At 44.8% G+C, this 144,179-nt stretch overlaps 5 long non-coding RNA genes across 14 annotated transcripts; 2 read left to right on the plus strand and 3 right to left on the minus strand.

The window, feature by feature from the left end:
* Positions 1-9,078: 9,078 nt before the first annotated feature.
* On the minus strand, positions 9,079-15,375 carry LOC310714474. The gene is made up of 3 exons (XR_014529816.1): positions 15,305-15,375; positions 11,356-11,895; positions 9,079-9,520 (listed from the first exon to the last, which is right to left on the minus strand). It is a non-coding gene; the product is annotated as an uncharacterized lncRNA (long non-coding RNA).
* A 24,107-nt stretch (positions 15,376-39,482) lies between these two features.
* LOC310714409 lies at positions 39,483-63,652 on the minus strand. 4 transcript variants are annotated; one of them, XR_014529716.1, is made up of 3 exons: positions 63,547-63,640; positions 62,228-62,739; positions 39,483-39,625 (listed from the first exon to the last, which is right to left on the minus strand). It is a non-coding gene; the product is annotated as an uncharacterized lncRNA (long non-coding RNA). The 4 variants fall into 4 exon arrangements; XR_014529717.1 differs by lacking the exon at positions 39,483-39,625 and adding an exon at positions 53,758-54,275 and having other exon boundaries at positions 63,547-63,641; XR_014529718.1 differs by lacking the exon at positions 39,483-39,625 and adding an exon at positions 53,761-54,245 and having other exon boundaries at positions 62,200-62,739.
* A 6,954-nt stretch (positions 63,653-70,606) lies between these two features.
* Positions 70,607-74,776, plus strand: LOC310714468. The gene is made up of 2 exons (XR_014529810.1): positions 70,607-71,091; positions 74,666-74,776. It is a non-coding gene; the product is annotated as an uncharacterized lncRNA (long non-coding RNA).
* Positions 74,777-74,873: 97 nt separating this feature from the next.
* Positions 74,874-87,397, minus strand: LOC310714477. 2 transcript variants are annotated; one of them, XR_014529819.1, is made up of 4 exons: positions 87,091-87,397; positions 85,639-85,725; positions 76,715-76,876; positions 74,874-75,441 (listed from the first exon to the last, which is right to left on the minus strand). It is a non-coding gene; the product is annotated as an uncharacterized lncRNA (long non-coding RNA). The 2 variants fall into 2 exon arrangements; XR_014529820.1 differs by lacking the exon at positions 74,874-75,441 and having other exon boundaries at positions 76,053-76,876.
* A 781-nt stretch (positions 87,398-88,178) lies between these two features.
* LOC310714458 lies at positions 88,179-119,856 on the plus strand. 6 transcript variants are annotated; one of them, XR_014529791.1, is made up of 3 exons: positions 88,179-88,411; positions 89,661-89,725; positions 108,594-109,136. It is a non-coding gene; the product is annotated as an uncharacterized lncRNA (long non-coding RNA). The 6 variants fall into 6 exon arrangements; XR_014529792.1 differs by lacking the exons at positions 88,179-88,411; positions 89,661-89,725 and adding exons at positions 108,144-108,403; positions 119,830-119,856 and having other exon boundaries at positions 108,594-108,754; XR_014529793.1 differs by lacking the exons at positions 88,179-88,411; positions 89,661-89,725 and adding exons at positions 108,144-108,403; positions 117,607-117,705 and having other exon boundaries at positions 108,594-108,754.
* The last annotated feature ends 24,323 nt before the right edge of the window (positions 119,857-144,179 follow it).

Genomic DNA, 144,179 nt, shown 5'->3' on the forward strand with positions numbered 1-144,179 from the left:
CTTTTTCCTTGCCACATACTCCAAACACCAGGAAAACGTCTTCTGTGCCAATTAGAGGTGTTAATGTGGCAGTCAGAGATCACCAACTCTTCCATGAATAAGCTGGTTCAGTGGTTTAATCCCAGCAGTAGGAAGAGCTATGATGAAAATCTGATCCTCCAAAAGCCTGTCTCAAAAACACTAATAGGGTGACGTAAATTGTTACCAATTGGCCTAAGATTTAATGGGATTTATTTTTTTATGACAGAGCTGCTTCTGTGAAATCATTTACTTGTGAGTAGCATTACTGCCAGCTAATTAAAGAGCTGTAGCTAATTTATCATCTCCTTAAACATTAATCCATGCTTGAATTTTTAATAAATTTTAATATTACCAAAACCCCAGTATAAGGGCATATCTGAAGGAAGTGAAAGATAATCAATAAACCTTTTATTTGGTTAATCTACTGATTATATTAGATTCACTAGAGCGGGCATTACAGAGCAGTACCAACTGAGGTAATGATCCTGCGATGCAATGATTCAAGCATGTATTAGGTTTAAGTTATTGAACAATGTGATTCCAGATGAATTTGGTGCACAGAATTAGAGAATTGTATTACACTTAGTGTAGTTCAGTTTATTTGTACAGAATGTCTCTATACCAGACATATACAGATATAGAGAAGTTTTAAAATATGTTGTTGTTTTTTGAGGAGGGGCTATTGGGTTGTTTTTATTTTGATTATATATTTTCTTGTTTTATATTTTGATTTTGCTCTGTGAACCACCCTGAGACCCCAGGTATAGGGTGGTATATAAATTCAATAAATATAACAAGAAGAAGAAGAAGAAGAAGAAGAAGAAGAAGAAGAAGAAGAAGAAGAAGAAGAAGACGACGACGACAAGGCATTATGTACCAGATTCCAATCTATGGACTGGGGTGAGAGACTGACATTTGTCACACACACACACACACACACACACACACACACACACACACCACCTTTATTATACACCTTTAGGCACCAGGCAAAAACATTCCTTTTAACCAGGCCTTTGGTTGATCTTACTGCCATCCAACACCCTTTTAGAATGTGGGACGTGGGTGGCGCTGTGGGTTAAACCAAAGAGCCTAGGACTTGCTGATCACAAGGTCGGTGGTTCGAAACCCCGCAACGGGGTGAGCTCCCGTTGCTCAGTCCCTGCTCCTGCCCACCTAGCAGTTCGAAAGCACATCAAAGTGCAAGTAGATAAATAGGTACCGCTCTGGCGGGAAGGTAAACGGCATTTCCGTGCGCTGCTCTGGTTCGCCAGAAGCGGCTTAGTCATGCTGGCCACATGACCCGGAAGCTGTACGCCAGCTCCCTCGGCCAATAAAGCGAGATGAGCGCTGCAACCCAAGAGTCGGTCACGACTGGACCTAATGGTCAGGGGTCCCTTTACCTTTACCTTAATGTGCTACTGGAAGGATTTTTTTTGTCTTGTTGAGCAGCATGAAGAGTCCTTTTTGGCTGATGAGGTCAAAGGGCTTCATCAGGTCTATGAAGATGATGTACAAGCAGCATCTCTGCTCTCAGCGTTTCTCTTGCAGCTGGTGCAGTGAGAAAACAATGTCAACTTATGACCTCTAGATCTCTGTGACTTGAGATAGACCCTGTCAATGAGTGACTGTAATCTGCTGAGAACTAAATGCGCAAAGGCTTTCCCCACAGTACTCAACAGGGAGATTCCATAGTGGTTGTTACAAACGTGTTGGTCACCTTTGTTCTTATAGTGGGTCACAATGCTGGGGTTGCACATATATTATGGCATGGATCCTTTTCCCCAACAGTGCAAAAGAAGGCCATGGAGGTGCATTATGAGGGAGGAATGAGACAGGCTTTCAGCACTTCTGTTGGGATGTTGTCCTGTCCTGGGGCTTTACCACATGTCTGAGAGTTGTTGACGTTCTTCAGATCATCAAGGGAGAGAGAGACATCTAGCTCTTCCAAGTCAGGCAAAGTCTATATGCTGTCAATTGCTGTGTCGGAGACCATGTTTCCCCACAAGTACAGTGGTACCTCGGGTTACAAATGCTTCAGGTTATAGACACTTCAGGTTACAAACTCCGCTAACCCAGAAATAGTACCTCGGGTTAAGAACTTTGCTTCAGGATGAGAACAGAAATCGAGCGGCAGCAGCGCAGCGGCAGCGGGAGGCCCCATTAGCTAAAGTGGTGCCTCAGGTTAAGAACAGTTTCAGGTTAAGAACAGACCTCCAGAATGAATTAAGTTATTAACCAGAGGTACCACTGTACAGTTCTTGATAGTGCTCTGCCCATTGCTTCATCTACTTGCTGCGATCTGTAATGAGCTCTTCAGACAAGAATTTCAGTGGTGCAGTTTTCCTGACTGTTGACCCAAAGGCTGTATTCACACCTGTGTACATTACACAAGGGTTGCCACTGTCAGCAATGAGTTGAATGCTCTGACATAGCTTTAGCCAGTAGTCACTGGCACATCATTTGGCAATCTGCTGGGCACCACTCCTTACCTTTCTCTGTGCAGCAAGCATATTCTCATAGAGTGAACACTTGTAGTTCATAGGAGCCTTGTGCATCGCAGTGATAACAGGCTCCATGTCCTTAATGCCAGCCTCAAACCAGTCAGGGACCTGCTGGTCTCTTTTATGAAAAGAGGGCACACCTGTGTTGTATTTGACTTTTTGATGCCTTTTTGATGTCGTTCCACCGTGCTTTGATGTTGCCTCTGGGGCAGTGTTTGTTTGAAGGAATCAGAGAAGCATGGCTTTTCGAGGGAATCAGAGAAGTTTTACTGATGTGGTTCAGCCTGAGCCATGAGTGAGTCAGTGTGAGCCATGTGTGAGATTCTACACACACACACAACCACAACAACCAAACAGCACTGAGCACGGTATTCTTAATGTAAGCCATGGCACCAACACCTTATTGTTATTTATCAAATGTATTAGTCACTTTCCACATATAGTCCCAGAGCGACTGACCCAGATGAGAAATGTATTGCATTGTGACAGGTGAAGGGACCATTCTCAAAACTTATAGCTGAATGGTTGCTGAATGCCTTGACAGCTGGTGGTTTCTAGCTGCTGACCATACTTCACCTGCTTGGGTGCTGAAGAAAACAGTGGCTCCTAGAATGTTGCTATAAAAGTCTTGAGTTTATGAGGTTAAAAAAAAGAGAGAGAGGCAAAGGACCCCTGGACAGTTAAGTCCAGTCAAAGGAGACTATGAGGTTGTGGCGCTCATCTCGCTTTCAGGCCAAGGGAGCTGGTGTTTGTCCACAGACAAGTTTCCGGGTCATGTGGCTAGCATGACTAAACCGTTTCTGACACAATGGAACACCTCCCCACTACAGTGGTACCTATTTATCTACTCGCACTGGTGTGCTTTCAAACTGCTAGGTAGGCAGGAGCTGGGACAGAGTAATGGGAGCTCACCCCATTGTGGGGATTCCAACCGCCGACCTTCTCATCGGCAAGCCCAAGAGGCTCAGTGCTTTAGACCACAGTGCCACCCGCATCCTTTGAGTTCATGAACTAGCTGCCAACAGGGAGGCTTGAGTGACAGGCCAAATGTATACCTTTTAATAACTGTGTTCATAGGTGCCAATTCTATGGGGCTGAGGATAGCTGACCCCCCCCCCAAGTATGTGGTGATGGGGCTGAATCCCCCCAGTCTTGAGGCCCACGGTGGCAGAAGACCTTGTTGGGCCTACCTGTGGTGGTGGCAAGACTCCCCTGGCCTCCCAGCCTCCTACCAATGTGTGTGATGCCACACAAACACAGTGAGCCCTCCCCCCAACGTCACACGGAAATCAGCCCCTCTGTGTTCATTGCCATCCACCTACCAGATTCACATCTTACTCAGTCATAAAGCCCACTGAGGTAAGGTTACCAGACTTTTTACAAAGAATCTGGGGACACTTTTTAAAAAAAAAAAAAAAAAAAAAAAAAGAGGGGAAAAATATTTTTTAAAAAATTATTTTAAAAAATAAAGAAAGAAATAATATCTTCTCTTCTGTGGTCTCCTCTGTCGCACAGCCTTCTTCTGCACCTCAGCCTGCTCTCTTGGAGCGCTAGCCGCCACGGAGTAGGCGCGGGTTGGGCCTGGGCTCGGCCACATGTCCTTGCCCTCCTCCCCAACCTCTTCTCAGCATCAGCAGCAGCAGGGGCAGCACAAGGTCAGGGTTCCCCTCTTTTTTCTCCTTCCTCTTCCTCTCTCTTCCTTCTCCTTCTCCTCTCCTCCTTCTCACTGCGTCAGCTCCGGGGTTTTTAATAGCCCCGGAGCGCCGTTGGGCAGTTGGCAGGGTGGCCAGGCGCTCTCACTCCCAGCTCAATTTGGGTCATGTGGGGGGGTCAGCGGTTCCTCCTTGGCAGTGGCAGCAGCAGCAACAGTCTCATAAGCCCAGAGCCAGCCTGGTAGTGCAGTTGGCTCTGGCTGGCTTCAGGAGCTGCTCACTGCTGTGACGCCCGCCATTTTGCCTCGCCGGAACTCCCCATATGATGTGTCTTGTGCCGTTGAAGCAATCACACAACATTCATTCCCTACTAATAAATCTACAACACTTGAAATATAAATCCGGGGACATTAAATGAAATCTGGGGACATTCCAGGGATGGACTTTGTCCAGGGACAGATTTGTAAATCCAGGGACTGTCCCCGGGAAACAGGGACGTCTGGTAACCACACACTGAGGTGCTTTAGTCTAGTCATATTCTTTCAGCCTAAACATACTTCACAGGGTTGCTATAAGGCAACTGTGAGGTCACCAGCTATATGCTGCCTTGAGCTCCTTTGGCAGAAATGCAAAATGTGTGTAGTTGTATTGTACAGTTTCATTTTTGCCCTTGATGGAGTCTTGAATTGGCCATTTTGACAGATTAGACTTCTGCGTTGAGTAAATATGATTCAGGACTACATATGCAAATGCTGTACAATCTAGAAGAAGATACATAATAGTCAGAGTATCATTATTTCAATATAAAGAGGCAGGAACATTTGGAAGGGCAGGAATTTGTTTTGCAGTGTTAATGGGAATTTTCATGTGACCTTTTTGTTCATAGCCTTAGACAGTTCTGTTACTGGTCTACAAGCTGAAGAATGAGATCTCAGGAAATTGTTTTCATTAAAATCCATTTGCAAGAATCAGGTATTTAATACTGCAACTCCACAGGCTTTGGGAAATTTGGAAAATGGTTCACACATTAAAATAAATCAGAGGTTTAAGAGCCTGTAAAGTTTGCTATAAATTCTTATAGCAATAATGGTAAAAGGCAATTGTGTGCAGTAATAAACTACTTGAAATAGATGATGATTAAGCAACTTTAGATTGAATAACTACACTTCGTACTTAACTTTACTTTATCCACACACATTTTTACTTTGTCATGTATTTATCTGAATTTTTATGGCAATGCATAATGCAGAAGAAATTGGAGTAGTACTATATATAGTGCACATATATTTTACTCCAAGTTAAAAAATACAAATTGCATGGACACAAGCTTTATAGAAAACCCCATAAATTGTAATTATACTTGATTTTCTGACTCGGAAAACTTAACCCAGTATAAACTGTCAATACATTTATTGTAGTTATAGCATTGCAGGCTATTTGAATATGTACACTGTGTGTGTGTGTGTGTGTGTGTGTGTGTGTGTGTGTGTGTGTGTGCATGTTAGGATGTGTGCATTGAATTTTGAGTAACCCCAGGCTGATTTTGAAATTTTCAGGACTTGACAAAACCAAAGTGGGCTCCCTCTGAATCAGCCCAAACCAAAGGAAGAACCTCCATAACAATTCAGCCAAAAATTAAGTCTTTAAAAATAAATAAATCAAATTTTAAAAGTGCCCAGCACAAAACACCAGGACCTATTTTTAATTTGACAGGTTTTATCCACAAACATTACCCATTTCTGTCAAAAGGAATAAAGGTTATGGCCCTTTCTTTAAATTTCCCCATAATAACGAATGAGAAGGTACAAGTCTGCTGGTTTCCTGAACTGGGGGTCTGATTTGGACCCATGTTCTATGCTATATTAGTAGTCCAGAGCCCCATCAGCAAGGAAGAAGATGATGAGAGACTTCCTCTCCTGACTTTCTTACTGTTTTCATTAGACAATATCACCTCCAGAAGATGGTGGCTTCTACAGCAGTCCCAGCCCATTGGACTGTGCCTAATTTAGGAACAGACAATTCCTGCTTGAGAAATTATGCTTTGGAGGGGATGCCAGGAAACCGAGAATTATGTTCACATGTGGTGGGGGTGTGAATATGTACGATTTTTCTGGCAAAGAGTGTTTAAGGAGGTAACAGAAATCACCGGGTTAAAGCTGACTAGAAGCCCAGAGGTTATCAATTTACAGCTGCATGAATTATGATAGCTAGGAAGTGGAAGGGGCAAGTAGAATATAAAATGGAAGAATGGTATAAAGAGGTGTGGGATATAGCTATTAATGATAAATTAACATGTGCTGCTAAGGTAAGATGGGGAATATGCGGGAGCAATGATTATGGGGAGATATGGAGGGTGTTTATAGAATTTGTACTGTTAAAACAGAAAGGGGTCAAACCATCGCAAGAGGTGTTGAAAATTTGGGAGGTTGGATAGTTATAATGGAATGGTCTTGGTGGTAGGGTGGACATTTTTATTCTTATTTATGTATGATTATTACTTTGTCAAATAAATGAATAAATAAATAAATGAGAGAAAGGAAAGGGGGGGGAATCATTGCTGTAGCAAGCACTCCTTGGCCATTTCACTTGGGCCCAATAAATCACACAATAAAAAAGAAAAAGTAAAAAAAGAATTTATGCTAGTCTTGTTCATACTTTTTGTGCGTCTTCTGAGGAGGAAGCGCCCAATTCACTTGAACTTTGCTTCCAATGGAAGAGTATCTTTTTCTTCTATGAACATCACACCTTCACTTCCATGCAGCCATTTTCCATTCCTTGGCCTTTCAGATATGGATGGGTTGTTTTGTGCTATGCTGAGCAAAAGTGTCTGTGCTACCAACAAGGATGAATTCTAGATAGGCACGTATGGGCAAAGACCCCTCCCCACCACAAATTAACAGTTTACATTTTCAGAACAGACAGAAATAAATGTATGGTTTTGATATGTTGAGTCACCAACCCTTGCAAAAGATCTCAGATTAATTACCTCAGGAGCTGTTGATTTGATGGGAGGATGACGGAGAAAGGGCAAATTCTATAATTAAAAAACTCCTACTTCAAAATTCCTGATGGAAAAATCGCTAGTTCCCCACTGCTATGTCAATTATGACCCAAATTCTGGCAGTTTAGGTATGTGAGAGCCGGAATGAATCAGTACATTGAAAATGCACTTGGGGTATTCTTGACCTTTGGTACTGACCTGCCTTATCTTCCACCTAGGGCAAGTGGAATTCACCAATGCTTTGATTTCCTTATCCAGAAGGATTTGTTTATAAGCTTACAGATGTGGTGTATATCTTCAATAGTAGCTTATACAACAAGAAAACTCCAGTTTTCATATCATTTTTTGGGTACCATTTTCTGCTTGAGAAATTCCTGCTTGAGAAATTATGCTTTGGAGGGGATGCCAGGAAACCGAGAATTATGTTCACATGTGGTGGGGGTGTGAATATGCAACCAGTGAAGAAGAAGAAGAAGAAGAAGAAGAAGAAGAAGAAGAAGAAGAAGAAGAAGAAGAAGAGGAGGAGGAGGAGGAGGAGGAGTTTGGATTTGATATCCCGCCTTTCACTCCCTTTAAGGAGTCTCAAAGCGGCTAACATTCTCCTTTCCCTTCCTCCCCCACAACAAACACTCTGTGAGGTGAGTGGGGCTGAGAGACTTCAGAGAAGTGTGACTGGCCCAAGGTCACCCAGCAGCTGCATGTGGAGGAGCGGAGACGCGAACCCGGTTCCCCAGATTACGAGTCCACCGCTCTTAACCACTATGCCATGCTTGGCCTGGTAGTTTGGTCCTGCTCGCTCTTAACCACTACACTACACTGCCTTTTTTTTCAGCTGGAACTCAGTTTTGGCACCTCCCGGTGAGTACCATTGCCATTATAAGAAAATAAGCGAGCTCCACCAACTCTTTTTCTAGAAAAATAGGACTGCATGCTCATATTACTGGACAACACTTCTGCAAGGGTGTTAGATGATCTTTATAGCATTAAAAGAATTCTATAAGTGTGAGGGGATTGTGGGATATAGGTAAAAAGGTAAAGGACCCCTGGACAGTTATATCCAGTCAAAGGCGACTGTGGGGTTGCAGCACTCATCTCGCTTTCAGGCTGAGGGAGCTGGTGTTTGTCCACAGACAAGTTTCCAGGTCATGTGGCCAGCATGACTAAACTGCTTCTGGCACAACAGAACACCATGATGGAAGCCAAAGTGCACAGAAATGCCGTTTACCTTCCCTCCACAGTGATACCTCTTTATCTACTTGCACTGGCGTGCTTTCAAACTGCTAGGTTGGCAGGAGCTGGGACAGGGCAATGGGAGCTCACCCCGTTACGGGGATTTGAACTGCCAACCTTCTGATCGGTAAGCCCAAGAGGCTCAGTGGTTTAGACCACAGCGCCACCTGCATCCCTATTCTGGGATATGGACTAGGATATGCAGTAAATTCACACAGACTGCTGGACATCTGTTGATTCAGCCTTATTGTTTCCATGTTCACAAGTGAGAGAACCCTCTAGGAGTATCCTTCCCTGACCTTGGATCTCCATATGTTATTGGAATACAGCCTTCATCATGCACAATCTGCTTGGCCAAAGGTTGCAGCCCAACAACATCTGAGGCTCCAGAGTTGAGGAAGTCTGCTCTAGAACATGACCTGCCCACTTCCATGGCAGCATATTGTAGGATCTGCAATCATGGCAAGCTTGCCCACCATCATGACTTTCTCATTGAGGAATCCCAATAAGCTTTTGCAGAGCACAGTTTCAAAACCATGGCTCTTTAGGATAAGTAGCAATCTAACTACACCTGGTCTATGTTGCACCACAGAGTGGAAGGCCATAAACATGAGAGAGAGAAAATGGAATCCATTACAGAAGAAGCTATGAAAACTCATTCCATTTTCCAACACACTACAGTTTATTTTCATGGTATCATAAGAGGAAGCTGATAAAGGCAGCTTTAAAACAATAGCAGCGCCTCTATGTTTCCAAAGTGCTTTCATTTAATTGCTACTCTTAAAAATCAGAGTTTAAAATCAGAGCAATTATACACATTTTATCTAGGTTGTACTTTCTTTTTACATTGATATAGGATATATTCCTTGTTCCGTTTTCTTTAAACATAAAAATGGCTCTCTCCTTTAATGTAATGGAAGTCAAATTAATATTTCATTAGGCCAGTTGGATAACTTTTACAAACCTCACTGATAAACAATGAAATGAAAAATTCAGCATCTCCCAATGAATTCAAAAACTTATTTAAATTCTTCACAAGAGCCGATTTTCTTTTTCTCTTGGGATTTACATAACCATTTGGTATAATTATCTCCTCTCTTTTTTATGAGCTCCTATAAAGGAAATAAAACATCTTTTATCTTTGCAGCTAAAGAACAAGTAGACAAAGCATTTTTCTTATTCCTTTCAAATTCCAGAGGTGATGATAAGGAGCCATTAGATAACATTGTAATCAATTGTCACGTCTTATAATTGAAAAATAAAGATGTAGAGCAGGGGAAGCTGGAGTCTGTCCCCATAACATTTATCATTTGGGATATGTTTTCCTGTTTTGTCTTATCAGGTTTTCAGTCATGAATACACATTTCTATTTTATGAGCTACCCTGGCAGTTTGCAATTACTCCGTCCCATTTAATGCAACTAGAAAATGAATTAATGGCTCCTTCTTGCTCCACCGTGGCTCTAAATGTCCACCGCAGTGTATAGCAGTAGTTCAGGCAAAGAAGCAGCAGCAGGAAAGCAAAGTAGTAAAGAAAATTTCTATTTATGCACTGTTACATGCATTGGCGAGTGGTGGCAGCGGGGGGGCATGTGTGCATCTATGGATATGTGCCTTGAATAATGGAGTAAGTTCTCCAATGGTTTGTGCATATCAGAGGCAAAAGAAGAATGACATCTTCTCATGTAAGGCGCGATCAAAGAAAGCCAATTGAACAGAAGAGGGAAGGGAAGGGAAGCAATAGCTAGTGGAGCAGCTGTTTGCATTGGGAATTGGAAGACAAATGGCAAGCCCGACGACAATTTGCATGAGCTGTAACTCGATAGTGAGACCTGGGAGTTTGATGGGTGTGGGTGTGGGTGTGGTTGGAAGGTGGTTTGTTTGGTTGTTGCTGTTGTTTTGCTTTTGTTGTTTTTAAGGGATGGCATCCAATTTCGTTGCACTGGTGCAATGTTGCACTAGTGTAATGACAATAAAGAATCTATCTATCTATCTATCTATGAAGAATAGTATGCTCATCACCACTTTGTATGGGGAAATTTGATAAGCAAGAGCAAAGCTGAAGCAAATTTTAAAAATAACAACAGCTCACCTCCCAGGCTGAATGATGCACAATTAGCCACTCTGAACCCTTCTTTAAATGAGGACAATGTGTGCTAACACTAGGGGCTGAACTGGTATATTACACCTGTCAAGTTAGCGAAAATGTATAAAGTCAGTAATAAATGTTGGAAATGTAAAGAAAAAGAGGGAACATTTTATCACATGTGGTGGGAATGTAAAAAGGTGAAATGCTTCTGGGGGATGATATATAATGAGTTGAAAAAAATGTTGAAATATACATTTATAAAGAAACCAGAAGCATTTTTATTGGACATTGTGGGGAGTGACATAAATAGAAAGGAATGTAAGCTCTTTTTATATGCAATAATAGCAGCAAGAATATTATTGGCCCAAAAATGGAAGCAAGAAGAGTTACAGACGACTGAAAAATGTGGGATGAAGTTAATGGACTATGCAGAATTAGATAAACTAACAGGAAGGATTCGAAACCGGCGAGACCAGAAATTCACAGAAGACTGGAGTAAATTTACAGACTATTTGAAAAGTACGGTAATTGTGAAGAACAGACGACGTTTGTAGGGTTGCAAGAAGTTTTGTGAGGAGTATTATTAGAAGTATTGTAAAAATGGACAAGGGGGAGGATGATTTGTTAAGAGATGTAAAGGCAATATAAAATTAAGAAATGCATAAGAAGTGGTTAAAACGGTGGATCATCAGAGGTGCTGATGGAAGTCTAAAAAGATTGTATAAGTGATAAGTTTTGTGGAACATTTTATAATTTATATGTTAAAATTAATAAAAAATATTATATAAAAAACACTAGGGGCTGAACTAACATGCTAAATCACAATTTAGTATTTCATACCTCATGAGCCAAAAATTACATTGGCTAAAATATACAACCACATTGCTTCCAGATTCTCTCCTATATTAATAGCTCCTGTGGTCACAGTTATCCATCCTCTGGGCATATCCCATGTGCACAGCTGCCTAAATCCAGATTACAAGCAAGGCAGAGAAGGAACCAGGTGTGTTTATATAGTAAAAAGCATCCTTCAAATAGCCATTTAGCCCTATGACCTGCAGTCTGAATTATTCCTGAAAGAGGATTGGCAGTGTAGTTGTTTAAGCACTGGGAAAATATGTTTGCCATTGCCAGTCTCCATTAGTAGCCTGGCAGGTGCATTTTGTGCTAATGGAAGCCTCCAAGAAGTCTTCAAGGGTAGTCCCATGTGCAAGGCATGGCAGCAGTCACCTTAGGAATTACCAGAATGTGAATAAGAAGGCACAGCTGGTCCAATAGTCTTAGCTGCTGAAAGGTGTTACATACCATAGACGCCACTTGGATATCCAGTGAAAATGTTGGCTGTGTCATTACCCCAGACAATGAACCTGGTCCTTTGGAGGGAGTGATCTGCAACAGACTGAACACCATCTCATTGGTCAGACAAATCACCTACCAACAGAAACTGCCAATTTATTTAGACAGAGTTTTGTTTCATTGGCCCTCATCCAGGTCATTACCGACCTCAGACATCGATTTAGTAGCTCCCCTGCCACACATGCTAATAATTAAACCATTTAGGCTTCATCACACTTTGATTGGGTAGAATATTGCCTGCCTGTTTTCCTTCTTGGTTACCCTACTGGCAAGCGTCTCCTTGTGTTTATACATTTAAAAATCAGCACATTGGAGAATCTGGAGACCCTTTAAAAAACAAAACGAAAAAAACCCCCTCTCTGTCACTATTGAAGGTGTTCTAATCCATCAAATGATGCAGCGAAGACCCTGTGTAACTCCTGTCACAATTCCTGTTACCTTCCATGGGTGAAAGGGATAGCTTCTGAAGTTGAGAGCCTTTTTCACTCATGTAAACTCCCAGTGTGATTTAGACCCTGGAGAATGAAAACATGTGAGAAGTCAACAGAAATACAGTAATGCTGCGGATGTTCAGCTGTCAACGCATGAAGGGTGGCAGGAGTGGTGGTGGTGAGGCAACATAAATATTATATATATATATGCAATATAAATTCAATAAATAAATAAACAAGAGGGGGTGGAGCCAGAGAACCCTCTCTGCCCCCTCACAGGATGAGGAGAATGATGGAAAGGGCTTGTTGTCGAACTGGAATATGCAGTGTGAAACTTCACCCATGCTGTGATGTGTTATATATAGCTGAAGGTCAGAGCTTAAGTCACCTTTGATTATACAAACACATTGTTATGAGTGGACGCAACTGTGAACAGATTTACAAAGTTGGGAATCTCAAGAGAGAAAATAAAGCAGTCCTGAAAAGGAAATGTTATCTGCACTTGACATGTTGCTTGTTATCGCTGCAGTCTGCAGAAGCTCTCCTGAGAGATAAAGTCTCCTGTTAATGTTATCCCTTATGCTATGAAGATGGTTCTGATAAATTTGACAGTGGCAACACACATATATATATAGAAGCTGCTTGAGACATGAAAGGATGTCCACTCTTACCAGAGCAATAAATTAACTTGATTGGCAGTGTCCCAAACAATCCAACGCTAACAGTTCTTTTTAAATCGTAATTTGAAATAGATCTGTTCTCAGCCTCACCTAAGCTTAGTTGGAAAGGTTATCCCAGTTTTTAATCAAGAAACATTAACCATGTTCCTTCATAATGAGTTTCCTTAAAACAAATTGGGAACCATATCTACCGTGCAGCTGCTCTCATTTTTTTTATCTTGGATTCCCCATCCCCCCATGGCTGTTATTAACTGTATTTGTGGTTTTCAGGCTCAGACCTTACTTTCCCATTCATTCATGATGACTTTCCCTTCTCTTTTCCAGTGATGAGTATTTTTTCAGAACACGACCCACCACATAGCAATCTGATATTTGGCATATCCTGGAGAGCCGATTCATGCATTTCTAAGATCACGCTTCTTCCATCAAATTGTAGCACTAGTGTCCCACTCTTCACACCTGTACCCACTTCCTCTTCATTCTAACATCTGCTCCCACTTTCTCCTGCCCCAATACACTCTGAACATTCATGATTCCCCACTTACAGCAGCATAGTTTTCAATCAAAAATGCACCAGAGAGCTGGACCATCAAGAAGGCTGATTGCCGAAGAATTGATGCTTTTGAATTATGGTGCTGGAGGAGACTCTTGGGAGTCCCATGGACTGCAAGAAGATCAAACGTATCCATTCTGAAGGAAATCAGCCCTGAGTGCTCACTGGAAGGACAGATTGTGAAGCTGAGGCTCTAATACTTTGGCCACCTCATGAGAAGAGAAGACTCCCTGGAAAAGACCCTGATGTTGGGAAAGATGGAGGGCACAAGGAGAAGGGGACGACAGAGGACAAGATGGTTGGACAGTGTTCTCGAAGCTACAAACATGAGTCTGACAAAATTGCGGGAGGCAGTGGTAGACAGGAGTGCCTGGCATGCTCTGGTCCATGGGGTCACGAAGAGTCGGACACGACTAAACGACTAAAGAACAACAAAGCGTAGACTTGAGTGCATAACTGTCACCATAGCAAGATGTGTGACAGAGCTGCCTCCTCCTCTGCAAAATCATAGTGACAGGGAATGGGATGGTGGAGACTGCCTCCCCATCCTAACCCTTCCAGGGAGGAGGAAGAGGAAGACAGTATAGATTTACAACAGGGGTTTGAGGGAGGTCACAGCTCAGAGGCAGATGAGGGGGAAAGTTGGGAAATCATGGGAGAGCATTCCAGACGCACCATCTCCCAGAACCCGGCAAGCCTTAAAAGGAGGAGAGCAAAGAGCTTGAAGTCAGAGGGCACTTAGTGGCACCTGTCATAGCTGTCAACGTTTCCCTTTTTTTAAGGGAAATTCCCTTATTCTGAATAGGATTCCTTGCAAGAAAAGGGAAATGTTGACAGCTATGGCCCCTGTAGATGAGGGGATGAGGTTGATGAATGAAGAAGTGGGAGAGACAGGTGGTGGAGCTTCACTCAGGACAACACCATTATCCAAGAGGCTGGGTTCTATAGCCTCTCTCTGTAAAGTTTGAAATAAAAAAAGACTGTATGAAACTTTCCCTTGCCTTTATACTATTCTGGGCAACCAGCCAGGAGCCATGGACAGCATCCGGACAGCAGGGAGCAGAGAGCAATAGCCATTCAAATTACCTACCTTCCAACCTTTCATGAGAAAGGAAATGTGATTGTATGAATCCATCCCAAAGTCACACATAAAGTTGATTATTTGATGGATACAGGGCTGCGAATGTATACCTATCGGCCTCAATTTGATGGGTTTTTGTTGTTGTTTAGTTGTTTAGTCGTGTCCGACTCTTCATGACCCCCTGGACCAGAGCACGCCACGCACTTCTGTCTTCCACTGCCTCCCACAGTTTGGTCAAACTCATGCTGGTAGCTTCGAGAACACTGTCTAGCCATCTCGTCCTCTGCCGTCCCCTTCTCCTTGTGCCCTCAATCTTTCCCAACATCAGGGTCTTTTCCAGGGAGTCTTCTCTTCTCATGAGGTGGCCGAAGTATTGGAGTCTCAGCTTCAGGATCTGTCCTTCCAGTGAGCACTCAGGGCTAATTTCCTTAAGAATGGAGAGGTTTGATCTTCTTGCAGTCCATGGAACTCTCAAGAGTCTCCTCCAGCACCATAATTCAAAAGCATCCATTCTTCGGCGATCAGCCTTCTTTATGGTCCAGCTCTCACTTCCATACATCACTACTGGGAAAACCATAGCTTTTACTATACGGACCTTTGTTGGCAAGGTTATGTCTCTACTTGATGGGTAACAAACTGGCAAACCAATCTAAAAATTTTCTCAATGGTATAAGTTAATATGTCCCCCAAATAAAACTATTCATCACCTATTATGGAGATCCATCTTGACAGGGCTGAGATGCAGTCTGACTGTTAACTGTTTCTGGCTTTACCAAGACTTAAAGCAGATCCTCTTTGTGACATCACACATGGCATCAGAATGCCATGTTTGCATTCAACCTCCTAGACTATCTCCATGCCAACAGCAATGGCCAGTAAACTTCTGCAACCAAGTAACCATCAGCTTGCCTACTCAGTTGTTTCTGTCTAGACTATTGGATGTTTATTTTTTGCTCTCATAGTCAAAGCCTGAATAAGAGCTGTGTATAATCTGAAAACCTGCTTCCACTGTTAAAGAAAACTAATTGTCACAGACTAGGCAGAGGAGGAATGGTGGAGACCCCCTCCCCATCCTGACCCTTCCAGGGAGGAGGAAAAGGAAGAAAGTTTAGATTTGCAACAGGAGGTTGAGGAAGGTAGTAGTTCAGAGGCAGGTGGGGGGGGGAATTGGGGAATCATGGGAGAGGAAGATTAGGCAGAGCCGGAGCAGCAGCTGGTGACACATTGTCACTAGAAAGCATTCCAGACCCTCCATCTCCCAGAATCCAGAGAGCCTTAGAAGTAGGAGAGCAAAGAGTTCAAAGACTACTTTGTGGAACAGGAATTCAATAATATGAAGCTCCCATCATTCCTATGCTGGGCCACAAAGCCATCTTCCTAGCACCCTCACTTGTAAAGCTTAGATCCTCACCATACTCATCCAAATCTTATTCCTGGTTCCTTATCTTCTCCTTCATTATTTTTTCAAATACAGAGAAAAAGCTGCTATAGAGTGGAGAAAGGAAATGTGGATGTATGAATCAGTCCTAAAGTCACACATATAGTTGATTATTTCATGGGTACAGGGCTGTGGATGTATATCTATTGGCCTCAACTTGATGGGGCACAAGCTCGCAGGCCAATCTAAAACTTTTCCCCAATAGTAAAAGTTAATATATCCCCCAAATAAAACTATTCATCACCTATTATGGAGTTCCATCTTGACAGGGCTGAGATGCAGTCTGACTGTTACCGTATTTTTTGCTCTATAAGACTCACTTTTTCCCTCCTAAAAAGTAAGGGGAAATGTGTGTGCGTCTTATGGAGCGTCTTATGGAGCGAATGCAGGCTGCGCAGCTCTCCCAGAAGCCAGAACAGCAAGGGGGATTGCTGCTTTCACTGCACAGCTATCCCTCTTGTTCTGGCTTCTGAGATTCAGAAAATTTTTTTGCTTGTTTTCCTCCTCCAAAAACTAGGTGCGTCTTGTGGTCTGGTGCGTCTTATAGAGCGAAAAATACGGTAACTGTTTCTGGCTTTACGAAGACTTAAAGCATATCCCCTTTATGACATCACACATGACATCAGAATGGCATGTTTGCATTCAACCTCCTAGACTATCTCCAGGCCAACCTTAAAAGTAGGAGAGCAAAGAGCTCAAAGACAGAGGGCACATAGCAGCACCAGTAGAGGAGGTGATGAGAAAGATGAATGAGGTGGAAATTCCCAGGTGTCAAAAAACGGTTATTTATGTATGCCACTTCTGCGGCCTGTGTTTTGTTGGCCCCAAAATGGAAAACGAGCGAGGTCCGAACTAAAGAAGAATGGCAACTTAAACTGATGGAATATGCACAGCTTGCGGACCTAACACGCAGAAGAAGAGGACGAGAAGAGCATATGTTTAAAGAAGATTGGAAAATGTTTGTTAAATATAGGGGGGGAATTGTGTACACTTGAAAACGTTGGCAGCATTAAGATAAATTCAACAGCGTAAATAAGTTTTGGTGGATGTAATAATGGGATAATGAATGGTTTAGTTTATATAAAATATACACAGTGTTATGCAAAATGAACCATGGAAAGAGAAGAAAGGAAGTTTTTGATATTTTAAGGTTGTTTAAATGAATATTCTAAATTGTAAAACAGAAACACACACACACACACACACACACACACACACACACACACATATATATATATATATGTATAGTGGTACCTTGGGTTAAGCACTTAATTCATTCCAGAGGTCCGTTCTTAACCTGAAACGTTTCTTAACCTGAAGCACCACTTTAGCTAATGAGGTCTCCTGTTGCCGCCGCACCGCCAGAGTGCGATTTCTGTTCTCATCCTGAAGCAAAGTTCTTAACCCGAGGTATTATTTCTGGGTTAGCGGAGTCTGTTACCTGAAGCATATGTAACATGAGGTACCACAGTGTGTGTGTGTGTGTGTGTGTGTGTGTGTGTGTGTGTGTGTGTGTGTTTATCCAAGAGGCTGAGTTCTATATCCTCTCCCTGTAAAGACTGAAATAGAAAAGGACTGTAAGTAACTTTTCCTTGTCTTTATACTTTCCTGGGCAACCAGCTGGGAGCCGCTGAAAGCATCCTGACATATAGACAACTGTGTCCATGATACTGTGTTATGTATGTTCATTATGTGTCCTCTGCTCTGAGCTTGAGCCTGGACTAGGAATCCGAGCCCTGATTCGATACATGATCTCCAAAAACGTAGCATTGTCAGGGTTTGGGCTACTGGCATGGGCTCTTAAGCTCCGGGTTACGATTCACAGCTTGTGGATTTAGACAACCAATTATGTTGAGAGTGGGAGTGGCCCAGGTCTTCAGAAATACATATCAGCAGTTGTTGTTCTGTTCCTGATGCTTCAATATAGCCTGTAAACTGATTCCCTGCCTTGGGTATTGCTTGAACTCATATATACTTCATCCTACACAGAGAGCTTATGCACATTTATAGATGGCATCTGCATAGGGTCTTTCTGACATTTTACTGAAGGTACATGAAGGTGCAGCTAGGGGATATGATGTTGCTTCCTTGTCTACAATCAGGATACATTCAGCGGTGGGGAATATTGTGCTAGTTTTCCAGATTAGCCTTGTTCTGTGTCTAAGAAACCCTTATGTTTCCCATATGTTTCCCTCCCCTTATGGTTTTGATGAGGCTGCATTTTAAATGGCATTTTAACCTGTATTTTAAATTGGTCCCCCCCCCCCATTATGTTTTTACTGTAATTTTACTGTTGTTAGCCAGCCTGAGCCCAGCTCTGGCTGGGGAGGGTGGGGTATAAATAATTTATTATTAATAGTAATAATAATAATAAGCACAATAAGCCTTTGCACAACGGTGCTGGGGCTCATAGATTGCAGCAGAATACTGGCCATTTTGTCCGTGCGCTGGGCTTGTGGGAAAAATCTGTCTTGGCTAATTGTCAAAACAGGGGGAACAAAAATAAATGTTTGATGTTTCAGCTGTTTGCCTGCATATATTTAATAGCTAAGATTGTTGTAACATGTAAGTAAAAAATGTGTAATGCTCCCTCTATAGTAGATTAGTTGTTAAAGTGGATTAGTTATTAAAATCACTCTGGCTTTTACATACCAACAGAGAAACTGCCCTGAAATCTTTTATAGGCCCTTTTAAAACAGAAGCCTTTATGAAAGAGGTGGAGAGAAATCTATGCATGTAGTTATCCCTTCATTTAAAAATTAAAGCATTTCCCCCCCATAGCGGAATGGTTCTCTGCCAAAGACGTCAGAAATTTGGAAATCGAAGTAGACACCTTACAAATAAAATAAAAAAACCAGAAGGGATGGTGAAAATATTCATGCCACCACACTTTCGGCAAGTACTGTTTATGGACTCCTAGTAATAGATGAGAGGTTCCGGTAATTTGATATTTTTTTGTCTAAAGAATTCCAAGGGCAGTGCTGGGAAATAATGAAATAGTGATTCATGAATTGCCAGCCTCTTTTATCAAATCTGTTTAGACACTTGTTCTGTTAATAAAACCTAAATGTAAAACAGTCCTGCGATTCATATTTCATATTTATTATTGACGATTCCATTACGGCAAGTGATTTATCCCAGTATTCTTCGGTTATTAGTTGCTTTAAGTCTTTTTGCCATTTACTTATTAAATTCTCTTTTTTGGAGAGGTTTCATTTCATTCATAACATTATAAATCCATACACACACACACACACACACACATCACAGCGGGTAGTTAGTTTCTCCTTGCCTCTCATTATTATCTACTAGAGGTTCCCTTTATCACATACATCATTTACAACTTACTGCAGTGAATCCCTGAAGGCACTGAGACTTGAGTTTAAGAGAAGAATAAATACTCTTCTAGCTGTTGGACACACAAGCCCTCCAGTCAATTGGGGATCCTGTTTGATCAAGGTTCCTGACTGCATGGAGGTGGGGGAAGGTAGGAACAGAAAACCAGGTGGGAAGATGACTAGAATGGAATCATCTATGCCCTTTTAATTATTATTTTTTTGTGTGTGTGTGAGGAGGGGCTATTGGGTTGTTGTTTTTATTTTGATTGTATATTTTGTGGTTTTATATTCTGATTTTATTCTGTAAACAAAATGGTGTCCAGCATTCAAAAAACCCCTCAGCTTGCATTAACTAGCCACACACAAGGCATGCAAGCTCCACCCCCCCAGTCGTTCTTAGACTTCTTATTGGGTGAGCAACACAGCCAAGCAACACAGTTGGAGCCTCCCTCCTCTCTGGCTGGCAGGGAGGGAGGGAGAGGAGCTGCTTCCTTTGAAATTTAAGGGACATCATTTAAGAGACATTTAAGGGATATCTATCAATAAGGGACAGCAGCGGGACATGGCGCTGGAATAAGGGACTGTTCCTTCAAATAAGGGACACTTAACAGCTATGACATTGCCATTCAAATGGTGTGCATGGACTGTGTCATGTGATCAAGTATGCAGGATGGGGCTTACTTGCCCACCCCACCCCCAAATTTCATTATTCAAAATGGCGCCCCTGGCTGACTCCAATTCTCATTGGCCACAGCCAGCATGGCCAATTGTCATGGATAATGGGAGTTGTAGTCCAATAGCAAATAATTAAATAACCCAAAAGCAGTGTTTTTTAAATTTATTTTTTATTTTGACAATAAATAAAAAAAATGAGAATAAAAATGTGCACCCCACCACCGAGACCAACCCATTGTAACTATCCAACTTTCCAAAATTTCAACACCTGTTGTGATGGTTTGACCTCTTTCCGTTTTAACAGTACAAATTCTATAAACACCCTCCATTTTTCCTCAAAATCATTTATCCTGCATATTCCCTGTCTTACCTTAATGGCATGTGTTAATTTATCATTAATAGCTATATCCCACACCTCTTTATATTATTCTTCCATTTTATATTCTGGTTTCCACTTCCTAGCTCTAATCATTTGTGCATCTGTGAATAAATTTGTGAGCAAGTCCTTCATAGCCTGTGAACCTTCCATCCCATTGTAAATTGATAATTAAGAAACTTATATGCTTATCCATTTAGATGAGTCTTTGAGATATTCCTTTGGTTCATGATTATTTTACATGACATTGTATGCATGGGAAAAGGTCCTGCTTACTGTAGCTCACTTGCAAAAATGAATACACAATAAAGAGCAGAATTATTGCACCTCCCTTTTTCTAGCATTGTGCCAAGACCACCACCCCCCAGTAAAATCAATTGCTTTTTAATATCTACATGAAGCCGCTGGGAGAGATCATCAGGGGGTATGGGTTGGGTGTTCATCAGTATACAGATGATACCCAGCTCTACCTCTCTTTTAAATCGGAACCAGTGAAGGCGGTGAAGGTCCTGTGTGAGTGCCTGGAGGTGGTTGGAGGATGGATGGCAGCTAACAGATTGAGGGTGAATCCTGACAAGACAGAAGTACTGTTTTGGGGGGACAGGGGGCGGGTGGGTGTGGGGGACTCTCTGGTCCTGAATGGGGTACCTATGCCCTTGAAGGACCAGGTGTGCAGCCTGAGAGTCATTTTGGACTCACAGCTGTCCATGGAGGCGCAGGTTAATTCTGTGTCCAGGGCGGCTGTCTACCCGCTTCATCTGGTATGCAGGCTGAGACCCTACCTGCCTGCTGACTGTCTTGCCAGAGTGGTGCATGCTCTAGTTATCTCCCACTTGGACTCCTGCAATGCGCTCTATGTGGGGCTACCTTTGAAGGTGACCCGGAAACTGCAATTAATCCAGAATGCGGCGGCTAGACTGGTGACTGGGAGTGGCCGCCGGGACCACATAACACCGGTCCTGAGAGATCAGTGTTGGCTCCCAGTACGTTTCCGAGCATGATTCAAAGTGTTGGTGCTGACCTTTAAAGTCCTAAATGGCCTCAGTCCTGTATACCTGAAGGAGCATCTCCACCCCCATCGCTCAGCCCGGACACTGAGATCCAGCGCCAAGGGCCTTCTGGCAGTTCCCTCATTGCGAGAGGTGAGGTTACAGGGAACCAGACAGAGGGCCTTCTCAGTTGTGGCGCCCACCCTGTGGAATGCCCTCCCTCCAGATGTGAAGGAAATAAGCAGCTATCTTATCTTTAAAAGACATCTGAAGGCAGCCCTGTTTAGGGAAGTTTTTAATATTTAATGCTGCACTGTTTTTAACACTTGATTGGAAGCCGCCCAGAGTGGCTGGCAAAACTCAGCCAGATGGGCGGGCTATAAATAATAAATTATTATTATTATTATTATTATTATTATTATTATTATTATTATTATTATTATTATTTTGAACCCTTTGTTGTTCACCCCAATTATTTACTCATCCTGTCTCCCAACTCTTCCTCCCAAAGTTCCCCAGAGCCAAAGAGCCCTTGCTATCCAATTATACAGCTGACTACTCCTGAATCTTGACATGTCCTGCTAAATCTAAAAGCAAAATTGGGCACTCAAAAGCATTTTACAAGGATTATTATTATTATTATTATTTTAAACTATAAGGGAGGTGACATGTGGCCAATCTCTCTTTAAAATCAGTGATATTTAGAAGTGTTTCACTTTGGCAGAATCGGCTGAGGTGCAAGGTAAAAATAGAAGGAACAGATGGCCAAATCTAAGCCATATAGACCAGCAAAGGTTAATATTAAAAACATGAGCAGCCATGGAGTCACCAAAAGCTGCCTTAATTAATCCAACTTTCAAATCGCCTTCTCTCCATGATGTCTAAATCCAATCCATAATAATCAACTGCACAGTAAACACCTCATATTTCACGTCGTTAACACAGAGTACGATGATGTGCATCTTATGTATTGAGCAAATAGAGCTGTTAGAGTCATCAATACACATCTCGGAGAAGAAAAATCTGCAGCAGAAGTAATGGTGATGGAAAATGAGCAGAGGGTGCCTTTATTGTTAGTGGAACTGATGCAGTAAAATTCTCCCTTCAGACCTTTACGCTCAATATGGGAAGGACGGAGCCAATGGCATTGTGGAGCCAATGGCATGTGAGGATGCTGAAAGAATGACTTGTGAGCTTGACCCTGACTCCCCACTTTAATCCATCTCAGTGTGGGGCTTTATAACTCACAAGGGGGAACTCAATGCAAGATATCTATGGAGAAGGGGCACTTCGCACAAAGAAGCAGTTTCAAGAATACCCGACACTCAATCATTATCTTGATCATCCTATTAGTACCAAACACCTTTCCCATTGCAGAAGAGATGTTCAGCAGAGAGAACATCTCTGTCACACCTCCCATAGGTCTGTGAGGTGTGATACAATTTGTTGTTGTTTAGTCATTTAGTTGTGTCCGACTCTTCGTGACTCCATGGACCAGAGCACGCCAGGCACTCCTGTCTTCCACTGCCTCCCACAGTTTGGTCAAATTCATGTTCATAGCTTCAAGAACACTGTCCAACCATCTCGTCCTCTGTCGTCCCCTTCTCCTTGTGAGCTCCATCTTTCCCAACATCAGGGTCTTTTCCAGGGAGTCTTCTCTTCTCATGAGGTGGCCAAAGTACTGGAGCCTCAGCTTCAGGATCTGTCCTTCCAGTGAGCACTCAGGGCTGATTTCCTTAAGAATGGAGAGGTTTGATCTTCTTGCAGTCCATGGGACTCTCAAGAGTCTCCTCCAGCACCATAATTCAAAAGCATCAATTTTTCAGCGATCAGTCTTCTTTATGGTCCAGCTCTCACTTCCATACATCACTACTGGGAACACCATAGCTTTAACTATACGGATCTTTGTTGGCAAGGTGATGTCTCTGCTATTGTGATACAATAGGGTTCCCATATTTCAAAAACTGAAAATCCGGATGCAAAGGTTGTTGAACTTTCTTGAACAAAGTTCTTGAGCTTTTGGGGCAATTTTGAAATTTTAGAGCTATTTTTAAAGAAAAATGCCAAAAACAGCACTGTCAACATGGAGTGACATACATTTGGATTTTCCCAGACATTTCACCTATTTCTGACCAGACACTGTTTCTGATGGCTATGTCTGGGAAATTCTGGACATATGGCAATCTGTGATAGAGTCCAGTCTTGTCCTAGGCATTTGCTAAACAACCAATCTGTACTCTAAATCCATATCAGTGTTATATATTAGTTTAATTGCCATGAGATTCAAAGAATCTCAGAACTGTCGTTTGGTGCAGGTGCTAATAATTAATTGTTAGCTATGTCACGTAGGACTGCATTTCCCAGAGTTCCTTGGAGTGAGGTCATTATTATTAAACCAGTTTGTGGTATGGTCTTCAAATGCTGTCTAAACAAGAGGTCTCAATTCTTGTCTTGTCAGTGGTGCTGCTGCAAATCTGTATTAGTAGAAACTTTTCAAACACAGACAGTGCTTGAGAAATTATTTTAACTGGCATGGTTTCTTCAAACTTTGTGTGTTTTTACTGTTTATAGCAAGCTTTAGCCTCTTAGCATTAAATTCCCAAGTTGTGGTAAATCAAATAATCTTATGTTTTACTTTCAGCTTGAAGCCTTTACAAGCTCATCTCTTTTTCAGAAGAACATTGTCAAAACTTATTATTGTACAGATTCTTTGGAACCACCTCAGGTGCCCCCCTTTAGCTACAATATAACCTAAGTATCTATGAGTACCACAAGGAAATATTTAATTACATTACCGCCATGGTTTGGCCTCAGCTTCTCATTCACTTTACATCTTTCTTAAGGGTCAGTTGAGCTGTTAGCATTTTAAATCCTTATTGCCATTTCAGAGCTAGTCTTTCTGTTGACGTCAGAGAACTGGAGCAGGTCATAAGGGTGTCATTTTTACATAATTAAAAGTATTACAAACAAACAGTAAGCAACACATTTGGTCGTGAATTATAACAAGGTTCCAATTCAGATTAATCAGATGCCAACGTGTGCAAACTTTTCCATCTACTTTCTTTCCTCATGGAATTTTTCCAAAGTATTGTGCTGGCATTTTGCCTTAACGAAATGTAAACTAAGCATGACACAGAATTTGGCAAAGTTTAAGTAAGAAATGGGGGTGGGGAAGCCGTTGGGAATGTTGTGGAGTGAAAAGGCAAACCTGCTGGTTAAGTAATACATAAATTAATAGTGAAAGCACCAATTAAAATAGCAGTTCAGTGGCAACTGCTTCATTTATATAGAATTAGCATTCTAGCTGAGATATGGAAGGTATAGTTGATCCTAATGTGTCCAGTCAGTTTCTCAGGGAATCATGAAGGGACCTCAATTTAAAAAATAATAATAATGAAAAATTAACTGCTGTATTCTGATATAATTCAACCATGCTGCCTAGAGCATATGGAATTTCACAACCTAGCTACGAACCTTGGATAGACAGCTACGCAGTGTTTTATTTCCGAATATACATCCTCGAGCTAATTCTGTTTTCACAGAAGGTAACGCTTAGAACCAGCCAGCTTTTTTGTAATGTCAGTTTAGAAGCCTTAGAGAGATGCAATGAGCATCTAAAGAACTTTTTCATTTGCCAAATCGATGCCTGATGTCATCACGACAGGAAGTCAGTCAAGAAAATATGGTAAGAATTTGTTCCCATTCTTGTTGTTGTTTAACTATACAAAACATATGTAATTAATTACCTTTTTAAACATTATTTTGATGTTTCCTTTACATTTAAATGAGCATATTTTATGTATATAGTTAAATAACTTAGATACGTTACGTTAAATAGTGACTAGCGGTACAAATAGTCGAAACAAAATAAAAAAATTCCTTCCAGTAGCACCTTAGAGGCCAACTAAGTTTGTTCTTGGTATGAGCTTTCGTGTGCATGCACACTTCTTCAGATACCCTGAAACAGAATCACCAGACCAATTGCAGTCATTAACAGTCATCAACAGGGTGGTGGGAATGGGTGATAGAATATATCAGATATAAATCTGATATCAGGAATCACAAGACAGAGAAACCAGTAGGAGAACAGTTCAATCTCCCAGGACATTCTCTACAAGATCTCAAAGTAGCTGTCTTATTACAAAAGAATTTCAGAAATAGACTGGAAAGAGAAGTTGCTGAATTGCAACTTATTACCAAACTTAAAACCATGGAGAGACCTGGTCTCAACAGAGGCATTGGATTCTTATCTTATTATACATGATAAAACTATTTTTAGCCATCTCACCCCTTGCTTTTTCCTGTAAGACCAATGGCAGTCTTAACAGTCCTCAACAGGCTCATCTCAGCTATCAGCCAATCACCCACTCCCACCAACTTTCTGAGTAATACCCCTTCCCACCCTCTCACTATATATAAGGGTCTGGTGACTTCTGTTTCAGTGTATATGAAGAAGTTTGCATGCACATGAAAGCTCATACCAAGAACAAACTTAGTTGGTCTCTAAGGTGCTACTGGAAGGAATTTTTTTATTTTGTTTTGACTACAGCAGACCAACACGGCTACCTACCTGTAACTGGTACAAATAGTGTTTGAAGTCAAGCAAACTGCAGTAGAATAGAGCCACCGCTGAATCAATTACAGATTGGAACAGAAATCATGGTATTGTTACATCCCTAAATTCACCACAGCCTTCATTATGCATCCACATTTCATATATCCATAATAACTTGGACAGAACCATAAGCACACATCGTTGTACCTGTGTGATCTTTTGTCCCATGGTTGGTTGTTGTTGTTGTTGTTGTTGTTGTTGTTGTTGTTGTTGTTGTTGTTGTTTGCAGTGGTGGTACAACACTGCCAGTACTGGTTATGATACTGTGGGACTACTATGAATGACCCTGTGCACATTTTCTGTGTATGTGCCTGGATTTGTGCATGTAAATGTAATAATATCATTCTCAAATATAAATACTACAGTCATACTGAAAATTTGTATGGGCAGGATATTGATAAAGTTACCCGCCTCCTGTCCAGACATGCAGAGCAGGTTGACACAGGAAATCGAATGCACGACTCTATTATGGCAAATTGGAATAGAAATCAATTGAATGGTGAGCATGAAAAGGAAATTCAATATTATAATTAAAAACCAATTTAAAGAGCGAAATGTCAATAGAAAGATTGGCTACTATGAAAACATTTACATGAAATTACTGAGGAAATCCCCCACTGAGGGAAAGCCATGATTACAACTAATGAATTCATTCCGAGATCAATTTTATATTAAAAGCAGCTTTTAATTCCTATCTGCTTTGCTGACAGTTCCTAATACTGTTCAATGTGAGGAAGCAAAACTCCAAGAGTGGGATGGAGGAGGGAAGGAGAGAATATTAAAGGGGAAAGTGGTGATGAATAGAGGACAGCCCCTGTTGTGCTCTCCCCTCCAGAGGAACCTGCTCTGCATAGTAAAGTTAAGTAGAGAGCTCTTTCCTGACACTGGTTTTCCCCTCTGCCACCATTGCTACTGGAGGCAGCAGCTGGATTGGAGTAGCCAAAAGTTGTAGCTGCCCAGAATGACAGTGGCCTCTCTGTGTCTTTTCTCGCTCTACATGGGGCTGCCCTTGAGACTGACCCAGAAACTCCAGCGGGTGCAGAATGCCGTGGCGAGACTCCTTACGGGGTCCTCGCTGCGAGATCACATTCACCCGGTGCTATACCAGCTGCACTGGCTCCCGGTGGAGTACAGGATCAGGTTTAAGGCGCTGGTTTAAACCTTTAAAGCCCTATACGGCCTAGGACCCTTGTACCTATGGGGCCGCCTCTTCTGGTATGTCCCACAGAGGAACTTACGGTCTTCAAACAAAAACATCTTGGAGGTCCCAGGCCACAGAGAGGTTAGGCTGGCCTCAACCAGAGCCAGGGCTTTTTTGGGTGTAGCTCCGATCTGGTGGAATGCTTTGTCACAAGAGACTAGGGCCCTGTGGGACTTGACATCTTTCCGCAGGGCCTGCAAGACAGAGCTGTTCCACCAGGCCTTTGGCCAGGGCACAGCCTGACTCCCTCCTTTGGCAATCCTCACAGAACTTCTAGCCCAAATGGTTGCCATTAATTTGATTGGAATTAATTTTATAATGAAATGATTTTAGAATGTTTTATCATTTTACTGTTGTTAGCCGCTCTGAGCCCAGCTTCGGCTGGGGAGGGCGGGATATAAATAAAATTTATTATTATGATTATGATTATGATTATGATTATGATTATTCCCTAAGATTCATCTGAGGGAATAGTCTTGCAGCAACAAAGTATTCCAAATCAGAAGAATCTTTATTTGCACCAGCCACTAGCCATAGCAATAAAATAAAATGTACTGAAGATAGAGGTAAAACCTAAACTATACAAAATACATTTGGGGGGTTTATGTCAATAATCAAATAGTAGATCTAATTTTAATTGCCCCTGCTAAAAACCTTGCAGTTTTTGCTGTCAGCTGATCATCTTGATCTGCTAGAAGATAGGACACAGTAGCAATGGTTGAGCAACCTGGGGGGGACAATAATAGAGGAGCAAGGACCTCACTCCTCAAATCTTTATAAGAGTGTAAGTCAGAAGCACACGAGCCACTGACTCAATACTGCCATCTCCACATGGACATAACCGTTTTCCCAGTGGAATTTTTTGAAATCAAGCACAGCCGAGGGAAGTTTTTTATGTTTGATGTTTTATTGTGTTTTTCATGTTCTATTGGGAGCCCCCCAGAGTGGCTGGGGAAACCCAGTCAGATGGGTGTATTATTATTATTATTATTATTATTATTATTATTATTATTATTATTTCTGTTTCCAACCAGGGAAACGGACATCTACCTATTGCACTCCGTGATGGGAAAGCAATGCATCTGAAGTTCTCTGGTCAGATCTTGCTTCTAAGAAGGGCAAGCAAAATAGAGCTTTAAAAGGAGGAGGAAGATGCAAACTAATACTACTTTTAAAGAAGGAGGTTAAGGAAAGGAAGGAATGTGTATATTTGTGGGCATGAATATGAATGATCTTGTGGATGCCCATGCCTGCCACTGACTCAAGTAACTTCCACTGGCAGACATGACCATCACCCACTCTTGCCATGCCACCACCAACCCACTGTTGCTTGCAGTCGTTGGGGGCAGAAATGTTGCCCACCCCGATGTGGAAAATTGCTGGCTACTCCTCTCCATCTCTTTTGCACCAGTCCTGAGCAGTTAGTCACAGTTAGGTCCCACTGTAGCCATTTGTTGTGTTTTAAAGATGTCATTCAGTATATCTCTCAACTAGGCTGTTTAGGGCAGTGTTTCCCAACCTTTGGTCTCCAGCTGTTTATGGACTACAATTCCTATCATCCCTGACCACTGGGTCTTGCTAGCTAGGGATGATGGGAGTTGTAGTCAAAAAACAGCTGGAGGCCCAAGGTTGGGAAACACTGGTTTAGGCTATGGTTACCAGACGTCCCCATTTTCCGGGGACAGTCCCCAGATTTACAAATCTGTCCCCGGACAAAATCCATCCCTGGAATTTTCCCAGATTTATATTTTAAGTGTTGTAGATTTATTAGTAGGGAATGAATGTTGTGTGATTGGTTCAACGGCACAAGACACATCATATTGGCCACCTCATGAGAAGAGAAGACTCCCTGGAAAAGACCCTGATGTTGGGAAAGATGGAGGGCACAAGGAGAAGGGGACGACAGAGAATGAGATGGTTGGATGGTGTTCTTGAAGCTACTAGCATGAGCTTGATCAAACTGCGGGAGGCAGTGGAGGACAGAAGTGCCTGGCGTGCTCTGGTCCAGGGGGTCACGAAGAGTCGGACACGACTAAACGACTAAACAACAACAACAACAAACCGGGCTGCCTTCAGAGCGCTAGCTCAATTGTCTAGGGCACCAGGATTGTATTTAGCACAAGGCAGCACTGGCTGCTAGTCATGACGGTGTTTACAGTGGTACCTCATGTTACGGACGGATCCATTCCGGAGGCCCATCTGTAACGTGAAATGCCCGCAAATAGAAGCGCTGTGTCTACGCAGGTGCGCGGCACGATTTGGCGCTTCTGCGCAGGCGCGAAGCGCAATTTAGCACTTCCGTGCATGCACAAGTGGCAAAACCCGGAAGTAACCTATTCCGGCACTTTCGGGTTGCCGCGGGACGTAATGTGAAAAGACGCAACATGAAGCAGACGCAACACGAGGTGTGACTGTATGTACTACAGCCAGTATCACAGGCAGAATGTCTCCAAATAACTCACACAGCTTTATTGCAGTCCGCATCTCAGCCTTTGAGCTAAGATCAAGTGTGTATCTGAATAACAATATCTGGGGATTACGGAATATATCGTCCCATTTTGCTTGTGGGCATCCCAAATGCATCTGGTTGCCCACTGTGGGAAAAGGATGTTGGACTATGTTTGGTCTTATCCTGCAGGCCTGCTCTTACGAACATCTGGAAGGCTCCCCAAAACTCCTTTAGCATGCTCCCCAGATGCCCACTTGCGTCCTCCACACCACTCCAATGAGGATTATGGGAATGCTTTGTGTCATAGTGCTTCAAAGTGTTGTCCTCCGAGGCAAACCAAATCTGGAAAGGCTGCACTGAGTTGCTCCCTGCTCCGAGGAAGACGGAACGAAACAACGCCCCCTTCCCCCACAGCTGCCTTTATATTAGAAAACATGCTTCAGTGTTTCTAAAATAATCCCTGTGTAATCTCTTTATAGCGTTCTAATGTTCGTATTCCCTTTTGTTCTCTTGGATACATACATTTTCATGAAGTTTAGTGATCTATTCAGGCCTCAACACAATATGCATTTGAAACTCCCTCTCAATGACAAGGAGAGCTGCTAAGGGATTTGTCTGGTGATGCCATTCCACCGCCGACTTTGTCTACAGTAATTTATTAGCATTAGCAGAATTCAATTACAGATGACACATAACAATAAGCAGACATTAATTAACGCTAAATACCCAAATTACTATGCGATGTTACTTCTATACTAATTTGTCCATTTATTAGTTCTGTGTTGCCTCTTAAGAAATTAAATGGCAGATATATGCGTTACTACATTTCCATATTAATTTGTAGATTGCATTCTAAGATTCATTGTTATGTCCTGTCTTTTATGGTCTTTCTGCTCTATAGTTTTAACGGAAGCCACGTTGCTAGCCCGGCACCAAGATTAGTGGGGGGAAAGCTGGTTTTGACACTAAATGTCAGCAGTAAACCTCCAACATTGAAATGAACTTGATGCATAGTACATTTACTTATATGCAGATCCTGCAAATGTTGAGTAGAAGTGAAGCATAGTGATTTAGTGAGGGCTGTAATTTCATATCAGGGATTCACTGTCATTCAACATGCTTTAAGCAAGTCCTTCAAAGAACCTTTCAGCACCTGAATGAACTGCATAGACAACAGAACCAGCCCACAGGCATCTTGTGAAAATATGGAAACTATCTTATACATTCTTCAAACACTACTTTGTGTGTAAATAACACAGACCTTAGTTTAATGGAATTGAGACTATTGTTGATTTAGGATATTCAAGCAGTACCAAAAATGCAAATACTGTATGTATTTCCCCCCAGTTATATACAAACTCTCTTCCATGGTGCATTGAGCTCCTGGTTCTACAAAACGAATTTTCTAATCCCGGTGTTAGTCTGCTAATTCTAAAAAGCACTTCTAACTCATTGCTTAATATTGGTGCCTAAACTAAGGTTACCAGATTTTTTTCAAAGAATCCAGGGACACTTTTTTTTTTTAAAAAAAGAGAAGTCAGTTGACTGGGTGGCCGGGTGCTCTCGCACCAGCTCGATTTGAGTCACGGTGTGTGTGTGTGTGTCAGCGGTTCCCCCTCAGCAGTGGCGGCGGCAGTGACTCCTCCTTCTCACTGCGTCAGCTCTGGGGTTTTAACTGGCCCTGGAGCGCTGTTGGGCAGTTGGCCGGGTGGTCAGGCACTCTGGAAACGATGCCTTATGAGGAACGGCTAAGGGAGCTGGGCATGTTTAGCCTGGAGAAGAGGAGGTTAAGGGGTGATATGATAGCCATGTTCAAATATATAAAAGGATGTCACATAGAGGAGGGAGAAAGGTTGTTTTCTGCTGCTCCAGAGAAGCGGACACGGAGCAATGGATCCAAACTACAAGAAAGAAGACTCCACCTAAACATTAGGAAGAACTTCCTGACAGTAAGAGCTGTTCGACAGTGGAATTTGCTGCCAAGGAGTGTGGTGGAGTCTCCTACTTTGGAGGTTTTTAAGCAGAGGCTTGACAACCATATGTCAGGAGTACTCTGATGGTGTTTCCTGCTTGGCAGGGGGTTGGACTCGATGGCCTTTGTGGTCTCTTCCAACTCTATGATTCTATGATTCTATGATTCTATGATTCTATGATTCTTGCTCCTAGCTCGATTTGGGTCACGCGGGCAGGGGGAGTCAGTGGTTCCCCCAGTTGATGCACCGGGTGTCCCCGGTTCCCCTTTGGCAGTGGTGGCAGTCTCAGCAGCCCAGAGCCAGCCTGGTAGCACAGTTGGCTGTGGCTGGCTCCAGGAGCTGTTCGCTGCTGTGGTGTCTGCCATTTTGCCTCACCGGAAGTCCCCATATGATGTGTCTTGTGCCGTTAAACCAATCACACAACATTCATTCCCTACTAATAAATCTAAAACACTTAAAATATAAATCTGGGAAAATTCCAGGGATGGATTTTGTCCGGGGACAGATTTGTAAATCTGGGGACTGTCCCCGGAAAATGGGGACACCTGGTAACCATAGCCTAAACAGCCTAGTTGAGAGATATACTGAATGACGTCTTTAAAACACAACGAATGGCTACAGTGGGACCTAACTATGACTAACTTCTCAGGACTGGTGCAAAAGAGCTGGAGAGGAGTAGCCAGCAATTTTCCACATCGGGGTGGGCAACATTTCTGCCCCCAACGACTGCAAGCAACAGTGGGTTGGTGGTGGCATGGCAAGAGTGGGTGATGGTCATGTCTGCCAGTGGAAGTTACTTGAGTCAGTGGCAGGCATGGGCATCCACAAGATCATTCATATTCATGCCCACAAATATACACATTCCTTCCTTTCCTTAACCTCCTTCTTTAAAAGTAGTATTAGTTTGCATCTTCCTCCTCCTTTTAAAGCTCTATTTTCCTCCCCCTTCTTAGAAGCAAGATCTGCAAGTACCGGGCTGCCTTCAGAGCGCTAGCTCAATTGTCTAGGGCACCAGGATTGTATTTAGCACAAGGCAGCACAATTGGGAAAGGTACAATCTCTGTAGCTAAGTACAGTGGTACCTCGGGTTACATACGCTTCAGGTTACAGACTCCACTAACCCAGAAATAGTACCTCGGGTTAAGAACTTTGCTTCAGGATGAGAACAGAAATCGTGCTCCAGCGGCGCAGCAGCAGCAGGTGGCCCCATTAGCTAAAGTGGTGCTTCAGGTTAAGAACAGTTTCAGGTTAAGAACAGACCTCCGGAATGAATTAAGTACTTAACCCGAGGTACCAGTATATATAGACAAGGTAACACAAGGTGGGCTCTCTGTGGGTTCACCAAAGCTTTCATTTTCACTCCTAAACAATTCTCTTCGCTTGTAAATGAGCATTAGAATTGCAGCCTTGGTGTTGTCATTGCTGACTTTCCGCACAATAACTTTGACGTCAGGTGTGGGGCCAGTGGGTGTGGCTCCCCCCAAATGGCCTGGCAGGCAAAATGGGGAGGCCACATTTGGTCTGTGAGCCAAAGGTTCACCCCCGCCCCCATTTAAACCCACAAACAAGAGCACCAATCTGAGGAGAGGGGGCTGCGCTGCAACATAATGCTGCAACTTGTAGACCTCACTGTGGCATTCCTAAAGAAAGGCACAGGGTTTAATATTGTGTGGCAGAAAAGCTGAGGAGTTCAGCTTTGCTCTGCCTACCTTCCTGTCTTCACAGTGTCAACCACACTTTTTGTTCATCAATCTACTTGTTTTTCTCTAATAATGCTAAATGTATTTACAGCTATGTGGGAGGTTTTGACCAAGTATAAATTAGAAATTATGTCAAATGGTGAGGAGGGGAACCCCCTAAGCTGCAGTGAGCGTCAGCAAAGGCTTTCTAATTAAACAAAAAAGATTAAAATTAAACTGTTACACAAACATAAATGAGATCTTCCAGGAGGCTGCAGAACAGAATTTTTTTCCCCAGCCAGACAAAAATAAACCATTTTTTATTCATTAGTTTCTATGCAGAACCAACAAGCATTTGCATTGTTCTGAGTTGTACGGATTGTTTGTTAACCAGAACCCCAATTCTCATATTATCAGTAGTGTAATGCTGCCATTGTAGAAGAAATAATTGCCAAAACCCAGATTGGAATCTTCTTAGCAGGGGTATCTGTGGTATCCCCAAGGCTAGAAACTATGGGGTTGATACATTAGTGGTTATTGGGAGATAACCACTAAGCAACTAATGGGGTGAATCCATTTTTCATGTTTTTCCCAAGTAGTGCAACTTTCTGGGTTTTGGTTTCAGGGTTTGCCTGATTGTATACTGACTTCCATTGATCCCAAGCCATGCTGGGGTCTGTTTTTGGTCTTCTTTCTTGTCCTATTCTGGTTCCAGGCATGAGTTGATCATGACACCCAGTATGTGGAGTAGAGGTAAGCATTTTCCCCATCAGAATACTTTGGTTTTCCCCATAGGACATTGAGACAATCAAGCTAACTTCTGTTGCAGAACTAACACCAATATCCTGAGTGCTGTGGAATGCAAGAATTTAGTTCAAGAAAAGGAGAGTTGTGAATGTAAAAGATAAGGAAAAAATATGCAATCGGTGTTTGAAAGGTATGTGAGATCAACTTATTCCATTATAAAAATGATGATTCCCAGTGCTTTTTTCGGGGGGGGGGCAGGAGTACACATACCCCTAAACATTTTGCGAATCTTTGTACTTTGGTCCATTTGCTGTATTTATTTTCCCCAATTTGAACTGTAAAATGCTGGTTTTCTTGAGTCAATGAGAGTATCCCTAACCATTTTTTAAAGAAAAAAGCACTGATGATCCCCCCCCCTTATTATTGTTTATATTTTCCTTATTAAGTTTGGTTTTTTGGTTTTTTAAAAAGGAATGTGATAGAACACCAAGAGCTTCTTTAACGACACTATTAGAAGAAATATGCACTGACCACAAGATTTACTTTGGATCCCAATTTGGTACTTTGGAAAGCAGGCCAACACATTCCAAGATGCTTTGCAGACTGCCCAATTCAGATCAAGGTTTGTGTTTGATTAAGTTCTGAGCGGCAGTGCAAATGTTATCAGGATTTTACTGCCCCATAACGCCTAAGGCAGCAACTATTGGCAAACCACTGTGCATGCGCATTTTAAATTTTGAAGTGATAATTTACCAGGACTTCAGTGTTTGCTGAGGCAGCCATCTAGTGGAAGCTATGTACAGTGATTTTTCCATTAGTTATGACAGTATGGTGTGAAGTAGCTCGATGATTATTCGCCAACCTTTTTGTGGCCCATAAGCTCATATGGAAATCTGAGGAACTGTCCTGGAAGACCACACCCCACAGCCATTTGAGCATCTTCCAGGCAACCCCACCAAACATGCTGCCCTAGCCTACATTGCAAACCCCTCATCAGCTCCTAACACAACGCCACCCCAATACATGCACACCACAAACACATACACCCTGACACACACACAATCCCCCATGCAAGACAACTGCCAGTCCTGTCTGCTTCTGTATTCTGAAATAAAGAGTGGTGCTGTGATCTAAACCACTGAGCCTCTTGAGCTTGCCAATCAGGAGGTCAGCGGTTTGAATCCCCGTGATGGGGTGAGCTCCCGTTGCTCGGTCCTAGCTCCTGCCAACTTAGCAGTTTGAAAGCACACCTGTGCAAGTAGATAAATAGGTACCGCTGCGTTGGGAAGGTAAACGGCATTTCCGTGAGCTGCTCTGGTTTCGCCAGAAGCGGCTTAGTCATGCTGGCCACATGACCTGGAAAAACTCTGCAGACAAACGTTGGCTCCCTTGCCCAGTAAAGCGAGATGAGCGCCGCAACCCCAGAGTCATTCGTGACTGGACTTAACTGTCCCTTTTTCTTCTCTGCCTCAGGCAGCAAAATAACCATGGGGAGCATGGAGGATAAATTGTGAGCAAGCAAACTTTGTAACATCACGCAACATCATTACTGACTCCACTGAGGCATCTACCATAGCTTACATCCCAGCATTGTGGAGTTTGAGCCAACATGAGATAACCTTAACTCTCGCCTTAGACTGGCAAGGTTTCTTTGATCATTGAATTGTACTTGGGTATTGCATGGTTTGCTGAACCCGTGCATGCAAATTAACTCTTGATAAAGAACTGGATTAAGGGACCACCAATCTGTAATGTCCCTTTGATTTTTTTTCTGTTATATATTGGATTCCTCTGGTCTTTCATCCATCAATCTACAGAATCGGAGCCTTCATCTACAGATTTGGAATTGATTGCTGTGTTTTTGGTAATTTGGACAGTCCTCTTCTGGTCTGGCAACAGAGCCCAAAGGAAAGTGGGGCATGGTGGGCAGGGCAAATGTTGTTGCCCCAGCATGTAGTGAGAACTTGCTCTAGCAATGTACAGTGGTGCCCCGCAAGACGAATGCCTCGCAAGACGAAAAACTCGCTAGACGAAAGGGTTTTTCTGTTTTGCGTTGCTTTGCTAGACGAATTTCCCTATGGGCTTGCTTCGCAAGACGAAAACGTCTTGCGCTTTTTTCTTAAAGCCGCTTGAAGAGGCACAGTTGTGACGGACCGTGCTTCGCAAGACGAAAAACATCGCAAGATGAAAAGACTCACAGAACGAATTATTTTCGTCTTGCGAGGCACCACTGTATTTAGAGCCTATGCTTCCAGCCTATGGATCATAGGCTCCATCCACTTTTTAAGAACCTCAGTCCTTAAAGGGGAAACACTTGGGACTACAGGCCATTAGGCAAACTTGTCAAGGATTTTCAATACATTCACCAGGAATATACATACACATTTTGCATGCATCTTTTATGTAAAATATGTGTTTTGGTGTGCATTTTTGTGCACGAAAATGCATTGCATCCATCCAAAGAAGTACCGGATTTTTGCTCCATAAGACGCACCTAGTTTTTAGAGGGGGAAAGCAAGAAAAAAATATTCTGCACAGAGCATGTAAGCGGGTCTCGCTTTTCTTGCTTTAAACCCTTCCGTTCCTCCTCCCGCTTTGCTGAGAAGCCAGCAGAGCAAGAGCGATAGCTGCGCAGCGGCTCTTGTTCTGCTGGCTTCTCAGCAAAGTGGGAGGAGGGACGAAAGGGAGCCCTTACAAGGGAGCGCTGAGCAGAGCCTGGCACTGGCTCTTGCTGGCTTTTCTGGGAGGTGTGGGAAGGGACAGAGAGCAGCCCATCAGTCCCTTCTCCCTCCTTGGAGAAAAGCCCCCAAGAGCCGCGCTCCCTTTAAAGAGCCTCATGGAGCATGTGTGCGGCTCTTGGGGGCTTTTCCGCGAGGTGGGAGAAGGGACTGATGGGCTGCCCTTCTCCCTCCTCAGGGTAAAGCCCCCAAGAGCCGTACACGTGCTCCATGCGGCTCTTTAAAGGGAGCAGAGCCTCCCGCCTGCATTCGCTCCATAAGACACTCAGACATTTCCCCTTACTTTTTAGGAGGGAAAAGGTACGTCTTATGGAGCAAAAAATACAGTACATTATCAGAATGAGAACTGCATTCCAATCTGTAAGCAACTTCAGAAGCAAGATCGGGTTGGTCCATGGCAAAAAGTGGTCCATGGCAAACAAATTCCTTCCCCGCCTTCCCCTGGCACCCTGAGCATCATGATGGCAGTGTTACAGGCACCAGGGATCCTGGAAGAGATAATTTCCCCAGGACACATGTCATTACTATGGATTCCTGGCACCAGGGCAGCATTCATTCTACACACCGAGGGAGGGGAGAGTGAAAAGGGAAATAACTCACTTCCAACCCAACACTCAGAGAGTTTGGGTATCAAATTGCCTGTTCCAAGCCAAACTAAGCCTACGGGAGCTCACCCATCACTAATCAAAACACAGTGTCCTTTTGAAAAATGATAATAAAACTGGAGAACAGATATTTAATAAGCTACAAAAGAAGCTCATGTGAATTCTACTGTGGCTCCAGGGTACGGCGATAGGGCAGTGCTTGATGAAAACAAAGAAAAGTCACCTCTGCTAGGGATTTTTCCACCATCTTGCCTTCTGCTCGTAACAGGCTAGTCACAAGTGAGGTGGTGATAAGCAATGCTATTTCAACGGATCACCAGGATCCTAGTGGGCTCTTACAACTGCATCCAAAGACTTCTTCATAGCACTTTCTTTGTTTTTAGCTATGCATGTATAAGATATATTTTCATCCAGATCTGTATAATCTCTGTTTTGTTATTTCAACCATTGAATAAAGAAATTATTGATTTCCTACCGCCAAGGGCAGAGGATTTCATTACATGGCATCTTGAATGCAGCAATTGCTTCCAGCAGATATTCACTGGGTTGATTCTCAATGCTTTATACAAGGAAATGAAATGTCTTTTCAAAATGGCATTTTAGATGGATTGTCCAGTCTCACTGGCAGCTTTGCTACGTGATTGGCCTGCAAAGTTCTGTTGGAGACACTTAAAATGGCATTAACAGAATACAAAGCTTATTTACATAATAGTGACCATAAAGGTTACTTTTTTGAAACACCGCGCAACGTGCTTTTGTTCTGAAGGGTTCCTCAGCAAATTGCTATTACTTTTCCTAACACTTTTCAAGAATAGTAATTTTAAATACAAACATCACTGTTCTATTCAAGATTTTCCCATTTATAAAAAATATATTCACAAAGTGATCACGAGGAGAGACTTTTCTGTTTAAGGACTTCGGATTACAAATAGCAAACAGACTCATCTGGTATACAAATTTGTGTTAAGCATGACAAAAGTTCCATCCCTACCAATATTCCTCCATCTCACTCTTACGCTTCTGTGTAGAGTGTGACTCATCTAGCAATATCTTTGGCAGGGATGGGGAACCAATTCTCTCCAGATTTTGTTGGAATCTAACTGCCATCAGTGGGACGCGGGTGGCGCTGTGGGTAAAACCTCAGCGCCTAGGACTTGCTGATCGCATGGTCGGCGGTTCGAATCCCCGCGGCGGGGTGCTCTCCCATTGCTCGGTCCCAGCGCCTGCCAACCTAGCAGTTCGAAAGCACCCCAGGGTGCAAGTAGATAAATAGGGACCGCTTTATAGCGGGAAGGTAAACGGCGTTCCGTGTGCTGCTCTGGTGCCGGTTCACCGGAGCAGCTTCGTCACGCTGGCCACGTGACCCGGAAGTGTCTGCGGACAGCGCTGGATCCCGGCCTCTAGAGTAAGATGAGTGCACAACCCTAGAGTCTGTCAAGACTGGCCCGTACAGGCAGGGGTACCTTTACCTTTACCTTTAACTGCCATCAACCCCAGCTAGCATGATGATGGGATAATGGGAGCTGTAGGGATGCGGGTGGCACTGTGGGTTAAACCACAGAGCCTAGGACTTGCCGATCAGAAGGTCGGTGGTTTGAATCCCCGCGATGGGGTGAGCTCCCGTTGCTGGGTCCCTGAAGAAGAAGAAGAAGAAGAGTTTGGATTTGATATCCTGCCTTTCACTCCCTTTAAGGAGTCTCAAAGCAGCTAACATTCTCCTTTCCTTTCCTCCCCCACAACAAACACTCTGTGAGGTGAGTGGGGCTGAGAGACTTCAAAGAAGTGTGACTGGCCCAAGGTCACCCAGCAGCTGCATGTGGAGGAGCGGGGAAGCGAACCCGGTTCCCCAGATTACGAGACTACCGCTCTTAAGCACTACATCACACTGGCTCTCCCGGCTCCCGCCAACCTAGCAGTTCGAAAGCACGTCAAAGTGCAAGTAGATAAATAGGTACCACTCTGGCGGGAAGGTAAACTGCCCATAAGTTTAATTAAAGCTTTACTTTCTCCAAAACAGAACTGTAAACAGTAAATACAAAATATCCAGAAGATCATGTGCAAGTCCAGTAATGACTCAGCTGAATATGAAATATGAAATACTCCAAATAGATCTAAAATCAAAGGTCTGTCTCTCCTTACTGTATCCATTTTGCCTGTAGTGCCTTACTGGAGATGGTCATTTACATGTCTTTACTTCCACAGAGCCTGGGAACAAAGAATAAAGGCAACTCTCTTTCAAAATGGAGATTTGCAACCAAATACCCTTGTTACCTGATTTAAGGTTAAACACTCACGTTAGCTAGCAGAAAAAAACATTAGTTAATAATCAACCCACCAAGGAGTTCAGAGACTACTTAGTATACTCCAGTGGCATTTTCTGATGTTAAACTTTCTCAGCAATATACACAGCCATTCACTATTTCAGTGTCAATTAAGCAATGATACTAAACACTTTCATGGTCTTAATTCAATACTTGCCACAGAATAACCCCAATACACTACCCATGCTAATCTACTCCAAATGAGGAATCGTGCACAGACCAACCAACCCACAGTCCCAACAATTCACTAGGTTTTAAATGTACAAAATAGCCGGCCTTGCTTTAACATTTATTATATTCTGGTTGCACCTATAAATAATTCCAGCACTTTTTTGTCTGGTGATAAAAACGATCTCAAAATACTTCTTGTAGTTGACAGGCATGTACAATAATTACTGTTCAGCAAGACCTCTATTAGAGTACTGGGAGCTACAGCCCGAGACAGTAATCCTGACTAAATTAGCTGTAGCTGCAGCTCTTGCAGTCAATTATTTCAGCTAATAACAATGCACAGTCTGTTCTACTGGATATATGCTGGTGAATACAGCCAGGAGTGTGTCTCTGGTATCAGAAAGCGTTAAGTAAACTTCAGCCAGCCTCCCCTCCAACTTCTCCTGCACTCCTGTTCCAATAAGACCTCCAAGGCCTAACAATACTGACTCTTGGGTGTGATTGTTCAGCTTAGCGGTTTATCCATCACCTGTCCATCTGCTGACCTTTAAGGCAGCCAACTCCTGTTCAGAAGGAAGTGTGCATCTGGTGGGGCAAGTTTTACAGCAATACCTTTTGTTCTGCACAAGCAAAACACAGAGACAGAAGCATATGGTATTGAAACCTTGGCCAGGAGTGGCAATCCCCTATTTTATGCTTTTCCTCCTTGCTTCCTTTTTTTTCGCGCTGTGCCGTCTCCTGCTAAGGGTGTTTCTCGAGGTCATCCTTTGCCAGTTCATGCAGCATCTTTGGATAGCCTGTGAAATGGTGTGTCCTTATCCTTCCTGCCACAACCTACCTTTTAAGATAACAGGGATGAGCCAAGTGCACAGCAATTATTGTTAACAGGGGCTGGAAATCTCTCAGACAATTGTGGCAAAGGCAGCCCTTGTGATTTTTTCACCCCGGTTTTCTCCTTTCTATATAAGCAGGAAAAAATGACTCTACCAGGACTTTTGTCAGTCTTCCAGTGTTTTTTCCCCCCTTCCTCCTTACTCATCAAACCTCTTTATTCTTCAGTGCAGTGCTAATGCATTCCACTCGGTCATCAGAATCGCTATACTAAACTGTCCTCTGTCTTCAGTTTCCAGGTTGAGTTGCAGCTCTATTTAACACTCCATTTTGGATTGCTTTGCTGCTGAGTCAACATTTGAGCAGGGGTGGATTGGGTAATATGGTACCTTCAGCAAGGACAGCATTTGGCACCCCCACTAACTTTGATTAGGTACCCACATAAATATACCATATTTTTCACTCTATAAGACGCACCCTTTCTCTCCTAAAAAGTAAGGGGAAATGGGTGTGCGTCTTATGGAGCGAATGCAGGCTGCACGGCTATCCCAGAAGCCAGAAGGGATCACTGTCCAGCGGTCACTCTTGCTGTTCTAGCTTCTGGCTTAGCCCCTCTGTCCCTTCCCCCACCTCCCAGAAAAGCCCGCAAGAGCTGCGTGAAGCGTGGGGGGGGGGCTTTTACCCGAGGAGGGAGAAGCGCAACCCATCAGTGACGGGCTGCCCTTCTCCCTCCTCAGGGAAAAGCTCGCAAGTGCCACACACACACTCCTCACGGCTCGTGAAAGGGAGCACTGAGCACAGCCTGGGATGCTCCCTTTAAATAATTTTTTTTTCTTGCATTCCTCCTCTAAAAACTAGGTGCATCTTATGGTCAGGTGTGCCTTATGGAGCAAAAAATACGGTAGATGATGAAGATGCACCCCTTCAGCTTTGTGCTCTGTGCCCACACCATTCTAAATCTGAATCATTTGAGCTTTATTCCTATGAGCTTCCAGCTTTGGCTATCCAATGAATTCTATGCATCCTGAACTTCTTCCAAGCCATGCCATAACTCCCGCTTTGCCTTACTTTGTCCTGCTTGGGTAACAAATACCAAAACTAGAGAGAGACCTGATGGAATGTATAAGTGCTGTCTAAAGTGTATAAAATATTACTGGAATGGGAGACAAAGGATGCGCAAGTAAAATCCTCAATGATACACTGGGCAATAGATATTGGTCATAATAGAGATATGGAAGCATGGGAACAATTGTGGAACATTGATATAAAATTTACAGCATTTTATGGTCTAAGAGAAAATTATATGAAAATGATATATCGATGGTATCAAACACTGAGTAAATTGGCAAAAATGTATAAATCTAAATCAAATAAGTGTTGGAAATGTCAAGAAAAAGAAGGTTCCTTTTATCATATGTGGTGGTCTTGTAGTAAGGTTAAAGCTTACTGGGAAATGATATATAATAAATTGAAAAAGATGTTTAAAGTAACGTTTGTAAAAAAAAAACCAGAAACTTTCCTTTGGGAAATCATAGGGACAGAACTACCCAAATTGTACAGAAACTTCTTCATCTATGCTACTATAGTAACAAGAATGTTACTTGCCAAAAAATTGGAAGTCCCAGCAAAGGAAGAATGGGTACAAAAACTTACGGAATATGCAGAAATGGAGAAACTTACCGGAAAAATAATAAATCAAGATAAACGTTTTATAAAAGAATGGAAATAGGTTAATATTTACTGACAAATTGTAAACAGATAAGAACATTGGCAGGATTATTGTAATAACCTGCAGTTTCATAAGAGTATAGATTTAAAGTAGATGAATAAATGAACAAATTAAGTTAGTTTGGATATGCAGAAGATATTAAAATTAAATTCAAAGAACTGCAGAAAGAGGGGGAAGGAAGTCAAGTTTTGAAATGTTAAAATGACTGTAAAATTGTTGAAATGTATAAACCTGAAAAACATTTTTTTAAAAAAATTGCCCTGCTTTGCCTTGCTAAAACCTGGAATCTGTCCTACTTGGCCTCACTTGAATCTGCTTTGCTAGACCTCGAATGATTGCAGAGAACACTTGCTGGAATCTTCACACTGCTCGGGCCATTGCTTTCAACAGAAAAGAAAATAAGACAAGGGATGAAATTACACCTTCAAATATGAAGCTTTCACATCCTATCACTTTAATCACATCCATTGTTATTTCACATTATTTAGTGGAAGGCTTTTTTCAGCTGGAACTCACTGGAACTCAGTTCCGGCACCACTCAGGTGGATGCCATTGCCCTTATAAGAGAACAAGGGAGGCATTCATGGTGAGTTCCGGCACATCTTTTTCTAGAAACATTTGTTGTTGTTTAGTCGTTTAGTCATGACCAGCTCTTCGTGACCCCATGGACCAGAGCACGCCAGGCACTCCTGTCTTCCACTGCCTCCCGCAGTTTGGTCAAACTTGTGCTGGTAGCTTTGAGAACACTGTCCAATCATCTCATCCTCTGTCGTCCCCTTCTCCTTGTGCCCTCCATCTTTCCCAACATCAGGGTCTTTTCCAGGAAGTCTTCTCTTCTCATGAGGTGACCAATGTATTGGAGTCTCAGCTTCAGGATCTGTCCTTCCAGTGAGCACTCAGGGCTGATTTCCTTCAGAATGGATAGGTTTGATCTTCTTGCAGTCCATGGGACTCTCAAGAGTCTCCTCCAGCACTATAATTCAAAAGCATCAATTCTTCGGCGATCAGCTGCCTTTATGGTCCAGCTCTCACTTCCATACATCACTACTGGGAAAACCATAGCTTTAACTATACGGACCTTTGTTGGCAAGGTGATGTCTCTGCTTTTTAAGATGTTGTCTATGTTTGTCATTGCTTTTCTCCCAAGAAGCAGGCGTCTTTTAATTTCGTGGCTGCTGTCACCATCTGCAGTGATCATGTAGCCCAAGAAAGTAAAATCTCTCACTCCCTCCATTTCTTCCCCTTCTATTTGCCAGGAGGTAATGGGACCAGTGGCCATGATCTTCGTTTTTTTTATGTTGAGCTTCAGACCATATTTTGCTCTCTCCTCTTTCACCTCTTTAATTCCTCCTCACTTTCTGCCATCAGTGTTGTGTCATCTGCATATCTGAGGTTGTTGATATTTCTTCCGGCAATCTTAATTCCGGGTTAATTCCCCCTTCATGGATCACTGCCTGGTCGTGGCGAAGGGGCTTGAATAACTCAGAGAAGCTATGAGCTATGCCATGCAAGGCCACCCAAGATGGACAGATCATAGTGGAGAGTTTTGACCAAATGTGATTCACCTGGAGCAGGAACCGGCAAGCCACTCCAGTATCCCTGCCAAGAAAACTCTAGAAACATAGCCCTGGGTAAATCTCACTAGTTTCAGCAACCTTGGAAGTCCATTCCCTACCATTAGCTTTCACCGCTCTGAAAAGCTCAGATTTTATAACCAGGTTATCATATAAGTCTTGTCTTGTTAAAAACTCTTCAGTGCAACTGATCTTAATCACTTAGAACTTAACCTTCATTTGGATGCTATAGAGCACTTAAACATTTAATTGAATAAGAAAATCAGGATTACAGTCTCCATTCAGACACATAAATCATCTTTTATAAAAGTCTGGGTGCATGGTTGTTCAATTGCCACTGACTTTAATTAGATATGTGCCATTGTGAGGATAGTTGTACCGTGGGTTTGATGGGGAGGAAATCACAGTAGGAAGAATTCAAAGCAGTTGTATGACCTTGCGTAACCTTGGCTTTCTTGGCACCGCTACCATTTCCCTTTTGTGGTATTTCAAAAATGCCTACCACCAAAGGCTGAAAAACACATTTAGTTGCCTGAATCCAGCTGAAGTCAATAGAAGTGGGCTGGTCCCGAGGGTTAACCATGCGGTGAGGTCTGAGTCCAGTCCGAGGTCGAGGATGCAGTATGGTGGCTGTCCGTCAAGGCTGAAGCTGGGTCCAAGGCAGGGAGTCAGGTGAGGTCAGGAACTCTGGCAGAAGAACAGGACAGGGTGCAGGCAGGAACAGGCTACCAGCAATGTTGCTCCCGCAACCTGGGACTGGGGTTGGCCGGCTTTTATCTGCCCCGAGGCATAGGGCAGCCCCGGTCCACAGGTGACTCACCTCTCCTGGCCTGGAGGCGAGCACTCCTTCTGTGGGAACTTAGTTCCCTCCGCCTTTCTGCCCCGAGCCTCTGCAGCTCAGGAGAGGCTGGAGGGTTACCAGACCCAGAGACAACCTCAGCTTCCCCTGACGGGGCTGGGAGTGGAGCACCTGGAGGCAATGGGTCCTCCATCACCTCAGGAGCCAGAGCAGACTCAGCTGGTGCCTGCACCTGAGGATCCAGCACAGGTGAGGACCCTTCAGGCTCAAGCCCCTGCCCCAGCTCAGCTGGTTCTGGAGGCGGGGACTCCTGTGCAGGCTGGGATTTCTCAGGCAGCAGCAGGAGGCCCCATTAGCTAAAGTGGTGCTTCAGGTTAAGAACAGTTTCAGGTTAAGAACGGACCTCCGGAACGAATTAAGTACTTAACCCGAGGTATCTCTGTAGTGCAAAAAAGGGGTGTCAAAAGCAAGTTAGATGGTTCCTTGACTGGTATCTCACTTCCTTTTTGACAGCAACAGCTTCAGAACACCAGCTGTGGGAGATCTTCTCAGCTGGTGCTAGGTGCAATACTGAAAAATGGGTGCTAGGTTCAGCCCCTCCCATTTTTTTTTACCATGAGAGCTTCAGGGTGGCAGCTACGTGCTCATAAAGTACAGGCCGACTACTTGGCTGGAGTTCTGTCCAGCAAACAAATAAGAATGAATACTGAATAAATAGCTGGCATCATTTAACCTCCCAAACTTTATGCAAACAAACCAGGATGAATGCTCAATAAACAGGTCATCTGGAAATGGCCATGGGGGTCTCACATTCTTGCAATGGTTTCACTACAATGGAAGGATTGGTTACATGTGTACAAAGGGCTGCTTGGGTGGAGTTGATTCAGGGATGTGTACAAGACACATTTAACACAGGCATTGCAACTTGCCAGTACAGCTTATATAAACATTAAAAAGGTAAAGGACCCCTGACAATTAAGTCCAGTTGTGAACGACTCCGGGGTTGTGGTGTTCATCTCGTTTTACTGGCCGAGGGAGCCGATGTTTGTCCACAGACAGTTTTTCTGGGTCGTGTGTCCAGCATGACTAAGCCACTTCTGGCGAAACCAGAGCAGTGCATGGAAATGCCGTTTGCATTCCCACCGGAGTGGTACCTATTTATCTACTTGCACTGGCATGCTTTCTAACTGCTAGGTTGGCAGGAGCTGGGACAGAGCAATGGGAGCTCACCCTGTTGCGGGGATTCGAACCGCTGACCTTCCGATCAGCAAGCCCTAGGCTCAGTGGTTTAGACCGCAGTGCCACATAAACATTATCCAGCTCCTAACAGTTTTTACTGAAGGCTTTGGAGTTGTAATGAAACCTTTGGAGTTACATGGTCAATTTTGTTAAGTTGTTTATTATAGTAAGCAATTAAAAAAAAAATTGGAAAGATTGTCACGTTATAGAGTAGTTGGCATTTACAGCCACAGCCCTATAATTACTATTTTGGAAACTTCATTATAATATATATTATAGATGCACCATCTCATTCATAAGAGAAGTCTTGCTATTATGCTCCTCTTTGCTCAAAGACTCTTGCTCAGCTAAGTAGATCACACTTGCTTCATTTATTCCCGTACTCATCTCTAAATGCCTTCTCTTGGGGCCTTTGTTGTCTATCAAATGATCTTCTGTAATCCCAATTTATGCTTTTTATTTTGTGCATTTGTTCATAGGTGGATGCACTTGAGTTCCAGGACAACTAAATCTCCCATGCAGGCACACACATACTTCTTTTCCTTTGCAGAATATTACCATGCAATTGACAGTCAAGAAGGCTATCAGTCAAGAAAGGTGGGAAAACATAAATGATGCATTACACCACTTTGCAAACTTATGCGCAAAGTCAGACAGGGCGTTGGAAAATGAAAGCATCACTGAATGAATAACAGGTTGTAGCGCAAGATGCAGAGTGATTCAGCCTCATGAATTCATAAGAGAGGGAAATTGTTCTCTAAACAAAACAAAAATAGGAAGGCAAACTTACAGTTCTGTAATTAGCACTCTGTGTAATGAACAGCCCCTTCATTTAGGCAATGCTCTCCTCATCAAGTGCATTCCAAAATTGTGTGAGATGGTTGCGACCATTTTGGCCACTGCCCTCTCACAAGAAAACACAGGGTGTCCCATTTTTCCCAGGGCAGTTGACAGGTTATTTGTCCTGATTTTAACATAGTTTGTATAAAGCTTGTACTTGAAACTCTTCACTTGACTTAAAGTGGTCTCAGCTATTGTCAGCCCCAGTCTCTGTCTACAACGAGCCCTAGGCAGAAAGACTTTAAAATTAAAAAGTAGCAAATAATTTTCTTGTTTGTTTGTTTGTTTGTTTGTTTGTTTTTAATGACCATTTTGCTTGCTACAGGAGTTCTGTTTACAAGTTGTGACCATAACTGCATCTTTGAAGTCGCTCTCATAAATGGAAGTGTCACTGTTTTCGAGTTTGATCTACACCCAGGAGAACAGGAGTCTGTTTGCAATGTGTTCTTATTCACTAGATTGCATCTCTTCAGAGGTTACTGAAGGACTGCCTGTTCAAAGGCCTGTTAGCTCCAATAAAGTGTGGGGTTTGTGGGACTGGTTTAAAAATTTGATTTCACCCAAACTTCATTCCTTAAAAAAAAAAAGAAGAGAGTTATTGTGGCAGTTTAGAGACTTAATAGATTTACTGTAGAACTCAGCTCCAACAAAGTTTATGCTATAATAAATCTATTTGTCTTCAGGGCATCACAAGGCACTGCTATTTTTGTTGCAGCAGATTGGTGTACCTACTAACTCTTTGCAAAGCTTGGCCATTGTTACATTTAAAGTTTAAGCTGCATTTTAATATATTTAAAATTACCATCCTCCTGTTATTGACAAAGCTGGTTTTCAAATTGATTTCTTTTTTTATATTGAGTACAAATATCAAACATATATAGTGTGCAAAGGCAGTCCCGTGTAGGAAACCTAGGCTGTTTCTTGGCAGAAGGTTGGAAGAGCAGAACAGAATATAGGGAGTTGTTTTCTACCAAATCTACACATTTTGCTGCTGTTTTATTCTGTGAATAATACATGCACGCCAAAAGATCTTTTAATCTGCCAATCCAATTGGAGAAAATCCATAGTATTCTTACTAACCATTGCTAGTATTCTGGCTATCTTGTTTATTCAAAAACAGCACTACCTTTTCCCATGTTCTATTTATTAGTGCTTAATGAATAAGCAAGGCAGCATAACAATGCTTTATATTCATACAAGATGGGCTTATGGGGGGCGGGGAAGACATGCCTTGCGCAACGCAATGACCAACAGTATAAAATCTGTTGGCTCTTCACGGTATCCATAAAGAGGGTATTGAAAAAACTTAAGATAATTAAGGCCATTGGAGATCGAAATCCCCAAATATACATTTTTAATGACCAGCTTGGATTGTCCAGAATGCTATTTGCCATGTAGCACATAGGAGAGCAGCTTGTTGCTGATTATGGTGACAAAGTAATGCACAACCTTACATTAGGCATGCAAAGACCAATTCATGCATTTTTAAAAAAGCAATGCTAGCAACTGTATACAGTCTAAGGCGATATTTCCGATGGATCATTTAAAGCAGGACTCATATGCCTTTTAATAGTGAAATGTATCCATTTTCCAGGCCATTCTGACTGAAGCTAGGTGTTTGGTGGCAAACATGGGTCTAGAGATTCAGGCTGTTATTGCATAAGCGCCAACTCTTGGGGTTTATTTTCTCTGTCTCAGCAGAGTTAAGCAGAAACTCTTTCTGTATATTCACAGCCATGGCAGTCCAGCCTTCTCTTGGCAAATTGCTAAGGAATAACCACCTCACCAATCCAGTTCTTCTCTAAAGTCTCTATTATTTACATTACAAGTTGCATAGCACTACTGGTCTACATATAAAACTAGAAACAAAACTATTTACAGATCTCTGCTTCATCCAGACTTCCACATATTCTGGCAGCCACACGGACCAACACTGAGTGCCTCAAATTCAGCTCCATCTCTCCAGACATGCCTTGATGAAGACACCTGTCGCTCAGGAGAATCCTTGTTGCCAAGCAGATGTTTCAGGCGAGCCTCAAGGATGCGCTTCAAGCTGGTGCTTCCAGGCTCGTTTCAAGTTGACTTTGGCAACACACCAACGCAGGTTGATAGACCTAACTGCAAAGCTGTGTGGCTCTTCCATTTGCACCCGAGAATTGGAGAGAGAAAATGTTGGAATGGCCTCTTCTTAGGCACAAGTCGCCACCCCTCCCCCAGGATGCTTCTCCCCTGCAGATCACACTTCTCTTTGCAGCAGAAAAGAATCAGTCCAAGTTCCTAGCTTCATGGAGGCTGCCAAGCTCCTAGTTTTACATTTAAGTTTGTTCTCCTTCATGGAGAGCATGTGTTGCGGTGGGGGCCGACAGGACACTCCAAAGTTGTGGGGCAGGCTAATTGATCATTGGCCACTGATGTGATTGGGCTTCCCTTGTTGCTGGGATGAAGTTAATGTTGCCTTTTGTTGATTGACAGCCAGAAACTCCCTGCACGAGGCGTAGAGCTTCCTCTTTTCGCCCTGTGCATCGGATTGCCCGTCCCCCCCCTAAAATATAGGGTTGTTCGCTTTGACCTTGCTATGCCTGTCATGGGGTCATCTGCTCTTGGGGCAGGGGCCCGGTAGGAATTTTGTCCATCTGGCTGATTGGCTGGGGCCATTTGGTTTTTGCCTACTGCATAGCAAATCGTCAGGAAAAAGCACCAAGGCAAAAGCCAGCTCCAGATGGCTGGAATGCAAAACAGGATGTTGTGGTTTCTCACTGTACTGTTGGAGAAAAGGTGGAGCCTATTCTCTGTACTGAGCACCGGATGTTAGCTCAGTGTGTCATCTGACCTGTGCTGGAAGTACAGGGGAGGAGTTGTGACTCTTCTAATGGAGTCTGAAGGGAACAGTCACATTTCTATGTACTGTTGAGTGACAGGAATAAAACATGTAGAAAGGACTCCTGTCTGTCTCATTTCTCCTCCCTGGGAGAATGCAGGGAGGGAGAGAGAAGCAGATAAGCAGAGGGTGTGTTCTTCTCACGACTAATGAGAAGAATCGCCGGATTTGTTTACCTAGCCTGCCGAGGTCGCAGACGGATGGTAAGCACAGTATCTCGCTCAATTGCCTCGGGGGAGGCCAGGTACCTCTGCCTGTGGGCTGAGATACTAACATATGGTAGCAGAGGATGGTTTCGATCCATCGACCTCTGCATGAGAGGCTGGTGGAATGTCCTCCTCTGCTCCAAGGAGGAAGAGAGGCGTCTGAAACAAGCCAGAGGCTCAACAGACAGCTGGTGGAAAGAAGAGGTGTTTTCCAGAGCAACAAAAGTTCAAGGTATGCTGCACATTTTGGGCTAAAAGTGTGAACGCAGGATGATTAATTCCCTGTTTCATAGGAGGTGTGTTTTGGAAAAACAAAAGCTCCGGAAGGAAAGGCCTGCAGCTCAAAGCTGAAGCCTGCATTCCACAAATTCCTGTGGTTAAAGATAAGACTGTCCTATTGAAATGCACTGTTGCTTAGTAACGGAAAGTTGGAAAGTTACTGGCAAAAGGGCTGGACTGTGACTGTGAGCCTGGGAAAGCGAAACAAAGCCATAGATTATTTTGACTACATGCTTTACGAGCTCTTGGAAGGGACTTTCCATAGCAGCTAGCGTCAAGCTGCCAGGTGCTAAAAGCATAAACAGCTTGCAGTTTGCCTGCATGAGAAAGGAAAAAAACAACTGTTGGATTTTACAGCTTGTTTGACAGTGTGAGCTGGAGGCTTGGCTTCAAGATGGATGCCAAGAAGGCAGGAGGTTTGCCTTACCCACCTCCCTTAAACAATGACAATTATTCATCTTGGTCTGTTAAAATGAAGGCCCTGCTGCAGAATCAGAGGCTTTTTGATGTAATTGAAAACCCCATCCCTGCAGCACCAACCGGAGGTTGGGAGTCACGGAATGTGAGGGCCAGGACTGCTATAATACTGTGTGTCTCAGATGCGCAATTGGTGCATATCCAGCATTTAGAAAATGTGAAAGAGGTTTGGGACACGTTGCGTACAACGCATCAGAGAGATGCTGGTTCTTCAGCGTTGCTGTATTTTGAGAAATTGACCAATCTGAGACTTGCGCCTGATGGAGATGTTCAAGCGCACCTGACAGAAATGAAGTTTCTGCGTCAACAGATGGTGGAACGCAATTTCCGTCTTCAGGAGGAAGTGTTTTGCTTCATGATGATAAACAGCCTGAATCGCACCTACAAGGTTGTTGCCAGTCAGCTTGGTTCCCTACCGGCCGCGCAGCTAACCGCGGAAAGAGTGTGTGCTGTGGTCCTGAATGAACACGACAGACTTGCTGCACTGGAAGTGAAGGACAGGGGGAGGGAAGAACAGAGTTCTAATTCCCCCACTGCTGAATCTACTGGAGAGCATGGAGTAGCATTGAGTGCTGTCCGATGCTACAATTGTGGACAGATTGGGCATCTACAGCGAAACTGTAGAAAGCCACGCCAGTCAAGAGGAGCAAAGAGCAGCTCTACGAAGCCTGAGGCGTCAGGCAAAAGCCGTACCAAGTGCCAGGTGAAACCTGCAAAGGCTATGATGGCGAATGGAACCACGCCAGATGTTGGGAACGCATTCATAATCGACACTGGATGTACAAAACATTTATGCCCACACAGAGGATTATTTTCGACGTTGAAGAAGCAAAGCTTCGCTGTGAAACAGGCCAACGGTCAGGAGTTAGAAGCGACTGGAATTGGGACTGTGTATCTTGAGAGTCTGAACTTGACTATAAGTAATGTTTACCTGGTTCCAGAACTGAAATTTAATCTGCTGAGCGTGTCGCAGATTGCAAAGAAAGGACTGAGACTGACCTATGATGCTAAAAGCTGCAAGATCTTCAAAGATGGAGAACTGTTTCTTACTGCCAAAGAGAAAGATGGACTGTATTTGTTGACTTTTGATCAAAGTGATTACATGAAATGTAATTCTTCTGATTCTAACGAAATCTCTCTTGCAGGTGTGACCAAAACGAGCGCCCGGAAGGTGCCGAAGGTCGACAGAGCATTTCAGCGGGTGTATGCTGATGTGATTGGTCCTCTAGAACAATCTAGAGGCGGTGCAAAATATTACCTTTTGTGTGTGGATTGTTTCACTAATTATTCTTGGGTTTATATGATGGAGAAACCGCAAGAAACTTTAGAAAAGTTTCAGGAGTTTTGTGACAAGGTTAAAAATATGCATGATGCTAACATTGATTGTCTTTTCACAGATGACAAACAAGTTTTTCTGTTACAGAAGTTTCAGAAGTTCCTGGATGGAAAAGGGATAGACCACAAAGCTGCTGTCTCGCCAGAAGCGTGGAACAGGGGGGTCTGTGTTAGAGTGCACAAAGAATTGCAAAAGGGGATGCATGCACAATTGCTAAGTTCACATTAATATTGGGCCGAATCGCTAGCGTCCTATCTTCATGTGTGGTTGAGAAAAGTCTCAACAGAGTTGGGATGTTCTCCTTTTGAGAAGCTGTTCAATAGAAAACCTTCTGTTGCCTATTTCAAGGTTTTCGGGTCTCATGTGAGAACAGAAGCTCCAGGTGGAGTAAAGAATGCCAGAGGCATTTTTGTGGGATATGAAAAGGGTCTCTACAGAGTAATTTTGTCTGAATCTGGTCAGGTGATTCTCACAAAGTTCCTAGAGAGTGCTCCAGAGCAAGAGCGAGTTGTACAAACATTTCCCACAGGTGACAATTCAGATGATGATGATGATGATTTTTCTGATGTCACAGATTACAGTGGTGATGATGACAGTGATAGCTCAGAGAGTTCAGTTGTAACAGTCATTGAGAGGAAATCTCACACAATGGATAGACCTTCACAGGTGAAGGAAGAACCACTGATTGCTACTGGTTCTCAACAGAGTCCAAAGGTTGAACCAGTGAGCACAGAGGATCAGAACCTCATACGCAGGTCTGAGAGAGTTACAAAGGGTGTACCACCAAAGAGGTACTCAAAAGAATTTGCTAACGTAGCTGTTGCATGTGTTGCTATTGTTAACAACTCAAAGAAGGTTAAAGCAGTGTCTAAGTCAGAGACAAAGACACAACAGAGAATAGCTAACCAAGGTAATGCAGAAGCACTCATTCCTTGGAAGCCAGACAACCAGAGAGGTACACTGGTGAAACCAGTGGTGGGGAGTTCCAAGGGTGGAACTGAAACAACAGGGGAATGTTATATGTATAACAACTGTTTGTTCTCTTCTCTGGATCATGTTTTGCCAATTGATGCTTTTGGGGGAGGTTGTCAGGAAAAAGCACCAAGGCAAAAGCCAGCTCCAGATGGCTGGAATGCAAAACAGGATGTTGTGGTTTCTCACTGTACTGTTGGAGAAAAGGTGGAGCCTATTCTCTGTACTGAGCACCGGATGTTAGCTCAGTGTGTCATCTGACCTGTGCTGGAAGTACAGGGGAGGAGTTGTGACTCTTCTAATGGAGTCTGAAGGGAACAGTCACATTTCTATGTACTGTTGAGTGACAGGAATAAAACATGTAGAAAGGACTCCTGTCTGTCTCATTTCTCCTCCCTGGGAGAATGCAGGGAGGGAGAGAGAAGCAGATAAGCAGAGGGTGTGTTCTTCTCACGACTAATGAGAAGAATCGCCGGATTTGTTTACCTAGCCTGCCGAGGTCGCAGACGGATGGTAAGCACAGTATCTCGCTCAATTGCCTTGGGGGAGGCCAGGTACCTCTGCCTGTGGGCTGAGATACTAACAGTAAGGTTGCGGTTAGGCATTGGTTTATGGTTTGGTTGGTTGAGGGGCATGGATTGGCTGTGCCTGCCCCTCTAATGCTGCTGCTGCAAGAGATTCCGTTAAAGGAATACAGGGGCTCACTATTGCTTTTGTCCACCCTGTCAAGGTGCTCGGGCCATGCAAGAGCCCCTGGTTTCATTTGGGGAGGGCTGAGGGCAGGTTCCCTGCTCCGTCGCTACCCCCAAGTGCATTCCCCTTTTCTGACTTTCGCAGGCGTGCGGAATGTCACTCGCAACCAATGCCTAAGCAACCACTCATATTTTTGTGTTTTAATAAAGTTGTGGCCAAAATTATGCCAAAAACCTTAAACAAAAAATTCTGTGTGATGTGTGAGTTATTGGGGTGGTCCTGGGGACCTTGACACGCAACTGCTTTGGGTGCTTCAGATATGAGGCTAAGATCAGTTTTGTTTGGGACTGGTTCCTAGTACAAAAGCAAAGCCTATATTACTCCTAGCATACATTCAGTTTCCCTTCTGAAAGCATTTTTCGGGAATCTGAAGTGCCATTCTCTTTTATCATGACTTCTTTAATAATGTGCGGCATCTTTCTCCACACTAAGACTGTGGCATTATTATTCCTAAGATTATTTTTGAAAAAAACATAAACATTATCGTCCCTAAGATGGAAGAAGGGCGTTTCAAAGTGGTCTACAGCAAAAGACCAGAGAACAGTACGTTTTATGTCAATTGCTGTGGCAGGTTTAATTAATTAAATAAATTCCTTTCTACAGACTGAAGGCATTTTCTTTTCCTGGATTCCTGATTTTTTGGGAGACGATTTACAAATGTAGATTTGTTCCGTTACCTGCAAGCACAGCGTATCAGCCACATTTTGTTGTTGTTTTTAAATACCCCATGCATTTTTCATGCCTCTAATGATCCAGCTGTCAAGCTGGCTTACCAAATCATTTTTTAAATAAAATAAAATAAAAACACACCTAGGCATTTCATCTCAATTGTTGGGGGGGGGGGGGAATAGTTCTTCATAGCATGATCTCGGTGGTAGCAGTCAGCCCATCACCAGGTACTGAGTCAGGTACTAATGATGAAAAATAAAAGGAAGGAGAGCTACATGCAGCAAATCAATGCCCTACTGCGCAACACACACTGACCCTCAACATGAGAAATCATGGCTGGGGAGAAGATGAATTAGACAGCCTTGGTTTGGCTCTCTGCCTAGCTAAGGAAGAAAGTGTCCATGAGGGGGGAGGAATAGAACCCCTTTCTGTCCACATTATGAAAGAGAGAAGGAGCGTGTGTTTAATGCATTTAGGGAGAATGAAAAAAATTGCATGCTCAATCCAGGAAAAGCAGAGTTTTCAGTAAAAAAAAAAGTATATGAAACAACAAGAAAAAGCCAAGTTTTTGAGGCTGCTTTAACTGGAAGAGCTGTGTAGCCCCTGGGAGGAAGAAATCTAATTCGGTTTGCAATTAAAGGAGAACCTACCTAGATGTCAGGGACGCGGGTGGCGCTGTGGGTTAAACCACAGAGCCTAGGACTTGTCGATCAGAAGGTAGGTGGTTCGAATCCCCACAATGGGGTGAGCTCCCATCACTCCATCCCAACTCCTGCCAACCTAGCATTTTGAAAGCACACCAGTGCAAGTAGATAAATAGGTACCACTGCGGCAGGAAGGTAAACAGCGTTTCCGTGCACTCTGGTTTCTGTCACAGTGTTCCAGTGCACCAAAAGCGGTTTAGTCATGCTGGCCACATGACCCAGAAAGCTGTCTGTGGACAAACACCAGCTCCATCGGCCTGAAAGCAAGATGAGCACCGCAACCTCATAATTGCCTTTGACTGGACTTAACCATCCGGGGTTCTTTATCTTTACCTTTTTTTAATAATCATAATAGTAAAATATTTTGGAAACAAATTGTCACGGGTTCAGGAGCAGAGGCAAGGGCAAGGGAGGAAACAGAGAGCGAAGGGGAGGAGGCAGAAGAAAAGATGAGTGATGACGACGACCCGAGATCTCCGAGTCTTTCCAGTGAATCAGAAGATTCACAGAAAGGAGCACCAGTGGCCAGGGCAAGGGGGGAGTCTAGGGGGGCACCCCAGGAAGATAGAGCCAGAGGGGACTCAGAGGAGAGCAGTTGGAAATCGGGACCAGCGTCACCGCCAGAGAGCAGGGAAGAGGAAGGGAGCCAGGGGGCAAGCGCTGGCAGCTCACAACAGGAGGGAGGGCATGAGTCAGGAGTGGCCACACCTCCATCGGGGAGCGAGGAAACGGTCAGACGGAAAGTGGAAAGTTGGGCGCGCGCGCCAAGTTCAAATGCACAGGAAAGTGACGCAGTAGGCAGCCCTGAAAGAGAGCCAGGTCCTAAAGCTCGGCGCAAGGAGACAGGAGGGTCCGGGGGGTCGGCGTCAGAAGAATCCAGGAAGGAAGAGACCCCGGGGGGTAGAGGGACCCAGAGGAGAACAGTCAGGCGGAAAAGGTGGAGCAGGGCTAGGATATTAAGTTGGTGCACAAGGGGCGGAGACTCAGACGGAGCTTCGCCGATCTAGCCACTAGACGTAGAGTTGCACGCAGCAGCTTGAGAATGGAAACTGTAACTCAATAAAGACTTTTACTTAATGATCGCTGGCTAGCGTGATCCTCTGTGAGCTAGGATCTGGAAGCAGCTCTGACAGTAAGCTCCGTCTCCAAATTGTGGGCATCTACAGCCTCGAGGAGAGGAGAGAAGCAGGTGCCTACTAGCGAGCTCACGAATGGCAGCCGACATGACGGCTGAGCAGCAGATAGCGGAACTCAGAGAAGCAGTGTCACAACTGAATGCCGAGGCTCTCGCATCCAGGAAGAGAGAGGAGGAGGCAGCTGCCGCCTGCAGGGATCTCCAGGTCAGGTTGGACATGCTTACAAAGCAAGGGCAACTGACACCCAGACAGGAGGGAATTGGGTTGGCGAGACGAACAGGCGGTCTGGTCTCTCACTTCGATGGGAACCTGCAACAGTATCCCAACTTTAGAGCAGACGTAATGTGCGCACTGCAACTGCTGAATAAAGACTTTAGAGATGAGCAAGAGAAAGTGGGATTCATCATGTCCCATTTGCATGGGGATGCTAAAGCATGGCTGCGCAATTTGTGGAGGGATAATGATCCGGCGCTCCAAAATGCGAATGCCTTTATTAAAGCGATGGATGGGTGTTTTTTATCAAGCATTGACGTGGATCTTGCTCGGCAGCAGATACATGGACTGAAGCAAGGGAGGGCCAGCGTAAGGCAGTACCATGCCCGCTTTTTCGCTTTGGTCAGTGCCCTGGAATGGGACAGAGATTCGGCTCCTGTAAGAGACCTGTTTTGGGAGGGATTGCACGGCTCTGTTAAAGATGAAATTGCGAGGGGGGAGAGACCCCGGACCACGCAGGAGGTCGTTCAGAGGGCACTGGCGGTGGGGGTGCGGCTGGAAGAACGTCCGTGGAGCAGGGACGAAGGGCGTGGAGGGCGCGAACCAGCCAGGGGCTCCTCCTTCCTTCCCAGAGAAGCAGCGCGTGCACAATCCACGCCTCCGCCAGGAGGAGGGGTGGAACCTATGGAGGTTGGAAGCGCAAGGGCTCAGTCAGCAGCCAGAGCCCTAGCACCGACAACAGTGACAGCGAAGCCTCCTAGAGGGAACAGGAAGTGTTACATCTGCGAGGAGCCAGGGCATATGGCGAAAGAGTGTCCCCGGAGGCTCCGCAAGCACACTGCAGCCTCAGCAATGGTGACTGCAGCAACGCAGCAAGGAGAACCACAGCAGGGAAACGACGCAGTCTGGCTGGAGGAAGAGGCACTGGGGCCCAGCCAGACGTGTTAGTGACGCAGTCCCCAGAGATTTTACAGCCCGTGAACCCCCTCCCGCCCAAACCAGTAGTGAGGCTCACCGCATCGCTCCAGCTGCCCAATGGAATCACCATGGACGTGCCAATCACCATTGACTCAGGCAGCAATGCGGACTTTATAGGGCAGGACTTTGTCGACCGGCACGCTATACAGTTGCTGCCGGCCACGCTGCCCCTGCAGGTTGTCACGGTGGATGGCAGGGAGCTGCTCGGGGGGCAAGTGGTGAAGCAGACGCCACCAATGGTGATGCGACTTGGGAATCACAGGGAAATCATCAGCTTCAACGTCACTCAACTATCGGACACGCCCATTGTATTGGGCATGAGTTGGCTGGACAAGCACAGCCCAACGCTGGCTTGGTACCAGAGGCAGCTGACCTTCGGCTCTTCCTTTTGTGCTGAACACTGCATCGTGCCCTGGCAGGAAGGAGAGGAAGAGGAGTCACAGCTGCTGCTAGGCACGCTGCAAGCGATTCCCCACAAGTACGCAGAATTTTTGGAAGTTTTCTGCGAGAAGGAGGCAGACAGGCTACCCCCTCACAGACCATATGACTGCAAAATTGACCTGCTGCCGGGGGCGGCGCTGCCTAAAGGGAAGCTGTATTCCATGTCAGAGGACGAACTGCAAGAACTCAAAGAGTTCATAGATCATAATTTGGAGCGTGGTTTCATCCGGGAGTCCAAGGCAGCGGGGGGCAGTCCTGTATTCTTTGTTAAGAAGCAGGACACGCCCCAAAAAAGACTTGTAGTGGACTATCGCATCTTAAACAGTGTGACCAAGCCATCGGACTTCCCCATGCCCCGAATCGACGACCTCCTAGCAAAGGTGCGGAAGGGCAGCGTGTTCACCAAGTTAGACCTGCGAGGGGCGTACAACCTCATTCGCATGCGGGAAGGAGATGAGTGGAAGACAGCCATGTTCACGCCACTGGGCACCTACGAATATAGAGTTATGCCTTTTGGATTGCAAAATGGCTCCCACGTTTTTCAAGCATTCATGCATCACGTGTTGGCGGGACTTCTCTACAAGACGTGCGTCTGTTTCTTAGATGACATCCTGATCTTTTCGGAATCGCAGCAGGAGCATGACAGACACGTCAAGGAAGTGCTGAGCAGGCTAAAGCAGCATAGGCTCTACGCCAAGCTGGAGAAGTGCCAATTCGACGTGACTGAGGTGGATTTTCTGGGCTACAAGTTGTCTGACAAGGGGCTCGCCATGGACAGCGCCAAGGTTCGAGCGGTGTTGGATTGGAAAAGCCCACGCAACCGGAAGGAGGTCCAACGGTTTGTCGGCTTTGCGAACTTCTATCGCAAGTTTATCAAGGGCTTCGCTATGCAGACAGCGGCCATCACGGACACGCTTAGCTCCAAGAAAAAGAAGTTCATCTGGACAGAGCAGGCGGAGCAGTCCTTTCAGGCACTCAAGCGTCTCTTCGCGTCGGAAGAGCAGCTGCTGCATGTCGACCCCAGCAGGCCGATGAGGGTGGAGACGGACACCTCGGACAGAGCCGTGGGGGCAGTCCTGCTGCAGAAAGACCCGCAGGGGGTTTGGCGGCCGGGAGCGTTTTACTCCAGGAAGCTCAGCAAGTCCGAGCAGAACTACACCATCTGGGACAGGGAGTTGCTGGCCATTCATGCAGCGTTCAAAGCGTGGAGGCACTTCCTGATCGGCGCCAAGCACACGGTGCAGGTTTGCACGGACCACAAGAATCTGGAGCACTGGCGCACGGCACAGTTCCTGAACCAGAGGCAGATACGTTGGGCTGAGTTCTTTGCGAACTTCGACTTCCGAATAGAGTATGTCCCGGGGGACACCAACATCATGGCGGACGCTCTCTCCCGTAAGCCACAGTATCTGGAGGACGCAACGCCAGCGGCCGCCATGCACATCTTCGCACCAACAGTGTGGGCGTGCGCCGCGGCAACCGTGGACCTGGAGGCGGTGCGATGAGCGTTCAAGGATGACTCCTTCGCGCAAGCAAAGATGGCAGAGGTGCAAAGGGGCAAGGCAGCGACCGACGGTTTCCAGCTAAGAGATGGATTGCTCATCCGTAAAGGGGCCATCTACGTGCCGGGAGACGAACTTCGCGCCAAGGTGCTGCAGCAGCTGCACGACGCGCCCACTGCCGGGCACTTTGGCAAGGAGAAGACGGTGGAATTAGTCGCCAGGGATTTCTGGTGGCCCGGAATGAGAGGGGAGGTCGCGGACTACGTGGCGAGGTGTGACACCTGCCAGAGGGCCAAGCCAGTGCACAGACCGCCGGCCGGACTGTTGGAACCGCTGCAAACTCCGGTCGAACCATGGGAGAGGGTGGCCCTGGACTTTGTCACGGATCTGCCCAGCTCGAGGGGCAAGACGGCAGTGCTGGTGGTGGTGGACTTGTTTTCCAAGATGGCACATTTCATTCCATGTGCTAAGGTGGCCACGGCGGAGCAAACCGCCAAACTGTTCATAGACCACGTGTTCAAGGTTCACGGTCTGCCACGGTCTATTCTGTCCGACCGGGGGCGGCAGTTCATCTCGAATTTCTGGCAGAAGCTGATGGGCTTCCTGAACGTCAAGATCAACCTGGCGTCGGCGAGACACCCGCAGACCAACGGGCAAGCGGAGCGGGTCAATGCCATCATGCAGCAGTACCTGAGATGTTATGCGAATCAACAGCCTGCGACGTGGGTGGATTACCTGCCGCTCGCCGAGTTCGCCTACAACAACATGAAGCACGTGTCCACGGGGGTCACGCCGTTCTTCGCCAACAACGGGAGGCACCCCAGAACCTTCCCGGGACTGGAAAGACTGGGGGAGGGGGAGCCGCAGACAGCAGATGCGTTCGCGTCGGAGTTGCAGGAAGTCCACGATCAGCTGCGGCGCCACCTGGAGCTGGCCAAGCACGCATACAAGGTACAAGCGGACAATCACAGAAGGGTTGGCGAAGAGATCCACGTGGGAGACTGGGTCTGGTTAGCAGCCCACGCAGTGCCGGCCAGGTCGTTGGCCAAGAAGAAACTAGGGCATAAGCAACTGGGGCCCTACCAAGTCGAAGAGCAGGTAAACCCGGTAGCTTTCAGGCTGGCGCTGCCGGAGGGGTCCAGAATGCATCCGGTGTTCCACAGATCGGTGCTCACTCCCTACAAGGCACCGCACAGGTTTCAGGAACCCGGAACGGCACCGAGTCCGTTCAGAGAAAGAACCGGGCACGCGGGAGTGGCACAGGAGGAGCGCATCAACGAAGTCACGGAGATTTTGGACTCCAGATGGGGGGAAGAGGGGGTAGAATACTTTCTCGCCAAGGAGGGCACCCCGGCCAGTGCGAACAGCTGGGTGCCGGGCTACGCCTTGGACGAACCTCTGCTCAAAGACGAGTTTCATGCCCTCTTCCCACATAGACCAATGCCAACAGACTTTTTCGACGACTGGCTTTTCACGCCCACGCTTTCGGCCAGCACGTTCCGGGGGTTAGACTCGGACGAGGACCCGATACGAGACGTCCGTTCCCCGGAGGGGTCACCCTCGGGATCTGCCTCAGAACCCTCGTATTGGTGGGACGATAGACCAGAGGAGCAGTGGCGCAGGAAGTGGCTGGAAGGGCCAGGACGAGCAACGCCGCCAGGAGGAAGTGAGGGAGAGACGGACATGGACGTTTTCGGGGACGACCCTGGTTTCGAGCACGGCGGCACAGAGATGGAAGCGGAGGTGACCGTCGTTGACGAGAGCAGGGAGGAAGACCCGGGAGACTTCAGATGGAGGCCCGCCACGGGAAGCGAACGATATCCGACGTTCGTCCCTTTGACACAGCAGCACCCAGCTCCCGCACCGGAAGGAGGGGAGGGGGGAATGGGGGGCTTCGAGGGGGGGATGGATGTCAGGGGTTCAGGAGCAGAGGCAAGGGCAAGGGAGGAAACAGAGAGCGAAGGGGAGGAGGCAGAAGAAAAGATGAGTGATGACGACGACCCAAGATCTCCGAGTCTTTCCAGTGAATCAGAAGATTCACAGAAAGGAGCACCAGTGGCCAGGGCAAGGGGGGAGTCTAGGGGGGCACCCCAGGAAGATAGAGCCAGAGGGGACTCAGAGGAGAGCAGTTGGAAATCGGGACCAGCGTCACCGCCAGAGAGCAGGGAAGAGGAAGGGAGCCAGGGGGCAAGCGCTGGCAGCTCACAACAGGAGGGAGGGCATGAGTCAGGAGTGGCCACACCTCCATCGGGGAGCGAGGAAACGGTCAGACGGAAAGTGGAAAGTTGGGCGCGCGCGCCAAGTTCAAATGCACAGGAAAGTGACGCAGTAGGCAGCCCTGAAAGAGAGCCAGGTCCTAAAGCCCGGCGCAAGGAGACAGGAGGGTCCGGGGGGTCGGCGTCAGAAGAATCCAGGAAGGAAGAGACCCCGGGGGGTAGAGGGACCCAGAGGAGAACAGTCAGGCGGAAAAGGTGGAGCAGGGCTAGGATATTAAGTTGGTGCACAAGGGGCGGAGACTCAGACGGAGCTTCGCTGATCTAGCCACTAGACGTAGAGTTGCACGCAGCAGCTTGAGAATGGAAACTGTAACTCAATAAAGACTTTTACTTAATGATCGCTGGCTAGCGTGATCCTCTGTGAGCTAGGATCTGGAAGCAGCTCTGACACAAATAAAATACTGTTTATTTATAAAACACCTTATTTAGAAAGGCACGGTACAACATGATATCACCGAGCTCTCATCTGTTCCATTATCTTACCCTGATGTATTTTTTCCATTTTTGGTGGTGCTTGTTACTCAATTGCTCTGTCTCCCGCCAGTGAGAATCTTGTGCTCCACTTCACATTCTCTCTGGTCTTGCATCTCTGCACCTTTCCAAGTCTGATCTCCCACAGTAACTTCACCTTCGGCTCCCCGCATTCCGGCTGCCACACTCCACTGCTTGGCAAGGAACAACTAACAAGAAAGGTGACTCAAAGTGACAGGTTTGTAATAAGTACAGCACCCGATCATGGCTGCTCTCCTCATTTTAACCCTGTTCTCAACTTTCTCTGCGCTTGCTTCTGCGCCTCCTGATCCTATAACTAAACGCTCATGAGTCACAACAACAGTGGAAATAAAATGATTTATAATGATAAGCGTTGGCTTAGCTGACCTGTAATACTGGAGGAATGCAAGTAATCACAGATGCTCTTGTTTTTCAGCGTTTTGTCTTTAGAAATGATAGAGGTCTGCTGAAGTGGAGCCTTTCAAAACTGCCAGAGCATCACACTGTATAATACAGATGAAAATTCCAACTTACTCTGACCCGGCCTTCGTATCCATTAATACAGATAAGCCCTCAGTTGTGATACAAGAGTGAGTCATACAAATCCCCCATTCCAAATATACCTGCCGAGTGGCACTGTCACAGCCATCTAATGGTCCACCACCAAGATGGCATTTTAAGCTTCTGCTCCTTCTGACATTGTCCCTCAAATGAACAACCAACAATCTCTACATATGACAGAAGGAGACCGGATGCCACTCATTGTTCTTGACAGAGCCGTGGACTGCAGGCATGCTGTTTTTGATATCTCAACCAAGGGATAGGTCTTTTATAACGTTTAAACAGAACAGAGCTGATCAAGCGATGATATGTAGTCCAGGTCAAAAAATTGGCCTCTCAGCTTTTGCCAGTGTTGCCAGGGAAGATTAAAGGAGGGATAGAATCCAGCTTCCCACTATAGCAGATTGGTGTATTATTTTGACTGTGCACCTAGCAGCTAGTTTACGGAAGCAACCAGCGAGGAACTCATAGGTGGAAAGCTTACATCTGCCTACAAATGGCCATTAGCTGAGTGTTTAAAGATTCTGTAAGTGCATATAAGTCTGTTCTATCAAAATCAGCGAGGACTAACTAAAGCAGTTGAATCTGTATTGGTCTGCCACTTTTCTTGGAGATGTTTCCCTTTTAAAACAGTGATTTCTGTGCCCCTTGGGCAGCCCGCTGACTTGGCCACAGCTGAGTCAGGTAAAATATCACAGGTGAAGCTTTCCTGTCAGTTTGGGAAATAATGTATAGCAATACTGACCCACCTTTGAAAGCTCAGAGAAAAGTGTTGATACAAGTGCCAAATGGCATCAACGTTGCTGCATGTTGTTAAAAACTGTAGCTGTTGATTTTCCTTCTCTCTGCTAGGAAACCATGAACAGCATCATAATAAGTAACCCAGTGCTGTTATTACATCACAGGATTGCACTGTGAATGGTCTTAGATGCTTGATGAAGCCTCCAGGTAGGGTGGGAATGGAAACAGTGCCCTGAACTGGAAGCTAACAACTGGCCAACATTAACTCTTGAGGTCCATATACACCTTGACAAGATGTGACAAATGGTCCAGCTATTATTGCCAGGTACGTGGGCTACCCAGGCAGGGCCTACTGCACTCCAAAATTGTTTAAAATATGGCAGTCCCAAAAACACCTTGGGGAAGTCTCTGGTTTATGAATTCACTGGGAATGTGCAACTGCAGCTTGCATAGCCTGGCCCCCTCCACGTGTACTACATGGGAGCCAGTGTGGTGTAGTGGTTAAGAGAGGTAGTCTCGTAATCTGGTGAACTGGGTTCATGTCCCCGCTCCTCCACATGCAGCTGCTGGGTGACCTTGGGCTAGTCACACTTCTCTGACGTCTCTCAGCCCCACTCACCTCACAGTGTTTGTTGTGGGGGAGGAAAGGAAAGGAGAATGTTAGCCGCTTTGAGACTCCTTCGGGTAGTGATCAAGCGGGATATCAAATCCAAACTCTTCATCTTCTCTTCTTCTCTTCTCCCCTCATCCCTGACCATTGGCCATGTTGGTGGGATTTGTAAGAGAGCACCAGGCTGGGGAAAGCTGAGCTACTGCATGGGATGTCATTTTTTAAAATGGGGGGGGGGATCTGGCCCATTTAGCAAGAATTCACCTTGCCTTCTCCAAAGACATGGGGTGCTGTTCAGCTAAGTTCTCCTCAGAGCAGACCATGGCTTGCCCCACACCACACAGAGAACCACACAGCATAGGGACCTAGGGCAGCTCTGGGGCAGATCTACACTCATGGTTTTTAACGTTAAGGAAAGGTTTAGGAATGGTTTTCATAACCTAGATGGACAGATGGTGTCCTACTTTTTACATTCATAATGCGTTATTACCTTGTCTTATTTATTGCTTGATTTTTAACCGTTTTATGCTGCTATATCGGTGAAGCACTGTTCATATGTCCCTATGTAGCATTTTACCTTTCTTCACTGCTTTCAAACGCTGACCCCCACCCCCTCCGATGGTATTTGAGGGGTCGGTGTTCAATTTCATTTAAATTTGAAAGGCTGACATGTGGAGATAACAAAGGACAAGGAAGGAAGGAAGGAAGGAAGGAAGGAAGGAAGGAAGGAAGGAAGGAAGGAAGGAAGGATCACATTTGGTGGGGGGAAACAAGGTAAAATATGTTTTCATTAACAAGTATGCCCTGTGATGTTTTAGAACGGCATATTTAATATCGTTTTAATAGGGGAAAATAATGTTAAACAGGTCAGTGTAGATCCAGCCCTTGTGGTCCTCAAGCTACTACAATGTTCAGGGATGATGGAAACTGTAGCCCAGCAACACTGAGAGCCACAGGTTCCCCACCAGACAGTACAGGGTCACGTTGCTTCTATGTATAGCAAATGTTTTAACAGCATATTAAGTCAGGATGGGGTTTCGTAGCTAGAACAAACCATGTTCTGAGTCTGGAATCCAATGTTCACATCTTTTATTCATCGATTTCCTTCAACGTACCCAACAACCCTCCCTTTTGGAATCCTGATTATGGAAACATGCTTTGTGTGCTGCAAAACAGACATGAAAACTAAGTTCAAGACACAGCCTTCACGACAAGGTAGCTTTCAGGCACAGCTTCTGCGCCTTTGTAATAAATTCTGTTTGCTGATGTGGTGACGGAGGGGGGAACATAATGCATTGTAATTGGATATTCTGGAACTCCTGTGCACAAACACAAAATTGGCATAATTAGGCTTTCTGTCAGAAATAGCTCATTCATGTGTGGTTGCCTAAGAAAAGCCCTACCTTGGGAAAAACAAAATCCCTTCTTCGCCTCCTATCAAAGAATTCCTATGCTGATAGATGACAGCAAACACTGTTGGGACGTAACCCAGTAAGTTGCTGTAAGAGTGTGGTTTTATTAAAAGGACTACAGTAGAAATAAGTATTTAGAGTCAGGCCTACCAGATTCTTTCATGGCTGCCTGAGGCAATCTGCCTTGTGGAGGGAGGAGAGAGAGAGAATTCATCAGTGAAACCTGGGATTGGAAGTACCCCAGTTTCTGAATTAATTTCTTAGAATCCCCAGAATGAACATGGAGCTGATTTCTAAATATTGTAGTAACCTAGGCTGCATGTGCTCAGACCTAAGAGTCAGAGAACTGCTTAAGCACCAAAGCAAATAGGGTGGTGTAGTAGTGGCCCCTGCAGTTGGCAGAAAATGTGAAGCCTCTGGCTTGAAAGGCTTTGTATAAAATACTAAGAGTCCTGGCTTTTTGCCTGTACCTGGTCAACAGAGCAGTACTGATATCTGATGCTGTATTGATTTTAGGCTTCAGCTTCACAAGCCCTCATGCCTTCAAGGCATGGACTTCAAGGACCTTGAGTTACAAAGTAGGTCTAGATTTGAGGACTGCCACCTGTAGCCCTGGATCTGCCAAACCCTTATTCTTCTTCTTTGCTCTTGTGTCAAGAGATGCTCTGTTTTTCTGGCGAGAGTGAAGAAATTGAGATTATATCCCAACAAGACAGAAGTATTGTTTCTGGAGGACAGGGGGTGGGCAGGTGTGGGGAACTCTCTGGTCCTGAATGGAGTAACTGTGTGCCTGAAGGACCAGATGTGCAGCCTGGAAGTCATTTTGGACTCACACCTGTCCATGGAGGCACAGGTCAATTCTGTGTCCAAGGCAGCTCCATCTGGTAGATGGAAGTGACCATGAGGTCAGGGGCTCTCTGCAACAATTTCATCCTCAGTAGCATCAGAGACAGACAGAGGCAAATATTAATCAGGGCAATGAAGGTTTGGATTATAATAAATCACATCTGGACCTTCAACGAGAAGGCCAAGCTGTGGGGAGCCTCACTGTGACAAGCCACTCATGACTTATCTAGTGCATGCCCAGTTTATACCTAAACACACGACATTGACTACATAATCACAATTGCTTTTTAGTTTCATTTCAACCCACCCAGCTCTCTGTTCCTCCCCCCACATAGCCGATACATGACAACAACCTGTCTGAAACCAGGTAATGAAACTATAATTTCAAATTCAAACACTGTAAGGTCATTCAGACAGACACAAACCTTTAAAGAGGAAGATAAAAACAAGGCATTTCACTCAGTTTTAACCTTTAAATAAAAGATATGCTCCTCCCTGCATCTAGTGCCCCCCCCCCAACTCTACATCTATTTGCTCCTTTCGGAGGGCCTAGATACTGAATGGCAAACAGAAAGAAATGAGCCAGTTTTATATACACAAATCAAACTCTAATTCAGCTGTTTGGTGCAACAAGGAAACCATCTATACTGTGTATTCCATGGAATATTTGGAACATAATGGGGCGGGACGTTGTATGCTTTTAGGTTTCTAGACCAACTATAATCAAGCAAAGCATTTAAATGTATATCGTCCTAAGGTTCAAGCCTGCAGGATTTGTGACTCTCAAGTCATTGCTGGACTGCCTATTCCCATCAGTCCCAAGCTGGATGGCCAATGGTCAGGGCTGATCAGAGTCATAGAATCATAGAACTACAGTGGTACCTCGGGTTACAGATGCTTAAGGTTACAAATGCTTCAGGTTACAGACTCCGCTAACCCAGAAATAGTACCTCGGGTTAAGAACTTTGCTTCAGGATGAGATCAGAAATTGCACAGCAGTGGCGCGGCGGCAACGGGAGGCCCCATTAGCTAAAGTGGTGCTTCAGGTTAAGAACAGCTTCAGGTTAAGAACAGACCTCCGGAATGAATTAAGTTCTTAACCCGAGGTACCACTGTATAGAGTTGGAAGGGATCCTGACCCTCTGCAATGTAGGGCTCAACCACCAACCTTCTGGTTAAAAGCCACACACACTGACCCATTGCGCTACCTGATACATAGTCCAGCAACATCTTGAGGGCCATAGACTCATTGCCTCTGAATCAGATATTACAGCTGACACAGCATTGCTGGGGGGGGGGGGGCACCCAGCACCCCATGTCAAGTTCTCCAGCCTCCCATAATGCCTACATTGTAGTGCATTCACTTATCTGCATTCCATTTCATTTGCAGCTGCTGGGATTGGGGAAACCCAAAGTATCGCAAAACAGGTAATCTGCCTACATCTTAAGGGGAATGAGAGATGAACATGACAGGGGGCTGCTATATTTGCCTATCAAATGCCCTTTTCTTCCCAGCCTGAGCCCATGCATACAATATTTGCCTATGGCAAATTCCTCTGACATCTTCAGGATGCAATCCAGTTCTGCTTCTTCTGTCCATATGTGATGAGCCATCTGCCTTTTCTCGAATGCTGGAACCTGTCCACTCACTCTCTTGCCTTCAGCCAAGGCAATCCATCTCTGGAAGACTCTGTCCACAGCAACGAGAAATTAAGGGGAGCGCTTGGGAAAGAAGTAGGCAGCAGGGAACCAAAACATGTTCCAGTGGACATGGTGGGAAAGTTGACTCCGGTTAACTGGAGTCCAACTGTTGTTCTGCAATTAAGTAATTAGCCATACCAGCTAACTGATGGATGTGGTGAGCCCTTAAAAGAAATTTTACTCCCTTGCAGAATGCACATCATAATGGATGGTGTATGCAAGAAACCAGAGGAGAGAGAGAGAGAGTCTGGTGCATTTCCCTGTGCTCTGTGCAGATACAGTGGTATCTCAGGTTACATACGCTTCAGGTTACATACTCTTCAGGTTACAGACTCCGCTAACCCAGAAATATTACCTCGGGTTAAGAACTTTGCTTCAGTATGAGAACAGAAATTGTGCTCTGGTGGCGCGGCGGCAGCAGGAGGCCCCATTAGCTAAAGTGGCGCTTCAGGTTAAGAACATTTTCAGGTTAAGTACAGACCTCTGGAACGAATTAAGTATTTAACCTGAGGTACCACTGTATATATAACAACAATAGAGAACACTCAGTGTTGGATGGGGGACAGATTTTTCACTGCCAACATGTGTAGCAATTTGCTGTCACCTCTGTGAATGAACAGCAACCATTTAATTGAATGTTTACACACTTATTAAAATAATTATCAAGGAAAATATGAGGTCTTCCCCAGTGCCCCCAAAAGCCTCTCAGCTCTCTCCCCCCCCCCCCAACTCATCTCCCCTCAGTCATGAAATAGTGAGGGTGGTTACAATTTTCTATCTTGAAGAGTACAGAGAGCTGAAGGACAAAGCTGGAAGAGTAACCCTCTTTCCCACTTCCTCTTTCAGCTCTATGTGCTTCTCAAGGCTCAGTTCAATTCTTGTTTTTAGCCACACCCCTTGAAAAAGTTAAGTGTGTGTCTCTCTTTCTGTCTTTTGGGTGGGGGCTGATCTTGGGAAGAGTTCAGCAGAATCCCTTGTGTAGAAATAAGTGAGCTTTCCACTCTGATAATGAGTTTCAAAGCTTTACTGTTTGAAATATACTCAGAATCGCAAAGTGATTTCATGCTCTTTATTCAGCTCATAGTGGTGAGGAGGAATGAATGAATGTCCCCTCACAGTATCTGCTTTATATACATTATTTACACAATGGGCTGCACATGATTGGCTAATTCCGGAATTCTACTGTAAGCCAATCAGGTTGTGGATTCACTTCTATCTGGAGCAGGATTGGGTGGTTCCTGCCAACCAATCATACTGCTGCATTGTTCTAGGACCAATCAGACTGCTGCAGTTTGGATCCTATTCAACTCAGTACATAACACTGTTGAAAGGTCTTAAATCTAGTTACAATAAGTTACAAGAACAAAATAACAAAGTAACATGGTGCAATCAAACAATGCAGTTCAGTCCTCTAATTCCTTTACTCAGTTCAGTAAACTTTCCTCTCTCTGGTCCCAGAAAGAGATCCTCAGCTTCTTCATCACTGCAAAGCTTCTCTGCTACTGCTACTACTAGCCATCTCTGATTTCTCAGATGTCTTCTGCTGTGAGAGTTGCAGCTCAGTTTTCCGGGTAACGAGTCATTGGTCGGTTTAACTCACCGAGGTGGAAAAACACCAGCCTTCTGCTTTCAGCCAGAGTGGAACCTCTTTTTTAAGGTAAACTTCTCTTTACAGCATTCCAAATACAATGCATCCAAACACAGCATTTTATGTACATTAAATGTATAACTTTAACAAGCAGGTGGCGACTACGACATTCACTCAAAAATAAAAATGTATAAAGGGCCTAAAAAGATTGTCAAGCCCTGATCTATCGTATTTTTCACTCTATAGGACGCACCAGACCATAAGACACACCTAGTTTTTGGAGGAGGAAAACAAGAAAAAAAACATTCTGAATCCCAGATGCCAGAACAGCAAGAGGGAACACTGCGCAGCGATCCCTCTTGCTGTTCTAGCTTCAGCGATAGCTGCGCAGCCTGCATTCACTCCATAAGACGCACACACATTTCCCCTTACTTTTTAGGAGGGAAAAAGTACGTCTTATAGAGCAAAAAACTACGGTATACGGTGCTCAAAGAAGAAGAAAAGGGGGGGGAGGGAATGAGGGCTGTTTTGAAGGAAGTGGGATGGTTTCAATGGCTGGGGTTGGCGGAATTAGGAAGGATGGCCCAGATTAAAAAAATGTTCCCCTGAAAAGAATTAGGCGGTTATAGGCCTGCCTGATAAAAGTGATCAACAGAACAATGCAAATCCTTCCACAATAATATTGACCCAAACAATGTTGATGAAATTGTTAAAGGAAAGTCGTGTTGTCACCAACACAATCAGCATTGAGAGTTCACAGAACAGCCTCTCCTTTCCCTTTTAAGCTCAATTCTCATTTGTTTTGCAACTTCCATGACACATTTGTGTCCAAAATGAATAATCTTGGAATGTAATAAATATTGTGGTGCACTGGGCGGGGGGGCATTCCTGTTGCTCCAGCTACCGCTGGAGGAGAGAACTCTGGGTTTCAATCATCTGAGATCTAATAAATATTTTATCGGGTTTGCCAATTCCAAGAATATACCTAAAATAATATTACACTTCCACAACTGAAGAATGAATGGCATTCTAAATCTAACAGCTTTGCACACAGGAGAAAATAGAAAATCCATCAGCGGAATAAACAAATGAGTTATTTCTTTTCCAAAAATCTTCAGCTTCGATCTATTTTTCTTCACTTCTTATTAGTTTGTAGCAATGGATGGAAACCCTTGCACCCCCTCAGATAGATATATAGATATATCATTCTAGATTGTTTTCAGGCTAGATTTCTGCATGTACAGCTGAACATATCAGTTGGAAGTTATTACTTCCTTTTCATTCTGTGTATTTTCTTTTTTGGGCAGGATATAAAAGCAGCAGGATGCTTAGAGTGCAGTCCCCACAGAAAGGAGAGAGTGGGAGGTTCCTAATGCTCTGAAAGCACCATATACAGGTACAAGCTCACAGAAAATCATCCCAGGGGCCTTGGTGCTACCCATTAGGACATCCAGCAATGCAGACTCCGTGTATGTAGTTATCTATCCCCAAACAATTGGAGGAGATGGGGAAGAATGAGAAACAGGTCAGTCACTTCCTTCTCTCCCATTACTTGCCACATGGTGAGATGCCACCCATCGCCCTTTGCAGAGAAAGAGATTGAACCATTTTAAAGTCATCCATGCCATTATAAATTGACATCTGTTCTAGTTTGGATCTAAACTAGGGTTTAAGGATCTAAACTAGGGTTACCAGATGTCCCCGTTTCCAGGGGACAGTCCCCAGATTTGCAAATAAGTCCCTGGACAAATTCCATCCCCGGAATGTCCCCGGATTTCATCTAATGTCCCCGGTGAATGCAGCAGTAGCAGCCTGGAGCAGTTGGCTTTGGCTGGCTTCAGGAGCTGCTCGGAAGTCCCCATATGCTGGTGGTGCAGGGGCTTGAAGATGCAGCTTCCGGGCTGTCTCCACCTTCCCTGACCCTAGCAACTAAGCTGGAAAGGGAGGCTTCATGCTGCCTATCAGAGCAGCCTCCCAACTCCTACTTGCGTGCAAGCATGATCGGGGCGGGGATCTCTCAGCTGTGAAGGGAGGCTTCGCGCTGCCTATCAGAGGTTGCGTGCAAGCAGTAGGGGGCAGGGATCTCTCAGTTAGGTGACAGGAAGCCTCCCTTCCCAGCTAAAGGATCCCTGCCCCCTCCTGCTTGCACGCAAGTAGGAGTGGGGTTGGGGCTGCTCCAATAGGAAGGGAGGCATTGCACTGCCCGAGCCTCACTGCTGCCACCGCTCTTGGCCCTCCTTCCCCGCCTTCCATGCCTGACCCACCGCACACCACTTCCCCACCATCACCAAAGAACCAACAACTCAGGGACTGCCCAGGCTCATGGAGAAAGGAGATAGAAGCCCAGTGGCGTAGCGTGGGTTGTCAGCACCCGGGGCAAGGCAAGTAATTTGTGACCCCTAACCCCTAACCTGCCGCCGCTGCCAGCTTCTTCTTGCTGCTGCCTGGTCTGGTCTGGTGTGGTTCTGTCCCGCGCTCAGCGCTGCGCTGGGCGGCCGCTGCACTGTCCCTCCCCCAGATAGTCCCTCACTCTCTCTCCGCACGCCTGGCACCCACCCCCTCCACAGTGGGTGGCGACCCAGCGGCTCGGATCGGATTTGCACAGCCAGCACTGCAGTGAGAGAGAGTGAGTGAGCCAGGTAGGGGCAGAGAGCTGCGAGTGCAAGCGCGGGCCCCCCCAGATGTTGCGCCCGGTGCGGCCGGCCCCCCCTGCGCCCCCCACGCTACACCACTGTAGAAGCCTCAGAGGAAGGGGGAACGTGGCAGCTGAGGTCAAGGCGGTGGCCCACCCCTCTGCCGCCGCCATCGCTGCAGCATCAACGCCCAGAACATATAGTATGTATGTATGTATGTATGTATGTATGTATGTATGTATTTCAAGTGTCCCCAGATTCATTGGGAAAAATCTGGTAACCTTAATCTAAACCCAGCAACATTATCTTGTATTAGAATAATAGAATTTCAGAGTTGGAAGGGACCACAAAGGTCATCTAGGCCAGTCCCCTGGAATGCAGGAATCTTTTCCCCAATGTGAGGCTCAAACCCACAACCCTGAGATTAAGAGGCTCAGGCTCTACTGATCGAGCTTCTCTATAGTCAGGGATTTTCAGGTGGGCATTTTTCCACCTTGTTGAAAAATGACGACTGTTTCAGGCACTTACATGTGAAAGCAGAAGCATTTTCTGCATGTTGACTTGGATCATCATTGTGCATTAGTCCCAATTTAAAGGAAGTTACTGTGCTTGGCTCAGTCAAAACCGCTGCTCTTTGTGAGTCCCAGTTCAAATCTGAGAGTGGCTAGCTGTTGTGCATCCATCTGATCTTGCCAGTTCTCATTATGTTCACTAACCATACTGAAGACTGTCTAGTTCAGTGTTTCTCAACCTTTGGGTCCCCAGATGTTGTTGGACTACAACTCCCATCATTCCTAGCCAGCATAACCAGTGGTCAGGGATGATGGGAGTTGTAGACCAACAACATCTGGGGACCCACAGGTTGAGAACCGCTGAGAGCCTAGTTATTGTATATCCACCCCCATTCTGTACAATTGGCTTAATAGCACTGGTGGAGGAAGAGGAGTGCGGGGGGAGCGCACCGCCCCTGGCAGCATGATCCCAGTGGGGTGTGATCACAGCTGCCCCCCCCCCCGTGCTGGGCACCACACCCCCGCAGGCAGTGCGCCACACCCCCAGGACGTGCACCATGCCCTGCAGGTGGTACACCACACCCCCAGGACATGCACCAGCCTCGCCCCCGCCTGCTCTCCGCCCCCCGGTGCCGGAGCATGAAGCTCCACCACTGCTTAATAGTGCATCGTATTGCGCACCACTGAAAATTCCCCCCAAGCACTGAAAAGCAGACTACAGTTCCCAACATGGAAAGGACAACAAAAAGGGTAGTGTTATCATGGGGCTTATTATTCCAGGACATTGTAGACAACAGGTTTATTGGCTTGCATTCTTAACTCCTTGAAAAAGTAAGCTCATTCAAGTCACATCTAGATTGACCAAGGCCCTATCTGCAAGATATATTTAAAGCACTGCGATACTACTTTAAACAGAAATGGCTTCCCCCAAAGAACTCTGGGAGCTGCCGTTTGTTAAGGATACTGAGAGCTGTTAGGAGGCCCCTGTTCCCTTCACTGAACGAAAATTTTCCAAGTGGTTTAACAATCAATCACTCTTCGCAGGAGGTTCTGGGAATTGTAGCTCTGAGGGAGGAGTCAGGACCTCCAACAACAATTTATTATTTATAACCCCCCCCCCCAATCTGGGCGGCTTCCAACAAAATATTAAAATGCAATAGTCGATTAGATATTTAACATTAGACATTAAACATTCCCTAAACACAGCAAATCCACAATACCTGCCTGAAAACCTATGATACAAATTATTTTCTACCTAGAGAAGACTAACTAGAATTAATAAAGGTAAAGGTACCCCTGACGGTTAGGTCCAGCAGCGCTCATCTTGCTGCACAGGCCGAGGGAGCTGGCGTTTGTCCGCAGACAGCTTCCGGGTCATGTGGCCAGCATGACTAAGCCGCTTCTTGTGAACCAGAGCAGCGCATGGAAACGCCATTTACCTTTCCGCTGGAGCAGTACCTACTGGTATTTATCTACTTGCACTTTGATGTGCTTTCAAACTGCTATGTTGGCAGGAGCAGGGACCGAGCAACAGGAGCTCACCCCATCGCGGGGATTCAAACCACCAACCTTCTGATTGGCAAGCCCTAGGCTCTGTGGTTTAGCGCCTGAAAAACATGATTCTATCCAACTAATTTCTACTTAGAGTAGACCCACTAGAATTAATGCATATGACTAATTAAGGTTCCTCAAAATAAATAAAAAATCCTTCCAGTAGCACCTTAAAGACCAACTAAGTTGGTATGAGCTTTCGTGTGCATGCACACTTCTTCAGATACCTCAGTCATAGGTTCCTCAGTCGGTCTATTCTGACTCTTATCCACAGTATCCCACCATTCCTTATGAAATCCTCAACCAACTTTGATTCAAACTAAGAAAAAGAACCACCTAGCTGGGGTTTTGCTTCATTCAATAAAAATCACAAATGATTGCTGCATTTTGGAGTTATTTTTACTGAATGACCTCTCCAACAGCTGCTCATATTCTAAAATCAGCCTTCCTTGGTCTTCACCATCTGCACTGCAGATAGAGGGGAAAGCTGGTCAGGCTAATAAAAAAAATATATTGTTATCATCTAAACCCATTTGTTTTCCTTTGGCATTCCTCTGAAGTTTTTCCTGAAGGGGAACCCCCAATTCACTTCTAATTTTACATTGGGCAAATGTTTAGTGGCGACTCATTGGCCCAGTCCTTCAGGCATGAACGCTGAACAATCTTCACTCACTTTCAGAATGTTCTAGCAAGTATACCATTAAAACTGAAGGCTGTTGCAACAGTGTCTCGTGGATTTTACTGGCTGGGTTATTTAGAAAGGCATTAATGCTACTCAAAGAGAGAGACAGAGAAATTCAGATTCCATTTTAATCTTTGTGCTAAACCCTTAATTTTTGCATTTTCCTCAGCACCCTGTTTTGGAAAGGAGATAGCTGTGCTTACAAATCAATTAATTCTATATGCATGTTACGACATGAAAAGGGAGATTTATTTTTCTGTTATTTGTATGCAAAGAGAATTTAATCCGCACACACAAGCAGCTTAACATCCACATTCATGAACCGCGCAGACATCAAACCAATTCCCATGTCTTGCGAGATAAACTATCTACGAGAAAATGGAAAAAGGAACTTTGGCTTGATGGGATAAAAAAACTTTTTAATTGGCCAAGAAGGCTACTTAAAATTCTGCATTGCAGAAACATGGGAGCTAGACATTTATGTGCATATAAAGATCATGAACTTTCTAGAAATAAAGCCTGAAATTATCTCTTTCCTGTACACCAGGCATCATCTTATATACCAATAGCAAGCTGAATTCTCTGGGTATCAGTCCTTATGCAGCCACAATGGCACCCTCTGATCCAGGGGAGACCATTACTGTTCCCTAAGAACTCTCATTAGGTGAGGATGGTCTATCAAGATTCTTCTCACTCAGTGGGTGCGTCAGCTGACTGAAGGCAAGTAAGCCCATAATTTCCCTTCAGTCAACAAAAGACTCAGACCCAGTTCCCATGCTCTGCCTCTCTTACTGGGAGACATTCCCCCCCTGGTGGAATAAAAGAAATAAGCTTGCAGAACCCGAGTTGAGGGGGGGGATTTTAGAAGGTTTGGGGAACTTGTATCCCTAGGATCCCCATAGGCATCTGTTGACCACTGTGGAAAACAAAATGATAGCCTCCAATCAAGAAGAGGTGTTCTAAACAACAACACCACACATTGCTGAAGACTGCCATATGTGATGTTCATTGACTGCAGCTTAGCTTGTAATTGAAAGCACTCATTGAAGGCTTAGTCAGAATACATGCTAGCCAGAAATCTAGGCAGGAATTTTATTGTTCTTCTTAAAGGTAAAGGTAAAGGGACCCCTGACCATTAGGTCCAGTCACAGACTCTGGAGTTGCAGCACTCATCTCACTTTACTGGCTGAGGGAGCCAGTGTTTGTCTGCAGACAGCTTCCGGGTCATGTGGCCAGCATGACTAAGCCGCTTCTGGCGAACCAGAGCAGTGCTTGGAAACGCTGTTTACCTTCCCGCCAGAGGGGTACCTATTTATCTACTTGCACTTTGACGTGCTTTCGAACAGCTAGGTTGGCAGGAGCTGGGACCGAATGGGAGCTCACCCTGTTGCATGGATTCGTACCGCCCACCTTCTGATCGGCAAGCCCTAGGCTCTGTGGTTTAACCCACAGCGCCACCCGCATCCCATTGTCTTTCTTAGACCAGAGCAAAACAGACCCAGGAAACTCCTGACTTCATCCATATACAATTAATTCCCATGCCACCTGTTTTATATATAAATTTGGATGCTATGCAATATCAAGACTCTTTATATTCAAAAGAACTTTGCTTTCATAAACATATAACCGAGAAGAACATACCTACAATCTCAAGGGTATTCACTTTGTTCCTTATAGAGAGCACAGGTTTCTCCTTACTGACATTAAGGGATCTTACTCTGTCTTCTTCATCCCAGACAGGTCACACTAACTCACAGTGTTCTCATCAACATCCAGAGAAACCTCTCTCAGCAGCCATTCCACCTCATCACACACAGAGAGAACAGAAAGCAGTTAAAAATGACAGTTACTTGAATAACAGTCACAACAAAATGGATTGCCTCTCTCATGTGACTCACAGTCATCCAATCACATGAGAGAGCTTCTGCCAAAGGGGGGTAAAAACCATGCTAAAAACACACAGCAATTCAACATAAGCAACATTCCCATTTCAGGAAATTACCGTATTTTTCGCCCTATAGGACGCATTTTCCCCCCTCCAAAAAGGAAGGTGAAATGTGTGTGCGTCCTATGGGGCGAATGAATGCAGGCTTCAGGAGAGCCCCACTGCCAGCCCCACAAGCTTGGGAGACAGCGGGGAGGCGGAACGCCACCATCCCGCTGTCCCCTGACCTGGTTTGAAGGCTGGCGGCAGGGAGGAGCCTGCTTCTCCCCACCGCCAGCCCCACAAGCTCAGGGGACAGCTTCCCGCCCCAGCCCCGTGCCTGGGGGGGGGGGATAATTTTTTCCCCTTTATTTCTCCCCCCCAAAAAAAAACTAGGTGTGTCCTGTGGGCCGGTGCGCCTTATGGGGCGAAAAATACGGTAAACCATTATCCTTAACAGCCTTTCTTTTAATTTACCTAAAATGAACAAAATATTTAGTTTACATAAGACAGGAGTCTCCCGACTTCGTCCATATACAATTAAGTCCCATGTCACCCGGTGCCTAAATGGTATAATGACAATATCCACACAATGACCATAGTGTGTTTTCTTTTTCTTTTCTTTTGTATGGTCTTTCAAATATTTCTGAACATATTAAACCTGACAAATGAGTTCAGTAGAATAGCTACAAACATATCCAACATTTATTCTCTTTTTTCCTACAAAAATTATTTTATTTATGATTTTCAATTTTATATATTTCAATAATTTTATAATCATTTTAATGTTTCAAAACTTGGTCTCCTGCCCCTCTTTCTGCGGTTCCTTAAATTTATTTTTAATATTTTCTGCATATCCAAATTAACTTAATTTCCTCATTTATTCATCTACTATAAATATATATTCTTATAAAACTGCAGGTTATTACAACAATCCTGCCAACCTTCTTATCTGTTTACAATTTATTTGTAAATATTCAATAAACCATTTCCATTCTTTTATAAAAAGTTTGTTATCTTGATTTCTTATTTTTTTTCCCCAGAAAGTTTTGCCATTTCTGCATATTCCAGAAGTTTTTGTATCAATTCTTATTTTGCTAGGACTTATGCTTCTGTCCATTTTTTTGGGCAAGTAGCATTCTTTCCTCTGTAGTCACATACATGAATAAATTTCTGTACATTTATTCTCTTGACAGGCAGTTATGTGGGATGACGTAGCATATTAAGTATATTTGGTATGTTCTTGTTTTTAAAACAAAAATCCAAAATCTCCCCTCAAACCCGAATGGGACAATGAATATCTGAACATGCGAAAAAAATATTCAGGGTAAAAAGGGGGAACTAAAATGTCATGTATATTCACCTTGAGTACCTCACAAATGGACATTAATGCCTCCTTTTCCTAGTACCCAAATGTAAAATGAGCATGGCAAAATATACTAATTTCTGGCTCTGTTTCCTGTTCTGAACAGCAATGTTTTCTGGCACCGAGAAAACAAAGTAAGACCTACAAAGCTCCATCTCTGTCACATAACTCCCAAATTTAGCAGAGTAACTCCAGAGATGTGTTTGTCTAAAACTCTAAATTTGAGTTATACCTTTCCAGATCTTGAGAGGTAACGGGGTGGGGATGGTGAGAACTAAATGAGTACTTAGGCTCTGCACCATATTCCACTTCACAGTTGATTTACCTTGTATGCAATGTTGATTCCAAGCTACTGCTATAATGAATTCAGCCTGGGAGAAACTACTAATAAATGTTACATTTGGTCAGGCCTTATTTATTACCAAATATAAATGATTAAATAAGAGAATCCATTGGATAAGCAGTCTGAGGCCTTAGGCCATCAAAAGACCTGGAGCACAAGGAGTTCCTGGAACTCATTCAGGCATGTAATTAAATAAGAAGAGTGTTAGCAAACCTGAAGCTTTTTACCTGCACCCAGTGATGTTTGCTTCCACCTGGGGGATAGGAATCACAATTCCTAACTTTTCTTCTCGCTTCTTTGGGATCTTGGATTAGGCTCCAAAGCCCCATGTAGGGAAGCAGCAAGTCAAAGCTGTGTGTTTATAATTTGACCGATATGCTTTTTGTTTCACTGCAGACTCTCAAAGTGTCCTTTTTCCCCCAGGGACACTCCCAGATTTACTGAAGCTGTCCCGGTTTCTGATTTGATCCTGGAATGTCCCCCTTTTGCTTAGGATGTCCTTATTTTCATCGGATCTTAAAAAGCAGAGACATCACCTTGCCAGTAAAGGTCCATATAGTTAAAGCTATGGTTTTCCCAGTAGTGATGTATGGAAGTGAGAGCTGGACCATAAAGAAGGCTGATCACCGAAGAATGGATGCTTTTGAATTATGGTGCTGGAGGAGACTCTTGAGAGTCCCATGGACTGCAAGATCAAACTTTTCCATTCTGAAGGAAATCAGCCCTGAGTGCTCACTGGAAGGACAGATCCTGAAGCTGAGGCTCCAATACTGTGGCCACCTCATGAGAAGAGAAGACTCTCTGGAAAAGACCCTGATGTTGGGGAAGATTGAGGGCACAAGGAGAAGGGGACGAAAGAGGACGAGATGGTTGGACAGTGTTCTCGAAGCTACCACCATGAGCTTGACCAAACTGCGGGAGGCAGTGGAAGACAGGAGTGCCTGGCATGCTCTGGTCCATGGGGTCATGAAGAGTCGGACATGACTAAATGACTAAACAACAACAACATTTTCATCGGAGAAATGTTGGAGGATATGGAGTTATGCAACCCCCAAGCCAAGGAGACAAGCAGCTCTGCAACATTTGCAAGAAATCTGAATGCAACCCTGTATAGGGAAGTTTTTTAATTAGTTTTAATGTTTTTCAATATGTTGGAAGCTGCCCAGAGTGGCAGGGAAGCCCAGTCAGATGAGTGGGGTATTAATAATAAATTTACTATTGTTGTTATTATGGAATAGGACGTCCCTATTTCCATTGGAGGAATGTTGGAGGGTATGTCACTGATGTCACTTCTGGATGACCTTTTTATTAAGCATTTGTTCTGACTGGTTTGCAAGGAGATTCGACGACACCAACTATTTATTGAGTGTTCATCCTGATTTGTCTGTTGGAAGGTTAGATGGCATTGCGTCAAGCAAATGTTATTCCCACACTTCCTAGTACATCTCCTCATCACTTCTCTTATTGCAAAATGTCTGATTTGGGGTGTTCATGTGTGCAAGAGCTCAAAATCAATGTTAATTGTGCAAACTACATTTGCTGAAATTTGCCCTTGGATGTTGCAATTGAACAGACTTCCAAGGATATGTCAACATGGTCCCAGATCCAGTAGATTGTAAATTGAGACTAAGGACCACTGAAACATCAAATCTGGTTAGCTGCAATCCTGCCCACATTTACCTGGGAGAGACATCACCTTGCCAACAAAGGTCCGTTTAGTTAAAGCTATGGTTTTCCCAGTAGTCATGTATGGAAGTGAAAGCTGGACCATAAAGGAGGCTGATCGCTGAAGAATTGATGCTTTTGAATTATGGTGCTGGAGGAGACTCTTGAGAGTCCCATGGACTGCAAGAAGATCAAACTTATCCATTCTGAAGGAAATCAGCCCTGAGTGCTCACTGGAAGGACAGACCCTGAAGCTGAGACTCCAATACTTTGGCCACCTCATGAGAAAAGAAGATTCACTGGAAAAGACCCTGATGTTGGGAAGGATGGAGGGCACAAGGAGATGGGGACGACAGAGGACGAGATGGTTGGACAGTGTTCTCGAAGCTACCACCATGAGCTTGACCAAACTGCAGGAGGCAGTGGAAGACAGCAGTGCCTGGCGTGCTCTGGTCCATGGGGTCACGAAGAGTCGGACACGACTAAATGACTAAACAATAACAAAGCTTCATTTAAGTAATTAAATAAATGTTTACATCTTACATTGCTAGGAATGTGCTACAAGATTCAAACCATATGTTTCATATAAATGTGTGGAACGGTAAACCAAAAAACCAATTAGGTGCCATAAGGACTTGCCGTTCAGTTGCATGCTATAGTTTTTGTCCTACAGCTTAAGGGAGGAGTTTTGAAGAACAAACCATGAAAAGCAGCCCAAAATCCAGCTGCTGGTTAACTTATTCTGTGTGGCAAGATGACTGGGCTCTCTTCCCATTCTATGCTGCAGTTTATGTTTTCGAAAGAAAAAGTATGTGTTTCAGCTGTATTTTTCTTTTATATTAAGCAGCATGGTTTTAATGAGGATGCAAAGGAATATATTAGAAGAAGAGCTTATTTGGAGCAGAACAGTCACTTTTTTGCTGATTTTAATAGTTCTGTAGGGAATATACAAAGCCAGTTTGCTTTATTGTTTATAGAAATTAATGAATCTACTCAACTGGTCTAAGATATGGAGGACAATCAAGGGGAAGATGAACAATAAGAAGGGAGAGAAATTACTATTACTGACTGTAGGTCTCCTTGATGTCTGGGTTCAAACCTAATAGACTTCATCATATGTCATCTGTTCCTGATTTAATGCTGGAATGTTGTTGTTGTTGTTGTTGTTTAGTTGTTTAGTCGTGTCTGACTCTTCATGACCCCATGGATCAGAGCACGCCAGGCACTCCTGTCTTCCACTGCCTCCTGCAGTTTGGTCAAACTCATGCTGGTAGCTTCAAGAACACTGTCCAACCATCTCTTCCTCTGTCGTCCCCTTCTCCTTGTGCCCTCCATCTTTCCCAACATCAGGGTCTTTTCCAGGGAGTCTTCTCTTCTCATGAGGTGGCCAAAGAATGCTGGAATAGAGACAAATATTACTACTTTTGCATACCCCCAAGCGTCCTGATTTAATTGGGACACCCCAGATTGATGGAACAGCTTCTGATTCCAATCCCAGATGTATCATTTGGGCTCCCGTGCTCTGGCCATGCCAAAAATTTCCTCCCCAAATAGGGTGTGTGTGTGTTATGATGTTGTCTTTAATTTTGCCTGTGTCACTGCCAAAGTGGGGAATCACAGCAGCTGTGCCACAGGAATAGGGTACCCTCCTTTCAAATCAAAATCCGGGCATATTTCAGAAGCATAATAATAATAATAATAATAATAATAATAATAATAATAATAATAATAATAATAATAAAGCTTTGGCTTGCATCCCAAGTGATGCTGAGGAATGGGTCCAATCAGTACAAGCATCACTTCCAAAATGAGACCTCTCCCACCCACCACCCACCCCTGCACTCCTCTCCCCACATAATCTCCGACTCTTTTCTAGGGGTCCTAGGGGATGTGCTACCTTTCTGTGTGTGTTGGATTTTGAGGAACATGGGAGCTGGTTTATCCATATTCATGTGCAACATGGGAAATCCTGTCACCTGATTACAGTCAAATGTCTGAGATTTCCCCATTGAAAGGCACTGTGATTGAACTGGCATGGAGCAATAGGAAAGTACTGTTATGGGTAAAGGGAAAGGACCCCTGGATGGTTAAGTCCAGTCAAAGGCCACTATGGGGTTGCGGCGCTCATCTCACTTTCAGGCCAAGGGAGCCGGCGTTTGTCCACAGACAGCTATCCAGGTCATGTGGCCAGCATGACTAAACCACTTTTGGTGCAATGGAACACCGTGACAGAAACCAGAGCTCATGGAAATGCCGTTTACCTTCCCGCTGCAGCGGTACTTATTTATCTACTTGCACTGGTGTGCTTTCAAACTGCTAGGTTGGCAGGAGCAGGGACCGAGCAATGGGAGCTCACCCCGTTGCGGGATTCATACCTCCAACCTTCTGATCAAACAAGCCCAAGAGGCTCAGTAGTTTAGACCACAGCGCCACCTGCGTCCCACACTGTTATGGGACATTTATTCCCAGACACTAGTCAGTTAGAAAGTTATTAACATGTAAGTGTGAGTAAGTCAGCCCAAGGTTAAGTTAGTAGAAGGTTTACAGTGCAATTCTATGCATGTCTACACAGAAGTGTGCCCTGTTGAGTTTAATGGGGCTTCCTCCAAAATAAATGGGAATAAGATTACAGACTTTGTGGCCTTGACTAGTATCATTCCAATTATTTCACAACATTGTTTATTGAGGGAGATTCAGTCTTTGCTGTTTAATCTGCTACTACCTGCTCAGAAGCACTGAGATGCACCAGACTGACAAAATACTGTAGTAGGATCACATTTCTTGGAGACTTAACAGTTTGCTATCTTCTGATGAGCAACATTTAGAAAAAGAATGCTAAATGATTAGTTTTTTAAAAAAAATCTACAAGATTTTATAATGTGACAATATCCATGTCAATTCTAGGATGGCTGCACTTGCAGATAATCCCATTTCATTGCAGTTATATCCAGCTGGCCTGCTTTATAAAGTCCTTTGAAAGAATTATGTGGACCCTCTGAAAATAAGTCAGTGTTCAGCTGCTTTTTTAATATATATATATATATCAGTAACTATTCTTTTCTAGCCTAAATTAGACGAAAGCACCTTATACCGCAAAGACTCAATCCTGTTTGCCTTGCTCAAGCGAATAATCCATTTTCCTTCAATAGGGTGATTTGCATCCATCTTTTAAATATCATCTCTTATTTTGAAGCCCTGATGTCTTGCTTCTATAATACACACTTGATTTCATTCATTAGTTTTTAAATTTGCTGCATTTGTCAGGCAGAATGTGGCTGCAGTCCCCAGGCTGCTTACAATTAACTCCAGTGAGACGTTGAGAATGCAGCTGAACTGTAGACATCAAGCCTGAGAAACCACCAATTTCCATCTATAAAGGAGAGTAAGATACTTATAGCCTAACCTATGACATACAAGCATGTAATTCCTGAGGATGAGGCACAAGTATATACAGTATATGCCACTTACGGGACCAAGTTAAGCTATTAGTATTATGGTATGATTGTGGGGCAGTAGACCTATATAAGTGTTTAGGACTGGGGCATAAATAGGACTTTTTGTGGGAAATTGCAGTCATATATAATTAGCAAGCATAGGGCTGGTTAATGCCACAGAATTGTCAGCATTGCCCTTGAGCCAGCGCCACAAACTGGACTCATACACTTCAGCCCCGACTGGGCTAGGCGAGCTGGGTAGCACTTCCAGAGACCACCTTCTGCACAGGAACAGGTCAAAGTGCTGTGGACTCACAGCTTAGAGTTGTGAGCACTGGATTCACTCCAACAAGAAGACAGTTGTCGTACAGCAGAGTACAGCAGAGTATAGTAGAGCATAAACGACTCGGAGGGCAGCTCTGTAGAATATCTTCTTTTATTCTATCTACAACTATAATACACAACTATGTACAGAGCTAAATGAGGTCTAAGTGAAAATGCTGAACTGCACTGAGTGTCTGCAGCTGCTCTTAGCAGCAACCTTATCTATACACACGATCTCTCGCTAACACTCAGTCTCTCTCTCTCTCTTTGATGAGGCTGGAGCGAAATAAGTAGAGAGCAGAAACCGCCCCTCCTCTCTGGAGAATCAGCAGAGAACATCAGCAGATTCTTGGATATGGGAGGGGTGAAATCTCCTCAGAAATTGTATTCCTAGACTCAGCTAGGTCACAAATAATAAATTATTATTATTATTATCAGAGATCTTTGTAAGACAGAGTAGGTCTGCCAATGGACCTGGTACCTGAAGCCAGCTCCTCATAGAGCACGTATTCCAAAGAGAGAGCTGGGGCTGAGAACACAGCCCTGTTTCACACCACTCTTTATAGGGAAGGCGTCCAAGGATCAGCAATCGTACTGGATACTAGCGAGATATCCCTAAGTGGAGATAGCAGCAGCTTTACTAGAATTTTGGGAAAGACTAAAATGAGAGCAAGGAATCTGCTGAGGTCAGCTGATATGTGCAGTGAAGAAGCCTCACGTATGTCTTTTCCATATCATCAGATCATAAGTAATAGAGGCTGATAGTGTAAAACCTTTTTGAAAAATAATCTTTTAGAGAGAGACTAGAGTTGAAGTTGCAGTTTGGTTTTTACCTTAAGTAAAGATCGCTGTATGTAGCTGGGCTCTAGAGGATTTCTAACTATTGGTGGGACACACGGTAAGGGTCTCATTCTGTGTGTTCTTTACATGAAACTGACCCAATATACAGCTACTTTGCCCAAGGTCACTTTAGCTGCACTATAAAAAGCTGTTCCTCTCCACTAAGGGACCCTGGCCAGCAGAGACGCAGCAAAGTACGTAATGAGGAGTTCAGCTTCATTGAATCATAGTAACTTGTGGTGAAGTTTGTTCCTACTGTTCCCTGGGAAGTAGAAGTACTGTGCAAAGAAAAAGGAAAATGTTAAAAATGAGAGCAAACCTTTCTGACCTTCGGTTTCCATGATGCCGCATCTGGATCCCAAATGGGGATTATGCACAGCATCTAACTCACTAATTGACTAGATGCCTATATATAAATTATTGGTAGGTAGCTGTCCTTAGTTCTGAACACCTGAGGACAATTAAATTTCCTATGAAACTGTTCTGGCTTATATTGACTAGATGCCTATATATAAATTATTGGTAGGTAGCTGCCCTTAGTTCTGAACACCTGAGGACAATTAAATTTCCTATGAAACTGTTCTGGCTTATATTTCTTATCTTCTGCATTATACATGTGTCCCAATGAAGGGAGCGCTCTCCTGAAGATCTACCTATTTGTAGAACAACCGTTATTCAAGATAACGGGGACAAAACTCTGCAACTCCAGCCATTGTCATTCCCACTGCATGTTCAGACTCTGGCATAACAGCATCTCTGAAAACAAAAATTACAGCATAGCTTGTGAGAAATGATTTGTGGTGATAGCTCCCTTGTTTTTACATTTCATTGAGGGCATATACACAACGGCTCCCCATGCTCCTCCTACAAGACTTCAGTGCACAATTGGAAATGTGAAAAAGAAAGAAAGAAATGCCCCCATCTCCCACAAGTGTATCATATCACACAGAGTTTCATACCTCCTCCCTCTGAAGAGAGACAGTCCTCTCACACTGTTTGCTGTAATTTCCCCAATCCGCCATACAAGCAAAATACTCTCTCTCTCCTATTACTAGGACTCAAGTCCATCCAGCTGAATGGAAGGTTCAGGATGGATAAAAGGACGCAGCTGAACAGCACATGGTTGAACCAGGGCTTTCTTTTTCAGCTGGAACTGGCCGGAACACATTTCCGGCACCTCTCAGGCACGTGCCATTGCCATTCTAAGAGAACAAGGAAGGTTTTCTAGGAGTGGGTGGGAAACTGACTATGTAATTTGCTCCCACAAGATGTAGTAACGACCACCAAACTGGATATATTTACAAGAGGATAATACATCTTTAAGGTCCGTATAGTTAAAGCTATGGTTTTCCCAGTAGTGATATATGGAAGTGAGAGCTGGACCATAAAGAAGGCTGATCGACGAAGAATTGATGCTTTTGAATTATGGTGCTGGAGGAGACTCATGAGAGTCCCCATGGACTGCAAGAAGATCAAACCTCTCCATTCTTAAGGGAATGAGTGCTCACTGGAAGGACAGATCCTGAAGCTGAGACTCCAATACTTTGGCCACCTCATGAGAAGAGAAGACTCCCTGGAAAATACCTTGATGTTGGGAAAGATGGAGGGCACAAGGAGAAGGGTACGACAGAGGACGAGATGGTTGGACAGTGTTCTCAAAGCTTCCAGCATGAATTTGACCAAACTGGGAGGCAGTGGAAGACAGGAGTGCCTGGTGTGCTCTGGTCCATGGGGTCACGAAGAGTCAGACACGTCTAAACAACTAAACAACAACAACAAATACATCTTTAATGGCTAGTAGCCTTCATGGCTTTGTTCTATGTCCATGTCAGGATGCTATCAGTGGCTCCTGGCTAGTTGCCCATGAAATGTCAGGGAACGGTTGGAACAGGAAGACTGGGAAGTGTGTGCTCAGTCTGATCAGCTTCCCTTCGAAGAGGAGAGCTTTGCCTCCCCCTTGTCTACATCATTTTCAAGAGGAGAGAGAGAGAGAGAGAGAGAGAGAGAGAGGGAGATATGCTATACCATTCATGGAAGACTTGCCTAGAGGAGAGAGAGAGAGAGAGAGAGAGAGAGAGAGAGAGAGAGAGAGAGATGCTATACCACTCATGGAAGACTTGCCTAGTTATGAGATAATGGAGGAGGAAGGGGGGGTGAGAGCACAGCTGGCAGAGACCTCCCTGGAGAGTATGGGGGGGTCCTCCATCTTCTCAGGCCCGTTGGTCCCTCCACATTCTAGAACAGAGAAGGCAGAGGGGTGGGACTCCTAGGACTTCCCACTGGTGCTCAGGAAGTTGTTGAGGATGGAAGAGGTGGGGTCAGAGTAGCCAACAACTCTCTTTGTGTGGAGATATGGATTCTATCTTGCAACCAGATGACTGAATAAAAGGGTCTATAAAATATGAAATGCTTGTTATTCTTGCCTTTGATGCTACAAGAGGGGGGAGGACTCTCCACACCTGACAGGATAGTATAAAGACAAGGAAACGTTTCTTACTGTCCTTTTTATTTCAGTCTTTAAATAGAGAGGCTATAGAACCCAGCCTCTTGGATAACGGCATTGTTCCGAGTGAATCTCCACCCACACGCCCCCCCATCTCTCCCACTTATTCATTCGTCATTCTCATCATCTCCTCTACGGGTGCTGCTACATGTCGTCTGTCTTTGAGCTCTTTGCTCTCCTACTTTTAAGGCTCGCCGGGTTCTGGGAGATGGAGGGTCTGGAATGCTTTCTAATGACACCGTGTCAGCCGGGTGTTGTTCTGACTCTCCCATGATTCCCCAATTCCCCCCCCCATCTGCCTCTGAACTACTACCTCCCTCAAACCCCTGTTGCAAATCTAAACTTTCTTCCTTTTCCTCCTCCCTGGAAGGGTCAGGATGGGGAGGGGGTCTCCACCATTCCTCCTCTGCCCAGTCTCTGACAATTAGTTTTCTTTAACAGAGGAAGCAGGTTTTCAGATTATACACAGCTCTTCTTCAGGCTTTGATTATGAGAGCAAAAAATAAACATCCAATAGTCTAGATAGAAACAACTGGGTAGTCAGGCTGATGGTTACTTAGTTGCAGAAATTTACTGGCCATTGCTGTTGGCATGGAGATAGTCTAGGCTGAATGCAAACATGGCATTCTGATGTCAAGTGTGATGTCACAAAGAGGATCTGCTTTAAGTCTTGGTAAAGCCAGAAACAGTTAACAGGCAGACTGCATCTCAGCCCTGTTAAGATGGATCTCCATAATAGGTGATGGATAGTTTTATTTGAGGGACATATTAACTTATACCATTGGGAAAATTTTTAGATTGGTTTGCCAGTTTGTAACCCATCAAGTTGAGGCCAATAGATATACATTCACAGCCCTGTATCCATCAAATAATCAACTTTATGTGTGACTTTGGGATGGATTCATACAATCACATTTCCTTTCTCAAGAAAGTTGGAAGGTAGGTAATTTGAATGGCTATTGCTCTTTGCTCCCTGCTGTCAGGATCCTGGCTCCTTGCCCAGAATAGTATAAAGACAAAGAAAAGTTTCATACAATCTTTTTTTATTTCAAACTTTACAGAGAAAGGCTATAGAACCCAGCCTCTTGGATAATGGTGTTGTCCTGAGTGAATCTCCACCATCTGTCTCTCCCACTTCCTCATTCGTCAACTTCATCACCTCATCTACAGGTGCCACTAAGTGCCCTCTGTCTTTGAGCTCTTTGCTCTCCTACTTTTCTTTTAAAGCTTGCTAGGTTCTGGGAGATGGTGGGTCTAGAATGCTCTCCCATGATTTCCCAGCTTTCCCCCTAATCTGCCTCTGAGCTGCAGCCTTCTCTCAAACCCCTTTTGTAAATCTATACTGTCTTCCTCTTCCTCCTCCTTGGAAGGGTCAGGATGGGGAGTCGGTCTCCACCATCCCTCCTCTGCCCAGTCCCTGACAGTCCATTGTCAGAGGCCTTATGCCTTTCTATATGAGTAGCTGGGAATTGCAGGTGTGGGGAATACTGTTGTTGACCAAGCTCAGTGGGGTAGTTAAATCCATTGAAAAGGGATTCCTCCTCCATCCATAGTAACAGAGTTATTAACTAGAATGGGTATACATATTTTTATGCTGCAGCATCCCCATGGAAGCTTTTTTTATAACTTTAAGTACAGTATAATGAGCAATACAAGGTTAGGTACCAGCCTCCATCCATTTGCAGTGCTTGTTCTCTTCAACCACCATGTAATTTTGTTAACATTATGTTAGAGGGGGAATAGATTGCTCACCTCTTCTTCCCTTTGGCAAATGACTGTACTGTTCAAATGGTGACAAGATCGCACTGGCCTATTTATTCTGAATGTTTGTATGTGATGCCAATAAAGGTTTGATGATGATGATGATGATGATGTTAGGGAGGGAGAAGAAAGCCACAACGGAAACCCCCCACCCTGTTATTTAGACTTTCAATTACCGTTTGCAGCCTGCCTGGACACACAACTCCTGCAGTGAGCTTTCCTGTGCCACTCATCCCATTTCAGTCCCTCACTCCTGTGCTCTGGATGATGATTTATTGCTGAACAATAAACAGTTTTCATCACAATCTGCCTGGTAGTAGCTCTCTTTTAATGTTTATATATTTTTGTGTTCTGTTAATAACTGCCCCCTTACCAATCCCCTCTGGGTGTTCTGGCCCAGTTTATAAGTTGCCTTTTCTTTTGACAGACTTCAATTTCCTGACCATAAATTGTAGAGCATATAATAATCCTTGCCCCACAAATCCCTGGAACGTAAGTAGCTTCTGTAATATAGCCTTTAGTGGTGGCAGCAGAAACAGAGGAATTCAGCCTCAATACATTGATTGATTGATTGATTGATTGATTGATTGATTGATTGATTGATTGGATTTATATCCTGTCCTTCGTCCCACACAATACACTTTTGATTTTGGGTGTAACAAGCACATCTGTGACACCCAGGATAATATTTTCTGGGGAAAGTTTATTGGAGAAAAGTGGAATGGCTCAGATCATTTTTGCAACATGGATTATGGACTGAACTCACATGCTGTTGCCTCTGCTGTCAGAGTATTCATCTATTTCTGAAATAATAAGTGCCCTGAATGACCAAATTCATGGATTTGGGGAAGTACATAGAAAAATCCTGGTTAACATTTCTAAGATAGGGCCATGGTGATTTTCTTGTTTTGCCAGTTCATACAGTATGGCTCATTGGGGCTATCAATCAGTGTTCAGCACCAAGTTGTATTGGAAAGCTGTCTGAGCTTGCCACATGTAATCAGACTTCGTCATAACAGAAAGAGTCCTCCTTTGTCAATCTCCTTGATTATTATGTTGGAATCATTTTAGGAGCTACAGAAGGCATGACACTTCACAAGACTAAGATTACACAAGGCAAGTGATCTCATTTGCTCGGGAGCAGACCAAGCACCGGGGGAACATCCGTGCACAAGTGTGGCGTTGCAATTACGAGAAGGAATTTCTGATACATTATTTGATAAATGATCAGAAATGTCCTCCGAGTCATTTTTTGTTTCATTGCTTACTTCTTGTAGGAGTGAGAAGTAACAGGTGCCGGATGGGAGATAGTTCGGAAAAGTCACTTCTGAGCAGCTTTGGACATGAAAGGATAAACACTATTTCCTCTCTGTCTCGATGAATGTGCATCTCCTCTGAAATAGGGTTCTTTTTATATCCTGATGAGCAAAACAAAGAGAGAGAGAGACTAATTAGGAAAGCAGGAGCGATTTAGTTCCATGCCCAAGGTTGGGAAACTGCTATAAATGGGGGTTTTGTTTTTAAAAAATATTATTAAAATAATTCAACATTAATACATACATATTACGAATATACAAACAAACATGCATTTCATACAATCCTTTAAAATATTCATACATAGCCACACTCAATCCCACAGATACTTCCTTTTCCCACCACCATCCCTCACCCCACCCTTGTGTTAGACTTCCAATCTACTCAATTGCAATTTCTTTCCACTTCTATTACTTTCTTTCACACACTTTTAAACCAACTTTTCTACTTCTTTTTCTGTTACACATTGTTATCCATCTTATTTAGTATTTCAGTATTTATAACGGAACTTGTTTATTCTAATAGGAGTTCTGATTTTTCAATATGATTTTGCAAGTATCCTTTAAACACCTTCCAGTCCCTGTCTATCTTCTCTTTTGAGATCCTTCCAATTTCTTCCATTGTTTTGGATATATTGTAGTACTCCAATAATTTGGCAAGCCGCTCTGTTTTTGTCGGTATTATACCACTTTTCCAATTTTTCGCATCAATAGCCTTGCAGCTACTGTTGTGTATAAATATAATGTCTTGTCTTCTTCCTTTAGACTTCCTGGTACTATTCCCAATAGAAAACCTTCTGATGTTTTCCTAAATGAATATCTGAACATTTTTTTCATTTCATTATATATTGGGGAAACTGCTATAAATGGTTAGTGTACTCAATCATTAGGAAGGAGGTGCTTTCCTGTGCATAGTGGGACGGAATAAATGGCAGACCCAGTCCACCAGAAAGAAAGGAGGGAGGAAGATTCCTTCTATCTGGTCAGTCCTTCTCGTATTGTCTAGTGCAGGAGTAGGGAACCTCTGACCTAAGGGGCCAAATCTGGCCCAGGAAGGGTCTCTGTTTGGCCCACAAGGCTGTTTTCCCCTAAACTGCACTCACCTGCCTTGCACCAGACATATGTCATCAGGCACAGGGCTGGATCGGCTATGTGACTGTTCTGCCCAGGGAACTCTGTTTGCCCACCCAATCCCTGTAGAAAGCAAGCTTAAAATTGTTGCCTGTCAGATGATAGGCAGTGACTGCAATCCTTCAAATCCAAGAATGGGCCATAGGATCAGGGGATAGCTTCTATAAATCCTTCTCCTCTTTCCTTCATCTCAGGATGTCAGATGTGGGGAGGGCAGGGGTCCTAGCACTACAGGGATTCTATGCAAAACCTTCCCCAAGCACATCTGATAGGCTCAGATGCAGACAGGGTTGGTCTGTGTCTTATGTTGTTTCCTCAGACCAGTTCATTACTCTAAGAGAAGCATTCTGATCAAACACACCCTGCCTCAACCTTCTCTTTCAGATGCCCATATCTCCGGTTCATTTCCTTAATGCATGCTAAGAGTTGTCTAACACCTTGCATATACAGTGGTACCTTAATTCATTCTGGAGGTCCGTTCTTAACCTGAAACTGTTCTTAACCTGAAGCACCACTTTAGCTAATGGGGCCTCCCGCTGCCTCCGCACCACCGGAGCACAATTTCTGTTCCCATCCTGAAGCAAAGTTCTTAACCTGAGGTACTATTTCTGGGTTAGCAGAGTCTGTAACCTGAAGTGGCTGTAACCTGAAGCGTATGTAACCTGAGGTACCAATGTAGCTGATCTGTGGAAAGAACTTTATGATCTGAAAACAGAGACGATGTGTGTACTTTTGTAAACCCAAGAAAATCATTAATAAAAACAATTGGGGGATAAACCAAATTGGTCAACAATACTAGTACATTAGGAGTGGCATATTACTGCAAACAAGCCATCAGATAACCAAGCAAAATGAAGATATTTGGAATCAAAGAGTTTAGAGGGGTATCCCCCCCCCAAAAAAGCAGGACTGTCCACCTTGGCAATATTATCTATTTTTCAAAATTAGTATTTCAATAAGAACAAGAAATGACTTCTTCACATGTGGTTTTTGTCTGCTGTTAAAATGTTTTCCAACTATCATGAACTATTTAAACTTATTTTATGAGCAAAGCTTTGGCCCACTTAATTTCACATATCAGTATCTTAATGCCTTGGCTATGGATCTTGCATCTTTTGCCATCATAGTACAGTTTTAGTCCCTTCTTTGCAATCTGCGAATCACTTAGCAGACTAAATTTCAGTTCTGGAACCAGGTAAACATCGCTTATAGTCAAGACAAGACTCTCAAGATACACAGTCCCAATTCCGGTCGCTTCCAGCTCTTGACCGTTGGCTTGTTTCACAGTGAAGCTTTGCTTCTTCAACGTCGAAAACAGTTCTCTGTGTGGGCAGAGATGCTTCGTGGCGCCGGTATCGATTATGAATGCGTTCCCAACATCTGGCGTGGTTCCTTTCGCCATCATCGCCTTTGCAGGTTTCACCTGGCACTTGGTACGGCTTTTGCTTGACGCCTCAGGCTTCGTAGAGCTGTTCTTGGCTCCTTTTGACTGTCGTGGCTGCCTACAGTTCCGCTGTAGATGCCCAGTCTGTGCACAATTGTAGCATCGGATGACACTCAATGCTATGGCATGCTCTCCAGTAGCACCACCAGTGGGAAGATGTGAACTCTGTTCTTGCCTCCCCCTGTCCTTCACTTCCAGTGCAGCAAGTCTGTCGTGTTCGTTCAGGACGACGGCACAGACTCTTTCCGCGGTCAGATCCTGAGCAGGTAGCGAACCAAGCTGACTGGCAACAACCTTGTAGGTGCGGCTCAGGCTGTTTATCATCATGAAGCAAAACACTTCCTCCTGTAGACGGAAATTGCGTTCCACCATCTGTTGACGCAGATACTTCATCTCTGTCAGGTGCGCTTGAACATCTCCATCAGGCGCTAATCTCAGATTGGTCAACTTCTCAAAATACAGCAACGCTGAAGAACCAGCATCTCTCTGATGCGTTGTACGCAGCGCGTTCCAAACCTCTTGCGCAAATTCCAAATGCTGTATATGCACAAGCTGCGAGTCTGACACACACAGAATTATAGCAGTCCTAGCCTTCACATTCTGTGACTCCCAAGCACGCGTTGGTGCTGCAGGGATGGGATTCTCAATCACCTCAAACAGTCTCTGATTCTGCAGCAGGGCCTTCATCTTTACAGACCAAGATGAATAATTGTCATTAGTCAGGAGGGGTGGAGAAGGCAAGCCTCCCCCCTTCTTGGCATCCATTTTGAGTCCTTGCATTGACTCTAAAACACAAGCCTCTAAAATCCAATAGCTGGCTTGTTTACACTCTGGACACCTGGCAACTCAGACACTGGCTGTGTTGGAAAGTCCCTTCCTGCAGTTCGTGAGGACCTAGTCATAACAAACTTTGTTTTCGCCTCTCTGAAGCATTATCTGACTGTCCAGCCCTCTCGAGTAACTTTCCATTCTCCTCTCTGAGGCACAGCCTTCACTGAAGGGCGTTGCTTAGCAACAGCGCATTCCTTTCCTCGGACAGGAAACCACAAAAATGCCTGGTATGCAGGCCTCTTCTAAGTTGAAGCTGCTTTCCCACACACGCTCTCCGTGAAGCAGAGAATGAATCAATCTGCATTCACTCTTTTAAGCCCTTAAAAGTCTCATACCTTGAGCATCGGCTTGGCTGTCAGCTTCTTCTGGTCAGCTTCTGGCTGCAGAGAATCAGCCTCTCAAATCAGGCTTCCATGGAGCAGAGGAGGACCTTTCACCAGCCTCTCATTCAGATGTCCGATGGATCGAAGAAAACAGCAACCATCCTCTGCTGCCACTGTTGGAATTCTGCCTGGGTCAGAGGAATGTGCCACAGCGTAGGCACCGGCAGATATTCCTGTCGACCTCCCCGCGTCTCCACTCTGCTGATAAGCAGGCGAGGTCCCGGCGATTCTTCTCAGATGTGTGAGAGGAACACACCGTTCTTCATCTCTCCCCTTTGGTGTCCCCCAGGAGGGGAAAGAAGCAGACAGAAAACTATTTACATCTTTTATTTCTGTCTCTCATATCAGTACAGAGAAACATGTCTGCACTCGACAACAGCAAGAAGAAACTCCACCCATGTACTTCCAGTATGGGTCATATGACACACACACTGAGCTAACATCCGGTGCTCAGTACAGAATGAACTGCCCCTTTGTTTCCATGGCAACAGTCACAAACATCCTGTCTGGCTTTCCAGCCACAAGCAGCTGACTGAGCTGCTGGAGCCTTTGCTTGCTGCAGCATTGGTGCTTTATGGTAACAATTGATAAAAAGGCTCAATTTTTTAAAAAAATGTACTGGCTTTTTCTTTCCTTTTGGCCATTGTGTTAGCATGGTTTTAACAGAGATTGTGATTTAGGGCCATTTTGATGGCATATTTAAATGCAATCTTTGTCTCTTCTATGTCCTGAGGTGCACCATTCCTTTGTACAGCAAAACAAAGACCAGAAAGTTGAAACCATCTCCTTTTTCCTCGACTTCAATAAGAAAAGGGGGAAAACACAAAGCTTTTCAAAAGGTGTTTCCTTTGCCAAGGCTTGGTAAGAGAAGACCAGCTGATATTCTCCTCTGCAAGAAGTTCACATTTCAAAAAAGTCTGGAACCAAATAATCTCATATAGAATAAAATATATTTCTCCTGCTTTAAACAGAAAGCATTGGCTTGGATCCAGGTCTGCTGTGCTGCAGATATAGACCAGTATGAAGTAAGCAGCACATAAGCGGCACACCAGTGAATGTATGTAAATACACCAAAATCTTGAGGGAGAATTTCCTGAAGAAAGAAATTAAATATTGTAGCTTAAGCCAAGAAGGAATGTAACATATGGACTGTAAGCAGAGGCTTTTGTACTTGTCTGTTCAGATATTATTTAGAAATTTTATTTAAACACTAATAAGTTTTGGTTTGTGCCACCAGTGAATGTTTATAAATATATCAAAACCATGAGAGAGAATTTACTGAAGAAGCCCAAGACTCTTTATGGACGAAACAGGTGACAAACGCCAGCACCCTGTCTAACTCTCGTGCGTAACATCACCGACACTTCGTTTGATCAAACTTACCTTTGTTGATGTCAGAGCTGCTTGAAGATCCTAGCTCACAGAGGATCACGCTAGCCAGCGGTCATTAAGTAAAAGTCTTTATTGAATTACAGTTTCCATTCTCACGCTGCTGCGCGCAACTCTACGCCTAGTAGCTAGGTCGGCGAAGCTCCGTCTGAGTCTCCGCCCTGTGTGCACCAACTTAATATCCTAGCCTTGCTCCACCTTTTCCTCCTGACTGTCCTCCTCTGGGTCCCTCTACCCCCCGGGGCTTCTTCCTTCCGGGATTCTTCTGACGCTGACCCAGACCCTCCTGCCTCCTTGCGCCGGGCTTTAGGACCTGGCTCTCTTTCGGGGCTGCTTACTGCGCCGCCTTCCTCTGCATTTGAACTTGGCGCGCGCGCCCAACCTTCCACTTTCCTCTCAACCGTTTCTTCGCTCCCCGATGGAGGTGTGGCCATCCCCGACTCATGTCCTCCCTCCTGTGGAGGTGTGGCCACTCCTGACTCATGTCCTCCCTCCTGTGGTGAGCTGCCAGCGCTTCCCCCCTGGCTCCCTTCCTCTTCCCTGCTTCCTGGCGGTGACGCTGGTCCCGATTTCCAGCTGCTCCCCCCTGAGTCCTCTCTGGCTCTGTCTTCCTGGGGTGCCCCCCTAGACTCCCCCCTTGCCCTCGCCACTGGTGCTCCTTTCTGTGAATCCTCTGATTCACTGGAAAGACTAGGAGATCTCGGGTCGTCGTCGTCACTCATCTTTTCTTCCGCCTCCTCCCCTTCGCTCTCTGTTTCCTCCCTTGCCCGTGCTTCTGCTCCTAAACCCCTGACATCCATCCGCCCCTCGAAGCCCCCCATTCCCCCCTCCCCTCCTTCCGGTGCTGGAGCTGGGGGCTGCTGTTGCAAAGGGACGAACGTCGGGTATCGGTCGCTTCCCGTGGCAGGCCTCCATCTGAAGTCTCCCGGGTCTTCCTCCCCGCTCTCGTCGACGACAGTCACCTCCGCTTCCATCTCTGTGCCGCCGTGCTCGAAACCAGGGTCGTCCCCGAAAACGTCCATGTCCGTCTCTCCCTCACTTCCTCCTGTCGGTGTTGCTCGTCCTGGACCTTCCAGCCACCGTCTGCGCCACTGCTCCTCTGGCCTATCGTCCCACCAATACGAGGGTTCTGATGCAGATCCCGAGGGTGACCCCTCCGGGGAACGGACGTCTTGTGTCGGGTCCTCGTCCGAGTCGAACCCCCGGAAAGTGCTGGCCGAAAGTGTGGGCGTGAAAAGCCAGTCGTCAAAATATTCTGCTGGCATAGGTCTATGGGGAAAGAGGGCATGAAACTCGTCTTTGAGGAGAGGTTCGTCCAAGGCGTAGCCCGGCACCCAGCTGTTCGCACTGGCCGGGGTGCCCTCCTTGGCGAGAAAGTATTCTACCCCCTCTTCCCCCCATCTGGAGTCCAAAATCTCAGTGACTTCGTTGATGCGCTCCTTCTGTGCCACTTCCGCGTGCCCTGTTCTGTCTCTGACCGGACTCGGCGCTGTTCCGGGTTCCTGGAACCTGTGCGGTGCCTTGTAGGGAGTGAGCACCGATCTGTGGAATACCGGATGCATTCTGGAACCCTCCGGAAGTGCCAGTCTGAAAGCTACCGGGTTGACCTGCTCTTCGACTTGGTAGGGCCCCAGTTGCTTATGCCCTAGTTTCTTCTTGGCCAACGACCTGGCCGGCACTGCGTGGGCTGCTAACCAAACCCAGTCTCCCACGTGGAGCTCTTCTCCAACCCTTCTGTGCTTGTCTGCTTGTACCTTGTATGCGTGCTTGGCCAGCTCCAGGTGGCGCCTCAGCTGATCGTGGACCTCCTGCAGCTCCGACGCGAACGCGTCTGCTGTCTGCGGCTCCCCCTCCCCCATTCTTTCCAGTCCCGGGAAGGTTCTGGGGTGCCTCCCGTTGTTGGCGAAGAACGGCGTGACCCCCGTGGACACGTGCTTCGTGTTGTTGTAGGCGAACTCGGCAAGCGGTAGGTAATCCACCCACGTCGCAGGCTGTTGATTTGCATAACATCTCAGGTACTGCTGCATGATGGCATTGACCCGCTCCGCTTGCCCGTTGGTCTGCGGGTGTCTCGCCGACGCCAGGTTGATCTTGACGTTCAGGAAGCCCATCAGCTTCTGCCAGAAATTCGAGATGAACTGCCGCCCCCGGTCGGACAGAATAGACCGTGGCAGACCATGAACCTTGAACACGTGGTCTATGAACAGTTTGGCGGTTTGCTCCGCCGTGGCCACCTTCGCACACGGAATGAAATGCGCCATCTTGGAAAACAGGTCCACCACCACCAGCACTGCCGTCTTGCCCCTTGAGCTGGGCAGATCCGTGACAAAGTCCAGAGCCACCCTTTCCCAAGGTTCGACCGGAGTTTGCAGCGGTTCCAACAGTCCGGCCGGCGGTTTGTGCACTGGTTTGGCCCTCTGGCAGGTGTCGCACCTCGCCACGTAGTCTGCGACCTCCCCTCTCATTCCAGGCCACCAGAAATCCCTGGCTACTAATTCCACCGTCTTCTCCTTGCCAAAGTGCCCGGCCGTGGGCGCGTCGTGCAGCTGCTGCAGCACCTTGGCTCGAAGTTCGTCTCCCGGCACGTAGATGGCCCCTTTTCGGATGAGCAATCCATCTCGTAGCCGGAAACCGTCGGCCGCTGCCTTGCCCCTTTGCACCTCTGCCATCTTTGCTTGTGCGAAGGAGTCCTCCTGCAACGCACGTCGCACCGCCTCTAGGTCCACGGTCGCCGCGGCGCACGCCCACACTGCTGGTGCGAAGATGTGCATGGCGGCCGCTGGCGTTGCGTCCTCCAGATACTGTGGCTTACGGGAGAGAGCGTCTGCCATGATGTTGGTGTCCCCCGGGACATACTCTATTCGGAAGTCGAAGTTTGCAAAGAACTCAGCCCAACGTATCTGCCTCTGGTTCAGGAACTGTGCCGTGCGCCAGTGCTCTAGATTCTTGTGGTCCGTGCAAACCTGCACCGTGTGCTTGGCGCCGATCAGAAAGTGCCTCCACGCCTTGAACGCTGCGTGAATGGCCAGCAACTCCCTGTCCCAGATGGTGTAGTTCTGTTCGGACTTGCTGAGCTTCCTGGAGTAAAACGCTCCCGGTCGCCACACCCCCTGCGGGTCTTTCTGCAACAGGACCGCCCCCACGGCTCTGTCCGAGGCGTCTGTCTCCACCCTCATCGGCTTGCTGGGGTTGACATGAAGCAGCTGCTCTTCCGACGCGAAGAGACGCTTGAGTGCCTGAAAGGACTGCTCCGCCTGCGCTGTCCAAACGAACTTCTTCTTCTTGGAGCTAAGCGTGTCAGTGATGGCCGCTGTCTGCATCGCGAAGCCCTTGATAAACTTGCGATAGAAGTTCGCAAAGCCGACAAACCGTTGGACCTCCTTCCGGTTGCGCGGACTCTTCCAATCCAACACCGCTCGAACCTTGGCGCTGTCCATGGCAAGCCCCTTGTCAGACAGCTTGTAGCCCAGAAAATCCACCTCCGGCACGTCAAATTGGCACTTCTCCAGCTTGGCGTAGAGCCTATGTTGCTTTAGCCTGCTCAGCACTTCCTTGACGTGTCCGTCATGCTCCTGCTGCGACTCCGAAAAGATCAGGATGTCATCTAAGAAACAGACGCACGTCTTGTAGAGAAGTCCCGCCAACACGTGATGCATAAACGCTTGAAAAACGTGGGAGCCATTTTGCAATCCAAAAGGCATAACTCTATATTCGTAGGTCCCCAGTGGCGTGAACATGGCTGTCTTCCACTCATCTCCTTCCCGCATGCGAATGAGGTTGTACGCCCCCCGCAGGTCCAACTTGGTGAACACTCTGCCCTTCCGTACCTTTGCGAGGAGGTCGTCAATACGGGGCATGGGGAAGTCCGATGGCCTAGTCAGACTGTTCAAAATCCTGTAATCCACTACCAGTCTTTTCTGGGGCGTGTCCCGCTTCTTAACAAAGAATACGGGACTGCCCCCCACTGCCCTGGACTCCCGGATGAAGCCGCGTTGCAAATTATGGTCAATGAACTCTTTGAGTTCCTGCAGTTCGTCCTCTGACATGGAATACAGTTTCCCTTTAGGCAGCGCCGCCCCCGGCAGCAGGTCAATTTTGCAGTCATATGGTCTGTGAGGGGGTAGCCTGTCTGCCTCCTTCTCGCAGAAAACTTCCAAAAATTCAGCGTACTTGTGTGGAATCGCTTGCAGCGTGCCTAGCAGCAGCTGTGACTCCTCTTCCTCTCCTTCCTGCCTGGGCACGATGCAGTGTTCAGCACAAAAGGAAGAGCCGAAGGTCAGCTGCCTCTGGTACCAAGCCATCGCTGGGCTGTGCTTGTCCAGCCAACTCATGCCCAATACAATGGGCGTGTCAGATAGTCGAGTGACGTTGAAGCTGATGATTTCTCTGTGATTCCCAAGTCGCATCACCATTGGTGGCGTCTGCTTCACCACTTGCCCCCCGAGCAGCTCCCTGCCATCCACCGTGACAACCTGCAGGGGCAGTGTGGCCGGCAGCAACTGCACAGCGTGCCTGTCGACAAAGTCCTGCCCTATAAAGTCCGCATTGCTGCCTGAGTCAATGGTGATTGGCACGTCCATGGTGATTCCATTGGGCAGTTGGAGAGACGCTGTGAGCCTCACTACTGGTTTGGGCGGGAGGGGGTTCACGGGCTGTAAAATCGCTGGGGACTGCGTCACTAACACGTCTGGCTGGGCCCCAGCGCCTCTTCCTCCAGCCAGACAGCCTCGTTTCCCTGCTGTGGTCCTCCTTGCTGTGTTGCTGCAGTCACCATTGCTGAGGCTGCAGTGAGCTTGTGGGGCCTCTGGGGACACTCTTTCGCCATATGCCCTGGCTCCTCACAGACGTAACACTTCCTGTTCCCTCTAGGAGGCTTCGCTTTCACTGCTGCTGGTGCTAGGGCTCTGGTTGCTGACTGAGCCCTTGCACCTCCCACCTCCATAGGTTCGGCTCCTCCTCCTGGCGGAGGCGTGGATTGCGCCCGCGCTGCTTCCCTGGGAAAGAAGGAGGGGCCCCCGGCTGGTTCGCGCCCTCCACGCCCTTCGTCCCTGTTCCACGGACGTCCTTCCAGCCTCACCCCCACTGCCAGTGCCCTCTGAACGACCTCCTGGGTGGTTCGGGGTCTCTCCCCCCTGGCGATCTCATCTTTAATCGAGTTATGCAGCCCCTCCCAAAAGAGGTCTCTTACAGGAGCCGAATCTCTGTCCCATTCCAGGGCACTGACCAAGGCGAAAAAGCGGGCATGGTACTGCCTGACGCTGGCCCTCCCTTGTCTCAGCCCATGCACCTCCTTCCGTGCAAGATCCACGTCAATACTTGATAAAAAACACCCATCCATTGCTTTAATAAAGGCATCTGCATTCTGTAGCGCCGGATCCTTATCTCTCCATAAATTGCGTAGCCATGCTCTCGCATCCCCATGCAGATGGGACATGATGAACCCCACTCTCTCTTGTTCATCTCTAAAGTCTTTATGCAGCAGTTGCAGTGCGCACAGTACGTCGGCTCTAAAGTTGGGATACTGTTGCAGGTTCCCATCGAAGTGAGAGACCAGCCCGCCTGTCCGTCTCGCCAACCCAATGCCCTCCTGCCGGGGTGTCTGCTTTGTCAGCACGTCTAACCTGACCTGGAGATCCCTGCAGGCTGCGGCTGCTTCCTCCTCCCTCTTCCTGGATGCTAGAGCCTCGGCGTTCAGTTGTGCCACCGCGTTTCTGAGTTCCTCTATCTGCTGCTCAGCCGTCATGTCGTCTGCCGTTCGTGAGCTTGCTAGTAGGCACCTGTGTCTCTCCCCTCCTCGAGGCTGTAGATGCCCACAAGTGGAGACGGAGCTTACTGTCAGAGCTGCTTGAAGATCCTAGCTCACAGAGGATCACGCTAGCCAGCGGTCATTAAGTAAAAGTCTTTATTGAATTACAGTTTCCATTCTCACGCTGCTGCGCGCAACTCTACGCCTAGTAGCTAGGTCGGCGAAGCTCCGTCTGAGTCTCCGCCCTGTGTGCACCAACTTAATATCCTAGCCTTGCTCCACCTTTTCCTCCTGACTGTCCTCCTCTGGGTCCCTCTACCCCCCGGGGCTTCTTCCTTCCGGGATTCTTCTGACGCTGACCCAGACCCTCCTGCCTCCTTGCGCCGGGCTTTAGGACCTGGCTCTCTTTCGGGGCTGCTTACTGCGCCGCCTTCCTCTGCATTTGAACTTGGCGCGCGCGCCCAACCTTCCACTTTCCTCTCAACCGTTTCTTCGCTCCCCGATGGAGGTGTGGCCATCCCCGACTCATGTCCTCCCTCCTGTGGAGGTGTGGCCACTCCTGACTCATGTCCTCCCTCCTGTGGTGAGCTGCCAGCGCTTCCCCCCTGGCTCCCTTCCTCTTCCCTGCTTCCTGGCGGTGACGCTGGTCCCGATTTCCAGCTGCTCCCCCCTGAGTCCTCTCTGGCTCTGTCTTCCTGGGGTGCCCCCCTAGACTCCCCCCTTGCCCTCGCCACTGGTGCTCCTTTCTGTGAATCCTCTGATTCACTGGAAAGACTAGGAGATCTCGGGTCGTCGTCGTCACTCATCTTTTCTTCCGCCTCCTCCCCTTCGCTCTCTGTTTCCTCCCTTGCCCGTGCTTCTGCTCCTAAACCCCTGACAGTTGATATCTCCAGGAGCCTGGCTAAAGGAATTTTAAAGACTGAATCTTCCTTTTGGACACAATCTGAATGAGTTTTCTGTTTGTGGCTTTTGTGGTAGATCTTGTACCTTGTTCTCTCAATTTTTTGGATTATTAATATGAGATTTAGAACATAGAATGGTTTGGTAGTGTTTTGTGTGCCGCTTATGTGCTGCTTACTTCATACTGGTGCTGCAGATATAAGCTGCAGAGGAAGCTCTCCATCTATGAATGAGAAGATCCCATGGGTGGAAAGGAAAAGAGGCCATTTTCAGCTATTTCCTTTTCCTCTGAAATTTTCAGTTCCACTTCCCACACTGTTCCATTGGGACCCCCACTCCAAGAAGATGGGGGGGGGGCAGAGAGGAGCACATAGGGAAAAGGAAATTTGAAATAATCACAAATTGGTAGAAATCTTCCACCTGTGAGAGAATCCGCTTTGTAGGATTCCAGTCGAACCCACTATGGATTCCACTCATTGTTGTCTCAGGAATTCTTGGAAAAGAACATCTTAGTCTTAACTTTTGGATGATAAAATACAGACTAAACTCTTGTTGCAAGCTCCGAAATGTAACTGGATTAAAGGCCTTATTTATGTAATATAAAGTGGCTTGCACATGATACGCATTTAATAGAGAGGAGAATTCACCAGCGATCCCCTTTTGCTGTTTGTTTATATTGTACTATAAATTTGACATGGTGTAAAGTGTAAAGCTATGGTTTTCCCAGTAGTGATGTATGGAAGTGAGAGCTGGACCATAAAGAAGGCTGATCGCCGAAGAATGGATGCTTTTGAATTATGGTCCTGGAGGAGACTCTTGAGAGTCCCCTGGACTGCAAGAAGATCAAACCTCTCCATTATTAAGGAAATCAGCCCTGAGTGTTCACTGGAAGGACAGACCTTGAAGCTGAGGCTCCAATACTTTGACCACCTCATGAGAAGAGAAGACACCCTGGAAAAGACATTGATGTTGGGAAAGATGGAGGGCACAAGGAGAAGGGGACGACAGAGGAAGAGATGGTTGGATAGTGTTCTCGAAGCTACCAGCATGAGTTTGACCAAACTGCGGGAGGCGGTGGAAGACAGTGGAAGACTGTGGAAGCCTGGCATGCTCTGGTCCATGCGGTCACAAAGAGTCGGACACGACTAAACGACTAAACAACAACAAAAAGTGTAAAAACTAAGAAAATGTGTGATTGTTAAAATGACACACACACACACACACATATAAATCGTAAGCCCCAAAGGCCATCTAATTTATCCCAATTTTCTCTCTCTTTAGCCAATGCACTTGTCTCCTGGAAGGGAAACTTGAGGTGATTTTTTTTTTGGGGGGGGGGGTAGGGAGGAATCTGGTGTTCCATTTTTCAGTGAGTAATAATAATATTCATTTATTTATATGCCACTCATAGACATGCAAAAGACTTTAGCTATTGTGTAAAGAGGATCAACCTGCTGATGGATCTCAGATTCTGGAGTCCAGCTGAGGGTTTTTTCTCCCTTTTCAATTTCTTGATGTAAATATTGCATCCTTTCTTATATATATCCTTATTTCCAGAAATACTGATTACAGCAAAGTAGTGAGTGGGTTGAGTGTTGCTTTTTTTAAAAAAAGAAATGAGGCCTAATAACCAGTTGTTTGATATATAAAACAAGAGGTATCAGGACCTTATCTCGCCTAGCGGTCATGTCTCCTACCTCAGTGTCAGGTTGAAAGGATCTGTGAATTTCTGTTCTCTGCATTTGTCATTTTTCCAGCGGTAAATTCAGTTCTCCACATTTCTGTAGAGATCTGTATATTTTTTAAAATCCTTATGGAAATTTGTCAGCATTTTACAGCAAATGTCTCTGAATAAACAAAATTTTGCATGCAATTTTTATTCATGTACACATTTTTGCAAGCAGTTTCCCATAATATAAGACATTTTAGTCCTGGCCATCTTGCAACAAATTGGATCCATCAGCCTCTGAGAGAGGACCATCCTCACAGCCTCTGCAGGGAGGGAAAGGGGACTGAGAGCCATAATAATAATAATAATAATAATAATAATAATAATAATAATAAATTATTTATACACCACCCATCTGGCTGGGTTTCCCCAGCCACTCTGGGTGGCTCCCAACAGAAAATTAAAAACACGATAAATCTCAACATGAAGTTACTTGACCATGACAAGGTGCTGATGTCAATATCCCCCACTTTCGTTCCTCCCACCACCACCCCTGGCCCCATTCCCTGTGAATTTCTGATCTGCTAAATTCTTCCCTGGTTCAGGTTTTTCTGGCTTCACTTGGTGGTCTCACCCAGGAGACCAGTATTTTTTAAAATGAAAAGATGGCAGCACTACAGGCAAACGCCAAAAACACGCACATGGTAATATGGCCACCAGGAGACCAGTATTTTTTAAAATGAAAAGATGGCAGCACTACAGGCAAACGCCAAAAACACACACATGGTAATATGGCCACAAATTACAATGATAAGTTGGACTTCAAAGAATATTTCATCATTACCGCACCAAACTGTGACAGCTTCTGTAAATAGAATGTTTAGGATAAATGAACTTCAGCTACATTGGAATCCAGACTTTTAAATTCCTGCTTTTGTCAGCATCTAGAGCACTAAGCACTTTAGCAGATCATCCTTCCCTCCCCCTTTACTAAAAATTATTCTGGTAGGAAATTGTGCTAAATCGTAAGCCTTCCAGCAAGCTTAATTAGCGGAGTGTACAATAGAGAACATCTTTCTCACATCAGAGCATGTTCTGCTCCTCCCAATTAGTAGGACAGTTACAAATAGTGCTAAATCTCTATTTGCACTCCTCCAGCAAAGCCGTGTGATCCTGGGCTGTCCCAGGAACTCTGCGGAACGTAAACCGCTTACTAGCTCACATATGCCTGTGCCATTTTTGCATTCTTATTCCTAGCAATGCCTTACCTAATTAAGAGCTTTATACTGCCGAGCAGAATAAAACATGCTGAGCCCAAGCCACTTCACTTGATCATGGGAAATCGTGAATAAAAGTGGAAATACCTTTCAGTTTCTGAAGCAAGTGTTCCTTCCTTGTGAAGCATGCAGAGTTTGTTGAGCAGGATTTCTGGAAGTTAAATATAACCCCCCACAATAGCATGTTATCATAAAAACAGAGCCAGGGTTGGAAACGAAATGGGATGGCTGCTAAAATGCTCTCCTCTGAATTTTCGGTACTGAATATTCACAGGATCACAAGAGCATAAGAAAAGCCTGCTGGATGAGACCAATGGCTCATTTAGTCCAACATCTTGCACTCACACTTACCAACCAGAGGTCTACGGGAAGTCTATGTCTATGTGGCTGGGGAAGCCCAGCCAGATGGGTGGGGTATAAATAATAAATTATTATTACTATTGTTGTTGTTGTTGTTGTTGTTGTTAAGAATATTTACAACTTTACTACCATGCAGATAGTAAGGCACACTTCAGTCTTCCATGCTGCCTGCACTTAGCTCAGCAGTCTCTCCCTTGCAGGAATCGCACAAGTCGATGATAGATAGATAGATAGATAGATAGATAGATAGATAGATAACTGCTGTAGACTAAAGAATCTTGCACCTTGATGCTTTGAGACTCTTCAAGAATCTTCTCACAGTTTCTGGAAACAAATGGTCCTTTCTCACTTGCTCTAACACACAACTTCAGTTTTTGGTCAATACTTTTGGAAGGAAATTAGCTTGATATCACATTCGGCTCATCCTATTATGAATTCCCAGGGTCCTTTTATTCCCTGAAGGCCAGTGATTCCCTCCCCCCCCCTTTAACATTTGAATGCTAGGAAGGCAGCTAGGCACAACACATTAAAAACCACAGTGGAAACATTCATTATAAGTCATTCCACTAATAGTCAGGGCACTTTAGGATTAAAAGTTTAATTATATTTGGGTAAAAATGTGGAAGGAAGCTAATTAGAGGCATCCCACCCGACTTCGAAGAGGCTTCATTCAGTCTCTGCAAACATTACTAATACCAAATGATGTTATAGACAGTTTGCAGCAGAACCTGCAGAACAAGACATGGGAGTACAACATGCATCACAAGAAAAACAAGTCTTCCAAGACTTACCACTTGAAGGAGAAGCCACAAAATGAAACGCACACAGCTGAAAATAAACACACAGACAAAGCTTTCCCTCTATTTTGTTTTCTTTTATGCTTGTAAAGTAGAGGACAATTATGAAACACATTCTGAGGCAAATGTACTACAATTTGTGGCAATTTCAACAAGGCATATGGCCACATCCAGTCCTATACTTTAGCATTGTAGAACATCAGAAATAAAGCCCATTTTCTTGTAAACAAGACTGCATACACACTATACATTTTAAGTTTCCCCAAAGTATCCTGGGAACTGTAGTTTATTAAGGGTGCTGGGAATTGTAACTCTTCGAGGAGAAAACTATACTACCCAGGATTCTTTAGAGGAAGCCATGTGCTTCAAATGTACAAAGCTCAAGTTACATTTTTGTCTTCTTTTTGAATGCATAAAACCTTGCTGGTCAATGATATCATTACAACTATGTCTCAGAATCTCCAGTCCATTAACAATTTTGTTGTGTGTTTGTTTGTTTGTTTTATGTTTTTGCTGCATTCTTGGGTGATTTGTCATTCTTGCACATACAGAGAGCCAGTCTTCTAAAAAAAATATGATTACAAATTTAATTTCTTTATGTTTCTTCCCTAAGTTGATTATGGTGGTGATATACTAATAAAGGAACTAGGTAACTAAGGAAGTTTAAACAATTTTTTCATTATGGATCCAATAAGTTCATGTTTGAGATGATTAAGAATGCCTGGAGAACTTTTCTCTAGTTGCACTGTTTCCTTTAGCTTGTTCGCAGCTACAGAAAAGAAAAAGAAAAAGGGATCAGTCCAAGCCCTGGTCTGCACACAAGTGCCCCCCTATCCTTCTTTAGTTTCCCTAAATAATGTAAGCCTATAGCCCAGGATAAAAGGGACGCGGGTGGCACTGTGGGTTAAACCACAGAGCCTAGGACTTGCCGATCAGAAGGTCGGCGGTTCGAATCCCTGCGACGGGGTGAGCTCCCGTTGCTCGGTCCCAGCTCCTGCCAACCTAGCAGTTCGAAAGCACGTCACAGTGCAAGTAGATAAATACGTACCGCTCCGGCAGGAAGGTAAACGGTGTTTCCATGCACTGCTCTGGTTCACCATGCTGGCCACATGACCCAGAAGCTGTACGCCAACTCCCTCAGCCAATAAAGTGAGATGAGCGCTACAACCCCAGAGTCATCCGCGACTGGACCTAATGGTCAGGGGTCCTTTTACCTTTATGGCCCAGGGTATAAGCAAAAGCAATAAACTTAAATGAAAAAGGAAACTCCACAGAACAGATTTAGCTGTTGTGGAGGAGAACAGCCAGTCTTTGTCTCAAGAGGCAACAGCAGCCCCAGCCCCCAAGAAAGGAGCACATGGCTTCAGGCCAGGAGCTCTTGGGTGGACAAACATTCTCACGGGTAGCTGGATTTCTCCCTCCTGTTTAAAAGTGTGTCGTGTACTCAGGGTCAATTATTGGACTGCTCCTGTGCAGTCTCAGATGTTTGTTTCACATCCTGGTCTCTGGCCTTGTCCCTGAACTTATCTGAATTTGTTAAGGATAATGGTTTAATTCCCTGAATTGGAAGTGTTTGCTTATGTTGAATTGCTGGGGGGGGGGGGTTCCTATGGCAATAGTTCTCATGTGATTGGCTGACTGTGAGTCACATGAGAGAAGCATTCCATTCAATTGTGACTGTTATTCAAGTCACTGTCATTTTAACTCTCTTTTCTGCTTCTCTCTCTCTCTCTCTCTCTCTCTCTCTCTCTGTGTGTGTGTGTGTGTGTGTGTGTGAGAGAGAGAGAGAGAGAGAGAGAGAGAGAGAGAGAGAGAAGAATAGCTGCTGAGAGAGACATCTGAGGATACTGCTGAGGACAGTGTATGTTAGTGTGTGATCTGTCTGAAGTGATCCCTAAACATTTATAGGGAGAAGCCTGAGCATGAGATTGTAAGTATATTCTTCTAAGTTATATGTTTGTGAAAGTAAAGGTTTATATATCTGGACATTGTATAGCATCAATACACACACACACCAGAACGGACCCTTGCTAGTGCCCAAAGGGTTCTGAACTAATCCCTTTTCTTCTTTGGAGTTTGCATGGTCAATCTGCTAATGGGTTACCTTCTTTACTTATAAGAAAGCGCACCTGTTGCTGTTCTTGGGTGGGGACCAGGACATCCTGAAAGGTTGATTTATTTGGGGTGCTACAACTGAGAAGATGCTCTGCTTTGAAGCCATCTACAACATCTCTCTTGTCAATAGCATATGAACCACGACCCTAAAGATCTTAAGGTTCAGGTAGGTATCTACAGGTAGGTGGAGATATTTCAAGTAACATGGTCCCAAGCTGTTATCAAGTTAGGATATTATCATCTGTGTTTTGGTGTGCGACAGCTGAAATAGCTAAAATCACAATTGGGCAAGTGGTTGCCAAGGAAAAACCCTTTTTCTTGGTGGTGAAATAACTACTGTACAGGGCAGCTTCCTTGGTCAATATATAGTCTGAGGCTTAGACCTATTATTCACCCAGGCATTCACCTGATTTTGGATGCTGTTCTATTTCATTACTATTCTTCCCTTCTGCTTTTTGGTCTGTTTTACTTGTATAGCTGATTTGTTCTTGATGTTTTGCCGATATTTGTCCTAGCCGCTCTGAGAAGTTTGTGATTTAAAAGATTTTTTTTACATAAGCAAGTGGTGGAAACACCCCGTAACCATTTCAAAAATAAAATTCCAAGATGTTCTTACAATAAACATTTCTTAAATTATTAAACTTAATAAACATAAGGCACCAAGATTTGGCTTGAAACCGAAGATTTATTTTAGCTGATGGATTTGACTGTTGGACAGGGTGTTCGTAGGGAAATGTCTGTATGAAGCAAGTCCATGTGGTGTATAAACTAAGATGAACATTTTAAAAGTAATTGCAAACCCTTCTGTAGCAGATTGTTTTCTGAAATTTTTATTACTCATGGCTAAAACTATTGTATCAATAAGTGAGCAGCTGTCTGAGATCTGTCTGGGATTCAGTGTCTCTAGTTCGCTATAAATATTCCAAGCAGCCTCTCTAAAATGTCAACTTTCTTATCCTACATATGGCTCCTTCAAAAGATCTCGGAGAGGAGACAAGCAATATGCTTCCAGTTTCCTGTTCTCATTAACAAACTTTTCAAGCTGCCCCATGACACTGCCAGAAGCAATGTAGGCATTAATTAATATCTGTGTACACTGCCTTGGTTCATTCAAGCTTGGTTTGCAATTGAGCAAGGAGTGGTTTCAGATTTTCTCTGGCTTGCCGATTGGGTGTTGACCAATACACAAGCGAAGTGGAGAGTGTCTGGGGATGGAGGTCAAGGGTGATGGTACTGTAGATCAGCAGGCCATCACAACCCAAATTAGCCAGAGGCAACACAGCTCTTTTTCACAGAGGATGCTGAGAGAGAGATCCAGGAATAAGTCCAGGGTAATCTGTAACTAGAGGTCTCCTGTCAACAGTTATAAATGTTTGATGGACAAAGATCACATAGATATGGAATTTAAGACTAAATAGGATATATCTGATTATGCAGATAATGGAATGGTGTTTTTTTTAATGGTATACATAAATATGCATTAGATACTGTGACTTGGGAAGATCATTATAAACTGCTACTATTAAACAGATGGTGTTATACTTCCACCAGATTACAAAAGACATTTGTTAATCTAAATAATTCTTGTTGTTAAGACAAAGTAAAAGGTCTCTCTCTCTGTCTCTCTCTCTCTGCACATTGTGAGTTTTGAGTCTTCACTTTCTACTTGGAAGACCACAATTACTGTGATTGAACTGGTATTACTTAGGACTCTGAATGATCCTGACTGGTAGCCAGCACTGTTGGAGTACACTTTAACAGTTATTTCTTTTTCTTGGTTCAGATCGCTAGCCCTTTGGTATTAAATAACCCAAATGCAGATTGCTTTGAATAAATTGACAGGTTTACACAATCGGAAGCAAAGAAAGCAAGCCTTCCTTTAGGTTACCTGTGGAATAACTCCGCTCAAGTACTTCCCAAATGTAGCATTATCTTTCTGCACAAGAATAACCCAGTAATATGGAAATCACTCCCTCCTTGGCCCTCTTAATCGCAGTTTGACACCATATGCAGATAGGTCACACGGTCTCTTGGTAGGTTCTGACCACAATTTATGAAACACCGAGTTGCAATTTCCCTCTGTTATTCCCTCCACCACCTTCTGCAGCACAAAGAAAGCAAAAAAGATTCAGGTGCAGGTAAAAGAAAATCTAACTGTACACTGGGACCTCGCCTCTGCAGAGATGCTTCAAGAATTCAAACCTTCTTTGGGCATTTAAAGTGAACACCTGAAGATGCCATCTGGTTCATGTGTCCAAGCTACACCCATCGTCCCCATCTTCACAGGCAACCTTCACAACTGGAGAGTGAAAGGGGCTTCCAACTGTGTTCAGTTGAATCTGTTTAGATGGCCCTGCATGACCAGGAAACCTGAGTTAGCTCATGGAGCACATTCATTCAAGCACACTTGAAACCCACTTCAGATTTTACCTCTCCACACCAGTCATGGGGTCAAGGAGACTGGAGGGTGGTGCATGCCCCATGGCCCCTTTACGTTTATTCATGTGATGCTTTGTGAATTCTTATACGGAATTAGTCAATTCACACTTCTCAGACTAAACTGTCCACTTAGCTGTTTTGGTGGATTTTGCATTTCTCAAAATATTGTGATGCAGAGCTCAGCTGTTTAAATGTTTTTACACACACACACACACACACACACACACACACACACACACACTTAAATACAGATTTTTTTGGGGGGGGTGTGACCATTTAAGCATGTATTTTGAATAAATGTTTGAGAACTGATTTTAAAAAAAACACACAGAGAGACTGATTCATGCAGAAAGGGGATGGAATTACAGTCATACCTTGAATCCTGAACACCTTGATACTCAGACGTTTTGGCTCCCGAACACCACAAAACCGGAAGTGAGTGTTCCGGTTTGTGAACCTTCTTTGGAACCCAAATGTCTGATGAGGCTTCCGTGGCTTCCAATTGGCTGCAGGACCTTCCTGCAGCCTATCGGAAGCTACGCTTTGGTTTCTGAATGTTTTGGAAGTTGAAAGGATTCCGTTCGACTTACAAGGTATGACTGTACTGGTCTGGAGGTGTGAAAGTGGCCAGGCCAGAAATAAAGAGATTCGCCCCTCCATTTGCTTATATTATGAGTCTCCATCAAGCATACTTCATGATGATGGGAATTAACCACCCTCATTCCCCCATATGTAAGAAAACAGAAGAGATTATTTTAGTGGTAAAAGAGGAGAAAATGGTTGAATAATTTGAATAGCTATAGCTGCGGCATCTTGTCTTTTTCTCAAAAATGCTAAAACTCCTTGAAGTGATAGAATTATTCATTACTTCTTATACTTGTTTTGTAGGAAGTTAAGAGGGTGGAAGGGGGCTTTCATTGTAATTCAGAATAAGAAATATTGACCCCACTTACAAAGAAATCACAACAGGCCCATGAACAAGACTGACTGCTTTTATTCTAATAACACTTTATGACAATTTAGGATGCAACGAAAGTGCTAAGGGAAACGTTTCCATATCAAAGAAAAGTTGAAAGAAAAGTTAAAAGAACTGAAACTATTAAGAAAAAGTAAGAAGCTGATATTCTCCCCAGTGCCATGTTAATTTAGTTCTAAACATTTATTCTATTTTATTTTATCCTTTTAAAAGCCCTACTTCAACAAAGTTTTGCTACAAGAGTGGTTAAATGGGAGCTGGATGATAATACTGTCACATCAGCAGGATTCACTGAGATGGAAAACTATTTAAAATGCTCATCAATGGTTCCTCATAAAGCTGAAGGTATTTTCAAGGGGGTATCATGACAGCTGCCTTCTGATCTGCATACACCTCAATATTTTTATCAATGACCTAGATGAAGGTATGGAGGAAACAATGATCGAATCTGCAGATAATACCAAATTAGGAGGGATAGCTAACATGGATGTTGTTGTTGTTGTTGTTTAGTTGTTTAGTTGTGTCCGACTCTTCATGTCCCCATGGACCAGAGCGCGCCAGGCACTCCTGTCTTCCACTGCCTCCCGCAGTTTGGTCAGACTCATGTTAGGAGCACATCTCAGGACAGAGGAATAAAATACAGCTGGACCTTGATAGGATAGAAAATGGGTCTGACTCTCACAAAATGAAAATCCATAGAGGCTAATGCAAACATCTACATTTAAGGAAAAATAAATCCCACAGCCAGGATGTCCAGTGGTCTGGACCTATTGTAGTTGTAGATGAGGATGGAGGAGAATTTCATTTAGTTCACATTTTAAGCGAGCCAACCTAACTTGCATATTCTGAACTACAACACACATCAGAATATAATTATTCATCAAATTTTCCATGTCTCAAAAATTGCTACCACTGCTACCCAGCAAGAATGAGATGAGAGGTCTTTTGTGGTAAATTATTGTTTAGGTATACTACATATTTGAAAAAAATGAATAAATACAAATTTTAATACAGATTGGGGAATGTCACAGATTAATGCAGAAAAAGAGTGAGACAGACTTACGAATAAGTCAATGCAAAATTGACATGGACTAGGAAAAGACTGATCCACCCATCCCTAAATGCAGTTTAACAGCACCTGAAAGTCCACAGGTTCTCTACACTTGTTACAGACAAAATGAAAGAAGTTTAGCGTGGAAATGCAACAAAGATGGCCAGCAGCATGGAAAGCAATGCAGTGTAGACCATGATCCAAGCCATGAAACTCAGAGAATGACCAAGGGCATGTCGCTTTCTCTGAACTTAACCCAGCCATCTACAGAGCATTGCCCTTCAGAGATCATAGAATTCCTGCAATGCAGGAATCTCAGCCAAGGCATCCATGACAAATGGCCACCCAACCTCTTGGACTGCAACTCCCATCATCTGTACCCCATGGTGTGAGGCTGATGGGAGTTGTGGACCATCAATGTTTGGAGGTTGAGAAAAGCTGGCCTAACCTAACTCACAGGATTGGCATGATCAGAAAATGGCCTTACCTCATGCCTTGGGCTCATTTGAGGAAGGGCAAGATATGAATTAAAAGAACCCCCAACTGTATCTAACACATTGTTGGGCTATGGGTCTTTCTGGTGACAGGCAACGAGTGCGTGAGAACTTTATGGGATGTCTCTGAGTAGGAGAAGTGGGAGGCATTTTCATTCAAACAGCAGGACAAGGCAACCAGCCATCACCCCACCCCGCCCTGTCGCCAGCCTGCCAAGTTTATTCCCCTAGCTACAAAATAAGACATCTTCATTCAGTTTCTGTTCAACCATGTTTGAAATGTAAATTCTCACTCTGGCTTCCCCTCCCCCTTTAGAGAATATGGATATAAATGGAATGGAAGAGCTCAAACGATGGTATGCACAATTCTGTGTATCTGAGGGAGGGGAAAATCTAAATTTCAGCTAATGCATTGCTCGAAGTAGCAGCGGCTTGGAATCTAGTTTGGCCCTTATATTCCATATATTAAGCCATTGCCACTGTTTTCTTCTCATGACCCCTCCCTCTGCTCAATTAATGTGGTGGTAAGGGAGCCTACTTTTTGAAATATAGAAGTGGAGAAAATTATAAAATGGATTTTAGGATTTTTAGAACAGAACGGCTATAATCCCATGCACACTTACACAAGAGTAAGTGTCAATGAACTTAATGTTTTACTACTCAGCTAGACATGTACTGTAAAGGACTGTGCTCTATAGTACTGGTTTTAAATCTTTTAAAACTCTTACCATTAAGTAGGTCAGACCATAAAGAGAATATAGTATGCAATGCTTTGTACCTAACACCACTGGCAGATTTAAGACATTGCTGTAATTTTCACCAGAAAGAATAGTATCAGAAGCTTCCTAACCTTTTCAGAAACTAGGGAGGTGATTTCTCTTTCTTATACCTGGGGCTATAAACAAACAAAACAAAAAAACACTTCTGGGCCGGGGAACAAAATTTTTGAGATGCAACACAGTGTGGCCGATTCCTTTTGAAAATAGGAAGCCGTGCTATTTGTTTATGTGTTTAAAAGCACCCACAAGGCACCTTACAAAGCATGAAACAAACATGTCCGTATCCGAAGCAGTTTATAGCTTATGTTGGTGAAAGTGCAAGGTCCCATTCAAGTTATCCAGAGGTTTTCATCAGATATAATAATAAGCAAGAAAGCATACATTGTTTTTTACTCATTAGGAAAACTCCATAATCTTGATCCATTCCTAATAAAATACTGGAATGCTGATTTATTCACATAGAATCATGAAGGGCCATCTATAGAATGCACCTATAGGCTGGGTGGCAAATGGCTGTCCGTGCTTCAAATCCTCCAGCAAAGTATGACCCTGAGGCGACCTGTTCTGCCATCAAACTTAAGATATTTCCATTGGGAATTTTATGGTAAAGATAACATGAGATCTTCACAAGCCTCCATTGTGGCTGCGGGTCACAGTAATATTAAAATGGCATTGCTCAATCAAACCAGCAAGTCCAACATTCAGCAGCCACCAGAATGCAGCCACATTATGAACGTAATTTACGCAGCATAATAATACAAACAGAACACACGTAATACAGCACAATAATGAAACAATCATAATAGCAGTCCCCACCTACTCACGCATTTAACAAGTAATAGATTATTTAATGGCCACTGCTTGGACTCCTGCAATGCGCTCTATGTGGGGCTACCTTTGAAGGTGACCCAGAAACTACAACTAATCCAGAATGTGGCAGCTAGATTGGTGACTGGGAGCGGCCACCGAGACCACATAACACCAGTCTTGAAAGACCTACAATGGCTCGTAGTATGTTTCTGAGCACAATTCAAAGTGTTGGTGTTGACCTATAAAGCCCTAAACGGCTTTGGCCCAGTATACCTGAAGGAGCGTCTCCACCCCCATCGTTCTGCCCGGACACTGAGGTCCAATGCAAAGGGCCTTCTGGCAGTTCCCTTGCTGCAAGAAGCCAAGTTACAGGGAACCAGGCAGAGGGCCTTCTCAGTAGTGGCACCCACTCTGTGGAACGTCCTCCCACCAGATGTCAAAGAGAACAACAACTACCAGACTTTTAGAAGACATCTGAAGGCAGCCCTGTTTAGGGAAGCTTTTAATGTTTAATAAACTATTGTATTTTAATATTCTGTTGGAAGCCGCCCAGAGTGACGGGGGGTGGGGTGTAAATAAATATTATTATTATTATTATTATTATTATTATTATTATTATTATGGCCTGGTTAAATAGGAATGTTTTTGGCTGGTGCCTAAAGACACGTAATGATGGCACCAGGCAAGCCTCTTTGGGAAGAGCATTCCACAGATGCAGAGCCACCACAGAAAAGGCTCATTCTTGTATTGCCACCTCCAGACTTGTCATAGAGGAGGCACATGAGGAAGACCTCAGATGATGATCACAGGGTCTGGCTTGCTTCATATGGGAAGAAGCAGTCCTTGAGGTGAAAAAGGAAAAGAAAAAAAAGGTAAAGGTAAAGGACCCCTGAATGGTTAAGTCCAGTCAAAGGGAACTATGGGGTTGTGACGCTCATCTTGCTTTCAGGCTAAGGGAGCTAGCATTTGTCCACAGACAGCATTCCGGGTCATGTGGCCAGCATGACGAAACCGCTTCTGGCGCAACGGAACACTTCCTACATATACGACTACAGCAAGAATGTTACTTGCCCAAAAATGGGAAGAAGAAGACGTCCCAGCAAAGGAAGAATGGATACAAAAACTTACGGAGTACACAGAAATGGCAGAACTTCCCGGAAGAATAAGAAATCAAGATAACAAACTTTATAAAAGAATGGAAATGGTTTATTGAATATTTACAGATAAATTGTAGAGAAGAACATTGGCAGGATTATTGTAATAACCAGCAGTTTCATAAGAGTATATATTTAAAGAAGATGAATAAATGAGCAAATTGGGTTAATATGCAGAAGATATTAAAAATAAATTGAAGGAACTGCAGAAAGAGGGGGAAGGAAGTCAAGTTTTGAAATGTCAAAATGATAGTAAAATTAATGAAATGTTTAAACCTGAAAAGTGTGTGTGTGTGTGTGTGTGTGTGTGTGTGTGTAAAGGGGGATTAGGCAAATTCAGAGAGGATAAAGCTATCAGTGGCCTGAACCAGCAGGGATCTTCTCAAGCTCTCAGAGAAGGAATGAAAACTCTCATTTGTTGTCCACACCTAGTGCTCTGAGGTCCGCTGCCGCTGGATGTGGAGATTTAATTCCACTTAGCTATTGTAGTTAATATCTCTTGATGGACCTCACCACTGTCTCCTCTCAGTCTATTTTTGTTTAGAGTTTCAGCTGCCTGCAAAACTTGATGTCAGGAAAGAATGTTGTTTTCCCCTCAGGCCGTTTGGATATTGGACATGTTTTTGTTTGTAGAAACCTTCCGAATGACTGAAAGATCCCCATTAAACTGTTCATAGATGTGAAAGGCAGGGCACCGAAATAAGAGACATTCATTACGTAAAGCGAACAGTGGGGGATATTTCTGAACACGAAAGGGAGGACATGACAGTGCCCTTTAAAGTGTGTTTCTCTCAACGGCGGCAAGCAAATCTTCTCTGGGTTCAATTACATGCCTGTCAGGCCTGAAGTGGAACCAACCACCATGCCAGGAAAATGCAGCTGTGACAATTCCCTGTCCGCATTAAAACGAACATCTCGTTGGCAATTGACAATCTCAAAATGCACTGAGACTCCCTGATCTTTTTCTTTTCTCGCCTGTCCTGTCAGCTGCATTCTCCTCCCCTTTACAATCTTGATTGCTTTATAAATAAAGGATTCTCTGCACACGCAAGGCTCTTCTAATGTGTACAGGTGTTTATGGTTGGTTTCTTTTAAAATTGGGCTTCAGTTATTGCTTAGCTTTCCACAAATGCAATCCCAATGGAGTTTTCTTTAAGAAGTTTAGGGTGGGCGGGGAGGAAGAGGTTTGCTTCAGAATGTAATTCAGGCGTGACATGTCTCTTTCACTGACTGTGATAATTTGGATAGACTGCTTCCTCCTAAGAGCAGCTACAGGAATATTTGTTTTATTCAAATGATCCCTTTTTCTATCCAGGGAGAATCAGAGATTTTTCATGGAACCATATTCCAAGGTAGCAGGGGGCACAGAGTTGAGAAGAAGAGAGAGAACAGGGAAGAGCTGACTGCAAAGTAGGAGAACAATAAGAGTTTCTATGACTGGGACAAAGCTTGTTATGTTGAGTTTGTATTTTGCACAATTTGTATACGGTGCCTGTATGACAATGTGTGGTTTACCATGCCTAATAAAGGATCTTGATTTATTGAACAAGAGTTTCAGTCTGAGTTTGATCCAGAAAAGAGGTAGGGAATTATTTTTGGAGGAGGAGAGCTAGATCAGAAACTGGCCAACCCTCCACAGGCCACGTTTGGTGAAGCACACCCAACTGCCCATGCCCCTTCACCATATGGCGACAAGGGCAGGAAAGCTAAAACCATGGCTGCAGTAGCACTATCAGGAGTGTGTGCACCACATAGCCAGGCACTTTTTGTTTGCCAGGGAAGGGACAGAGAAACAATCAACAGATGGCTCAACTGTCCTGTTTTAAGAGGGATATCCCAGATTTCCAGAAGCTGACCCAGTTTCTAATCCCAATCCCAGATGTTGGGGAAAATATATAATTTATCTTAAAAACCATTGTAACACTTGTAGTTTAATGGTGAATTTTGGACACAACAGAGAGGTAAAAGGTTTGGATTACTATAAAAGATGTAGGAGGAAATGATTAACTCACTCTACGTGGGGCTCCCCTTGAGACTGACCCGAAAACGCCAGTGAGTGCAGAATGCCGTGGCGAGACTCTTTACGGGGTCCTCGCTGTGGGATCACATTCAGACGGTGCCATACCAGCTGCACTGGCTCTTGGTGGAGTAGAGGATCAGGTTTAAGGTGCTGGTTTTAACCTTTAAAGTCCTATATGGCCTAGGACCCTCGTACCTATGGGACCGCCTCTCCTGGTATGTCCCACAGAGGACTTTACGGTCTTCAAATAAAAACGTATTGGAGATCCTGGGCCACAGGGAGGTTAGGCTGGCCTCAACCAGAGCCAGGGCTTTTTCAGCCATGGCCCCGATCTGGTGGAACGCTCTGCCACAAGAGACTAGGGCCCTGCGGGACTTGACATCTTTCCACAGGGCCTGCAAGACAGAGCTGTTCCACCAAGCCTTTGGCCAAGGCACAGTCTGACCTCTATCCTTCTGTAATGCTCATATAACTCTAGACCAATGGTTGGCATTAATGTGATTCTGAATTGATTTTAGAATGTATTTCAATTAATTGACTGTGATTTTATGTAAACTGTGCTATTTTTACTGTTGTTAGCTGCTCTGAGCCCGGCATTGGCTGGGGAGGGCGGGATATCAATAAAAAAATTATTATTATTATTATTAACAATTGGCAGGGTTGTCTTAAGCATATGCGATGCCAGGGTGCAAAGATCCACCCGGCGCCCCCCCCCAGGAGGGCGGAGCCAGCCTGCCACCTCAGCGACTTGCTGGCTCGGTCGCCCCCGAACTCGTGACAAAGAGCCATCTACAGCAGAAGAGCCCGTCGTGGTGCTCCGACCAACGGGTGGGCTCTTCCCCGGATTCAATTCTCGGGCCCATGACTCTCGGCCTGGCGCCCCTGAGAGCCCAGCGCCCAGGTGCCCCACACCCCTAGCGCCTATGGGTAAGACGGCCCTGACAATAGGACCCACAAAGGGGAGGAGGGAAGTCTAGGAGATTCTTTGGAATCTAGTTTCTATGTTGGATTTGAAATTTTAATCTGAAAAACCAAATAAATAAATTTATTAGAAATATATATTTAAAAAACCCATCTCAGATGTCCTGTTTTGTCTCCCATGCCACACCAGAGCACGGGACCCAAATATGGAGCCCCAAAAGCACACCTACATACCTCCCCCCCCCACATCACCCATTCTTCCTTCTCCTTCTGCTGTGGCTTTCCAGTCACTGTGCTTCCGGAAGCTGGCATCACACTTCCAGAAGTGGTGCTGGCTTCCAGAAGTGTAGTGGCAGAGGCAGTGGCAGTGAAACAAAGGCAGGCTTGGTCATCTCACTGAAGACCCCCTCCATGAATGACTGACTCCCATTTCACGCATGTTCTGTATGTAGCAGGTTTGTGTCATGTGGCTAGGATGACCGTTCAAAAGTTAGGTCCCAGAATTATTTCCTGATGTCAGACATCCAGCAATCTGAGAAGCAAAATGAAAATCCAAAGAGTAAATGAATAATACTTGCTTTCTTTCAACTCCAACAGGTACTGTGCCTCAGGGCTCCAGATGTGAACACCCACTGAAAACCCATTCCAAGATGGCGGCGCGCATAGACGCTGCGGCTTAGTGCTCTCCCTTAGCGTTTTGTTTTTGTTTGTTTTGTTTTTATTATTTTTACTTGGTCTGAGTATGTCTGGCCGGGCAAGAAAGATTTACAGCAGGCAGGAACTTCTGAAGGTCAGGTTACAGTGTGAACAAGCTGTAAGAGCTGATTATTTTCGCCCAGATAACGCTCCTGTGGGAGTAGCCAGGTAAAGTCCAACTGGCAGTTAAAGTCCAACTGACAGTTCAGCTGCTGTAGGGCGCTGGCTTTGGGATGCCATTTGTCTACATGGGATTTGCACCTTCCTGATTGTGAAGAGGACCGAAAATTAATTCAGCCTTGAACAAGCGAATAAGGAAAGGAGTGGTTTAATGGGAATCTAATAGCCAGTAACCAGATACAAGATATACAAGATGGCAGCGCGCATAGACGCTGTGGCTTAGTGCTCTCCCTCAGCGTTTTGTTTTGTTTTTATTATTTTTACTTGGTCTGAGTATGTCTGGCCGGGCAAGAAAGATTTACAGCAGGCAGGAACTTCTGAAGGTCGGGTTACAGTGTGAACAAGCTGTAAGAGCTGATTATTTTCGCCCAGATAACGTTCCTGTGGGAGTAGCCAGGCCACCGGGCTCTCCATGGATTACTATGCCTCCAGGGAGGAGGCGAAGGCGGCGTAGAGACAGGAGGCAAAAGCGGGGTTGTCGGGCTGGTGTCCTGGTAAGATTGCAGAGGAGTCCATCTAAACCACCGCTCCCTAGCATATTTCTTGCTAATGTGAGATCTCTTACCAACAAGATGGACGAATTGAGGCTGCAGGCAGCAAAGAACAGCCTTGTAAAAGATTGCTGCGTTTTATTTGTCATTGAGACATGGCTTCAACCGTCCATACCAGACACAGCTATTCAGTTGGAAGGCTGTGCGGTACATCATCATGACCGAGGCATGGACTTCGGAAAAACCAAAGGAGGGGGGCTGTGTGTATATGTGAACAAATGCTGGTCCAATAATTCGAAGACTGTGGGCAGTCACTGTTCACCGGATTTGGAATATGTGGCTGTTAAATGTAGACCAGCCTATCTCCCTAGAGAGTTCACAGCTGTTATGTTAACTGGTGTGTACGTGCCACCAGATGCCAATGCCAACTTGGCTTTGGGATGCCTGCAGGACCTTATCAGCAGCCAGCAAGACAAGTATCCTGAAGCTGTGCACATCATTGCGGGAGACTTCAACCATGTTGAACTTAAAACAGTGCTCCCAACGCTCTATCAGCATGTGAAATGTCCCACAAGAGGGGACAAGACACTGGATAAAGTTTATTCGAATGTAAATCACTGCTATAGGGCTTTACAGCTGCCACACTTGGGCCAGTCCGACCATATGTCTCTGTTCCTGGTACCAGCATATATCCCACTCAGGAAATGGGCTCCCACAATATTAAAATCTGTTAAAATCTGGCCTGAAGGTGCTATTCACCAGCTTCAGGACTGTTTTGAGAGAACCAATTGGGATATTTTCGATAGTTCAGACCTGGAGGAGCACACGGCGGCAGTTCTGTGCTATATCAATCACTGCACAGACACTGTCACAGTAAATAAATCCATCCGGTTTTACCCCAATCAGAAACCCTGGATGAATAGATAGGTCCAGTGCCTGTTGCGGGAAAGGAACAGGGCTTTCAGGTCAGGCGAGGTGCAGCTTTACAGTGTAGCAAGAGCAAACTTGAGGAGGGGTATTCGACGGGCAAAATTGGATTATAGGCTGAGGATTGAGGATAATTTAAGGAGCAACAACACAAGACAGATGTGGCAGGGGATTCAGCATATTACCAACTACAAACCTAACCTTGGTGCTGTCGACGGTGACCCCTTGCTGGCAGAGGAGCTTAACCTCTTCTTTGCTCGCTTCGAGAAGGAGCCACCTGAGACGCCGGTATTACAGCCACCAGCCCATAGGGGCCCCTCATTCACGGTAGAGGAACATGAGGTGAGACAGGTTTTGAAGATGGCGAATCCAAGGAAGGCGGCTGGACCTGATGGCATCACTGGAAAGGTGTTGAAGGGCTGTGCGGATCAGCTGGCGAGGGTCTTTACTAAGATCTTCAATAAGTCCTTACACCAGTCTATTGTCCCACCCTGCCTGAAGTCGTCAACTATTGTCCCTCTGCCTAAAAAATCCACAATCAGTAGTTTGAATGACTATAGACCAGTTGCACTGACTCCAATCATCATGAAGTGTTTTGAGAAACTGGTGCGCCGTCACATTATGTCCTGTCTTCCATCAACTTTTGACAACTACCAGTTTGCATACAGAGCAAATAGATCCACAGAAGACGCCATCAATACCACTCTCCATGCTGCTCTGTCCCATCTGGAGCAGCCGGGGAGTTATGTGAGGCTGCTGTTTGTGGATTTTAGCTCTGCTTTTAACACTATCCTCCCCCATAGACTGGTGTCCAAGCTAGAGGCGATTGGACTCTCCAACTCCACCTGTCTCTGGGTTTTGGATTTTTTGTCAGAACGTTCCCAGAGGGTTAGAGTAGGGTCACACATGTCCACAGCCCTTAGCCTTAACACCGGCTCACCACAGGGTTGTGTGTTGAGTCCCCTGCTCTACACTCTCTATACGTATGACTGTACAGCCATCTATTCCAGCAACAAAATCATCAAGTTTGCTGATGACACTACGGTGGTAGGGCTCATTTCAGGAGGGGATGAGTCCGCCTATCGGGACGAGGTGGAGCGGCTCTGTGTTTGGTGTGGAGAGAACAATCTGGCTCTTAATACGGCTAAGACCAAGGAATTGGTGGTGGATTACAGGGAAAAAAAGGCGGACATTCAGCCCTTGTATATCAACGGGGAACGGGTGGAGAGGGTGGCGGAATTCAGGTTTTTGGGAGTAGCTATCGATCAGGGCATGACTTGGAGCGCACATACCACTGCTCTGGTGAAGAAGGCCCAGCAGAGAATTTATTTCCTCAGACTTTTAAAGAAGAACAATCTGAGTGAGAGACTGCTGGTGTCCTTCTACCGAAGCTCCATAGAGAGCATTCTTACATACTGTATTTGTGCTTGGTTCTCCAGTTGTACAGCTAGGGAGAGGAAGGTGCTCGAGAAGGTCATAAACACAGCCCAAAGGATTATTGGTCATCCTCTCCCATCTTTGGAAGAACTGTACGGTTCCCGTTGTCTTAGGAAAGCAAATAACATCCTGCAGGATTCATCTCACCCGGGACACGGTCTGTTTGCACTACTGCCTTCTGGCAGGAGATATAGAAACATCAAGACAAAGACAAATAGACTGAAAAACAGTTTCTATCCAAGAGCTGTGGCCTTTTTGAATGCTGTAACTCGATAGTGTGACCTGGGAGTTTGATGGGTGTGGTGTGGGTGTGGCTGGAATGTGGTTTGTTTGGTTGTTGTTGTTGTTTTGCTTTTGTTGTTTTAAGGGATGGCATCCAATTTCGTTGCACTTTGTGCAATGTTGCACTTGTGTAATGACAATAAAGAATCTATTCTATCTATTCTATTCTATTCTATTCTATGTGAACACCCACTGAAAACCTCATTTCCACACCTTCAGTTAAGGTTGCAAGGAGAGGCCGCCCCACATAAACCAGCTATTGTTGCACTATTGACTCTTCTCCAGGAAGTGCAATTTTCCCAGTGAAAACCCACTCATTAGCTCTAAATTGGAATAAACAGCATTCCACAGAAAAGCTGAACGGTGTTTGCTCATTTCATCAATTGGTTGGTGATACAGTGGTACCTCAGGTTACAGATGCTTCAGGTTACAGACGCTTCAGGTTACAGACTCCACTAACCCAGAAATAGTACCTCGGGTTAAGAACTTTGCTTCAGGATGAGAACAGAAATCGCACGGCGGCAGCGGGAGGCCCCATTAGCTAAAGTGGTACCTCAGGTTAAGAACAGTTTCACGTTAAGAACGGACCTCCAGAACTAATTAAGTTCTTAACCCGAGGTACCACTGTATTTCTATTCCTCTTTTTATTCCGCTAAATCTCAAAGCAGTGTACAAACAGTAATGGCAGCTTAATAGAGCACGATAGGACATTTCAAATACAGCATAAATCTCATAAAATGGTTAACAAATCATCAATAAGGTAATTACAATCTATGAAACACTATTAACGAAACAGCAACCAGAAAACAAGCTGAACATCACGACCGCAGCAAAAGTCATATTATATGACTTAACTAATCAACATGGCATTTATAATCTATAAACAGCATTAACAAAATAGCAACTTAGGAAAAATAAGCTAAGCAATAGAGAGTAGTGAAACAAGAGGAAGTGTGGACAAGCCTTATGTCATGTTGGTGGTTAGACCTGGTTTGGCACCCTAGAGAGTGCTTATTTTCTGAAGATATGGGCTCCTTACGACACAAGGTAATTATTTTCAGGGTGACTATTCTTTCTGTTCACCTCTTTTGACTTCTTACTTTTCATTAAAAAGAAAACTCCTTTGCTTTAACTTCCATTTTAACTACTTTGCATAACACCCCATTTCCCTAATGAAAACCTTTAAAGTGTATCTTGTTAAATTGAAGCAGCATTAAAGCATTCTATCAAACACACATTCACAACTAAAGCAAACATTGATATCAGCCCACATATAAAGCGGGAGCATTATCTCGGGGGTTAAAAGGAGTTGTTTAAATGAGAAAGCTGTGTACGAGAGATTCTGATTTTTAATGGTTGGGATCTAATATGGATTATAATCAAAGGCATGGGTAGCTATTTGAATTGACTCAATTCCAGTGCTTTAAATGTATTCATGAGACTGTGGAAACACACAGCAACCTAATCTAGCATGGAAATAGTGCTCATGAGGATAAAAAGAAAATTGTTTTATGCTCAGGTTCATTTGCCTCCAAAAATCACTTAAGTTGGATCTCTTGCATGCTTAATTTTATTATTTCACTGAATCAGACAATGTCTTCTTAATAGGGAGAAAAATATAAGCCGAGTGGAAGCTTTCCCCTTATGTAGGGGACTAGGTGGTCTGTGATTGTATTCTGTTTTTGAAGAATGTGCAACGGTTAAGTCAAAAGGCATACAAGATACTCCCAAAAAATACCACCACGGTGACAAAAAAACACCTTTATGGAATCTTTATCCACCCTAAACTCAGGACAGCAGTAAGTAAACTTGCCAACCTTGAATTCTACCCAGTCTTCTGGATTACACAAGCCACTTCCCTAAAGAGAGAATGAAAGCCTTCATAAATGGCACCACCTCAGTGTAAGAACAAGAGAGTTTGCTGCTTTAAAGAAGTGCACACTTCTGCTGTGGCCAACAATTTTAAAAGGTGTTGCTGTACCATCCAGATGCCAGTTCCTACCTTCATCTATACCTCCGCCTTTCCTTAACCTGTTGTACAGCAGGGGCCTGCAGTGCTCTAGCTCTTTGACTACCTCTCTCTTCAGGGCCGGTCCACTCATGAGGCAAGGTGAGACAACTGCCTCAGGCGGCATGATCCACAAGGGCAGCAAATCCCAATGTAGATTTTTATCTCTCCCCCACACCCTACTCTTGATGATGATGAAGAAGAAGATGGTGTACAGTTACCAGTTGTGACTAAATACATGCCAATGAAGTTAAATGGGCAGTCAAAATTAAAATATGAAAAGATCTCATTCAAAGATATTTTCCCCAAAAAGAGAGAGGGCTTGATGTAACAAATATTCACATGGTCATTAGCAGCACTTTGTTGCATTCGGAGAGAATATGAACTTGGCAAGGAAAGCCTTTCATCCATTTCAGTTTTCATCCGTTTGAACTTGGCCTTCCTATGATTCATATCCTCTCCCCTGTATTTTGCATGGCTTTCAGACTTGTAAGATAGGAAGCCCCATTAGTAGAATACTCCTAGGCTGGTCATAGCAGGGTGTGCTATAGAAGACTCTACATCAGGCATGGCCAAACTTGGCCCTCCAGCTGTTTTGGGACTACAATTCCCATCATCCCTGACCACTGGTCCTGTTAGCTAGGGATGGTGGGAGTTGTAGTCCCAAAACAGCTGGAGGGCCAAGTTTGGCCATGCCTGCTCTACGTGAAGAGCTGAACAGGAAAGAGGCACAATGTTTTCCCGTTTATTCCTTCCTTATCTAAGGAATAAATCAGCCCTGCACAACATACGACTTGCACAATGTATGACCCATCCACTGGAGGAGGAACGGGGGGGGGGGCAAGGGAGAGCGTCATCAGCTGGTGTTGGTCCACTGTGCTTCATTAAATCCAGGGTCAACACAGCCATCTACCAGGAGATTTTGGAGCACTTCATGCTTCCTTCTGCAGACAAGCTTTATGGGGATGCTGACTTCATTTTCCAGCAGGACGTTGGCACCTGCCCATACTGCCAAAAGTACTAAAACCTGGTTCAATGCCCATGGGATTACTGTGCTTGATTGTCCAGCAAACTCGCCTGACCTGAACCCCATAGAGAATCCATGGGGCATTGCCAAGAGACAGATGAGAGACAAGAGACCGAGCAATGCAGAAGAGCCGAAGGCTGCTATTGAAGCATCCTGGTCTTCCATAACACCTCAGCAGTGCCACAGGCTGATAGCATCCATGCCACGCTGCATTGAGGCAGTAATTGATGCAAAAGGGGCCCAAACCAAGTACTGAGTACATAAGCATGCTTCTACTTCTCAGAGGTCCAGTATTGCTCTATTTGCAATCTTTGTTTTGCTGATTTCATTTAATATTCTAATTTTCTGAGATTGTTAATTTGGGGTTTTCATCAGCTGTACACCATGATCATCACAATTATAACAAATAAAGGCTTGACATATCTCTTGGCATGTCATGAGTCTATCTTATATATTCGTTTTACCTTTTAAGTTGAATTACTGAAATAAATGAACTTTCCCACAATATTCTAATTTTCCGAGTTTCACCTGTATGATAGGCTACCAGGACCTTGAAAAATATTTTGTTTTGATTTCTTTGGCTGAGGGGGGACCAGGCTAGTGCAAGTCATTTTGGCACCTGAGGCAAGCTACAAAATGGCATCTCCTTCCCCACTTGGGAAAAAGGGGTGAGTGAAAACCTACAGAGAGCCAGTGTGGTGTAGTGGTTAAGAGCGATAGACTCGTAATCTGGGAAACCGGGTTCGCGTCTCCGCTCCTCCACATGCAGCTGCTGGGTGACCTTGGGCAAGTCACACTTCTCTGAAGTCTCTCAGCCCCACTCACCTCACAGACTGTTTGTTGTGGGGGAGGAAGGGAAAGGAGAATGTTAGCCGCTTTGAGTTGCCTTCAGGTAATGATAAAGCGGGATATCAAATCCAAACTCCTCCTCCTCTTCTTCATCATCATCAAGAGTAGGGTGTGGGGGAGAGATAAAAATCTACATTGGGATTTGCTGCCCTTGTGGATCATGCCGCCTGAGGCAGTTGTCTCACCTTGCCTCATGAGTGGACCGGCCCTGAAGAGAGAGGTAGTCAAACAGCTAGAGCACTGCAGGCCCCTGCTGTACAACAGGTTAAGGAAAGGAGGGGGTATAGATGAAGGTAGGAACTGGCGTCTGAATGGTATGGCAACACCTTTTAAAATTGTTGGCCACAGCAGAAGTGTGCACTTCTTTAAGCAGCAAACTCTCTTGGTCTTACACTGAGGTGGTGTCAGGTCTTCTTGAGACTAGAATGGGCAGCACTCAGCTATTTCTGTGTGTGACTGTCTCATCTACCTGGCAGTGAAATATTCTCTGAATCTGGACTGGCCGACCCAATGCTTTGGGTCGGCCATTGGGTCCTCTTGGACAGAAAGAGCTAAAAAAGACTTTCAGTTTTAGTAGACTGACAGACAAGTTTCCCACCCCCTAAACCATCGAACACCCCTAGCTCACCTCTTCCAGTCATGGGGCCGCCTCCTGACAGCAAGGAACCTCCCCCTTTGGGGAAGATGGCTGAAAGTAAATCTGATGCCAGGATGGCTCTGACTCAACCCCTATTTCCAAGCGCATGATGCTGGCAGCGACAGTGCAGACAAGCATTTATCAGCCAGCCTCCTCAAAGCAATGCTTGTTCAGTTGACCAATCCTGGGAATTGGGGTGCTTCCTGTACAAACAGATGTGCCCACTTCACAAGGAGGGTGCAGGAGGCTTGTTGGATGAACATCTTCGTCATGCATTCTCACCTCTTGTTGCACCTGCTGAACCTTGGAAACTTTAGTTTGCCTTATGTACCAATATGATTTGAGCACTAAAGTCTTTGGTAGAACTGGAGCTAGGAGTTCAAGTTCTTTGTCTGGCAACAGGGCACATCTTAGGCAATTCGATCAAAAAATTGTGTTTTCTTGGCGTTTTCATACAAAAAAACTCAACAATTTTGGGATGTCCTGTTTTTTACTTTTTTAAATGTGGCAACCCTAAACGTGCTCTCCTGGGATATCTATACAATGGTACCTCAGGTTAAGTACTTAATTCATTCTGGAGGTCTGTTCTTAATCTGAAACTGTTCTTAACCTGAAGCACCACTTTAGCTAATGGGGCCTCCTGCTGCCACTGTGCTGCCGGAGCACAATTTCTATTCTCATCCTGAAGCAAAGTTCTTAACCCGAGGTACTATTTCTGGGTTAGCGGAGTCTGTAACCTGAAGCGTATGTAACCTGAAGCGTATGTAACCTGAAGCGTATGTAACCTGAGGTACCACTGTATTGGGAATCATCTGACAGATTGGTCTGGAAAGGGATCCACTCAAGTTAAATCAGGAGGGCAGCACTCCAGCCAATTAAAATACAGGTGGACAAAATGGTAGCACCAAGTCAGCCGTAGCTTCTAAATCAATATCTTTACAACCCTGCTATGTGAACAAGACCTGCATTTGCATTTTCGCTGGAGGCTATTTGCTGCTGCTTCATTTGCGATTAACCTGTTATTTGAACAAAGTGCAGCTGGCGACAATGGTGACCACTTTTCCCGTTTGAAAGTGCTAACATTGCGAGGTGCCATTTGGAAGGGAATGTGATCAACTCAGCTAATTGAACATATTAATAAGATTTGATTTAGAAGAAAAATAAAAGCCAGGGTTTGACGACTAACACTATTATGCTGTAATAAATGTCAGCGGAAAGCAGCCCAATTATTGCACGCAGTAAATCAAAGCCCATAAGTGCATGCAGAATGTATGTATCTTCTAAGAATTCACAAAATGGATGGCTAATAAATAAGGTAGTCCAGGCTGCCTGGGGGAAATGGTGCAAGCTAGAGGACAGATATGTTCAGAAAGTGTTGTTCTGCAGTAGTAATAAGGAAGTAAAGAAGGAATTAAAAAATCAGTTCTGTATCTGGATCATCTTCCTTCAGTTTTTATGCCACTGGTGTTATTAACGTCCCTCAGCCTTCAGCTATAGTCCAGAGCTCAGAGATCATAAATGGCTGTTATCTGAATTGAAATTCTATGTACATAGATATATATAAACTGCAACAAAAGATGGCAGTGGGTTATGCTACAATTCAGAATTCGACCCACTCAATTCAGTCCTTCTCCATTTCTCTTCCCCCTTTCCAACAGACATTCAGCATTCCATGACGGCTGTGTGTTCCCACGCACACTCTGAAGATTTGTTGGTGCTTCTGCAAACTGTGGAATTCCCCAAGTCTTCTGATACCTCTCTCTTGTGTGTGAGCGGTGCCATTTTGGCCACATGACTGATGACACGCACAGCCTGAACTGTGGAAATAGAGGGAATGATGTGACAAAAAGTGTTCCGTGCTGACATAGTTCAGTTCATTGTGGGCAAGACTCAGAAGCTATGGTAAAGGTAATTGTATTACCAACACAACCCATGGGCAAATATGAGCAACCCATTCCTCTCCTCCTCACCATCTCCTGGTCACCATCATAGTACCCTACCTTGAAAAACATCTCCTCCCCTTGGGCTTGGGGGACAGCATTTGCCTCAAGCGTGAATGTGGCTGGTCCTGGGAGACTACCATCTTCCCACACTGCTGGGGTAGAGGATGGCAACTGGGTGCCATTCACCTCCAGCCCTTCTGGACCTTCCAGCTGGGGTGGGCCTTGTCCACAAGGCCAATTGAGGGCAGGTGCAGAGACAGGGGAACTGTGCCCATCCAACCCCTGGGTGGCTAGGTGCAGGCAGTCCTCTTTGCTGACCATCTTGGGATTTTCCACCCACCCAGTCTGTTGGGGGCCCTCCCAGTGGGTGAGTTAGCACATGGACCTTCATATAGTTTACTCAGTCGCCATATTCAGGGACAGGGAGATTTTTGCCTGTCCCATAACAACTACACACCCAGATTGGGAGAGACTACTGCCTGTAGAATCAGGTTTGATCCTTGTAATTAATGACCATGAACCACTATTCTTCCTGGGGTACCTACAAGTCAGCCTGGGCTTGACAGCAGCAGCTGATCTTTCATGCCCCTTTTTATATCAAAGAACTGTAGGTTCCATTGTAATAAAAGTGTAGCCAGTGCCATTAAATTCTACTCAATATTAATCCAGAGCAGAACTCTGACATATAGTTAGCAGAATACAAACTCAAACAAGTTGCAGGATTCCCCCAAAATAGACCAGAGGCAATTATATTTCATCCAGCAGAGCTTTACTGCTACCGAAGGCAAATGAGCATAATGGTCACAAATCCAGCACATTCAGGATTGGCACTGTCCATAAGAAATCTAGTGCCAGCAGACAACTTAAACTTGCAATGACTTATAACAAGACTCAACCTTAACACTAAGCACATTATGTACAGAACACCACACCAGAAGAAAAAGAGATAGAAAGAGAAACTGAAACCCGGGCTCCTTCTGGCCTCTTATTATAGTCAGCATGACCTTGACTGAAAGAGATAGCAGAACCAGTTTAAGCCAACTGTACTCAGCTTCTCTGAACGAATAACCCAAACATCATGAACCTTATGCTTGTTTCTTTCACACAGAGATGCCTCCAGAACCCTCTTGAATTAATTAGGAAAGTTCTCTACACACCAGACCAATGCTTTCTGTACTAAGAAAAGCAAACTGACAGCCAGTTCACACCTAGAACAGTCCTTATTTCTGGATGAACACGAATTTTCAGACCAAAGGGAGCCTTTCCCATCTATTCTGTGATCCAGTTTGTCTTGACAGCCATTTAGTTTTACAGAAGTCAACCAGTGCCTTGAACAAGTGGCAGAACTCATTGAGATATAACAGAAAAGCTATTGTATGTTCGTTCCTCAGAATTTGAAGAACATTCTTAGTTTCTGAAATCCTCACTGCTGGAACAGGAAAACTACTGAAGTATGGTCCATTAATCCTTCACGGTGATAGATGAGATCTTGACAATGTGGACAAGCTATCATGGAAAGAGCAACTAACTTAAAAACAGTGGGACCAAGGCTTGGGGATGGTGAAGTTCTAGAAGAGTTGTCAGTAGTTCACAGCAGCACATTATCAGGTAGAGTAAAAGGAATTGATGCATTATTTAAAATGCTATTTCTCTTCCAATTCCTGCCAAATATTAGCAAAATTCTTTCTCCATCACCATCTGCTGTATTCTCAACAATATCCATGTTCTCCATTTTTTGCCATTGCTTAGAAAATTACCTCGCTGCTTTGAGAAAGCAGGCTGGTGTTTCCTTTCCAGGCTGGTGTCAAAGTATGCTGCTTTCTTGGGTTGTGTTATGAATGGGAATTTTGCATTTCAGTACTGGTTTACCCACTTTGTACAGTCATAGGGTTCAGCTACATAGTTCCACTAGGGAGACTGTGCACAAGAGCTCCTGCTAAAGCAACAGGGCTTTCTCGCCTCCCCATGCACCCCCAGATTAGTTCTGGGGGGTCGGGAGAGCCCACCAAACAGTATGTGAGGGTTGGAGAGAGGAGATTGCTCTGTTATGAAAGCAGAGATGGACAATTTGTTTTAATGAGACTGTTGAAAGACTCTTGGATTTTGGATCAATGGCACACCTAATCAGATTTTGCTGGAAGCGTGTTTTACAGACGTCAATGAAGGTTTCATTCAAGTAGTGTTTCAGTGACCTTAATTAATCTAGACCAGTGGTGGAGGAACCCTCTCCAGCATCCGGGGCAGGGCAGCTCACACGGAGTGCGCATGTGTGGCATCCCGCGCATGCACAGTCTGTACAAGATGCTGCACATGCACACTCTGTATGGGATCCCACTCATGTGCGGCAGCTGTATGGGCTGCTGCTTGCACGGTGACCGTACTGCATCCCATACGGAGTGCGCAAGTGTGGCAGCCTGCACGGTCACCATGCGAGAAGCAGCCCGCATGGATGCCGTGCGAGAGCAGCAGTCCATACGGACTGCGCACACCCTCGGCCCTTCTACAGCTGGGTGGAGGCAGGGGCCATATTGTCACACACACCCCCGAGTGGTACCTGGGGTGGACCGCCACCTCCGCCCCCCACTTTGTACACCCCTGATCTAGACCACAGGTCAAGAACTTGTGTCCCTCCAAGGACACAACACCTATCAGACCCATGGCAAGTGTTTGATTTCCAATATGGCAAGATTAAAAGCTTCTACTTGGTACATTATTATGAATTAGGGAGCATAACCAGTGACCAATGGCTGTAGTTCACAACATCCAGAATCCCTGCCTCTGTTCTAGACTATCTTGGAGCGTTCGTAATTCCAGAAAACACACATCAGCAGTCAGTTTTCTCTCCTGTACTGATACTTCTTTGCTAAGAAAACCATGCACTACCCTGGCTGATCAAAGTGTTGGTTTTGGTAAGATGCCTTCAGCACTTTTCAGAGGAAAGGTGATGTAAGACTATTTTAAATAAATCATCTTTCCCCATGACTGACCAGGAGTCCATAGAGACCTAAGACAACAGAAGTGTAGCAAAAACGAGGGGGATCACTCAAGGGGTTGGAAATTTAGTGAAATCCAGCCCTAGCCAGTAGGACCAATGGTCAGGGGGTGATGACATACATCTGGAGGGTAACAGTTTTTCCCATCCCTGATGTACCGTATTTTTCGCACCATAGGACGCACCGGACAATAGGACGCACCTTGTTTTAGAGGGGGGAGAACAAGGTGCCCAGTGCACCTTCAGCGAAGTGGCAGGAGGCGCTGCGCAAAGAGGGGGAGAATTTCCCCCCTCTTGTTTTCCCCCTCTAAAACAAGGTGCCGTTTAAGGCGCGTTCAGACGCCTTCAGGCGGCTACCTTGGAAGCCTGGAGAGCGAGAGGGGTCGGTGCGCACCGACCCCTCTCTCCAGGCTTCAGGTTCCTTTTGACCTGCTCTTTGGGGCTGGCGGGGGGAAGCCCCCCACCAGCCCCAAAGAGCAGGTCGGGGAGCAGCGCAAAGGCGCGCAGCTATAGAGGCTCCTGCCATAGCCGCATGTCACCTCTCCAGCCGGGAGAGGGTCTCGGGGGGCTTCTTTAGCCCCGTGCGCGCTCTCCCAGCTGGAGAGATGGTGCGCGGCTAAAGAGGCTGCTGCAATAGCTGCGTGTCACCTCTCCAGCCGGGAGAGGGTCACGGGGGGCTTCTTTAGCCCCGCGTGCACTCTCCCAGCTGGAGAGGTGACACGGGGCTGTAGAGGTTCCTGCCATAGCCACGCGTCACCTCTCCAGCCAGCAGAGGGTCGTGAGGCTATGCTGTCTTCGCTCCATAGGACGCACACACATTCCCCCTTCATTTTTGAAGGGGAAAAAGTGCATCCTATGGTGCGAAAAATACGGTATACCCTCCATGTAATTTCTTACAGCACAATCTTATGAGGCTTACTCCCACATAAGTGGATATAGGACTGCAGTCTGCATAAATTAATGAGAAAACATCTATATATGATTATGAAGGTTGTAACTCTGGCAACATTTCAAATGATAGTAATGACAAAACTGATCTGGCAAAGACTAGAAACCAATAACTGTGAATGAAACCCACACATCCTGTTATTTAAAAATAAGACAGCACATATTTTAAACAATAGTAACTTGTGGTTCGAGGACCCGACCCCCGCAAAGTGAAATGAATACGCAAGGACACGTGATATAAGGTTAATGGGCAAGAAAAGGCCACAACTTTATTGATTACAGCAGTGAAAAGGTATTGGCTTCGGCATTGGATGTTTAAAACAAGGTGGGTTTATTCACCAGTAGGTGGAGCCTGTTGATGCTAATCCAACTATAGGCTCTCCCCTGATGTCACCGAGGGTCGTGCCATGGCCTCCCGCCACTCAGGCATCGGACAGAATACATGACCGCCAGATTCCTTTAACGGAATACCCAAAAATTGAAGGCATAGGCGATGGCCACACCTAGCCCTTTGACACACCACAACACATTATTCCAATGCCTAACCTACCCACCAATACCACAAAAGTTGTGACGTTTGCTACGAGGTAGGCAAAAAACCCAAAAAGCCTAAAGCCAAATGGAAAAATTCCTACCAGCCCCCCCCCCCCCCCCGGGCAACCAGGGCGACCAACCTAAGGTCCATAGCAAGGCCAAGGAAAATGTAAGACCCTCAGCTCAAAGGGAGTGGAGGGTGGGTGACTCGAAACGGGACGAAGGAGAATGAGGCCGAGGAGGGGCTGGCACCGCAGCATTTAGGCTGCAGGTGCCTCCCGAAGGGGGTGGGCGTCAGCCAGGTGAGTGGGGGAGGCGGAGCTCGGGCTCCCGCCCACAACCACTCCCCTCTCTTCCAGGGAGGAGAGTCTCTAATTCCTCAAGATATAACATACCAAAGCTCAGTGTTCAAGGTTATAAAGTGGATAGGTAAACATTTAATCCTGCAGTTTTGAAAATCAAACACTGGCTCTCACATTCAAGAGTTGTTATCAAAATTCACAATCTTGGTCACCAAGGAAAAAATGGTGAAGCGACACAGAAATGGTAATTTGCAATGACACTTGGACAACTGGAAAGGTTGACAAGTGACACAAAGATCTTGCAGCTTCTGCAAAAACTGAAACCCCCTTGTATACCCTGTTCCTCTGCAACCATCTCATCTGAAATACAATCCTTGTTTCTTCCCCACTAGGGTTCATGCATTTCCCAGGCAGGGGAGATGTCAAAGTAACATTTTTGGATGATAACATTGTTGTGGAAGAAGCAAAAGCATAAAGTAGTTGAGCTTCTTGTTCATTCCGCATCCTTGTCACATCCAAAATCTTCGGAGGTGGGTTTGGAATCATTCCCATGGAAGCATAAATGTGAAAGATACAACATCAAAATTGGTTACCCATTTGGATTGCATTTTTCAACCCATGTAACTGGAGCTGACAACAATCTCGTATCCTGGTAGTATTACTGCTCGAGTCCTGGACCTCGTCCCTCAACACTTAGATCATTTCTTAGAGCCACTAGGATTATCCACTTATGCAAAGGAGTTATTGTAGAAATCTGTTCCATGGGGACAAACAGAGCATCCCCCACCACATTCTGACAGTCTGATCTGGATTATCTTGTGAAGCCTGAAAGACCACAGCCCAAGGCGATAAGGCTATTTGTGTCAGTTTTTGTTTGGGGAGCAAGGGATTCCGAAAGCTAGTCTATTATAAAAGCTCTGTTCCAAAGAGAGCAAGTTGTGTCAATATGAGGTTAGATATGAAACACAAAGCTTTGCAGCTAAGGGAATTATTAGATGCTGCTGAAAGATGGATCCTAAAAATAAGCACTTCCTTTTTGAACACATATGAACTTTCTGGTGTGCTTTTCACCCCCAAAGTAGCTAACCAGTAAAAATCTAGTGTACCCTCAATTTAATTTGAATATGCTTCTTAACTTAAAAGCCATTGTTAACATATTGCTAATTTCATAGTAATTGTATTTATGTGTTACTATAATAGTGAATGGGTGGCTGTAAGTATAAGAAATTATCTGCTTTCTGCCCTGTCCTTTATCTGTTTACTAAGAATATCTCATTGAATTCAGCAAAGTCTACAGCTATGTAGAAGTGCACAAGTTTGCACTCACAGAATGTCATGGGAGCCACTGAGAATGACAGCAACACCTACCTGCTTAGAGATCTGTTCTCTGGGATCTGCATCTTGGTCGCACTACAATGTCACAAAACGTGAGTAGAGTTTGATGATACATTGGGAACTGGATTTTTAAAATGTATATCTTATTAATCATGATTTGTTTAGTGCTACCGTGGATCAGTTTTCTAGAGTGACATAAGCAAAATGGTCTCCACTCCAATGAACTTTTGAACCAGGAGTCAGAGGTCCAATTTTCCAAAAAAAACCCACATTTTTTTCATTAAATGAGGTTGTTTCTGTGATAAAGAGAGATCAATACCCTTCAAAAGATACTTCTACAGATCCACAAGCTGTTCATTTCCCTTGGTGTTATTTAGCCTTTTGATTTCTAAAATGTGGTGTTAGAAAAGCAATGGAAGCCATAGTCACCATAACCAATTATGAGCCAGTGTGGTGTAGTGGTTAAGAGCGGTAGACTCGTAATCTGGTGAACCGGGTTCGGGTCTACGCTCCTCCACATGCAGCTGCTGGGTGACCTTGGGCTAGTCACACTTCTCTGAAGTCTCTCAGCCTCACTCACCTCACAGAGTGTTTGTTGTGGGGGAGGAAGGGAAAGTAGAATGTTAGCCGCTTTGAGACTCCTTCGGGTAGTGATAAAGCGGGATATAAAATCCAAAGCAAATACTATTAATCTTTTACTGAAACCTCAAGGCTACTTCATGAGCAGAGAGCGTTCTTCATAGTGCACTATGAGGCTGAGTAACATTCGAAGCCCAACCAAAACCGTAAAAAGAAGCAGCTTAGACAATGTGCCTGTATTTATTTTGGTAAGGACCCAGCTCCTGTTTGGTATTCATGAAGACAATTAATTCACACACAAAAACCTGCTCGTCCAGGCAAAGGACTGCTTCCTGGGGTTTTCAAAGACTTTGAAGACAGCAACAGTTTTCATTTTAATTACGGAGGCTTTTCCAACACAAAAGGAGCAGACAGATTGTTAGCTGGACATGGCCCCATGCAGATGGCAATGTCACTTCCGAACCAGTTCAAGGGGAGTGTGAGGCTGTTGTGCCATATGCTAGTGTCAAGGCAGTAGCTAATTAATTTGCACTTATATTTCCAAGATGTGTCTTTGGGGTAAATTGATGTTACAGAGCACCTGAGCAGAGGAACCGCGTGCCTGGGCTTACGAGGAACCCATACCTGTGATCCAACTTGTTTACTTCAGTCTTAAGTAAAGGTCAGCATCGTAAGCTATCATGAATAACCTTTCCGAACAATCCCAGTGGTGCTGACATTCCTTAAGTGCGTTTGGAAAATAAAATTTTAATGCTGGGATGAATTATAAAGTTCCAGCCATCACCAGAGCTGTGGCAGCAGGTAAGAAACAGATAAGATCGGGGAGTTTGTGTTATTAATCCATTATGTAACGTAAATCTGAAAATGATTTGTTAGAGTAGCTGGTGCTTACTACTAAAAGGAATAATAAAGTGACAAGTGATGGATTGCAAAATTCGACACAGGTTGTAAATAGCTAGGAGAAAGGCTCCATGCCTCATTTTTCAATACATTTTACATCTTGACCATGTAACTTTCTTTCCAGACAAACAGCCGTACTTTTGACAGTTGTCCCCAAAATGGGATCCTCATAACAGAGGGTCCTGGTTGCGCGTGGGACCCAAGAACTCACCTGATAGGGTTAAAATGGGGTGTGAGGAGCAAGAAGTCCTGGCCATTCCCCTGGGATCACACCAGGCGATTTTAGCCAATAGCCAGTGGGTGGTGTGATCCCAGGGGCTTTAAAAACGGCAGTGTGATGCAAGGAGGGGCACTTGCTTTGCACTGTTGAACACCCGCCCACCCTCCCTAGTTTAGGTAGAGTCGCTTGGGCTTGCTTTGGTTTGGGTCGCCTGTTTTGGAACAGGGGCTGGGTAGGAATTTTTCCATTTGGCAGATTGGCTTTAGCCATTTGGTTTTTGCCTACCCCTTAGGAAATCGTCACAATTTGTAAGGTGGCGGTTAGGCATTGGCTCAGTTGGAGTGTAGGGAGGGGAGATACAGCCATCACCTCCCCTTCCAGGAACTGGGTATTCCGTTAAAGGAATCTGGGGGTCCTGGATCTCGTCCGAAGTCCGCTTGAGGGGCTAGGGCCATGCCAGGACCATAGGAACCCCGGGGTGAGCTTAGGTTGGTCTTCATCGACCTAGCTCCCTCGTTTGGTTTACCCCATTTGACGATCACCCTGAGAGGTGGAGCCAGTTATAGTGGGGAGTCAATGCCTAAGCCGATACTGCTCACGTGATTGTATTTCAATAAAGTTGTGGCCAAAAATTTTGCCCAAAATCTTAAACTAATATAAGTGTCTGTGTGTATTTATTTTGGGGGTGGGTCTTGGGGCCTCGAGATGCAAACATCTCTCTCTTTTTTAAAAAAGGGGGGGAATAAAACCAATTTCTGAAAACTGCATGATGACTTGAGTATATGTTACAGCATCTGGTTATCGTAACATATTATTTGCGAATCAGCTGGTGCCAACCTCCAGAGAAATTTATTGAATCCAGTGACAATTCTTTCAGTCCAAGATATCTTTCTCGTATGTCTTGTGAAGAAATAATAATAATTATTATTTTTTTCGAATATTTTAATATGTGGTTAAAAGGCAGGAGGGGAAATTGCTTTAGGGGAAAGAACGGAAACATGCCTCTAGCAATGCCTCTAGTCAGAAAGGCTTGATGGCAGGCTGCTTGCAACCCTTACAGAAAAAGAGAGGAAAGGGGTGACCTTTTCCTTGGCAGAAACTGATGCTTATTGGGGAGGGTCATAGCTCAGTGGTAGAACATCTGCTTTGCATTCATAAGGTCCTGAGTTCAATCCCCAGCATTTGCTGGTAGGGCTGGAAGAGATCCCTGCCTGAATTCCTGGACTGCTGCTGCCAATCACCACAGACAATATTGAACCAGATGGACCAGTGGTAGCTTGCTATGTGCCTCTGAAGGGCAGTTTTGCAACATGATCACTGGATAGCTCAATTGGTTAGAGCCTGGTGCTGATAATGCCAATGTTGTGGGTTCAATCCCTGTATGTGATAGCTGCAGATAGATTATGTGGGTTGATAAGGGGATGACTGACTGCTATGATTAAATGGGCACAAGATGTTGGACATAATATTATGTTTGCTGACTGGGAACAGTTATGGACCACAGGTATGAAGTTCACGGCATGTAATGCCTTAAAAGAGAATATTATGAAAATGATATACAGGTGGTACATGACCCCAGTCAAGCTTGCAAAAATTTATCACTTGCCCGATAATAAATGCTGGAAATGTAAGGAAATTGAAGGTACATTCTTTCACCTTTGGTGGACGTGCCCTAGGATTAAGGCTTTCTGGGAAATGATATATAATTAATTGAAAAAGGTATTTAAATATACCTTCTTGAAGAAACCAGAGGCCTTTCTCCTGGGCATTGTCAGCCAATTGGTGCAAAAGAAAGACAGAACTTTTTTTATGTATGCTACAACAGCAGCAAGAATATTAATCGCTAAGTATTGGAAGACACAAGATCTACCCACTCTGGAAGAATGGCAGGTGAATGTGATAGACTGCATGGAACTAGCTGAGATGACTGGCAGAATCCGAGACCAGGGAGAAGAGTCGGTGAAAGAAGACTGGAAGAAATTTAAAGACTACTTAAAGAAATATTGTAAAATCAATGAATGTTAGAAAGATGTTGGATAAAGATAAAGATAAAGATAAAGATAAAGATAAAGATAAAGATAAAGATAATATTTATTACGGCCATAGGCCCATACAGGTAAAAACAACACATAAGTGACAGCTTGTGCCGTGGGGAAAAGAAAAAAAAAACAGTCGCTAAAACACCACTATAACAATAAAATGCTATAAGATGGAAAGGCATGCTACGCCTTAATTAGCTTGTAGCGCTCTTTGGGTCGCTTTTGGGAGAGGACAGCGACCAGGAACCTAGCCACTTTCAGGGTCGTGTGGGAATCCTTATCCTGCAAGATTTGGGCAAGGTGGAATTTTGGTGGGGTACCCTCTAGTTTCTGTATGATTGATCCTAACAAATTTGCCCGTGGCACATTGAACAAGGGGCAGGTGAACATAATGTGCTGAAGCGACTCCGGCGTCACCTTATCGCATTCGCACGTGGCGGGGGCTTGGCCCTTTGAGAATCTATGTCTCAGGACATTGGAGGGGAAAACGTTGAACCTCGCTTTGGTGAAGGCCAGTCTATGGGCAACAGTCGAAAGGGAGGAGAGGTATGATGGAACACAGTAAGTTAAAGTGATACCAATGTTCTGGGGCGAACAAACACCTCCCCCCAGCATATAATTTTGCTGTAAGTCGATGTCATCCAGTCTTTGACGGATCAGTCTTTGAGCAGTGATTTGGTCTAGTTTTAGGGAATCTGAGGGAGAGATTCCATAACTCAGGAGTTTGGCATGAATTCTACTAGTCCAAAGGCTGGAGAATTCATCTCGCCATAAGCATTGGACAAGGTAATGGTTTGGTAATCTATGCCACAATGATAACCAGATGTTGGATAGAAATCAAGTGGTTTCCGGCTGTAATGTTTTAGGAGATATGGGAAAAAAAGGATTATAAATGGGTTAAAGTTTTATGGTAAGGATTTGCTGAACCAACAAACTAAATTGGAATACAAAGAAGGGAAGTATGAGGAGGTCGGAGGAAATAAGGATATGGAAGTTATATTACTGAAAATTGAAGTGTGTTTTTAATTGTTTATTATTTTGTATGTTTATTTTTGTATGTTGTGTATGTCTTGTATGTTGTATGTTTATATTCTAAAAATTTTCAATAAATATCTTTTTAAAAAAAAGATAAGGGGATGACTGAACCCTGCCAACACTCTTGAGAAGTGCAAAATGCCACGAACAGAGAAAGAAGCAGTTCATCAGGTGGGAAAGAGCTAAGAGACAGCCTCTCAGAGAATGGGGAAGAGGCGGGAGCTGACCCCCCCCCCAGTCCACAGTCTCGACAAATGGGAGAGCTCCAAGACAGGAAGCAAAATAAGAGAATTCAGAAGCAAAAGTTCAGTTGCTTCTGGTATTGGAGGAAGCAGTCTTCAGGAGAGTCATAATGATTGATGAGACTAGCGGCTTGTTGGAGCCGTCCGGCGAACTCTGTTTTTGCAATAAATCTTCCTTTTTAATTAACTTTGTTTGCTGTGTTATCAAGAAGGGAACTGGGACTCCCAACAATGACCCATGCGTATTAAGAATGCAAAGCTATCCATAAGTTCTAGCAGCAGTCATACGATGAATCAGCCCAACTCTACAAATTTTGAGTTGTCATTTGTTCACTTAATAATTGGATACGTACCAGTCATCTGGATCTTAGACTAGTCACAGATGTTCTGGATTAAATATACAGCCCCTGTGGCTAAACAGATAATCCTAAAGACTTGGAAGGCTTGCACTCTTCCAAATATTGAAGCTGGATTCAACATCTAAGGAATAAATGCCTGGAATAAATTTAAATGCGGAGGAATCCTGCCCTCTGATATGCACGGCTAAAGGGGGTTAGGGTACTATGGAAGTGCCTTTCCACTGGCCTCGTTTAATGGGGGAGGGGTTCCACTGCCACGGAGACCCCCCACAGCACCCGCCAGAAGTGCAGCAGAGTGAACACTATTACCGGCAATGTCCTCACCAGGGGTACTCATTGTAAAGCCCCAAACCAGACAAGATGGGGGTGGAGCAGGACTCGTGGTAGAAAACTGGCCCATTTCAGTTGCCCTTCCCATCTGCCATGACTGGCAGGACTGCAAATGCAGAAGATAATTTACCACTCAATGCCTCCTCGGCCTCAGTTAGGGTTGCTCTCACAGAAAACCTTTTTTTTAAAGAATGTTTTGATCAATAATACTGGTGACTTTCCATGGTTGAAGAAGTATCCAGCTTCAATCCAAGAAGGACACTGACAAACTGGAACGTGTCCAGAGGAGAGCAACCAAAATGGTCAAAGGCCTGGAAACGATGCCTTATGAGGAACGGCTAAGGGAGCTGGGCATGTTTAGCCTGGAGAAGAGGAGGTTAAGGGGTGATATGATAGCCATGTTCAAATATATAAAAGGATGTCACATAGAGGAGGGAGAAAGGTTGTTTTCTGCTGCTCCAGAGAAGCGGACACGGAGCAATGGATCCAAACTACAAGAAAGAAGATTCCACCTAAACATTAGGAAGAACTTCCTGACAGTAAGAGCTGTTCGACAGTGGAATTTGCTGCCAAGGAGTGTGGTGGAGTCTCCTACTTTGGAGGTCTTTAAGCAGAGGCTTCACAACCATATGTCAGGAGTGCTCTGATGGTGTTTCCTGCTTGGCAGGGGGTTGGACTCAATGGCCCTTGTGGTCTATTCCAACTCTATGATTCTATGATTCAATCCAGCTTCTGATCCATCTTACATTCAACAACCATACAAGTGATTGTTTACATCTCCTATATTATCTCTGCATCCTTAAAAAAGAGAGAGAGAGAAAGAGAAAACTGTTCCATGATCTTACCTTGGCTGAAAGATGAAGGCAGTTCCTCACAACACCTTTACCACAACAAAAGGACAGTCCTAGGCTTCTGTGGAGCAGCTGAAACCAATGTATAAATCTATTCTTTTCAAAGTTTTAGCTTTGCTACATTTTGGGTGAGGGGATCAAATAAAGATTACTGATACAAAAGTTGCCTGTCCTTCAAGTAATCCCCTAACTTATTTCACAGCTCTTGCTGGGCAGGCCGAAAGGAAACAATGTGTTTGCATAATGGTTTATGGCTGAAGGTTAGTTCTTCCAACCATGCCAAGTGAAGAAGCTACTAGAGATGGGTGAGCAGGCCGGACCTTTAAATGGCTGCATGCAAGGCAGTTCTACTTTCTCCATCTTGTTTGTTTTTATTCCTCAGAGTGTGCCTGTAGACTAGAATGGGGAGAATGGGTCAAGTTAGGTACTTGTCTTTTCAATTTCCCATTCATGTTTATCCTCAGGCCATTCTAAATGCCATGAGAACTTGAGGAAAACTGCATGGGACCCAAAGGAATTAAAGTTATTCCTGTTTATATAAGATAAATGCACACACACAAACAAAAAAAACCTTACAAATAATCAATGTGAAGCTCACTTGGACGTGAGCTGCCCCTTTCATCGTGATTCCAGAAGGAAGCAGAAAGTGTGCTCCCAAAGTTTTCAAAAAAATGTATTTTATCAAAGAGGAAGCACTTAGCAATGCAGAAGCTCGGTGTTTCAAAGTAGAGAAATTAGTCTCAAGCATGAAAAGCTGTCAGGTTCAATGTCCCCTTTACTTTGGGGAGCTTCCGAGAACAGCTCAACCTGATCTCATTTATAGTCTTGTGCTCTTTGCCAGCAACCTGCCTGTTTACTTGCTTTTCCACTTCTTGCACGTCTTTTTCTTTCCCCCCTCTCCTGCACTCTGCGCTCTCTCTCTCTCTCTCTCTCTCTCTCTCTCTCTCTCTCTCTCTCGTTTTTTAAAGAAAGTCTTATTGCTACTACATTTGTGGCCATCTTGTAATTTCTGCTCTGAGCTGGGGCCCTGAAATTTCTGCATTGCAGTCTCGGTTAATTTGTGCCAGCATGCTTGTTGCTGAGGGGAGAATTATCCCATCAGGCACACGTGCCAACTCTTCTTCTGAGGGGAGAAAATATCCCATCTGCCACACGTGCCAACTCTATGAAACTGAGGACAGTTCAGCCCTCACCCCCAAGTATGCGGGGTTGTGGCTGAGTGCCCCAAAACTTGAGGGGCTGGGTCCCATCGGGCCTCACCACAGGACCTTCCCACAGTGGTGGAGGGCCCCATTGGGCCTCCCTGCTGTGGCGGAAGGCCTCATTGGGCCTTGCAGCCTCTTTCCAATGCACGTGATAGCACTAATGTGTATTGCAAGTGTGACATCGTGCACATTCAACAACCCCCCCCATACCATGTGAGACATTATGCCTCTGCCACCAGCAATGGCATGCAAAGTACAGAAACCTAAAGTTGCCACACAGAACAAGAGGTATTCAATGTTCAGTACCTCCCTTCAGTCTCCTGGGGTGGAATTCAACTTATTATTGTTGTGTTACTACAAGCATTGCTGCTTGCCAGATGGAATGATCTCCCTCTTACACTACACCCTATTCTGGGGGTTCTCCGACCCACCAGAGTGAATCTGGAGGAGTCACAGAGGGCACACAGTGGGAATCTTCACACTGCCTTCTGCTACAGCACTTGGTTTGTTGAATGTGACCCATGCAGTGTATGATGACACCAATAATCAAGCCTGAGCTGCACATTAACAGTAGAATCCTATCCAAGTGTATGCAGAAG

Source organism: Podarcis liolepis, assembly GCF_965112155.1.
Source record: "Podarcis liolepis genome assembly, chromosome: 8".
Classification (NCBI taxonomy): Eukaryota; Metazoa; Chordata; class Lepidosauria; order Squamata; family Lacertidae; genus Podarcis; species Podarcis liolepis.